This window comes from Procambarus clarkii, chromosome 6 (genome assembly GCF_040958095.1).
Source record: "Procambarus clarkii isolate CNS0578487 chromosome 6, FALCON_Pclarkii_2.0, whole genome shotgun sequence".
Taxonomy (NCBI): Eukaryota; Metazoa; Arthropoda; class Malacostraca; order Decapoda; family Cambaridae; genus Procambarus; species Procambarus clarkii.
The window spans coordinates 35,132,841-35,277,019 of record NC_091155.1 but is presented as its reverse complement, the minus strand read 5'-3'; positions in this window follow the sequence as shown (position 1 = coordinate 35,277,019).

Genomic DNA, 144,179 nt, shown 5'->3' with positions numbered 1-144,179 from the left:
CCCCTGTAAGCCCCTTGTAAGCTAACTTTTTTTTTTTTTACTCATTTTGTGTTTGTTTTGTACAGTATTGTGTACATATTTTTTCCCTTTTTTATAGCTTATTTCTACCTTGTAATTTGCCTTTCTTTCCTTGTTTTTCCTGCAATCAGCTTTTTTTATGCAGACAAGTATAGACCCAGAACTTAACCTCTTATCCACTATCTATGACAATAATCACTTTAATGATCTAAATTGCAGATATTTTGCAGCACATGATGTAAACAATGTATTAACTCATAATCACAATATCTCTGTAATCAATTTGAACGTTAGATCCCTAGGTAAACACTTCGATGATGTTAGTGCCTTGATTGAAACTATTGACAACAAATTCTCTTTTATTATACTTACTGAAACATGGTTGAAAGAGGATACTACTCAACTCTTTAACATGCCTAACTACTCAGCAATTCACAACTGTCGTCAACTTCAGAGAGGTGGTGGCACTGCTCTTTACTACCACCAAGAACTAACATGCTTAAAAGAAATTAGAACTAGAGACTGCTATGGGGAGTATATCTTCGCCAGCTTCAAAGTCAAAGGTGCCGAGTCTGTTCTGTCTGTGGGTGCAGTTTATAGAATTCCTAACACTGATGTGTCCGAATTCAACTCAAACCTTAGAAATCTAATACTTGATAACAGACTGAACAAAAACCACCTAATTATCGCAGGGGACTTTAATATTGACCTCTGCGAGCCAGAACACCCTACTGCTGTTAGCTTCCTCAACTGTATGAATTCCTGCTTCCTCATACCCTTAATCACTAGACCTACTAGAATCACTGATAGCACTGCCACGACTCTAGATCACATCTGGACAAACATAACCTCTCCGCTTACTTCAGGTATAATCACCGATAGCACTACAGACCACTACCCCACATTTCTTTTAACTAACATTAGCAAACCACCTCTTGAGTCAAGAGAGATACGTTTTAGACTGCACAATGAAACTGCTATAGACAGTTTTATAACTGCTGCTGATAATGTCAACTGGGAGTCTGAGTTAGGTAACATAGAGGACATCAACCTAGCAGTGCAATCTTTTCTTCAAAAAACTCTTAGCCTTTATAATACCCACTGTCCTATGCTTACAAAACAAGTCACAACCAAAAGGCTCAACAATCCCTGGCTTACAAAGGGAATACTTAAATCTATTAATAAAAAACATGACCTTGAGAAGAAGTATAGGTTAGGAATCGTCTCCAAAGAATTCTCAAAGAATTACTCATTATTGCTATCTAAGATAATTAGACGAGCCAAAACTAAATACTACGAAGATAAATTTACCCAAATAAAGAGCAACATTAAACAAACTTGGAGCACAATTTCACAAATATTGGGATCAAAGAAGTCTTCAAATAACAAACCTACTCTCCTGTCTAATAACGATGGTCAGCTTTCAGCCTCTGATTCTGCTATTGAGTTCAATAGGTTCTTCTCTTCCATTGGTTCATCCCTTGGAAATGATATTCCATCTTCCAGTACTGACATTAAGGACTATCTTACAGGTAACTATCCACAGTCTCTGTACCTAAAGCCTATTAATTCCGCTGACGTCAATGAGATAATTCTTTCCCTTAAAACCAAGTCTGGTGCCCTTGAAGAGATACCAACTTTAATTTACAAAAAAGCCTCCAGACCTTTAGCCCCTGCTATTGCTTTGCTCTTCAACAAGTCACTTGAACTCCAAACCTTTCCAGATATTCTAAAAAAAGCGAGAGTAACGCCTGTCCACAAATGTGGTGATCTCACAGATGTTAACAACTACAGACCTATATCAATCCTGCCAAACTTGTCAAAAAATTTTGAAAAACTAATCTATAAGCAGCTTTACTCATATCTAGCCAAACTCAATATACTTAGCCCTTGCCAATATGGCTTCAGACCCAAAAAAAGTACTAACGATGCACTTATTAGTATGCTTAACTCGATTCATACAGCTCTTGATAAAAATGAGTTCCCTGTTGGGTTATTTGTGGACCTGCGTAAAGCTTTTGATACTGTCAACCACCAAAACCTTCTTCATAAATTACATCATTATGGAGTCAGAGGACACTCCCTACAATACCTCAAATCCTACCATACTGACAGGCTCCAATATGTTTCTGTGAATAATACAATTTCTCCCACCCTACCCATCAACATTGGTGTTCCTCAGGGCAGCATACTTGGCCCTCTCCTCTTTCTCATCTACATTAATGACCTTCCAAATGCCTCCCAACACCTCAAACCAATTCTATTTGCTGACGACACAACCTTCATTTACTCCAGTCCTGACCCCCTTGCTCTAAATGCCACAGTAAATACTGAGCTAAATAAAGTCCATCTTTGGCTAACTGCCAACAAACTCACCCTTAACATTGACAAAACTTTCTATATTCTGTTTGGCAATAAATCCTCTAATCAAATAAATCTCAAAATAAACAATACCCAAATTTGTAACAAATTAGATGGCAAATTCCTTGGCATTCTCATTGACCACAAGCTGAATTTCCAGGGACACATTCTAAACATATCAAAAAAAGTTTCAAAAACTGTGGGCATTCTTTCTAAGATCAGATATTATGTACCACGCCCTGCCCTGGTGACTCTCTATTGCTCCCTTATCTATCCATATCTCAACTATGGTATTTGTGCTTGGGGCTCTACTACCCAAAATCACTTACGTTCTCTAATTACTCAACACAAAGCTGGTATTAGGACAATATCCAACTCTGGCCCCAGGCATCACTCGGTACCCCTACTCAAATCTCTGAATATGTTAGACATTAAGTCACTGCACATTCTCTCATGTGTATTATACATATATAAAACGCTAAACTATAATGCCAATCCTGATCTCAAAAGCTTCATAGAAGGATGTAACAGAACCCATGAGCACCACACCAGAAATAAATACAGTTTTGATATTCCTAGAGTACGACTTAATCAAACTAGAAATGCTCTACAAATCAAGGGGCCCAGAATGTGGAATGACCTTCCCAACCATGTTAAAGACTGTACCTCTCTCAACCAGTTTAAGTAAAAAACGAAGCTATACCTAATAAATTCCCTGTAACCTACCTTACCCTTCTATTGTCAACCAATGTCTGTTTTTTTTAAGAGCGCTGTTTGTTCACATAATTGTATTTGTGCTGCTTTTTCATCTATGTTTTCATTTCTTGTTTTCATTCTACTCATTATGCTCAATTAGTATTTAGCTTGTCATTTAAGTTTATCATGCCCGAAACGCTTTGCGTAATAGTGGCTTTAGGCATTGTATGTACTAGCTCTACCTATAAGTCAACCAATCTTTGTAAAAATTTATTGTATGTATGTACCTTACCTAAATAAAAATTATTATTATTATTATTATACTGTCGTTCAATTTTTATTCCCATCTCGTCCGTAATAATTTATTATGAGTCTGGGAGTTGGTTTACTATTTTCGTCCTTATTTCTGTTATTTTACTATATTAATTACATTAAATATTTTACATTTACGGATCCCTAGCCTTCCTGGTGTCCATTTCTCTTTGCCTCAGATCCCCAGATCTTGAAGTTCTTGGGGTACTGCTGCTCGCAGAATGCTCATCGACACTCGGACTAAACTCATTTACGCCTCTTAAGGCAGTTTCTTAGGCTAACTATTCAGCTCTTAACATGCTTTTCGGAGGCCAACATGCAAAACACTCTTTGCAAATAAAGGGACCCAGTTTATGGAACTCACTCCCTAATGAATTGAAAAGCTGTCCAACTTTTACATCATTCAAAATCAATACTAAAAAATACCTAATTTCATCTTCATAGTTTTTCACTTTTTGCCTTAAAATTGCACAGTATCAATTGCTACCCAATCTCCCAACCTTTATGTTCCCAATTTGAACATCTTTACCATTGTGATCATTGCTGTTTTCTTATATGTGCTGCCAATCTGTTGTATGGTGTTTATAAATCTTGTTTATCTGTATCTTTTGCTACCCAGTCTCCCAATCTTTATGTACCCAATCTGAACATCTTTACCATTGTGATCATTGCTGTCTTATATGTGCTGTCAATCTGCTGTATGGTGTCTATTAACCTTTTTTAAATTACTAATCAAGCTGTCAATGTAATCAATCAGAGCTTTAGTATATCAATGTGCTTTAATATACTTACTTATCTCTCTCATCTCATTTCTCTCTTGTAATGTATCTTTATCATTTATCAATTCTGATTGAAATTACCGACTTAAAATTATCTGCTAGATTAAGGACCTGCCCGAAACGCTGTGCGTACTAGTGGCTTTACAAGAATGTAAATACTGTACTATCCAATGTATTCTCACAAACCCAATGTACCTTCTTGTATATATATAAATAAATAAATAAAAAATAAATAAATGGAGATCACTGTAACGGACTCGGTTACCATCCCTATAATTCGTGTCATTCTGGACGCAAGCATGTTGCAGTTACGCCTTAAGACCTGTTTCTTATATTTGATTTATGGTCTTATTTATATATTGATTTGATATTGTATACATAGTGGTCATATAAATATTGATTATGTTGGGCTGTTCTATTGTTTTATATTATTCTATTGGATTATTTTGAAATGAATTATTACTTGCTAGATCCCTCCCCCTGGATTAACTTCTGCCCTTGACCCAGATACGGTAACTCGTTTCCCCAACCTTTTTTACTTGTCTGTTTTTTTTCCCGCTAAAGTTCTACTCGGTTTGGTAGTTACCTTACTTCGCTACAGACTAGTTTCCTGGATGATCTTTTTCTCTTCCTTTCCCCTCTAGTCATTCCTATTCCCTGTGCCAGTGTTCCTTTTGAGAGTTTCTGCAGGGTATCACCCTGGCTTTATCCATTATTGACACTTGCCCAATTCACTTCCGGAAATGTCCCCCTCCTCTTAGAAACTAATTCCAGCAGTACCCTTAAGGGGTAGGTTTCTTGCCCGTCACGTTCATACTGCATGCCCGTTTCTGCCCACCCTTACTGCCTTAATACTTCCAGAACCGACTACGGAAGGCGCACAAGGTACACCATTGATGAACAAGGAAAAGGAATGGAGCCCGAGGGCAGACTACTGCACCCATGAGGTCGACACACATTCCTAGTTACAGCGGCCAGCCGCCGCGTTTGCCCTTCGGGGTTGGGGGTTCCGCGCCGCTGGCCCTCGCGGGATTGGGGGTGCTCCGCCGGAACCCCCAAAGTGATAAGCCTGCAGATAGCTAAGAAATATTCCCATGAATTGTAATTAGTGTAATTAAATTAATGCAGATGTAGTTATTAATTGTAATTGATTTCTACTTTATCATTAAGGATTATTCATTATAATTATTCCTTAATACTTTATTGTTATGCACTAGTCAATAATTATTTATCATTCATCCTAATTAGCTATTTGATTCATTAAAAATAATTGCTTATCATTATACTATGTTATTATTATTATTTATTATATAATAATAATTAATATATTATTTATTAATTTATTTTATATTAATTTATTTTATACCATTATAAAATAAACAAGTCCCCAATCTGAGCACGTTTTCTTCCAACCTCAGAAAAAGGTTGTTAGGGTTAAATACATAAAAATTAGGAGATTGGGTAACACTAGGTACAGAGCAAATTTAAAGCTCAGTGTAGGAAACTAAGAAGATGAAATTAGGTACTTTTTGGTTTTGCTTTTAAATAAGGCAAAAGTTTTACAGTTTTTCAATTCACTAGGGAGTGAGTTCCATAGACTAGGTCCCTTAATTTGCATAGAGTGTTTACACAGATTAAATTTGACCCTGGGGATATCAAAGAGATATTTATTTCTGGTGTGGTGATAATGGGTCCTATTACATCCATCCTGGGAGAGTTTCAGAGCATGGTTTGCATTTAAGAACAGGGTTTTGTAAATGTAGTTGACACAAGAGAATGTGTTGAGGGAGTTAATATTTAGCAAGTTTAGGGATTTAAACAAGGGAGCTGAATGTTGTCTGAAAGCAGAGTTAGTTATTATTCTGATAGCAGATTTTTGCTGCGTGATGATGGGCTTAAGGTGGTTTGCAGTGGTAGACCCCCATGCACAGATACCATAATTAAGATAGGGGTAGATTAGTGCATAATATAGTGAGAGGAGAGCAGAGTTTGGAACATAATATCTGATTTTGGAGAGTATACCAACTGTCTTAGAGACTTTTTTAGTTATGTGTTGAATGTGGGTGCTGAAGTTGAGTCTCTTGTCTAGGAATAGGCCAAGAAACTTGCCATCATTTTTATTACTGATGTTAATGTTGTCTATCTGTAGCTGAATTGCATTTGATGATTTGCTTCCAAATAAGATGTAGTAAGTCTTTTCGATGTTTAATGTTAGTTTGTTCGTTGACATCCATAAGTGGACTTTTTTTAATTCATTATTCACAACATTATTTAGTGTATGTGGGTTGAGGTCTGAATAGATAAGGGTAGTATCGTCAGCAAACAATGTAGGTTTGAGAATATTAGAGACATTAGGCAGATCGTTTATATATATAAGAAATAGAAGAGGTCCTAAGATACTGCCCTGTGGCACTCCAACGGTAATTGGTAGAGTGGAAGAAGTTGTATCATTGATGGTTACATATTGGTGTCTGTCACTAAGATAGGATCGGATGTAGTCAAGGGTAAGGCCTCGGATTCCATAATGCTGAAGTTTAAGTAAGAGGTAGTTGTGATTAACAGTATCAAAGGCTTTTCTTAGGTCAATGAAGAGTCCAATCAGAAACTCATTTTTGTCAAGGGCTGAGTAGATAACGTCAAGGAGACTAATGATTGCATCGTTGGTGCTCTTTTGGGACCGGAAGCCAAACTGGCAGGGGCTGAGTATGTCGAATTTTACGAGGTAGGAATAGAGCTGTTTGTAAATAATTTTTTCAAATATTTTTGATAGAATGGGTAGATTTGATATTGGTCTATAATTGTTTATGTCCGCCGGATTGCCTCCTTTATGGACTGGCGTTACTCTTGCTTTTTTGAGGATATCAGGGAAGGTGTGACACTCTATAGATTTGTTGAACAGTAGGGCTATGGGTGGGGCAAGGGCATGGGAGGCTCTCTTGTATACAATGGATGGAATTTCACTGGTGTTCCCTGCCTTGGTTTTTAGAGAGTGTATGATGGACACAACATCTGCCGGGCTGATTGGTGAAAGGAGAAGAGAGTTTGGATAGCTGCCTGAGAGATATGTGTTGATATTTTGATATTACTGATACCAATTTAATGATAGTAATGATATTATCATTTAATGATAGTAATGATATTACTACCAATTTTTGTCAACTACCATTCATGCTGTCATTGCAATCAATCTTATATTGTTTCTGCTGTATTGCCTACCAATTTTTTGTCAACTACCATTCAAGATGTCATTGCAATCAATCTTACCTACCTATGTGCTTTAATATACTGTACCTACAATTTTCTCTCATCTTTTTTTTTCATTTCATGTAATCTGTTATCATTTTTTTGTCTATAAATTTTGCAAGTATTTACCTCCTTAAAATTTTCTTAGATTAAGGACCTGCCCGAAACGCTGCGCGTACTAGTGGCTTTACAAGACTGTAATTACAAGACTGTAATATGTGTCTGAGTCTGTGGGATTTTACTGGCAAGATTAGCACCAACCGATGAAAAGAAACTATTAAATTCATTTGCCATTTCTAAATCAGTTGACGGTATATCCCCATCCTTGTAGAGCTTTATTTGGTAATGTGAGTGTTGTTTAGTTCCTAGGATACTAGAGATTGTTTTCCAAGTGCTTTTCATGTTGCCTTTTGCTTCATTGAATCTATTCACATAATATGCAAGTTTTGCCTTTCTTATGATACTGGTAAGCATTGATGAGTACCTTTTAGCTACTTCCTTTGAAACTAGGCCAATCCTAAGTTTCTTTTCATATTCATGTTTCTTGTTGATTGAGTTGAGAATGCCACTTGTGAGCCATGGATTGTTTAATCTTTTGTCAGTTTCTTGCTTGGTAAGAAGGGGACAATGAAGGTTGTAGAGGCTTAGAGTTTTGGAGAGGAAGAGGTTAGCTAATGAATTTATATCATGGGTATTATTGAATTCAGAATCCCAGTTAATATTGTGAAGTGCATCTGTAAGATTGCCTAAAGCTGATTCACTGTGTAGCCTAAATGAAGTTTCTTGCTTTTTGGTGGTATTATGTCCATGTTTGCTATGAGAAAGGTAGGATAGTGGTCAGTTGTTCTGTCGTAGATGATACCAGATACAAGGGGAGCTGTTATGTTTGTCCATATGTGGTCCAAGGTAGTGGCTGATGTTTGAGTGACTTGGGTAGGTTTGGTGATTGTGGGGATTAGCATACAGGCGTTCATGCTGTTAAGAAAATAGTCAACTTGAGAGCAATTTTGTTTACCCAGGTCAATATTAAAGTCTCCTCCCAGAATGATGTGGTTTTTGTTGAGATTGTTGTTTATAATAAGATTCCTTAGGTTGTCTGAGAAAGAAGCTATGTTAGTATTGGGAAATCTATAGGTGGCTCCAATAGTCAAAGAGGATTTAAGGGATTTAATTGTGAACTGAGCAAAAGTATATTCACAGTAGTCGTCTCTGTCACTAATGACACTGTTGCAGATAAATGTATCTCGGTAATATATAGGTGTGCAACCACCTTTTTTATTAGGCCTACAGTTATGAATGGCTTTATAACCAGCTAAGTTGTAGAGTTGGGTATAGTCTTTATTTAGGCAAGTTTCTGTTAAAATAATGAACGATAAGTTAGTACCAAGTGCAGTGAGTAATGCATTTAAATCGTCAAAATGTTTACCAAGTGATTTAACATTTTGGTTGTAAACTGATAAACAGATGATATTTTGGAGTTTGTTTTAGCCTGGTGTGCTGTAAAATGCTTGCAATAATGATGATCAATGTGCTGGTTGGTGTAGATATGAGACAGAAGATTTTGATCAGGATCAATATCAGTGTGCATAGAGATGCAGAGGGATCACGATACAAGATACACGATAAAGCAAAACACAAGAATAAAAGCAAATACAATAAAATAGTAACAATTTAGAAGTAAAATAAAGATCCAATAGATAGCCAGGAAGGGCACAGAAGTTACATAAAATAAAAAACAAAAAATCAGTAGAGACTGACAATATAAATGTAAAATAAAAAATAATAAGAACAATAATAATCATAAAGTAAAATGATCTTGAAGATAATTAGCTTAGTAATGGTTAATTAAAATTCTATAATTGGTATGAACCTAATAAAACAAAGTGAGCTCAATAGATAATTCCGAGAAAAAAAAAGATGACATGTAAATCTAATTAAATCTTGAAATTTACTCTAATATAAATCTAAGTGTAAAAATAAACAGGATGAGAGTATATTCATGTGGAAGATTTTACTATGATACTGAGGTAAATGCTTATATAAACAATTATACTATTAATTAATTCCAATAAATGATTACAAGAAACAAATACCAAGTTGCTTTAAATATAACAGGGTACTTACTTTAAATATAAATGGGTATGTGTTCAATATTAAAACGACAATATAATGCTATTAACAATTAAAATTTTCTACTTAACAGGCATATAGTTATTAAATGAAGTTTAGTGATGTGATGGACATAGTCCGGGCTTGGTAAGGACGCCGCCCGCCAGCGTAAACACAACACACCCGAATGCCCACAAACACGATACAATACACAAAACACAACACTTTTGTCAGTTTTTGGACAGACTCCTTTTATATTTATTATGTGATAGTTATACTTGCATATAATGATAACTATTATAGGTAAGCGCCTAATATGTAATATTAATCAATAAAAACGAAGTCAGAAGCCACACGCCTGTCTGTACATGTCTTTTGTGTTAAAGTATTTTGGGCGCTCATGTACTTGTGCGCTAGCTGGCGTTCACAACGGTTCTCGCCTACAAGCATTAGAATTAAACAAATGAATTTATTTATTCATTTATATACAAGAAGATACATTTTCTCGAGAGAGTACATAACATTGGTGTTCTTACATTCTTTTTTAGCCACTAACTCGCAAAGGCTTTCAGGCATTTCTAGATCTAGACATTTCATCTAGACACAATTTCATTTCTAGACTCCAGCATTATAGAATCCGAGGCCTTGCCCTTGACTACATCCGATTCTATCTTTGTGACAGACACCAATATGTAACCATCAATGATACAACTTCTTCCACTCTACCAATTACCGTTGGAGTGCCACAGGGCAGTATCTTAGGACCTCTTCTATTTCTTATATATATAAACGATCTGCCTAATGTCTCTAATATTCTCAAATCTATATTGTTTGCTGACGATACTACCCTTATCTATTCAGACCTCAACCCACATACACTAAATAATGTTGTGAATAATGAATTAAAAAAAGTCCACTTATGGATGTCAACGAACAAACTAACATTAAACATCGAAAAGACTTACTACATCTTATTTGGAAGCAAATCATCAAATGCAATTCAGCTACAGATAGACAACATTAACATCAGTAATAAAAATGATGGAAAGTTTCTTGGCCTATTCCTAGACAAGAGACTCAACTTTAGCACCCACATTCAACACATAACTAAGAAAGTCTCTAAGACAGTTGGTATACTCTCCAAAATCAGATATTATGTTCCTAACTCTGCTCTCCTCTCACTATATTATGCACTAATCTACCCCTATCTGAATTATGGTATCTGTGCATGGGGGTCTACCACTGTAAACCACCTTAAGCCCATCATCACGGGGGATCTGCCCGAAACGCTGCGCGTGCTAGTGGCTTTACAAGACTGTAATTACCATAATTGTATCCTCACATTCCTTATGTACATTCTTGTATATGTATAAATAAATAAATAAATAAATAAATCACACAGCAAAAATCTGCTATCAGAATAATAACTAACTCTGCTTTCAGACAACACTCAGCTCCCTTGTTTAAAACCCTAAACTTGCTAAATATTAACTCCCTCCACACATTCTCTTGTGTCAACTACATTTACAAAACCCTGTTCTTAAATGCAAACCATGCTCTGAAACTCTCCCTGGACAGATGTAATAGGACCCATTATCACCACACCAGAAATAAATATCTCTTTGATATCCCCAGGGTCAAACTTAGTCTGTGTAAACACTCTATGCAAATTAAGGGACCTAGTCTATGGAACTCACTCCCTAATGAATTGAAAAACTGTAAAACTTTTGCCTTATTTAAAAGCAAAACCAAAAAGTACCTAATTTCATCTTCTTAGTTTCCTACACTGAGCTTTAAATTTGCTCTGTACCTAGTGTTACCCAATCTCCTAATTTTTATGTACAGTAGTATCAAACAACCATATCATTGTGTTCATTGCTGTCTTCTTTTATGTGCTAGCCATATGCTGTATTGTGACTACCAATTTTTTTCAACTACCATTCAAGCTGTCATTGCAATCAATCTTATATTGTTTCTGCTGTATTGTGCCTACCAATTTTTTGTCAACTACCATTCAAGCTGTCATTGCAATCAATCTTAGCTACTGTCATGTTCACAGAAAATGGTACCATCCGTTTTCTATGTGTGGCGGAGCAGACGCCAGAGAAGGTAAACAAGAGCGTACAGAACGCCCGCCAAGCTTGGTAGCTACTAGTCATGTATCAGTTTAACTATTAAAGTCAGTAACCAAGCGATGGCTTTATATCAACCCTACAACCAACACTTCCTCAGTAACACACAAACACCACATTGGCGACGAGGATGAACTGTGAACGCAGGTATTTGTTCAGTTTAAAACACAATTGCAAGGGAGAAGCATGCTGCCTGGAGGAGAAAGAGAAGCTCTGAGTGCCATACCCAATGCTGTATGCTAACCGATGCTGTGTGCTAACTGATGCTGTGTGCTAAACGATGCTATGTGCTAACCAATGCTATGTGCTAACCAATGCTATGTGCTAACCAATGCTATGTGCTAACCATAGCTATGTGCTACCCCAAGCTATGTGCTGACTCAAGCTGTGTGTACTGAGTAATCTGCGAGCCGATGCTGTGTACGAAACGACGCTTTGATGTGTACAAAACCTGATGTTGTGGTTACGAAACGACGCTTCGTGTTACAAAATTCTTCACGCTGTGAATTGACTGCTGTACCAACTGCTGACAACTGCTGTACCAACTGCTGTACCAACTGCTGCGCCAACTGCTGTACCAACTGCTGCACCAACTGCTAACTTCTGCTGTGCTGCTGTGAGTAGGAACAACACATGTACACAAGGGCTAGGTAAGAAGTCAGTTGCTGCTATATTGTGCACTGTTGTGAACTTTTGCATTAAAATGCTTGTGTGCTTTGCAAAATTAAAGTAAATACAGTGAATTCTTAACTAACATATACAGTGCAGTAAGTGTTTAATATTTTGAGGAACATTTAAGTGATAAGTTTACATTTATTCAGTAAAAAATGGCAAATATACCTCAGTTTCCTGCATTTGATCCTGACTGTGACCAGACAAACCTGTCACAGAGGTGGGTCAAATGGCTTAAAAGGTTTGAAAATTTTTTGATAGTTTCTGACATCAAAAGTGCTGAAAGAAAGCGTGCCTTTCTACTTCATTATGCAGGTGATTGAGTTTGCGACACCTTTGACACACTGAAAGACACTGGTGGTGCCAAAGATTATGACATTGCCAAAGCCAAATTAACTGAACATTTCAAACCAAGGCAAAATATTGCAATGGAAATTATGTATTTCAAGAGAGCCAGACAACTCTCTAATGAAACCGTTGATCAATACCACACACGTCTGCAGGGTTTAGCAGCCCATTGTGAGTTTGCTGATATTGACAAAGAAATCAAACAGCAAATAATTGAAACATGCACATCTACACGTCTTCGTCGAAGAGCTCTAGAACTTGTTGATGATGACAGTTCTCTTACCAAGATACTTGATATGGCTCGTCGAATTGAAGATGCTGCACGTGATGCTCGTGTCATGGAGTGCAGTGCCAACAACGGTTCTGCCACTGTTACTAACAGAGATCAGGTATGTAAGGTTCAGGGAGGACACCGTGATCAAAGAAGATATCATGGCAAACCTATCAGTAAATTGAGCCGAGAGCCACATCACAACTGGAGTCATGGAACAAGACTCAAGCAGTCACAACGACCCACATCAGAGGGTGTCAACAATAAATGTTACAATTGTGGAGGAGACTACCCACACCAAGGTAATGTTTGTCCTGCTCAAGGTAAGAAGTGCTATGAGTGTGGAAAACTAGGTCATTTTGGTGCTATGTGTCGTTCTGCACTAAAGAAACCACAGTCAATGAATAAAAGCACTGTACGAGGATCAGGTCATAGGGGTCGAGGTGGTAAACACAATATTGCACCTCATATCCAGAATGTTAATAATGTACAAGACAACATTTCATTACAACCAGTCTCAGATGACAGTGAATGTGATTACACTTATGGGGTACAATCAATCGCAGAATGGAATGATCTTCCAAACAACCCAGAGACTATAGTATACATTGCTGGTATTTGTCTCAAAGTTCTCATTGACACTGGATCAAACATTGACACCATTGCTGAGTGCCACTATAAAAAATTTAAAAAACAGTTCCCAAAGCTTGAAAACTATGATGGCAAAGCCACTGCCTATGCTTCAAAGGTAGCCTTGCCAGTGATTGGAACTTTCACTGCAGAGATTAAGTCAAAGAATGCAATGCTCACTACTACATTCCATGTTGTTAGGAATGCAAAGGAGTCTTTACTCAGTTACAAGACTTCAACCAAATTGGGGTTACTTCAGCTTTCTAATGCTGTAGCAGTGGAATCTGCAAACAATGTTGATGGTATTGTTGCTGAATTTTCTGATCGATTTAAATCCATAGGTTGTTATACTGATAGCAAAGTACATCTGCATATCAACCCAGATGTAATTCCAGTTGCCCAACCACATCGCCGACAACCATTCCATACTCGCAAGAAAGTCGATGCCGAACTGGATAGGCTGATCGAACTAGATGTCATTGAACCAGTAACAGGCCCAACACCATGGGTAAGCCCAATTGTCACTCCACCAAAGCCGAAGAATCCAGATGAGATACGCATTTGTGTGGACATGCGTTTTCCCAACAAGGCAATAATGCGTGAACGCCATCCTACACCCACTGTAGATGATATGATCTACCGCTTGAATGGTGCAACTGTATTTAGCAAGTTAGATTTAAACAAGGGCTATCATCAGCTTGAACTTGATGATGAGAGTCGATTCATCACAACGTTTACGACACATCGAGGTCTGTATAGGTACAAGCGCCTGAGTTTTGGTATTAACAGTGCTGCCGAGGTATTCCAGCACATCATCAGCCAGGTATTGCAAGATATACCTAATGCTGACAACATGTCTGATGACATCATTGTTTATGGCCGTACCCAAGCTGAACACGACAAAGCTCTTCGTGCAACATTGCAACGCTTACGAGAAAAGAATCTGACGTTAAGCCGAGCAAAGTGTGAGTTCAATCAACGTAAAATTTAATTCTTTGGACATGTACTTAGTGACAAAGGTCTGTCTCCAGATCCTAAGAAAGTTGCAGATATCAAGAATGCTGCACCTCCTTCAACGTCCACTGAAGTACATAGTTTTCTGGGAATGGCAAACTACTGTTCTCGCTTCATTCCAGATTTTGCTACCATTACGAAGCCTCTACGTGAGCTCCTGAAGAAAAATGCATCATGTTACTGGAGCGATATCGAACAAAATGCATTTGATGCCGTGAAATATGCACTAGTAGAGAATGCAACTGCTGCATATTTTGATCCATCAATGGACACTGAGTTAACGGTGGATGCTAGTCCTGTTGGTTTAGGTGCTGTTTTAGCCCAACACAAACCTGGTCAACCAGATTCCAGAGTAGTAATTGCCTACGCCAGCCGTTCTCTCACAGATGTTGAGCAACGATACAGTCAGACAGAGAAGGAAGCTCTTGCTCTTGTATGGGGCTGTGAACACTTCAATGTGTATCTGCTTGGTGCGCCCTTCACCACGATAGTCACTGACCACAAACCGTTGGAGACCATCTTCAATAATCCAAAGTCCAAACCACCAGCTCGCATTGAGAGATGGGCTCTTCGTCTGCAACCATACAACTTTACGGTGAAATACAAGCCGGGTGCAGGCAATCCCGCTGATTACATCAGTCGACATCCTGCCAACAGTTTCACCATCACCAAGCATCAGCAAGTTGCCGAGGAATATGTACACTCTGTAACCTGTGATGCAGTCCCTAAGGCTCTCACTCTTGATGAAATCCGTACTGCAACCCTAGAGGACCCAACTCTGCAAGCAACAGTGGATGCATTGACTAAGAAAAAGTTTCCACGCATCCCACCCTCAGGAGTTGACCAAGATGCATTCAAAGCACTTGAACGCATCCAGACAGAATTAAGTGTTACGCAACAACGCGACACAGTGCTGCGAGGTACTCGTATCGTCATTCCAGCTGTTCTCCAGCAACGTGCTCTGAAGCTTGCACATCAAGGACACCAAGGTCTTGTTAGGACCAAACAGCTGCTACGAGAAAAGGTGTGGTTTCCTGGCATTGATCGTCAAGCAAAGGATATGCATGATGCCTGTGTCCCTTGCCAAGCTGCAGTGGATACTTCAAGACCAGCACCTCTACAACCTTCACCACTACCTGCTGCACCATGGACGGAAGGATCAATGGACTTCTGCGGACCGCTACCAACTAGAGAGTACTTGATGGTAGTCATTGAGGATCACTCACGTTATCCAGAAGTAGAAATCATCACTTCCACATCTGCAAAGGCTGTCATCCCGAAACTCGACAAGATCTTTTCAAACTTTGGCATTCCTGAAGTTGTCAAGACGGACAATGGACCGCCATTCAATGGACAAGACTTCGTCAACTTTGCTGAGCATATTGGATTCAAACACCGCCGTGTGATGCCACTACATCCACAAGCTAATGGAGAAGTTGAGAGATTCATGCAACCTCTCATGAAAGCGGTACGCTGTGCTCATGCCGAAGGACGATCCTGGAAACAAGCTATGTATGCTTTTCTCAGGAACTACCGTGCAACACCGCATGGAACACTGGGCAAGTCACCTGGTGAACTTTTATTTGGACGTCCTATGAGAATCGTACTACCCGTCATGCCAGCCGAGGTAACGGATAAACGTCTCGCTCAGAAGGATGCACTAGCCAAGGGCAAAATGAAAATTGCTCATGATCAACATGCAAAGAAACAATTCATTAAGGTTGGAGATACTGTTCTCGTTAAAAAGAAAAAAGAGGGAAAGCTAGATATGCCGTATGATACAAAACCATATAAAGTGATTAGTGTAAAAGGAACTATGGTAACAGCTAGTAATAGAGATCATAGTATAACACGTAATATGGCCTATTTCAAAGTGATTCCAACTAGTGTAGAAAATTATGAAGTGCAAAGTCGTGCAAAAGAAAAAGAAAAAATGAATTATAACTCGATAAACAATTCATCAAGGGATGTTATTGTATTTGGAGAGACTCGTCCTAAACGTCATGTTAAACGCCCTACACGATTTGATGATTAATTGTGTTCCTATGTAATGCAAAGTATTTACTTGTCATGCTGAACTAAATTTAATATTGTTTGAATAATGCAGATCTCTCATTCAATATTTTGTAACTTTGTATTTCAGTTTCTTTCATGTTTGTTTAACATTGCATATGTATTTTTAACATAAAGCACGACAAAAGCATAAAGCAGTAAAAGTTAAAGCACGACAGAGGCGAGAGGAAGGATGTTGTAAGGACCGCGCAAGATAGCGAAGACAGTAGTGATCACGGCGGTCCTGGAGCGACAGGAAGCCAGTGTCAACATACAAGCTAAGGACGGGAGTCGAACGAAAGGCACCAGAACTGAGGCGCAACCCAGTATGGTGCAAAGCATCAAGACGGCGAAGAGTAGAAGAAGCAGACGAGTAAGCAGGGCAACCATAATCGAGCTTAGACAGGACGAGAGTGGAATGTAAAGCAAGGAGAATGCGCCAATCTGCCCCCCAAGAAGTATGGGACAAGACCCGAAGGAGGATAAGGGCCTTAGAGCACTCAACACGGAGGTACCTTGAGGTTACCTTGAGGTGCTTCCGGGGCTTAGCGTCCCCGCGGCCCGGTCGTCGACCAGGCCTCCTGGTTGCCGGACTGATCAACCAGGCCGTTGGACGCGGCTGCTCGCAGCCTGACGTACGAGTCACAGCCTGGTTGATCAGGTATCCTTTGGAGGTGCTTATCCAGTTCTCTCTTGAACACTGTGAGGGGTCGGCCAGTTATGCCCCTTATGTGTAGTGGAAGCGTGTTGAACAGTCTCGGACCTCTGATGTTGATAGAGTTCTCTCTCAGAGTACCAGTTGCACCTCTGTTTTTCAACGGGGGTATTCTGCACATCCTGCCATGTCTTCTGGTCTCATGTGATGTTATTTCTGTGTGCAGGTTTGGGATCAGCCCCTCTAATATTTTCCACGTGTAAATTATTATGTACCTCTCCCGCCTGCGCTCAAGGGAGTACAGTTTTAGGCTCTTTAGTCGGTCCCAATAGTTTAGATGTTTTACTGAGTTGATTCTAGCAGTAAAGGATCTCTGCACGCTCTCCAGGTCAGTAATTTCTCCAGCTTTGAAAGGTGCTGTCATTGTGCAGCAGTACTCCACTCTAGAGAGCACAAGCGTTTTGAAAAGTATCATCATCGGTATAGCATCTCTAGTGTGAAAAGTTCTTGTTATCCAACCTGTTATTTTTCTTGCAGTTGTGACGGCTACTTTATTGTGTTCTTTAAAGGTAAGGTCTTCCGACATGAGTACACCCAGATCCTTTACATTGCCTTTTCGTTCTATGTTATGATTTGCCTGAGTTTTGTACGTGGTTTCCGTTTTTATATTTTCATTTTTTCCATAGCGCATGAGCTGGAACTTATCTTCGTTAAACACCATATTATTTTCTGTAGCCCATAGAAAGACCTGATCTACATCTGACTGGAGGTTCGCCGTGTCCTCTATGTTGCCTACTCTCATGAAGATCCTAGTGTCATCTGCAAAGGATGATACAGTGCTATAGGTTGTGTTCTTGTCTATGTCCGAAATGAGGATGAGAAAAAGTACTGGAGCAAGCACAGTACCCTGGGGGACTGAGCTCTTCACGGTTGATGGGCTGGATTTTATTTCGTTGACTATTACACATTGGGTTCTGTTGGTCAGGAAATTGTAGATCCATCTGCCTATTTTTCCGGTAATTCCTTTTGAACGCATTTTATGTGCAATAACACCATGGTCACATTTATCAAAAGCTTTTGCGAAATCTGTGTAAATTACATCCGCGTTATGTTTGTCTTCCATAGCATCTAATGCCATATCATAGTGGTCCAGCAACTGCGACAGGCAAGAGCGCCCTGTTCTGAAACCATGTTGTCCGGGGTTATGGAGTTGCTGTGATTCCATGTATTTTGTGATTTTACTTCTTAGCACTCTCAAAATTTGTTATGATGTGCGATGTTAGCGCTATCGGTCTGTAATTTTTTGCCTCTGCCTTATTTCCTCCTTTATGAAGTGGTGCTATCTCTGCTGTTTTTAGTATATCAGGAATAACGCCAGTATCTAGGCTTTGTCTCCACAGAATGTGGAGGGCCTGCGATAGTGGTTTTTTACAGTTCTTTAGGAATATGGAGTTCCAAGAATCCGGGCCTGGTGCAGAGTGCATAGGCATACTGTTTATGGCATCTTCAAAATCCAGTGGGGATAGGGTGACGTCTGATATATGATTTGATGTTGGTATCGTATCCATGAAAAATTCATTTGGGTTATCAATCTTTAGTGTGTTTAATGGCTCGCTGAAAACAGAGTCGTACTGCTTCCTCAGTAGCTCGCTCATTTCTTTGTTGTCATCGGTGAAAGTTCCATCTCCCTTTCGCAGGGGCCCGTTACTAGATGTGGTTTTTGATCTTGATTTTGCATAGAAGAAAAAATATTTCGAATTTCTTTCTATTTCACTGATGGCCTTTTGCTCTCTTTGCCTCTCCTGGGTTTTGTATGATTCTTGTAGCTTTCGTTCAATTGTTTCTATTTCTCTACCTAACCTTCTTCGCCGTTCTTGAGATAGGGTGCGACTCTCAAGTTGTTCCGCGATTCGTTTTCTTCGCCTATATAGGGAACGACGTTCCCGTTCCAATCTGCATCTTTTCCTTTTTTTTCTTAGAGGTATGCGGTTTGAACATATTTCTAGTGCTACTGAGCTTATTTTTTCCAGGCACTGGTTCAGGTTTGCATTTTCTAGCTGTTCTTCCCAGTTTATTTCTGTGAAGTCCTGGTTTATTTGCTCCCAGTTTATCTGTTTATTATTGAAGTTGAATTTGCTGAAATCTCCTCCACCGGGAATCTGGACTGGTTTTGAAGGTCTACTCCCTATGGTTGTCATAACTTCAATTAAGTTGTGATCTGAGTAACAGGTATTTGTAATCATTATGTTTCTGATCAATTCATCATTATTAGTGAAAATGAGGTCCAGCGTGTTCTCCTTCCTAGTTGGTTCTACTATTTGCTGGTTTAAGGCAAACCTGTCGCACATCCGTAGCAGGTCATTTGCATGTGCCTGTTCATTTAGGCTACTTCCTGGTATTCTTTCTGATATTACTGTATTAGCCAGGTGCTTCCATTTCAGGTGCCGTAGGTTGAAGTCCCCAAGCAGGATGATGTTCGGAGCTGGATTTGTGAGGTTTTCCAAGCAGTGTTCTATTTTCATTAGTTGGTCTTTAAACTGCTGAGGGTTTACCTCCGGTGACTTATATACAAGGACAATAACTACATTTAAAATCTCTATTTTGATTATCAGCACTTCCACCATATCATTTGAGGTGTTTAGCAGCTCAGTACAGATGAATGTGTCTTTGATGTAGAGGCTGACCCCACCCTGAAGCCGGTGTTTCCTATCACATCTGAAAAGATTGTACTCTGAGATCCATATTTCACCATCATGGTAGTCCTTTGTGTGGGTTTCTGTTAGGGCTGCAAACACTGCATTTGCCTCATGAAGGAGACCATCTATAAATTGAACTTTGTTGGTTTTGCGTGTTTTTATTCCCTGGATGTTGGCAAATATAAATGATGTTATCGTGTTAGTGGAAGTGCTGGAAGCCTTACTTGGTGTTAATATCTGAGGCTCTGGTAAGGAGGCCACTGTGTTTGCGTCCAGGGTGTGTCGTTTTGGAAGTGATTCGTCCAGTTTTGGTAGTAGGACGGATGTTGTCTGGTGTAGTACCTGTGTGCTTGTTGGTAATTTGAATTCCAGTCTTGTGGGTATCTGCGTTCCCCTCTGTAATCCTGTAGTGGTTCCATCTGACTGTTCCTCTCTCTTATATTTACTACTCTGTTTCTGCCTTCCTCTAAAAAATTTCCAGTAGTGTCATATTGATCTTCCCGTCTATAACGCTCTGTACCTCTCACATGGAATTCCGGACACTGAAGATTGTAGCATTTTTTGTCCCTAATTAAAAATTGACATAATTTAGGGTGGAAGTATCTACACCCTGTTCCAAAACGGCATGTACCCCTCTCCAACAAGTTCCTGCATTTTCGAGGATGCAGAAAATGGTATTTTGCTCCTAATTTTCCATATTTGCATATTCCTTTAGCGTAGAATTTGCAAATGTGTTCCGGTTTTGCGTTTTTCAAGGTATTTATATCTGTGACTGTCTTGTCTACCTCTTTATTGGAGCCATCTCCGTTTCTCGTCCCAATTCCTTCATCTATGCACTCTGTTTCACTGTTGCTCTCATCGTTTATATTATCTGGCTCTGCAATATTGCTGTTATTTTGTACCACAATAGTCTCCTCCTCCACACTACTGCTGCGGTTCTCCAAACTATCTGTTCCTGAGTTTTGGTCGTTATCCAATGTTGACTTTTCCCAGTCCGCATATATCACTGGTAGCCTGTCTGTGAATGATAATCTCTGTGACTCGGGAATGTTTTTCATCAGTTTAGTTATGTTCTCTAACATTAATCTGTCATCTTTGCAAACCCAGTAAATTCCTTGCCTTTTTATGCATCCTGGAGCTAATTCTGTACAGCCCAGGTGGAATCTTATGTTACAGATGCAGCACGTTACGCCTGCATTTCGTTTTCCCAGTACTCCCGAACACTCGCCACACCTCTCCATTGTCTGGTGTATTGTGTTGTATTTGAGAGTCACTGTATGGATCACTTGTTGATGTCAGTCCTTTTAACTCTTTATAAAATTATATGTATATATATTTATATGTTTAATATTTATAATATTATATGTATACCGTATATTAATAATATTATGTATGTTATTTTGTTCAAACTTTACGGCAGGTACTTAGCGTAGGGTAGCGAAGCTCGTCCCCGGTGAATACAGGTGACCTCTTGTTGTCCCAGGTTGATGTCACCAGTTTCCAGTTACCCGATTTATAACCACTGATGCTGCCTCTTGCCACTATTCTATATTTATAATATTCTATGCACGATTTTCCTTCACTTCCAACTTATATGTTGTTTTGATACCCGTTCCACATCACTGTTCCACGAATCACCGTTCACTATTTTTTTCCTCATACACGCATGTACACAAAGCCTCGTGCACTGGCTCACACGTGGTCTCCTGTTTATTCTTTATTTAGCACAAAGTTCTATTGTTAATGACTGTTTTCAATTTTCCAGCGGGTCACTATGCACTTTATGTCTGTAATCAGTAATCCACGGCAGTAGTCCTAAGAATCCCGGTTAATGACACGATTTTAACGGAGCGTTCACGGTACGTCTTCCCCCTCCCTCGACCTCGACTCGACCTTACATATCTCTAGGTAAGAGATATGGGGAGACCAAGACAAACGAGTGTCAAGGAGTAACCCCAAAAGCTTCGCAGAATCATTGTACTCAAGGGGATGACCATAAAGTAACAAAGAGGGACGAAGAACGACCTGTTTCCGAGTAAAAGTCATGGCACAGTCTTAGAAGTAGAGAACTTGAAGCCATGATCGGTGGCCCAAGACGACATGGCATCAATTGCAAGTTGAAGCCGGCACTGAAGGAGAGGCGAATCATCACCCTGACAGCAAAGGGTAAGATCATCGACATAGAGCGCGGAGAAGACACCTGAAGGAAGAAAGGAAAGAAGACCATTGAGGGCAACCAGAAAAAGAGTAGTGCTCAGAACACTACCCTGGGGCACACCTTCGTATTGCTGAAAAGAGGCAGAGAGAGCGGTACCAAGTCGCACCCGAAAGGAACGACGAGAGAGGAAGCTGCGGAGAAAGAGAGGGAGATGACCATGAAGGCCAAAAGAATGAAGTTGAGATAGAATAAGATATCGCCAAGTGGTGTCGTAAGCCTTTTCCAGGTAAAAAAGGACGGCAACAACGGAGGTCTTCGCAGCAAAAGCAGTACGAATATAGACCTCCAAGTTCACCAGGACATCTGTCGTGCTGCAGCACTTGCAGAAACCAAATTGAGAAGGGGAGAGGAGGTGATGGTGTTCCAGAAACCACATCAGACGAACGTTAACCATACGTTCAAAGAGTTTGCAGACAAAACTTGTGAGGGCAATAGGTTGAAAGTCCTTAGGGGTACCCAGAGACCCCGGTTTGCGAACAGGGAGGACAACGGCATCGAGCCAGTCCTCAGGGACTGACGACGACTCCCAGATCCGATTATACAGACTCAGTAAATATTGAGACGTGCACGGAGGGAGATGGCGAAGCATCTCATAATGAATACCATCGGAGCCCGCCGCCGTAGAACCACAGAGGGCCAGGGCAGAACGAAGTTCAGAGAGAAAGAAGAGATCATTATAGGGAAGCCAAAGACGAGTGCAGAAATCTAAAGGACGAGACTCAAGGACAGGTTTACGAAGAAGGAAAGATTGGGGAAGATGAAGACCAGAGCTAACAGAAGAAAAGTGGGAACCCAGTTCGGAAGCGTCCTGCAACGGGTCCGCCACAAGAGTACCATGGAGGTGAAGGACCGGTGAAACATCGGGAACGAACTTACCCGCTATCTTGCGGATACGCTTCCAGATCTGTGGCAGAGGAGTTTTGGACGTAATTGCGGAGACATAAGATGCCCAACATTCACGCTTAGCCGTACGGATGGCCCTACGGGCCACTGCACTTGCTTTCCGAAAGAAAAGAAAAGAATCGGCCGTCTGCCAACGGCGGTGTCTCTTCCAGGCTGCACGCTTACAGCGGACAGCCGAGCACAATCCGCATTCCACCAGGGAACGCACTTCCGTGGACCCCGAGAGGAAGAGCGAGGAATAGAGCGGAGGACAGTGTTGAAGACAGTGTCATGAAAAAGGAGGAGAGCACGAGGGAGAGGTCAGAGAGAGCAGTACTGAGGGTAAATAGGTTCCACCCGCCAAACACACACCGAAACTACGACGTTGGTACAACGTTCGAACAAGTTTTAACACCTCCTAACCAGTTATAACAACCAATATAGCAAGTTGTAACAACGTTCTAATACGTCATAAATACGTTAAGCCAAGATGTAACAACTTTATTACAAGTTGTAACAAGCGGAAAATAGAGACAGTTTCGGGTTGTGTTTCCAGGGCAGTCCGCCTTAGCAAACTGCCACCTAGGGAAAGAGAGGGAAGGGCGAAAAGAGAAAAAAGGAAACAAGGATGGGGAAATGGTCACTGCCATGGAGGTCATCAAGAACCTGCCACGTGAAATCTAAGTAAAGAGAAGAAGAGCAGAGAGAAAGATCAAGACAGGAAAGGGTGCGAGTCCGAGAATCCAAGTGAGTGGGCTCACCAAAATTTAGAAGAGACAGGGAAGAAGAGAGGATAAACGGCTCAAGAAGGCGACCTCGGGTATTCGTCAGAACATCACGCCAAAGAGAATGACGACAATTGAAGTCACCCAGCAGAAGCACAGGCTCCGGCAAGGAGTCCAGGAGGTGTTTCAAATCAGGAAGAGAGAGCGGGACACTTGGGGGGAGATAAATGGAACAAACTGTGTACCATTTCCCCACAAAGATACGAGCAGCAGAACAATGGAGAGGCGAAGGAAAAAGTAAGGGGACAAAGGGAACATCAGCACAAATCAAGAAAGCAGAAGAATTAGAAGCCCCAGCTGGGGGGGGGGGGGAGAAAGGAATAACCACGAAAACGACCAGGACGAGCACCAAGCATCGGCTCCTGGAGACAGACACAAAGGGGCGAAAACCGCGAAATTAGAAGTTGGAGTTCGAGGAAATTGGCGTCAACCGAGAGGGAAGCAGGGGCCAAAGAAGCCTCCATAGCAGGAACAGGGGGTGCAACCACTGAAATGGGAGGGGAAGGAGCAATAGAGCCAGTAGTAGGGGCCGAGGAAGAAAACGAAACCTTCTTACCCGCCAGGGAGGAGGAAGGAGAGGAGCCAGGCTTACGCTTCTGACGTAAAGAGACAGGTGTCCCAGCAACTACGTACTGGGCAACGGATTCCAGCTTCTCAACAGGAGAAGCTGAACGAGAGCACACACGACGGCCGTTAGGAGAGCGATGGACATCCGCCTGCACCGCGCTGGCGGCGGGGAGAGTCAATAGATGGAGGAGAAGGATGGGAAAGAGGATCGGAGGGAGACGAGGAAGAAGACACTGGAGACATGACAGACCGGGTAGAAAGAAGGGAAACCCCAGACAGAGGACCAGGAGGGGGACCCTTTGGGACAGAACCCAAAGGAAAAGAGGAGGGGGCAGTGGGCGTATCAGGGTCCAAGGCCCGGAAACGGTTGTGAGTCTGAGGAAGGTGGGAAGGACGAGGAGAGGAAGAGCGCAACACGTGAGCATAAGAGATATTAGCATAAGGCGGGAGCCGGCGAACCTGGCGCCTCGCCTCAGGAAAAGATAAACGCTCCCGGTGCTTCAAGTTGAGGACGGCTGCCTCAAGCTTGTAATGGATACAGGCACGGGAGAAGGTAGGATGGGCCTCACCGCAGTTGAGGCAGCGAGCTTGGGGAGAAGTGCACTCCGACTTAGAATGACCTTCGCCCCCACACAAAGGACAGAGAGAGACAGTCCCGGAGCAGCAGAGGGCACCATGCCCAAACCTCCAGCACTTGTTACAGAGCCGAGGAGAAGGAATGTTCTCCTGGACAGAGCACCTGGCACCAGCAAGAATGACAGAGGATGGAAGGGTCCGACCATCAAAGGTGATTTTCACAACTCGAAGGGGTTGACGGCGACGACCACGAGGGGGACGAGTGAACGAGTCAACTTGGAGGACAGAATGGCCTTGGGCATCAAGGACATGCCGAATGTCACCGTGGTAGTCCTGCAGATTCCGAACACCGGTTGCAACATGGGAGGGAAGGAGAATAGTGCCAACACTGGCATTCAACCGAGTGTTCTTCGAGACCCGAACAGGGGTCTCGCCAAGGCAGGATAAGGCAGCCAAGCGGGAAGCTGCATCCTGAGAAGGAGCAGCAACAACACGTGTACCGAGACGAGTGGGGTTGAAGGTAACAGAGGCATCCACGGAATCAACAAGATGTCGATGGAGGGAGAAATCATCAGGAGGCGCAGAATCAAGAGGGAGGAGATCAAAGTATTTGGCCCACGAAGCAGGACCAAATAAGGCCTGATACGCATCAGTACAGGAAGGAAACGAGCGAGTGCGGCCGTGGCACTGACGACGTTGAGAACCCCCAGAGAGAGAGGGGTCAAAAGGCGCAGTAGTCACAACGAGAGACTTAGCCGCACCAGGGGACGAAGTGGTCACCACCGGGGGCTTGAGGCTCAACCCAACCACAGAGGAGGGAGGGGAGATGGGGAAAGAAGTCAGGACGGTCAAAGGAGGAGCAAGGTCGGGGCCCAACGCAGCGGGAGCTACAGAGCCCGGTCTTCCAATACAGGCCGACTTGGGGGCTTGGTCGCCCACCCCACGAGCCTGAGAGGGTACAACAGAAACAATCAACGAACATAAAGACGAAGAGAAAGAAATTCATCCACGAATGTGCCCCCATACCCACCATGGAGCCACAATTAGAGGCAGGACACCCAACAGGAAGCTATTGCCGATCATGCCGGGGCTCCCTAGGGGTGCGTCGTGAGTATACGCCCCACAAATGCCACCTTAAGAACCGTCAGTCCGTCGAGATCGGGTTCAGCGACGAAAAGGGGATTAACAATAAAAGGTTCCCCTCGCTCGAGACGTCGGGTACTACAGTTCTACGAGTGCAAGAGTATGCCTCCTCAAGCACCCGGGCGTCAAAATAGAAGAAGTCCAAAGGAAGAACCGAAACAAGCAAAAGGTCGGCAGGAAAAGACAAGCAGATAGGAGAAGAGGGGCGAGAAAAACGAAATAAAAGGAAAAGCGATCCAACACAATTAGAGAAGACAGCAGCAGGAGTGCAAGGCCACCAAAGGACAGAGGACAGTCCCACGGAGCATCACACTCCAGCAGCTGTCCACTAAGGCCCCCTCACGGCGCCAACGGGCCGGATGGGGAGGGGGGAGGTAAATGGAAAGGATAAGCTTATGTAAGGTCACGTTTGTTAGAAAGATTAGAACATTTGTGTATATACTGTGAAAGGGAAGAGTCCACAGCAACAAAGCCAGGACTCAAGTTCATGTTGGGTACATTGTGTATTAGAGCCGATTCAACTAGACGGCGTCTGTGTAGAGTAGAGGCAGGAAAGATTATTTTGGTGGAAGACCAATCAATGGGATGATTATAATCCCTCACATAGCGGAAGAGAGCATTGTTAGTGTCTGCAGACTTAACACTTTTCTTGTGTTCTTTAAGTCTGTCATTCAGTGTACGGCCAGTTTCGCCATAGTATTGGAGAGGACAAGACGAACAGGAAATAGAGTAAACACCAGCAGCGTTAGAAGCAGGAGGAGCAGTGTGAACTAGATTGCTTCGAAGTGTGTTAGTTTGACGAAAGGCGAGCTTAATGTCAAGAGGACGAAAGGTATTGGTAAAAGTTTTGAGTTCAGATATGAAGGGAAGGCATAGTACAGTGCTACTAGTGTTGGAAGCAGGTTTAGGATGAAAGAAATTTCGTTTAGCTTGAGAGTAGGCACAGTTGATGAAATGCAAAGGGTAACCAAGGCGAGAGAATGATTTGTAGATAAGGGCAATTTCAGAATCAAGAAACTGAGGGTCGCTGATGCGTAGAGCGCGGAGGAAAAGAGAGACGAGGACACTTTACTTAACAGATGGAGGATGGTAGGAAAAGAAGTGAATGTACATGCCACTATACATGGGTTTGCAGTAGATAGAGAAAGAGAACCCGGACACAGAGCTGTGAACGTGAACGTCAAGAAAAGGAAGGAGATAATTAGATTCCCACTCAACTTTGAAATGGATAAAAGGAGCCAGATTGTTAAGAGAGTTTTAGTTTAGTTCATTTATTATGCACCCCATACCCATCTTGTGGGCGGTAGTGGAAAGGATTACAGAGGCACATAATGGGCTCAGGGACTGAACCCCACAATTAATTTAGCTAAGCAAGTTACAATCTTGATGAGTTAGTTACAAAATTCAATATAAGCCGTCACATCAACAATGGGTTCGAGATCGACCTCAAGTACAGGTTCTAAATTAAGCAACTGACATATGTGGAGAGCTAGTGTCAAAATTTATATGTTTGTCCTGCACACCGCCCCCTTCCAGTGGGCAGCGGTGGATAGGTTACAATCACTTAGTTACTACCTACAGTTAGCAAACTGGAGATATTTGGCTAAAATTTCTGGTAGCAGATCATTTTGAATGAAATATTTACACATCGCTGGAACATTGGTTATAGAATTGTCTCTAAATTCACGTATCTTTTCGCACTCCATCACATAGTGACGGATGGTGTGCGAATAATTTTGTTGACACAGTTTACATTTGGTCAGGTCTACATCGGCAGATAATAAAAATTCCCAGAGATACATGTAACCGAGTCTAAGCCGAGCAGTAGTAACATCTAGAAGTCTGCTGATTTTATTGGATGATCCATAGATGTGTGGCTCCTCTTGCATGATAGTATGATGATAGATGGAATTACTGGTGTCACTTTCACTTTGCCTCAGATCTACAAGATCTTGTTGAAGTTCTCGGTGTACTGCTGCTCTCAGATTGCTCATTGACAATCCAAGGTTACACTCAACGGCTCCTTTAAAGGCAGATTCTTTGGCTAACTTATCAGCTCTATCATGAAAGAGAGGAGAGGAAAGGCTGGAAAAGACTTAACCCCTTAACAACCCCCCATATACATTCACACCAATAACAATAATAATTATTTTACCACACTATCTTACGTTAAAAGCCTTGGTCCACTTAGGCAGGATACAAGGTTTACACTGTGAACAAGCTAGGGTAAAGTACTACTGGTTAAGAACTGGAGCTTGATGCAGTTTAGGGTAGTGAGACCACGTGGTACCTTAACACAACACAACACTTAGGGGTACCCAAAACACTGGCAAATACTACCCCCAGGTCTCACCAATCTTTACTACCAGAGTAGGCACACTTACAACACAGTATATACTTAACTTAATATTACAGGTATTCAAGGTAAGGGAAGGAAGGAGGAGGAGAAAAGGTAGAGGGTTGCAGAGCAGCTCAGAGGAGATCTCGACACCACAAACGCCAGCCAGAGAGAGAGCGCATCTCCACTCTTCTCCCTCAGTAGACTCGCTGCCAGCAGACTACTCAACTAATCGTACAGCATTCCTATCCCAAGTTTACTCAGGTTTACTTTACAAATGATTAGAAAGTATTAGTAAACATAGTTGGTGCCTATTTTATTATTTAATAATCAACCCCAAGCTCAGTCTTAAATGCTCTTTGAGAAACAAGAATAGTCTTACGTCTGGCAGGGAAGATACAAACAAATGTACCTTGTGATGCGTTTCCAATACTATAAGGCAGTTTATTTAGCTCAATATTGACCTCTAATTTCCACTGAGGAACCTAGGGTCGTAACACTCCTCCCCCCTTCAGAGAGAAAAAAATGTGACTACTAGAATAGTAGTCATATTTTTTTTTTGTAAGAGTATACAGAGAATAAAAAGGAAAATTTATGTCATAAAAAAAAAATCGATCAAAAACAACAATTTCTCTGCAAGAAAAGTACAAAGGAATTCTCTGAAAGAAAAAAAAACACATACACAAAAAAACAGGGAGGTAAATAAATTGGACACACAATATTTAATGTCACAGGAGAACCTACAAAAAAAATAACTAAAGCATGACAGTTGGTAAATGCTTCCTGTGTCTCATATGAATGTTACTCAGGCAACCGGGACAGAGCGTCGGCTATCACGTTGAGCTGGCCCGGTAGGTGGATAATAGACAGATTGAAGTCCTGTAGGTACAATGCCCACCTGAGGATGCGTTTATTCTTCCCCTTCATCTGAGTCAGTGGGTTATGGTCCGTGTACACTTCCACTATATTACCTGTGAGGTAAACTTCGAACTTTTTACATGTTAACACTAGCGCCAACGCCTCTTTTTCTACCACTGAATAATTGCGTTGCGCCTTATTATAATATTAATATAATAATATAATATAATATAATAATTAATATAATATTAATATAATATAATATTATAAAAAATCCGCGACACACACACTTGTTTAATTAATCTTGTGTACACACACAAGCTGAATACATAAGTAATTGAAATACTTTCCGTATGTGTGTGAGTGGATGAGTCAGACCACCACCACATCACTACCACCACACCACCACCACACCACATCACCACCACACCACACCACCACCACACCACATCACCACCACACCACCACATCACCACCACACCACCACCACCACACCACCACCACCACACCACCACCACCACACCACCAAAACCACACCACACCACCATACCACCACCACACATCTCCAGCACCACACCACCACATCACCGCCACCACCACCACCAACATACCACCACACTACCTCACCACCACCACACCACCACCAATGAGATCACCCTGATCACGTGAACATTAGGTGACAGAAACGACGAGGCAGCTGTAACAATTCTTAGAATTGTAACAAACTCAAGCCAGGGAACGAAATAAGGAAAATTATTGTCCTCGGCTGTCTCTTGCGTTTGGCCTTATTTAAAAAAAAAACTGTGGGATACTCAACAAGTCAGTCTCACATTGGAAGGGCAAGGAAATATATGTGTCATACCTAGTAGCCAGAAGGCATTTCTCGGTCTACTATGCAAGGCCCGATTTACCTAATAGGCCGAGTGATTTTCTTTATTTTCATATTTTTCATTATATTGTTTCCAATTAGTTTATTTGAAATATTAATATTATATTATATTAAGAACATAAATTGTTGACTTAGTTACGGTAGTTTAGGTTAGGTTAGGTAGGGTTGGTTAGGTTCAGTCATATCGGCATTAGTTTTAACACAAATTAAAAAAAAATACTCATACATAGTGAAATGGATAGCTTTATCATTTCATAAGATTTTTTTGAAAAAACTGAGCTTATTAGGCAAATCGGACCTTGCATATAGTATGCCAAGTACTACATTCTTACTAGGTACAACGTGAGGGAGAGCAAGACTAGTTAATAATGTACTGTATGGACTTGTGAGCCATTATTATATATTTTATAAAAATAAATACTATTAAATTAGCCAGATATCTACTACTATTCAGTTTTTCAGTTGGTAAGGGTGGACCAATCAAATAGGTGAAGATTTTCTTTTTCTTTTAGGCAGAGCGGCCACTTGACCAACCATTTGAGAATCCACACACGCTAAAAAAAATTTATGATTGGTGTGGGAAAAAATTTAGGCTCAGAGGCCACCTGACCAAACATTTGAAATTACATACTGGTGAAAAACCATTTACTTATAATATGAGGTGGGGACATTTCGGGCACAGAAGTCGCCTGATGGAACATTTGAAATCCACACAAGAGAAAATCCCTTTACGTGCGATGTATGCAGGACAAAAATCCGCTATAGAGGCAACTTGATCTGCCATTTGAAAACACATACCGATGAAAACTCCTTTTAAGACGTGTGTGGAAAAAAACTGTCAGAACAGTAACTGGTAATATTTGTAGGTAATTTTTTTACACTCGGTAAACGTAAAAGGTTTTTTCACCTGTATGTATTTGATAATGTTTAGTCAAGGTGCCTTTTTGACGGAATTTTCCCTCGCACACATCGCACTGCGAAGGGTTTTTCGCCTGTATGCGTTCTTAATGATCACTCACTCATTTAAATTCCACACTAGCAAACAAACAAAACTTTTATGTACAATGTGTGTAAGGCCAAATTCAGTCACAGAATCACCCTGACTCGACACTTGATGAGGACATACCCAGGCGAGAATTATTTTAAGTGCAATGTTTGTGGCGTGAAATTCAGTTGGAAAAGTACCCTGACTCAATATCTGAAAACACATACCAGCAAAATATCGCTTCCTTGTAATGAAAACCTTCAGGTTTGAAGAAATCGTTTATGTTAATTATGTTAAATTACGGAATATCTTTAATAAATGAAACTGACTTTAAAACCACTGTGAACTGAAAAGCAACACTGACTGACTGGCTCCTGACGCCATCCTTTCCCATCACACATGTTCTATAGAACGTACATGTGTATACGATGTTCCATAGAACATACATGTGTACACAATGTTCCATAGAACGTACATGTGTACATATTCTTCAGAATATACATGGGGAACATATGTGCCTTAGAGCATATATGTATGTACACATGTGATTCAAAATGTAAATGTTGTGCCCCCCCTCCCCCAATCCCTCCCTAGACCTCTTGCACCATCCACTACATTGATATCAGGACCGAATATTCAACATAAATGGCAGATAAACCAAGGTATTGTGGTATAAGAGGAGCTCACACCCTACCTTCAATTTCATAGCCTCTTACACCTTTGTCAAGTGAGTTCTCTATTCATGGTAAGTTCTTATACTTCAACTGTTACGGAGTCATCCACTTAGAATCATGAAGTCTTTCATGTGCTCAACAAGGCGTTATAATCTTCGGTGAGTGGTTTTAATCGAGCAATTCAATGTTCAAGACAAAAAATTAACCCCTAGTCCAGTCCAATAGTCGCAGACTTCATCGTGGCAGTGTGTCGATCACTATAAAACCTTTTTGTAGTAGCTGAACCGATTTGCCTAATAAGCCAAGTTTTCCTTATATATTTTTCTAATTTTGTTCTTATGAAATGATAAATCTGGCTTTTTTCATTATTATAAGTTAATTTATTTAAATTTGAGTTAAAACTAACGTAGATATATTACCAAACCTAACCAAACCCTACCTAACCTAACCTATCAGCCTTGCATAGTTGGCCGAGTAAGACGTTCTGGCTACTAGGTACAACGTATATATGAATTAATAACTAGAAAAAAGAGACCTAAACAGGTGAGAAACTGTCTGGCCCAATAGTCGCAGACCTCATTGTGGTGGGTCGGTGAACATAGGAAATTGATTCCTATGGCCAACTTGCGACACAGTAAACAACCTATACCTCGATTAGCGAGGATGTAGTAGCTGAAAAGCAATTATAACTTCCCCTGACAGTTTTCCGTGATCGAGCATCATATATTGTGGATGTGTGGGACCGTCTTTGGGAACGGATTAAATTCATTAAGTGGAGGTACAACTGCACCTTATTGAAGAAGTCAAAATCTCTGGCTATATAAACTCTGGCTATAAAATTTTCGAGAAAATTAAGTGAAACACAGACGAATAACCTTCTGGCCCAATAGTCGCAGACCTCATCGTTGTGGGTCGGTGAACAGTGGAAACCGATTCCTATGGCCAACTTGCTAAAAAATAGTAATAAAGTATTGTCTCATTTCATCTTGTGAAGAGGGAACCTTGTGTAGTACTTGAAAATAATATTTTTCCCTTTCTTTTAACTTCTTATATTACTTAATTACCCCTTTGGAAAACAACATTTTTCTCCTTTTTTTAACTTCTTAAATTAATTAACTCTTTACTGTAGGAACTTTTTTAGTTGAAAACAAGGTGTAAAACCCTTCTTAGTACCGTAATGATACTAATGATACTCCCCCAGAACTGTGCAGAAATATTCAATATCCAGCTTTTCATTTAAAAGATAACATGACAGACAAACCATCTCGATGAAAGCAGCCACAACTACCATGGATGATTTGCCCACAAACATAATATTCAATAATTAAAATTTTGACACTGTTTATTAAAACTATACACCTCCCGGGACCTTTCTTAACATCCATCGTCTTGTAGGTTCCCACACCCACCAAGGAAGGAATTGTGGCCCTTCTAAAGACCAGCTCGATTGGGTGTTACAGGTCCTGGAGCAACAAGTAATTTGAGTAAGCATTTATAGCACGATGGAATTAGGTAAGTTTAGTTCTGTATTTCTGTAATGTGTGCAGGAAAGAATTTTCCAGTTAAAATTTCACCTGGTAGAGTGCTCTTTCCAAATAATGTAATCTAGTTGGAATACTTTTTTATAGTTTGGATATACATATTAATTTAGAATTTAATTTCTTTATTAATAAATAATAATTTTTACAGATGCCCTTGATAGAAAGATTCATGGTTTATACAGGAGACAACTGCACATCGATTTAGAAAGTATTAATCCACAAATAACTAATGCATGATACATAAAATACTTGCTAAAAAATAAAAAGGATTTTCCAAAGTTTATAATTGTGCCTCCATGTTAGGTGGTTGATTGGGATAAAGGTGAACTAGAAAAATTCACCATTCATTCGGAAAAAGTAAATAGGATATATTATATAAAGTTATTAAATAAATATCCTATTATGAACAAAACTTGTGTTGGACGAATGTCATATGAAAAAGATGCCTATATTTTCAACTGACCATTAAGGACTTTAAATATTTCTTTCACGGATTTATTTTTGTTTCCTCCACTCCAGAAAGATTTTTTTTTTTTGAGATATATACAAGAGTTGTTACATTCTTGTACAGCCACTAGTACGCGTAGCGTTTCGGGCAAGTCCTTAATCCTATGGTCCCTGGAATACGATCCCCTGTCGCGAAGAATCGTTTTTTCATCCAAGTACGCATTTTACTGTTGCGTTAAATAGAGGCTACAGTTAAGGAATTGCGCCCAGTAAATCCTCCCCGGCCAGGATACGAACCCATGACATAGCGCTCGCGGAACGCCAGGCGAGTGTCTTACCACTACACCACGGAGACTGTTTAAATGCATGTTGTTTCATTAATAAGTAGGTATAATAGAATCAAAACCTTTTTTTAAAATAAATGTGTCTCTGGAAGTTAAATAAACTCCACGGGACAATAATTTTGTTTATATAGATAGATACTACTAAGTTAGATCTAATAGTTTTGTGAATCCATCATAGAGATTAACAGAGGGAAAGATATGAATATTTTAAACAAGGTTTCTTGGTCGTTGCACTGATCAGACAGGCCCACCCCTATGCCCAAGACTTTCCAATCTATTTTGCTCCCCAAAATTTTTTAGGCTATTGAAATCAGCTTTTCGAAAATCTGGCACTTTAACAAAATTTTCTCCATGCAAAATCTGATTTCTATGTGATCACTGTTCCCTAGCTCACTCTCTATTTCGATGCCAGTAATATGTTTTTCCCTGTTAGTTAACACTAAAAAAGTATTATTTTCCCGCGTTGGTTCCTTGCAATCGTCAATTAATTCTAGAAAATCTTCTGCTTCAGTCGTCACAGCCCTCTACTGCTACAATACGGCCTCTTGCCCACACTACTTGTTACAACACCCCATCTCTTGTGACCACACTACGTGACCCAACTTTAATGGACCTTACAACAGAGAACCCACAGCTCAAGATTGGTGTCGACGATCAAGCCAGAGAACAAAAGATGAAGAAAATTATTGTCCCCCACTATCCCTTGTATATGGCCTTAACTCATTTCGAGAACTTGAATTATGTGGTGTCAGCAGAAAGATGTCGATATATCAATACAATAGTCTTTCTCAAGGTAAAAGGACCAGTCCCAAAGAAGATTGATTTGGGCATTGGGGGAGTGTTCCAATACATCTCATGGCCCCTCAGATGCTACAGATGCCAGAAGATTGGGCATTCCAGGAAAAGCTGCCAAAATCCAGCGAGATGTGGACTTTGTAGCCAGCCGCATCTCACGAAAAAATGCTGCGCTAAATAAAAGCTAGCCAGCCAGTTGAAGTTAAAGTGTCCAAATTGCTCCCAGGCACATCCCACCTGGAACTTATTAAGATGCCCCGATTTTCTAAAAGGATCCAAACGAAAACTCCCCAAACCTTCCTAGAAATCCCAACCAGTGTGCAGTCGAAATATTGCATAGAGCAAACAAAAACAATATTGCCACCTTTTCCTCTTCCACCTCCACCTCCACAAGAATTCTGGAATTTCGTTCTTAAATCACAAAGAATTCCACTGGAATAAATAAATAGAATGAAATTTGTGTCACTGCTGATGTAGCAGGTGCCAGATGCGGCTAATATGAGCTGGGGTGAAGTGCAAGAGATAAGGTCACCTTGAGTACTGTATTAATAATGTTTGTTTGTTCTTTGTTATGATATTATTGTTGTTAATGATCATCATATTGTGCGTTAGTGAACCAATATTACATACAACCCTGAAATGTTATCCTACCTCGTAATCCTTGTTCATTATTGTGTATTATTCTAATCAGCTCTTGTGTCAACATTTCTTGCAATGTGCATAAACATTTGTCAATTTTACTGTAATTACATAAAATATATCTTAAATCAAAGTATCTCATATAAGTGATCTCTATTTTATTTTTCCATTTCATTTGAATTTCATCTTAGTTGGCCTCCGATACTGGAATAGTCCCGATAATAGCTAAAATAAGTGTTGACGATAGTATCTTCATCTGTTCAGACCCCAACTCATTCAGCATCCATATACAACTTATGTGGACATTCAAACCAAATTCAACTTCAGGTAATGAGAGAGAGAAAGAGAGAGAATTTTAAACATTCATGCATTGATTGATCCTTGGGTTTTAAATTCTTACTAACTAGCCTCAAAACTTTACATTTATCGCATTAAATTGCATTTACCAATCTTTTGACCATTTCATCTCTTTTTTTACCATTTCTAATCAGTTGTCATTCTTTTGTACCACGCTCTCTTTTTATATAAATAAGGTCAAATTCTTTGTTATCCACTTGGGGTCAATTAGTGCTTTGCTTAGAATATTCTCTAAATAAGTTATATTTTGAATCCATATCAAATCCAATTTTACGTCACCTATCGCTGAGTTCACGTCATGTTCCAAGACCGGCCCACCCCCATGCCCAAGACTTTCCAATCTATTTTGCCCCAATTTTTTTTAGACTATTGAAATCAGCTTTTAGAAAATCTGGTACTCTAACAAAAATTTGTCTATGCAAAATCTGATTTTCTTTGTGATCACTGTTCCCTAGCTCACTCTCTATTTCGATGCTATTAATTTGTGTTTCCCTGTTAGTTAACACTAAATCTTAATTAATGCTAGAAAATCTGCTTCAGTCACCCATGACACAAAATACTGGTAGACCTAGATGATCTAGATATTTTATCCCATAGGTGCGTTGCTTCCATCCTGTATTAGTTTGGTGGATATTATTCCTTCTTTGAGACTACATTTCAAATTTCCCCTAACATATATATGGCTACTCCCCCCTCTTCGTCTAATATATCTATCTGTTTTAAATAGTTTAAATCCATTTATTTGATATTCAGCTAATAGTTCTCTACTTTCTACTCCCACAAACACATGCTTTTATTACCCCCCTTCTCCCTATCAATTCCCATACAACTATCTAACTAACAACAGTTTAAACCAAAATAAATGGATCTAACCAATTATGTGCCTTAGAGTATACATCTGTTCACATATATATACTTCAGAACTGAATCCACTACATTAATAATGAGTATAGGATATTCCACAAACATGGAGTACCGGATTTTCCCTAAACATGCCAGATAACCCTTTACATTGTGGGGTATAAGAGGGGGGTTTACATCCTGCCTCCACAGAGATCACGACCTCTCCGTAGGGTGCTACAATACGATCACAATCAAGTAAACCTCTGACGCAATTCTCGACAGAGAGCTGGTACCAGCCATTCCGGTCACCATCACAAGTCAGTATTCTCAGCCCCAGTTAGGTTCGGTCATATACGTATTTAACTCAAATTTGAAAAAAAATAACTCATACATGTTGAAATGGATAGCTTTATCATTTCATAAGACGCAGGCACAGCAATTTGTGTTGCTGTGCACACGCCAAGGCCCCCGAGTCTGACAGGAAGGGAGGCCTGTATCCACTGAGTCGCGGAGGGAAAGATTGAGGGCTTTTTCTAGTGTTGATTTCAGCAAGCTGTTGTACTCTTCTAATTTAATATTGTTGAAAGATGGCGAACATCTTAGAAAGTATGTCAGCCTGGGGAGGGACAAGCAAGCATCTAGTGATGAGGTAAAGTGCATCATGAGCATCGATGTCTTCAATCCTCTCGTTCATCCTCTTCAGGTCAGTGATCTTCTTACCAAGGAGCACCTAGGAGTGTGCTGTCCTCAGGGTTGGTTGTATGAATGTCAGGCAAAACAATCTTTATTTTCTCTATTATGTGCTGGTTGGTGGAGATTATTTCGCACTTGGAAGAGAGTTCAGGGTGAGGCCTAGACTTGCTCCTTGCTCTTGAATTATTCTTATGTTGTCCAAGAGTGAGGCTGGGGAGCCAGCTAGAGTACCATCGTCCAAGAACCAAATATTAAGGGTGACTTCCTTGATGACTAGGCAGAAAAGAAAAGTAGCAAACGGGTCCCCCTGTTGGACACCTTCTTGTGATTCAATTTCATGTTCTACGAATAGCATAGTTAGATTCTTGCTGTAGCATGAGTTTACAAACGGGTAGAGGAAAGGAAAAAGGCGATGAACCAGACTGAGTACTACATTACTTCTAACCAGATTGAAAGCATTTTTGAAGTCCAGCTTTATCAGGGCTTTTTCATCCGTAATGTTGGCAATGTAGGCTCTAGCTGCATGAGCCACTGCCTAACACCCTTGGAAAATACCAAACCCAAGCTGTTTTGGCTTCAGCGTGCAGCCACGCCGGAGTGAATTGTCCACTGCTATCGGTCTGATTCCTCCATCTTTTTTCCTCAGGGCACAGAGGGTACCGCCAAAAAAGAGAGGCCGTATGGTCTCTGGTATGTTGCCAGCTAGACATGTGTTGGCGAATCTCTCTCTCTCTCTCTCTCTCTCTCTCTCTATATATATATATATATATATATATATATATATATATATATATATATATATATATATATATATATATGTCGTACCTAGTAGCCAGAACTCACTTTTCAGCCTACAATGCAAGGCCCGATTTGCCTAATAAGCCAAGTTTTCATGAATTAATATATTTTCTCAAATTTTTTTCTTATGAAATGATAAAGCAACCCATATCATTATGTAAGAGGTCAATTTTTTTTTATTGGAGTTAAAATTAACGTAGATATATGACCGAACCTAACCAACCCTACCTAACCTAACCTAACCTATCTTTATATGTTAGGTGTGGTTAGGTAGCCGAAAAAGTTTGGTTAGGTTAGGTTAGGTAGGTTAGGTGGTCGAAAAGCAATTAATTCAAGAAAACTTGGCTTATTAGGCAAATCGGGCCTTGCATAGTAGGCTCAGAAGTGAGTTCTGGCTACTAGGTACGACATATATATATATATATATATATATATATATATATATATATATATATATATATGTCGTACCTAATAGCCAGAACGCACTTCTCAGCCTACTATTCAAGGCCCGATTTGCCTAATAAGCCAAGTTTTCATGAATTAATGTTTTTTCGTCTACCTAACCTACCTAACCTAACCTAACCTAGCTTTTTTTGGCTACCTAACCTAACCTTACCTATAAATATAGGTTAGGTTAGGTTAGGTAGGGTTGGTTAGGTTCGGTCATATATCTACGTTAATTTTAACTCCAATAAAAAAAAATTGACCTCATACATAGAGAAAAGGGTTGCTTTATCATTTCATAAGAAAAAAATTATAGTAAATATATTAATTCAGGAAAACTTGGCTTATTAGGCAAATCGGGCCTTGAATAGTAGGCTGAGAAGTGAGTTCTGGCTACTAGGTACGACATATATATATATATATATATATATATATATATATATATATATATATATATGTCGTACCTAGCAGCCAGAATGCACTTCTCGGCCTACTATGCAAGGCCCGATTTGCCTAATAAGCCAAGTTTTCCTGAATTAATATATTTTCTCTAATTTTTTTCTTATGAAATGATAAAGCTACCCATTCATTACGTATGAGGTCAATTTTTTTTATTGGAGTTAAAATTAACGTAGATATATGACCGAACCTAACCAACCCTAACCATCAAAAATAGAGATTTTAAATGTAGTTATTGTCCTTGTATATAAGTCACCGGAGGCAAACCCTCAGCAATTTAAAGACCAACTAATGAAAATAGAACACTGCTTGGAAAACCTCACAAATCCAGCTCCGAACATCATCCTGCTTGGGGACTTCAACCTACGGCACCTGAAATGGAAGCACCTGGCTAATACAGTAATATCAGAAAGAATACCAGGAAGTAGCCTAAATGAACAGGCACATGCAAATGACCTGCTACGGATGTGCGACAGGTTTGCCTTAAACCAGCAAATAGTAGAACCAACTAGGAAGGAGAACACGCTGGACCTCATTTTCATTAATAATGATGAATTGATCAGGAACATAATGATTACAAATACTTGTTACTCAGATCACAACTTAATTGAAGTTATGACAACCATGGGGAGTAGACCTTCAAAACCAGTCCAGATTCCCGGTGGAGGAGATTCCAGCAAATTCAACTTCAATAATAAACAGATAAACTGGGAGCAAATAAACCAAGACTTTACAGAAATAAACTGGGAAGAACAGCCAGAAAATGCAAACCTGAACCAGTGCCTGGAAAAAATAAGCTCAGTAGCACTAGAAATATGTTCAAACCGCATACCTCTAAGAAAAAAGAGGAAGAGATGCAGATTAGAACGGGAACGTCGTTCCCTATATAGGCGAAGAAAACGAATCGCGGAACAATTTGAGAGTCGCACCCTATCTCAAGAACGGCGAAGAAGGTTAGGTAGAGAAATAGAAACAATTGAACGCAAGCTACAAGAATCATACAAAACCCAGGAGAGGCAAAGAGAGCAAAAGGCCATCAGTGAAATAGAAAGAAATCCGAAATATTTTTTCTCCTATGCAAAATCAAGATCAAAAACCACATCTAGTATCGGGCCCCCGCGAAAGGGAGATGGAACTTTCACCGATGACAACAAAGAAATGAGCGAGCTACTGAGGACGCAGTACGACTCTGTTTTCAGCGAGCCATTAAACACACTAAAGATTGATAACCCAAATGAATTTTTCATGGATACGATACCAACATCAAATCATATATCAGACGTCACCCTATCCCCACTGGATTTTGAAGAAGCCATAAACAGTATGCCTATGCACTCTGCACCAGGCCCGGATTCTTGGAACTCCTTATTCATAAAGAACTGTAAAAAAACACTATCGCAGGCCCTCCACATTCTGTGGAGACAAAGCCTAGATACTGGCGTTATTCCTGATATACTAAAAACAGCAGAGATAGCACCACTTCATAAAGGAGGAAATAAGGCAGAGGCAAAAAATTACAGACCGATAGCGCTAACATCGCACATCATAAAAATTTTTGAGAGAGTGCTCAGAAGTAAAATCACAAAATACATGGAATCACAGCAACTCCATAACCTCGGACAACATGGTTTCAGAACAGGGCGCTCTTGCCTGTCGCAGTTGCTGGACCACTATGATATGGCATTAGATGCTATGGAAGACAAACATAACGCGGATGTAATTTACACAGATTTCGCAAAAGCTTTTGATAAATGTGACCATGGTGTTATTGCACATAAAATGCGTTCAAAAGGAATTACCGGAAAAATAGGCAGATGGGTCTACAATTGCCTGACCAACAGAGCCCAATGTGTAATAGTCAACAAAATAAAATCCAGCCCATCAACCGTGAAGAGCTCAGTCCCCCAGGGTACTGTGCTTGCTCCAGTACTTTTTCTCATCCTCATTTCGGACATAGACAAGAACACAACCTATAGCACTGTATCATCCTTTGCAGATGACACTAGGATCTTCATGAGAGTAGGCAACATAGAGGACACGGCGAACCTCCAGTCAGATGTAGATCAGGTCTTTCTATGGGCTACAGAAAATAATATGGTGTTTAACGAAGATAAGTTCCAGCTCATGCGCTATGGAAAAAATGAAAATATAAAAACGGAAACCACGTACAAAACTCAGGCAAATCATAACATAGAACGAAAAGGCAATGTAAAGGATCTGGGTGTACTCATGTCGGAAGACCTTACCTTTAAAGAACACAATAAAGTAGCCGTCACAACTGCAAGAAAAATAACAGGTTGGATAACTTATTATTATTAACATCTTTATTGACAAAATTAATTACAATTTTGCCTAATCTGAGGATTTTGATAGTCTTATTAAATTGAGGTTAATGCTAGTATTCACTGTCACGCAGGACAGAGGGTCATACATAAGACAATAGGCCTAAACTGTAGGCTGAAGCACATATATATCACGGTTACAATCAATGTTTTAATGTGTGGATATGTGAAAACAACTTTCTATTGTGCACTGCCACACAAGTGCAGGGATGGGTTCATAAGTGATACAGCTTAGAATATAAGTAGAAATTGTTCTTCATTCTTTAAAATGGACAAGCAAATTTTGGGTAAATTGTTAGGATGTCGTCCAGAACACCTGAGTCAATAAAATAGTTACACAGTTGGTGGTACAATAGGCCAGGAGGTCTAAAGTCCTTTACGGTTTCACATTCATCAATATAGTGTTCTAGTGAATGCATTAAAGGTTTATCACAGAGTTTACAATCTGAATATTCTGGTAGTGGCTCAGCCTCACTAACCTGCCAGATGTGTCTATAGCCAAGGCGAATTCGCGCAATTACTACATCACATTGCCTGGTCCGGTTACTGTGCTGACCATACAAATACCTATTATTACAGAACTTGTCATAACTTTTAATACTGCAGCTTTCAGGTCTCTGTGCATTTCTTAGTTCTTCTAAATCTGAATTAATTTCTTTAATTTGTATGTTTCTAATAACTGCATTAGATAGTCCAAAATCATAATCAATGTTTTCTTTCCTGCAAGCCTCATTGGCCAATTGATCTACAAAGTCATGTTTTTCAACTCCAACATGGGATGGGATCCACACAAATTTTATACAAGAATTATTATCATTGGCAAAAATTACATTCCATTTAATATTACAAGCTACTTCCGACATACATTGTGATGGGTTATTTAAGGACTGCAGAGCACTTTTAGAGTCACAGAAAATAACTCCACCACCATTGAGCTTAAGGTATTCAGTGGCTAGATAAATACCCAATAGCTCGGTCTGTGTCGTGCTTGCCCAGTTGTTCAATCTCTGTGTACTAGTCATGATCATTTCATTCCCTTTATACACTGCACATGCACAACCTGTTCTACCAGTGCCTAACTGCACAGAGCCATCAGTAAAGGCATAGGATTCAGTCGGTTTGAGAATTTGAAGATGACTGTCAATAGCTTCTAATGTTATACATCTCAAAATGTCAGTGTTATACATTTGTTTTACACTGATGGGAGTATAATGCAGAGAGACCTCCACATCTTTCCAAGGGGGAATATAGTGAACAGTTTTATCAGGGTTAAGAGATACATTCAGTTTCTGAAGATTATAGACACAACAACTGAGCCACACACTGTAGGGAGCTTTTTGCGGCGGATTGAGGGAACAGTCAGAATTGTTTAGAATGGATCTCAATTTAATTTGAATAGAGCTGGGGGGACCATTATTTTTTAAAGTTTTGGCGCAAAACATAGTACTAAGTAGAACTATTCTTTCGTAAATGGAAGGTAAGTTTAGTTCCTTTCTCATGTTAACAATTCTGACAGTTCTAGGACAACCCAGGATGATGCGCATGGCATCATTCTGTACTACATCTAGGCCTTGTAATTGTTTAGGAGAAAAATTAAGAAGATGCAAGGCATAATAATCAACAACAGATCGTATAAAGGCAATATAAAAACTACGAGCATATTTTATGTTAATGCCAAATCCTTTGCCAACAAGAGTTCTGAGAGGTTTAAGACGCTCAACAAGTTTTTTACGCAGGTTGCTGATGAGATTTGTATCATTAACCTCGACTCCAAGATATTTATAAGACTCACAAGTCTCCACGGGCACTCCATTAATAGTATAGTTAGCATGAAGAGAATGGGGAATAAGAACCCTTGTTTTATCAACAGAGATTATGAGGCCACATTCTACTACTTTCTTGGAGAATGCATCAAGTAACATTTGTAGCCTTGGTTTACTGTGTGCCATAATACAAATATCATCAGCATAACATATAACTGTTTCCGTAGGTTGTACAGGTATGTCATGGATAAGTTTGTGCATAAGTATATTGAAGAGCATAGGGCTTAGGACACCGCCTTGAGGTGTGCCTAGTTCGAATGCATCTGTTCTTGTACTTTTAACTCCTTTAAATAGGACACTAGCACGCCTGTTGGATAGGTAGCTCTTTATCCAACTCAGAAGATTACCTTTGATTCCAAATTCAGCAAGTTGCTCTAATATTATTTCGCCATTCGCTACATCGAAAGCTGACTTTAGGTCAATAAAGGCTGCCTGTGTCCCATCCTGGGAGTTTACAAAATATTCAGCAAAGCATGTTTGTGTGCTACACTTGGGCATGAACCCATATAGGTTTGGGGCCAGTTTTTCTTTGACCTGAAACATGACACGATTGAGAACAATTCTCTCCAAGACTTTACACATGCAAGATGTAAGGGAAATGGGTCTGAATTTTTGAGAGTTAGGTTTAGGAATTGGTATTATGAGACTTTGTGTCCATTTCTTTGGCAAGATACCTTGTGAGAGACTCATTTGATAGAGGTCAAGCAGAGGGTGGCTAGGGACATCATTCAGTAAGCTCAAGATGTTATAAGTTATACCATCCTCACCAGGGGCAGTTTGCCTAGGTTTTCCTAATGCTGATGTTAATTCAAAGGGGGTTATAGGAAACTGATCCGTTAAATCTGGTGAGGAGCGTGCTATTTCAATATTAAAGTTTCTGTTAATGTTGGTATGTCTTAAATGCTGCTGTATATCTGGGGGTAAGGAAGAAATTTGTGAGACACTAGACCATTGAGCTAGGAGCATGTCAGCATATTCTGCAGGAGTATGATGAAGCTGAACTGGGGCTGAAGGTTTGGTAATGTTTTTAATTTTGTTCCACATTTCTGATAATGTTGTAGTTCTATTGATACCTTGTAGGAATTGTTCCCAATATGTGTTCTTAACTTGACCCTTAAGCTCGCGAAAATCTCTGTTGGCATTAAGGAATGCAAGTAAATTGTCAGCTGTTTTGTCTCGTTTATAAGAGTCAGCAAGCTGAAGCACTTTAGCTCGCTCTGCAATAATAATAGGATCCTATGTCCATGAGGAAGAACGAGTGTTCTTTTTTTTCCTTGATTTAACCCAGGTATCATAATAACTGGTAATGATACTGACAAGATCATTGTAAAAGTGGTCCACTGATACAGGTGTATACCCAGTGTACCACTTATGTACATAAGCCTTAAAGTGCTGTTTAAGATTGTCTGGAATGTTAATTTTAACTCTAGGATGAGGATTGGACCTAATATCCGCCACATTGTATTCACAATATATTGCAAAATGATCACTTACAAGTTCTGGGATGAGCTTAACGTTGACGTTGCTATCTACTAGGCTGTATCCAATCACATAATCCAGTCTACCCCCCAATAAATGGGTCTGTTTATCAGTATCATACACAGTAATATTATGATCATTAAGGTATTTCAAGAAGACCCTTCCATTATTGTTACACTGAACGTCACCAAGAGCAGTGTGACGAGCATTAAAGTCACCCATACATAACATAGCTGTGTTACCTGTAGGTTTCGGTAGCAGGTCTGCTTTAAGTACATTACATCGTCCATATATGTTATACAGTAGGAAATGGCTATTTGCAGTTTGCAATTTGAATTTTTGATAATGTATACTATCACTCCTATGATTTTTAATTAGTTTACAGATTAATCCACTCTTAATATACGTTAGTAAACCAGTTCCAATACTGTTGTTGTATGCTATATACCCAGGTATCCTAGGTGGGACCTTCTTGATAGTTGTGGTCGTATATGGTTCCTGTAAACAGATCACATCTACGTCTCTCATTTTAGCATACAAGATTACGTCATTTATCCGAAGATAAACACTTCGAATATTCCAAGAAAGAAACTTAATTGTTTTTGTTTGATGAGCCATGGTTAAGTGTCAAGGGAATTAAGGTAACATTTAAGTTCGTAAAACAATTGGAGAACATAAGTAATTTTGTTCCGTGTGTCCTGAGTACTTTTGTCTAGGAGGCGTCTAACCTGAGTAGGAGTTGGTATTCTTTTAAACTCTTTACCTTTAACCAAATCAAGGGTGTCTTGACGATCTAGTTGGGGTGCCAGTGAGGGATCAATGACTACTCTAACACCATTCCCCATGGGGATTTGACACTCACGTTCCGTAGAGACAGGTGAAGTAGCCTCAGCAGCTGCAGCATTACCACTCGCATCACTACTGGTGCTGGGAGAATTTACTTGATCACTATCGCTAGCATGATTCACTTCACTATCACCGGGCAGATTCATCACTAATGTTTGTATTTTAGCTTCCAATTCCATAATTTTACTTTTTAACCAGTTAATTTCTTCTGTATCTTTGCTTGTTTGCCTTAGCCCATCGAGGGTTGGAAACTGCTTACTAGAGGTGACATTAGGAGCTTCCAGCTGGGTGCCTCCTGCAGCTGGACCAGACGCCTCTGGCTTCCTGCTCATGGTAAAGAGGGCGGGGCGTCGAGGGCAGTCACGATGCCAAACATCTACACCTTGACTCAAACACCTGGGACACTTCCGGACCAGAGGAGAGGCTTCCTCCCCATCCTCAAGGGTAGGGGGGTCCCTGTGAGGACACTCCCTTGTTTGGTGCTGTTCAGCACAGAGACCACACACAGGGTCATGTTGACAGTACCTAGAGATATGATGAGTACCGTGGCACTTATAACAAACAACAGGGGGGGATACCCAAGATTTTATAGGACTTGATGGGATGAAATGTCCAAAAAAGGTGTAATGTTCAGGGGGAGGGTCACTGCCATTCCAAACAATGATGATCCTGTTGAGAGGATGACCATCCTTATATATCCGTCTTGCCTTGTAGACCCCGTTAAGGGTATAAGCTCTATCAAGAGGATACTCTTTGGGAAAACTGGTAACAATATATTCCTTAAATTTTTTAGGTCGATTGATGATGTCTTCTCTGGTGAAAACAATATTAGCAATCTCACCTTTAACCAGTTGAGTGATGATATCTTCCTGCTTACGTGACACAAAGATGTAAGGGGATGTTGGTCTAGGTCGGACTATATCGAGGAGTGTTTTGGAGAACTTAGTAGAAAGTTGTTCGAACCATTTAAGTTTATCGTTGGTGGATGTTCCAGCTGGGAATGCCAGGCGCACATAGTCAGCGCGGGGAGCAATAGGAGGCTTGGGTGGGCGGGCCCCTGGCTGGGTGGGCCCACCACCGCCCACCTCCACCGTCTTCACACGGGTTCCGGTGTTTCTGTCATCATTGCCAATGTCCTCATCGCCATCAGCAGAGTCTGCAAGTTTAGACTTTCTTCTCGCATTCCTTGATTGTTGCAAATGCCACTCATTTCCGTTATCCAGATCAGCATCGGGTTCCATGTCATCGGGTGACTGCAACCCACTTCGAGCATCAACATATTCCTCGGCGGCGGGCTCAGGATCCATTGCTTGGAGATCACTTGGATTAGCAAGCACAACAGAAGATAGGGTGGTACTGAGCCCGGTTGCCATAACAACGGGCCAGGAGGCGCAGCACAGGGTAGCTGCCCGGGGCTCCACCACTCGCCCAGGCTAGGACACTGTCACCCACCTCATGTAAACACACCACCAGTCGCGCACACAAACCACGACCCTGGGAAGGAGGGCCCAAGGACTATTTTACACACGAGGGGAGCGTGGGGCCAGGTACACCACAAGGCGGCCCAGTGCCGTCCCACTGTACCTCTGGGTAGACTCCAGATACCGCCTCACAAATAATGTCTGCATCAAGTTCTATACAATCCAGCTATCCACAACCTACAACAGTTGGTAGTCAAGGTGTCGCACACTTAGTACCGCTGCACCTGAACGATTGGGCACGCTAAAGGCTCAATGTTAGGACTAGGCCTGTGTTAAACCGGACGAGGGGCACATCCTGACCAGCCAGTCCCGAGGCTACGGGAGAACTCCCAGGTTGGATAACAAGAACTTTTCACACTAGAGATGCTATACCGATGATGATACTTTTCAAAACGCTTGTGCTCTCTAGAGTGGAGTACTGCTGCACAATGACAGCACCTTTCAAAGCTGGAGAAATTACTGACCTGGAGAGCGTGCAGAGATCCTTTACTGCTAGAATCAACTCAGTAAAACATCTAAACTATTGGGACCGACTAAAGAGCCTAAAACTGTACTCCCTTGAGCGCAGGCGGGAGAGGTACATAATAATTTACACGTGGAAAATATTAGAGGGGCTGGTCCCAAACCTGCACACAGAAATAACATCACATGAGACCACAAGACATGGCAGGATGTGCAGAATACCCCCGTTGAAAAACAGAGGTGCAACTGGTACTCTGAGAGAGAACTCTATCAACATCAGAGGTCCGAGACTGTTCAACACGCTTCCACTACACATAAGGGGCATAACTGGCCGACCCCTCACAGTGTTCAAGAGAGAACTGGATAAGCACCTCCAAAGGATACCTGATCAACCAGGCTGTGACTCGTACGTCAGGCTGCGAGCAGCCGCGTCCAACAGCCTGGTTGATCAGTCCGGCAACCAGGAGGCCTGGTCGACGACCGGGCCGCGGGGACGCTAAGCCCCGGAAGCACCTCAAGGTAACCTCAAGGTAAGGTAACCCTACGTAACCTAACCTAACCTATCTTTATAGGTTAGGTAGCCGAAAAAGTTAAGTTAGGTTAGGTTAGGTAGTCGAAAAAACATTAATTCATGAAAACTTGGCTTATTAGGCAAATCGAGCCTTGCATAGTAGGCGGAGAAGTGCGTTCTGGCTACTAGGTACGACATATATATATATATATATATATATATATATATATATATATATATATATATATATATATATATATATATATATATATATATATATATATATATATATATATATATATATATATATATATATATATATATATTATTAAAGATGACCGAAAAAGTAAGAATAATAATTCTAACACGAATTTTCTCAATATTTCCTATGTTTCTTTTCACTGTTGATGGTAAATGAAAAATCAATTCTCCAAAATTCATTTTTATTTCTAGTCCGACGCGACACTTGAATGCGTTTCGTAATAACTTATTACATTTTCAAAGACTTTTAGTTTACACACACACAACTATAACCTGCAAACACTAAACAGAGTTCTTACTATGCTATGATTTAAACAGCTTTCATTTCATTTTATACCCGCATTTTGGGTGAGGTTATATGTTACAACAGTTTTGGATGAGGTGAACAACACTTTCAACACAGGACAGAACACGAAACAATGGGTATTAATTGTGTAAATTGAAGGTAAGAATGGAAGTAACTGCAGAGGGCCTATTGGCCCATATTTCTTGATGCTTCTATATTGGAGCGGAGTCTTGAAGTGGGTAGAATATAGTTGTGCATTAATTGGCTGTTGATTGCTGGTGTTGACTTCTTGATGTGTAGTGCCTCGCAAATGTCAAGCCGCCTGCTATCGTTATATCTATCGATGATTTCTGTGTTGTTTGCTAAGATTTCTCTGGTGATGGTCTGGTTGTGGAAAGAGATTATATGTTCCATAATGGAGCCCTGTTGCTTATATATCGTTAATCGCCTGAAAAGAGATGTTGTTGTCTTGCCTATATACTGAGTTCTTTGAGGCTTACAGTCCCCAAGTGGGCATTTGAAGGCATAGACGACGTTGGTCTCTTTTAAAGCGTTCTGCTTTGTGTCTGGAGAGTTTCTCATGAGTAGGCTGGCCGTTTTTTTGGTTTTATAGTAAATCGTCAGTTTTATCTTCTGATTTTTGTCTGTAGGGATAACGTTTCTATTAACAATATCTTTCAGGACCCTTTCCTCCGTTTTATGAGCTGTGGAAAAGAAGTTCCTGTAAAATAGTCTAATAGGGGGTATAGGTGTTGTGTTAGTTGTCTCTTCAGAGGTTGAATGGCGTTTCACCTTCCTTCTTATGATGTCTTCAACGAAACCATTGCAGAAGCCGTTGTTGACTAGGACCTGCCTTACCCTATAGAGTTCTTCATCGACTTGCTTCCATCCTGAGCTGTGGCTGAGAGTGCGGTCGACATAAGCGTTAACAACACTCCTCTTGTACCTGTCTAGGCAGTCACTGTTGGCATTTAAGCACATTTCTATGTTTGTTTCCTTAGTGTAGACTGCAGTGTTGAAACCTCCGCCCATTTCCATGACTGTTACATCTAGAAAGGGCAGCTTCCCATCCTTCTCCATCTCGTAAGTGAAACGCAACACAGAATTCTGCTCAAATGTCTCCTTCAGCTCCTGCAGATGTCTAACATCAGGTACCTGTGTAAAAATGTCGTCAACATACCTGCAGTATATGGCTGGTTTCAAGTTCATGTCGACTTTCGTGTCACGACCGGACATGTTCAAGTCTGGTAATGATGGTCAAATGGATTAAGGCGTCCCTGTACATACCAGTTGCATTGCTACTGGCAGTATGAGTTCGAGTCACTTCTGGGGTGTGAGTTTTCAGTTGCATGTAGTCCTGGGGACCATTCAGACTTGTTCGCATATGTGTTCCTCACGTGTTGCCCCAAAAAATGAGGTGATTTGATTAAATGCTATGCCCAAGATTACCATCCGAGTGACGGTGGGGAAGTGGTTCAAATAGCTTCGGCTATCACTCCCATATGTCCGGTCATGGTGGTCAAGCGGATTAAGGCGTCCCTGTACATACCAGTTGCATTGCTCCTGGCAGTATGGGTTCGAGTCACTTCTGGGGTGTGTGTTTTTAGTTGCATATAGTTCTGGGACCATTCAGGCTTGTTCGCAAATGGGTTCCTCACGTGTTGCCCCCAAAAATGAGGTGATTTGATAAAATGTTATGCCCAAGATTACCATCCGAGTGCCGGTGGGGAAGTTGTTCAAATAGCTTCAGCTATCACTTCCTTATGTCCGATTGTGATGGTCAAGCGGATTAAGGCATCCCTGTACATACCAGTTGCGTTGCTCCTGGCAATATGGGTTCGAGTCACTTCTGGGGTGTGAGTTTTCAGTTGCATATAGTCCTGGGGACCATTCAGGCTTGTTCGCATATGTGTTCCTCAGGTGTTGCCCCAAAAAATGAGGTGATTTGATAAAATGCTATGCCCAAGATTACCATCCGAGTGCCGGCGGGGAAGTGGTTCAAATAGCTTCGGCTATCACTTCCTTATGTCCGGTCGTGATGGTCAAGCAGATTAAGGCGTCCCTATACCAACCCGTCCTCGACTCAAGTCCATTACATTTAGCGGTCAACCCCACAGACGCATTCATAAATTTTAACATGCTGTTCATTCAAAATGGGAATTTTCTCAAGTATAAATTAATATTATATTATATTGGCATATTGTGTATATATAGGCATAGGATAGGTTAGGTCAGCTGAGTGTTTAGGTTCTGTTGGCGATTATTTGTAATTGTAGTACGTGGGTGAAGCATTTATAGCGTTGTGATTCGAACAAAAATCGTCAGTGAAGCACTTGTTCCGGATATGTTCGAACGTCAACAGTTGTGAGTCGTGTGTAAACCGCTTTTCATTCATAAACAGGGGGTTTGGCGGGTGCATGGAATCACTTTCGTATCTTTGTTTGGAGGACGGGCTGCCTGTACATACAAGTGGCGTTGCTCCTGGCAGTATGGGTTCGAGTCACTTCTGGGGTGTGAGTTTTCAGTTGCATATAGTCCTGGGGACCATTCAGGCTTGTTCGCATATGTGTTCCTCACGTGTTGCCCGAAAAAATGAGGTGATTTGATAAATTGCTATGCCCAAGATTACCATCCGAATGCCGGCAAGCAAGTGGTTCAAATAGCTTCGGCTATCACTTCCTTATGTCCTGTCGTGATGGTCAAGTGGATTAAGGCGTCCCTGTACATACCAGTTGCGTTGCTCCTAGCAGTATGGGTTCGAGTCACTTCTGGGGTGTGAGTTTTCAGTTGCATATAGTCCTGGGGACCATTCAGGCTTGTTCGCATATGTGTTCCTCACGTGTTGCCCCAAAAAATGAGGTGATTTGATAAAATGCTATGCCCAAGATTACCATCAGAGTGCCGGCGGGGAAGTGGTTCAAATAGCTTCGGCTTAGACTTCCTTATGTCCGGTCGTGATGGTGAAGTGGATTAAGGCTTCCCTGTACATTCCAGTTGCGTTGCTCCTGGCAATATGGGTTCGAGTCACTTCTGGGGTGTGAGTTTTTAGTTGCATATAGTCCTGGGGACCATTCAGGCTTGTTCGCATATGTGTTCCTCACGTGTTGCCCCAAAAAATGAGGTGATTTGATAAAATGCTATGCCCAAGATTACCATCCGAGTGCCGGCGGGGAAGTGGTCCAAATAGCTTCGACTATCACTTCCATATGTCCAGTCGTGATGGTCAACCGGATTAAGGCATCCCTGTACCAACCCGTCCTCGACTCAAGTCCATTACATTTAGCGGTCAACCCCACAGACGCATTCATAAATTTTAACATGCTGTTCATTCAGAACGGGAATTTTCTCAAGTATAAATTAATATTATAATATATTGGCATATTGTGTATATATAGGCATAGGATAGGTTTGGTCAGCTGGGTGTTTAGGTTTTGTTGGCGATTATTTGTATTTGCAGTACGTGGGTGAAGCATTTATAGCGTTGTGATTCGAACAAAATTCGTCAGTGAAGCACTTGTTTCGGATATGCTCGAACGTCAACAGTTGTGAGTCGTGTATAAACCGCTTTTCATTCATAAACATGGGGTTTGGCGGGTGCATGGAATCACTTTTGGATCTTTGTTTGGAGGACGGGCTGCCTGTACATACCAATTGCGTTGCTCCTGGCAGTATGGGTTCCAGTCACTTCTGGGGTGTGAGTTTTCAGTTGCGTATAGTCCTGGGGACCATTCAGGCTTGTTCGCATATGTGTTCCTCACATGTTGGCCCAAAAAATGAGGTGATTTGATAAAATGCTATGCAAAAGATTACCATCCGAGTGCCGGCGGTGAAGTGGTTCAAATAGCTTCGGCTATCACTTCCTTATATCTGGTCGTGATGGTCAAGGGGATTAAGGCGTCCCTGTACATACCAGTTGCGTTACTCCTGGCAATATGGGTTCGAGTCACTTCTGGGGTGTGAGTTTTCAGTTGCGTATAGGCCTGGGGACCATTCAGGCTTGTTCGCATATGTGTTCCTCACGTGTTTCCCCAAAAAATGAGGTGATTTGATAAAATGCTATGCCCAAGATTGCCATCCAAGTGGCGGCGGGGAAGTGGTTCAAATAGCTTCTGCTATCACTTCCTTATGTCCGGTCGTGATGGTCAAGTGGATTAAGGTGTCCCTGTACATACCAGTTGCGTTGCTCCTGAAAGTATGGGTTCGAGTCACTTCTGGGGTGTGAGTTTTAAGTTGCATATAGTCCTGGGGACTATTCAGGCTTGTTCGCATATGTGTTCCTCAGGTGTTGCCCCAAAAAATGAGGTGATTTGATAAAATGCTATGCCCAAGATTACCATCTGAGTGCCGGTGGGGAAGTTGTTCAAATAGCTTCGGCTATCACTTCCTTATGTCCTGTCGTGATGGTCAAGTGGATTAAGGCGTCCCTGTACATACCAGTTGCATTGCTACTGGCAGTATGGGTTCGAGTCACTTCTGGGGTGTGAGTTTTCAGTTGCATATAGTCCAGGGGACCATTCAGGATTGTTCGCATATGTGTTCCTCACGTGTTGCCCCAAAAAATGAGGTGATTTGATAAAATGCTATGCCAAAGATTACCATCCGAGTGCCGGCAGGGAAGTGGTTGAAATAGCTTCGGCTATCACTTCCTTATGTCTGGTCGTGATAGTCAAGTGGATTAAGGCGTCCCTGTACATACCAGTTGCGTTACTCCTGGCAATGAGGGTTCGAGACACTTCTGGGGTGTGAGTTTTCAGTTGCGTATAGTCATGGGGACCATTCAGGCTTGTTCACATATCTGTTACTCACGTGTTGCCCCAAAAAATGAGGTGATTTGATAAAATGCTATGCCCAAGATTACCATCCAAGTGCCGGTGGGGAAGTGGTTCAAATACCTCCGGCTATCACTTCCTTATGTCCGGTCGTGATGGTCAAGTGGATTAAGGTGTCCCTGTACATACCAGTTGCGATGCTCCTGGCAGTATGGGTTCGAGTCACTTCTGGGGTGTGAGTTTTCAGTTGCATATAGTCCTGGGGACTATTCAGGCTTGTTCGCATATGTGTTCCTCAGGTGTTGCCCCAAAAAATGAGGTGATTTGATAAAATGCTATGCCCAAGATTACCATCCGAGTGCCGGCGGGGAAGTGGTTCAAATAGCTTCGGCTATCACTTCCTTATGTCCGGTCATGATGGTCAAGGTGATTAAGGCATCCCTGTACCAACCCGTCCTCGACTCAAGTCCATTACATTTAGCGGTCAACCCCATAGACGCATTCAAAAATTTTAACATGTTGTTCATTCAAAACGGGAATTTTCTGAAGTATAAATTAATATTATAATATACTGGCATATTGTGTATATATTGGCATAGGATAGGTTAGGTCAGCTGGGTGTTTAGGTTCTGTTGGCGATTATTTGTATTTGTAGTACGTAGGTGAAGCATTTATAGCGTTGTGATTCGAACAAAATTCGTCGGTGAAGCACTTGTTCCGGATATGTTCGAACGTCAACAGTTGTGAGTCGTGTGTAAACCGCTTTTCATTCATAAACAGGGGGTTTGGCGGGGGCTTGGAATCACTTTTGGATCTTTGTTTGGAGGACGGGCTGCCTGTACATACAAGTGGCGTTGCTCCTGGCAGTATGGGTTCGAGTCACTTCTGGGGTGTGAGTTTTCCGTTGCGTATAATCATGGGGACCATTCAGGCTTGTTCGCATATGTGTTACTCACGTGTTGCCCCAAAAAATGAGGTGATTTGAAAAAAATGCTATGCCCAAGAATACCATCCAAGTGCCGGCGGGGAAGTGGTTCAAATAGCTCCGGCTATCACTTCCTTATGTCCGGTCGTGATGGTCAAGTGGATTAAGGTGTCCCTGTACATACCAGTTGCGTTGCTCCTGGCAGTATGGGTTCGAGTCACATCTGGGGTGTGAGTTTTCAGTTGTATATAGTCCTGGGGACTATTCAGGCTTGTTCGCATATGTGTTCCTCAGGTGTTGCCCCAAAAAATGAGGTGATTTGATAAAATGCTATGCCCAAGATTACCATCCTAGTGCCGGTGGAGAAGTTGTTCAAATAGCTTCGGCTATCACTTCCTTATGTCCTGTCGTGATGGTCAAGTGGATTAAGGCGTCCCTGTACATACCAGTTGCGTTGCTACTGGCAGTATGGGTTCGAGTCACTTCTGGGGTGTGAGTTTTCAGTTGCATATAGTCCTGGGGACCATTCAGGCTTGTTCGCATATGTGTTCCTCACGTGTTGCCTCAAAAAATGAGGTGATTTGATAAAATGTTATGCCCAAGATTACCATCCGAGTGCCGGCGGGGAAGTGGTTCAAATAGCTTTAGCTATCACTTCCTTATGTCCGGTCGTGATGGTCAAGTGGATTAAGGCGTCCCTGTAGATACCAGTTCCGTTGCTCCTGGCTGTATGGGTTCGAGTCACTTCTGGGGTGTGAGTTTTTAGTTGCATATAGTCCTGGAGACCATTCAGGCTTGTTCGCATATGTGTTCCTCACGTGTTGCCCCCAAAAATGAGATGATTTGATAAAATGTTATGCCCAAGATTACCATCCGAGTGCCGGTGGGGAAGTTGTTCAAATAGCTTCGGCTATCACTTCCTTATGTCCGGTTGGATGGTCAAGCGGATTAAGGCATCCCTGTACATACCAGTTGCGTTGCTCCTGGCAGTATGGGTTCGAGTCACTTCTGGGGTGTGAGTTTTTAGTTGCATATAGTCCTGGAGACCATTCAGGCTTGTTCGCATATGTGTTCCTCACGTGTTGCCCCAAAAAATGAGATGATTTGATAAAATGTTATGCCCAAGATTACCATTCGAGTGCCGGCGGGGAAGTGGTTCAAATAGCTTTGGCTATCACTTCCTTACTGTGGTCGTGATGGTCAAGTGGATTAAGGCGTCCCTGTACAAACCAGTTGCGTTGCTCCTGGCTGTATGGGTTCGAGTCACTTCTGGGGTGTGAGTTTTCAGTTGCATATAGTCCTGGGGACCATTCAGGCTTGTTCGCATATGTGTTCCTCAGGTGTTGCCCCAAAAAATGAGGTGATTTAATAAAATGCTATGCCGAAGATTACCATCCGAGTGCCGGCGGGGAAGTGGTTCAAATAGCTTCGGCTATCACTTCCTTATGTCCAGTCGTGATGGTCAAGCGGATTAAGGCGTCCCTGTACCAACCCGTCCTCGACTCAAGTCCATTACATTTAGCGGTCAACCCCACAGACGCATTCATAAATTTTAACATGCTGTTCGTTCAAAACGGGAATTTTCTCAAGTATAAATTAATATTATAATATATTGGCATATTGTGTATATATAGGCATAGGATAGGTTAGGTCAGCTGGGTGTTTAGGTTCTGTTGGCGATTATTTGTATTTGTAGTACGTGGGTGAAGCATTTATAGCGTTGTGATTCGAACAAAATTCGTCAGTGAAGCACTTGTTCCGGATATGTTCGAACGTCAACAGTTGTGAGTCGTGTGTAAACCGCTTTTCATTCATAAACAGGGGGTTTGGCGGGTGCATGGAATCACTTTTGGATCTTTGTTAGGAGGACGGGCTGCCTGTACATACCAGTTGCGTTGCTCCTGGCAGTATGGGTTTCAGTCACTTCTGGGGTGTGAGTTTTCAGTTCCATATAGTCCTGGGGACCATTCAGGCATGTTCGCATATGTGTTCCTCACGTGTTGCCCCAAAAAATGAGGTGATTTGATAAAATGCTATGCCAAAGATTACCATCCAAGTGCCGGCGGGGAAGTGGTTCAAATAGCTTCGGCTATCACTTCCTTATGTCTGGTCGTGATGGTCAAGTGGATTAAGGCGTCCCTTTACATACCAGTTGCGTTACTCCTGGCAATATGGGTTCGAGTCACTTCTGGGGTGTGGATTTTCAGTTGCGTATAGTCCTGGGGACCATTCAGGCTTGTTCGCATATGTGTTCCTCACGTGTTGTCCCAAAAAATGACGTGATTTGATAAAATGCTATGCCCAAGATTACCATCCGAGTGCCGGCGGGGAAGTGGTTCAAATAGCTTTGGCTATCACTTCCTTATTGTGGTCGTGATGGTCAAGTGGATTAAGGCGTCCCTGTAGATACCAGTTGCGTTGCTCCAGGCTGTATGGGTTCGAGTCACTTCTGGGGTGTGAGTTTTTAGTTGCATATAGTCCTGGGGACCATTCAGGCTTGTTCGCATATGTGTTCCTCACGTGTTGCCCCAAAAAATGAGGTGATTTGATAAAATGTTATGCCCAAGATTACCATCCGAGTGCCGGTGGGGAAGTTGTTCAAATAGCTTCGGCTATCACTTCTTTAAGTCCGGTTGTGATGGTCAAGTGGATTAAGGCATCCCTGTACATACCAGATGCGTTGCTCCTGGCAGTATGGGTTCGAGTCACTTCTGGGGTGTGAGTTTTCAGTTGCATATTATCCTGGGGACCATTCAGCCTTGTTCGCATATGTGTTCCTCAGGTGCTGCCCCAAAAAATGAGGTGATTTGATAAAATGCTATGCCCAAGATTACCATCCAAGTGCCGGAGGGGAAGTGGTTCAAATAGCTTCGGCTATCACTTTCTTATGTCCTGTCGTGATGGTCAAGTGGATTAAGGCGTCCCTGTACATACCAGTTGCGTTGCTCCTGGCAGTATGGGTTCGAGTCACTTCTGGGGTGAGTATTCAGTTGCATATAGTCCTGGGGACCAATCAGGCTTGTTCGCATATGTGTTCCTCACGTGTTGCCCCAAAAAATGAGGTGATTTGATAAAATATTATGCCCAAGATTACCATCCGAGTGCCGGCGGGGAAGTGGTTCAAATAGCTTTGGCTATCACTTCCTTACTGTGGTCGTGATGGTCAACTGGATTAAGGCGTCCCTGTAGATACCAGTTGCGTTGCTCCTGGCTGTATGGGTTCGAGTCACTTCTGGGGTGTAAGTTTTCAGTTGCACATAGTCCTGGGGACCATTCAGGCTTGTTCGCATATGTGTTCCTCAGGTGTTGCCCCAAAAAATGAGGTGATTTGATAAAATGCTATGCCCAAGATTACCATCCGAGTGCCGGCGGGGAAGTGGTCCAAATAGCTTCGGCTATCACTTACTTATGTCCAGTCGTGATGGTCAAGCGGATTAAGGCGTCCCTGTACCAACCCGTCCTCGACTCAAGTCCATTACATTTAGCGGTCAACCCCACAGACGCATTCATAAATTTTAACATGCTGTTCATTCAAAACGGGAATTTTCTCAAGTATAAATTAATATTATAATATATTGGCATATTGTGTATATATAGGCATAGGATAGGTTAGGTCAGCTGGGTGTTTACGTTCTGTTGGCGATTATTTGTATTTGTAGTACGTGGGTGAAGCATTTATAGCGTTGTGATTCGAACAAACTTCGTCAGTGAAGCACTTGTTCCGGATATGTTCGAACGTCAACAGTTGTGAGTCGTGAGTAAACCGCTTTTCATTCATAAACAGGGGGTTTGGCGGGTGCATGGAATCACTTTTGGATCTTTGTTAGGAGGACGGGCTGCCTGTACATACCAGTTGCGTTGCTCCTGGCAGTATGGGTTCCAGTCACTTCTGGGGTGTGAGTTTTCAGTTCCATATAGTCCTGGGGACCATTCAGGCATGTTCGCATATGTGTTCCTCACGTGTTGCCCCAAAAAATGAGGTGATTTGATAAAATGCTATGCCAAAGATTACCATCCAAGTGCCGGCGGGGAAGTGGTTCAAATAGCTTCGGCTATCACTTCCTTATGTCTGGTCGTGATGGTCAAGTGGATTAAGGCGTCCCTGTACATACCAGTTGCGTTACTCCTGGCAATATGGGTTCGAGTCACTTCTGGGGTGTGGATTTTCAGTTGCGTATAGTCCTGGGGACCATTCAGGCTTGTTCGCATATGTGTTCCTTACGTGTTGCCCCAAAAAATGAGGTGATTTGATAAAATGCTATGCCCAAGATTACCATCCAAGTGCCGGAGGGGAAGTGGTTCAAATAGCTTCGGCTATCACTTCCCTATGTCCGGTCGTGATGGTCAAGTGGATTAAAGTGTCCCTGTACATACCAGTTGCATTGCTCCTGGCATTATGGGTTCGAGTCACTTCAGGGGTGTGAGTTTTCAGTTGCATATAGTCCTGGGGACTATTCAGGCTTGTTCGCATATGTGTTCCTCAGGTGTTGGCCCAAAAAATGAGGTGATTTGAAAAAAATGTTATGCCCAAGAGTACCATCCAAGTGCCGGCGGGGAAGTTGTTCAAATAGCTTCGGCTATCACTTCCTTATGTCCGGTCATGATGGTCAAGCGGATTAAGGCGTCCCTGTACATACTAGTTGCGTTGCTCCTGGCAGTATGGGTTCGAGTCACTTCTGGGGTGAGTTTTCAGTTGCATATAGTCCTGGGGACCATTCAGGCTTGTTCGCATATGTGTTCCTCACGTGTTGTCCCAAAAAATGAGGTGATTTGATAAAATGCTATGCCCAAGATTACCATCCGAGTGCCGGCGGGGAAGTGGTTCAAATAGCTTAGGCTATCACTTCCTTATTGTGGTCGTGATGGTCAAGTGGATTAAGGCGTCCCTGTAGATACCAGTTGCGTTGCTCCTGGCTGTATGAGTTCGAGTCACATCTGGGGTGTGAGTTTTTTGTTGCATATAGTCCTGGGGACCATTCAGGCTTGTTCGCATATGTGTTCCTCACGTGTTGCCCCAAAAAATGAGGTGATTTGATAAAATGTTATGCCCAAGATTACCATCCGAGTGCCGGTGGGGAAGTTGTTCAAATAGCTTCGGCTATCACTTCTTTATGTCCGGTTGTGATGGTCAAGCGGATTAAGGCATCCCTGTACATACCAGTTGCATTGCTCCTGGCAGTATGGGTTCGAGTCACTTCTGGGGTGTGAGTTTTCAGTTGCATATAGTCCTGGGGACCATTCAGGCTTGTTCACATATGTGTTCCTCAGGTGCTGCCCCAAAAAATGAGGTGATTTGATAAAATGCTATGCCCAAGATTACCATCTGAGTGCCTGTGGGGAAGTGGTTCAAATAGCTTCGGCTATCACTTCCTTATGTCCGGTCGTGATGGTCAAGTGGATTAAGGCGTCCCTGTACATACCAATTGCGTTGCTCCTGGCAGTATGGGTTCGAGTCACTTCTCGGGTGAGTTTTCAGTTGCATATAGTCCTGGGGACCATTCAGGCTTGTTCGCATATGTGTTCCTCACGTGTTGCCCCAAAAAATGAGGTGATTTGATAAAATGCTATGCCCAAGATTACCATCCGAGTGCCGGCGGGGAAGTGGTTCAAATAGTTTTGGCTATCACTTCCTTACTGTGGTAGTGATGGTCAAGTGGATTAAGGCGTCCCTGTAGATACCAGTTGCGTTGCTCCTGGCTGTATGGGTTCGAGTCACTTCTGGGGTGTGAGTTTTTAGTTGCATATAGTCCTGGGGACCATTCAGGGTTGTTCGCATATGTGTTCCTCACGTGTTGCCCCCAAAAATGAGATGATTTGATAAAATGTTATGCCCAAGATTACCATCCGAGTGCCGGTGGGGAAGTTGTTCAAATAGCTTCGGCTATCACTTCCTTATGTCCGGTTGGATGGTCAAGCGGATTAAGGCATCCCTGTACATACCAGTTGCGTTGCTCCTGGCAGTATGGGTTCGAGTCACTTCTGGGGTGTGAGTTTTTAGTTGCATATAGTCCTGGAGACCATTCAGGCTTGTTCGCATATGTGTTCCTCACGTGTTGCCCCAAAAAATGAGATGATTTGATAAAATGTTATGCCCAAGATTACCATTCGAGTGCCGGCGGGGAAGTGGTTCAAATAGCTTTGGCTATCACTTCCTTACTGTGTTCGTGATGGTCAAGTGGATTAAGGCGTCCCTGTACAAACCAGTTGCGTTGCTCCTGGCTGTATGGGTTCGAGTCACTTCTGGGGTGTGAGTTTTCAGTTGCATATAGTCCTGGGGACCATTCAGGCTTGTTCGCATATGTGTTCCTCAGGTGTTGCCCCAAAAAATGAGGTGATTTAATAAAATGCTATGCCGAAGATTACCATCCGAGTGCCGGCGGGGAAGTGGTTCAAATAGCTTCGGCTATCACTTCCTTATGTCCAGTCGTGATGGTCAAGCGGATTAAGGCGTCCCTGTACCAACCCGTCCTCGACTCAAGTCCATTACATTTAGCGGTCAACCCCACAGACGCATTCATAAATTTTAACATGCTGTTCGTTCAAAACGGGAATTTTCTCAAGTATAAATTAATATTATAATATATTGGCATATTGTGTATATATAGGCATAGGATAGGTTAGGTCAGCTGGGTGTTTAGGTTCTGTTGGCGATTATTTGTATTTGTAGTACGTGGGTGAAGCATTTATAGCGTTGTGATTCGAACAAAATTCGTCAGTGAAGCACTTGTTCCGGATATGTTCGAACGTCAACAGTTGTGAGTCGTGTGTAAACCGCTTTTCATTCATAAACAGGGGGTTTGGCGGGTGCATGGAATCACTTTTGGATCTTTGTTAGGAGGACGGGCTGCCTGTACATACCAGTTGCGTTGCTCCTGGCAGTATGGGTTTCAGTCACTTCTGGGGTGTGAGTTTTCAGTTCCATATAGTCCTGGGGACCATTCAGGCATGTTCGCATATGTGTTCCTCACGTGTTGCCCCAAAAAATGAGGTGATTTGATAAAATGCTATGCCAAAGATTACCATCCAAGTGCCGGCGGGGAAGTGGTTCAAATAGCTTCGGCTATCACTTCCTTATGTCTGGTCGTGATGGTCAAGTGGATTAAGGCGTCCCTTTACATACCAGTTGCGTTACTCCTGGCAATATGGGTTCGAGTCACTTCTGGGGTGTGGATTTTCAGTTGCGTATAGTCCTGGGGACCATTCAGGCTTGTTCGCATATGTGTTCCTCACGTGTTGTCCCAAAAAATGACGTGATTTGATAAAATGCTATGCCCAAGATTACCATCCGAGTGCCGGCGGGGAAGTGGTTCAAATAGCTTTGGCTATCACTTCCTTATTGTGGTCGTGATGGTCAAGTGGATTAAGGCGTCCCTGTAGATACCAGTTGCGTTGCTCCAGGCTGTATGGGTTCGAGTCACTTCTGGGGTGTGAGTTTTCAGTTGCATATAGTCCTGGGGACCATTCAGGCTTGTTCGCATATGTGTTCCTCACGTGTTGCCCCAAAAAATGAGGTGATTTGATAAAATGTTATGCCCAAGATTACCATCCGAGTGCCGGTGGGGAAGTTGTTCAAATAGCTTCGGCTATCACTTCTTTATGTCCGGTTGTGATGGTCAAGTGGATTAAGGCATCCCTGTACATACCAGATGCGTTGCTCCTGGCAGTATGGGTTCGAGTCACTTCTGGGGTGTGAGTTTTCAGTTGCATATTATCCTGGGGACCATTCAGCCTTGTTCGCATATGTGTTCCTCAGGTGCTGCCCCAAAAAATGAGGTGATTTGATAAAATGCTATGCCCAAGATTACCATCCAAGTGCCGGAGGGGAAGTGGTTCAAATAGCTTCGGCTATCACTTTCTTATGTCCTGTCGTGATGGTCAAGTGGATTAAGGCGTCCCTGTACATACCAGTTGCGTTGCTCCTGGCAGTATGGGTTCGAGTCACTTCTGGGGTGAGTATTCAGTTGCATATAGTCCTGGGGACCAATCAGGCTTGTTCGCATATGTGTTCCTCACGTGTTGCCCCAAAAAATGAGGTGATTTGATAAAATACTATGCCCAAGATTACCATCCGAGTGCCGGCGGGGAAGTGGTTCAAATAGCTTTGGCTATCACTTCCTTACTGTGGTCGTGATGGTCAACTGGATTAAGGCGTCCCTGTAGATACCAGTTGCGTTGCTCCTGGCTGTATGGGTTCGAGTCACTTCTGGGGTGTAAGTTTTCAGTTGCACATAGTCCTGGGGACCATTCAGGCTTGTTCGCATATGTGTTCCTCAGGTGTTGCCCCAAAAAATGAGGTGATTTGATAAAATGCTATGCCCAAGATTACCATCCGAGTGCCGGCGGGGAAGTGGTCCAAATAGCTTCGGCTATCACTTACTTATGTCCAGTCGTGATGGTCAAGCGGATTAAGGCGTCCCTGTACCAACCCGTCCTCGACTCAAGTCCATTACATTTAGCGGTCAACCCCACAGACGCATTCATAAATTTTAACATGCTGTTCATTCAAAACGGGAATTTTCTCAAGTATAAATTAATATTATAATATATTGGCATATTGTGTATATATAGGCATAGGATAGGTTAGGTCAGCTGGGTGTTTAGGTTCTGTTGGCGATTATTTGTATTTGTAGTACGTGGGTGAAGCATTTATAGCGTTGTGATTCGAACAAACTTCGTCAGTGAAGCACTTGTTCCGGATATGTTCGAACGTCAACAGTTGTGAGTCGTGAGTAAACCGCTTTTCATTCATAAACAGGGGGTTTGGCGGGTGCATGGAATCACTTTTGGATCTTTGTTAGGAGGACGGGCTGCCTGTACATACCAGTTGCGTTGCTCCTGGCAGTATGGGTTCCAGTCACTTCTGGGGTGTGAGTTTTCAGTTCCATATAGTCCTGGGGACCATTCAGGCATGTTCGCATATGTGTTCCTCACGTGTTGCCCCAAAAAATGAGGTGATTTGATAAAATGCTATGCCAAAGATTACCATCCAAGTGCCGGCGGGGAAGTGGTTCAAATAGCTTCGGCTATCACTTCCTTATGTCTGGTCGTGATGGTCAAGTGGATTAAGGCGTCCCTGTACATACCAGTTGCGTTACTCCTGGCAATATGGGTTCGAGTCACTTCTGGGGTGTGGATTTTCAGTTGCGTATAGTCCTGGGGACCATTCAGGCTTGTTCGCATATGTGTTCCTTACGTGTTGCCCCAAAAAATGAGGTGATTTGATAAAATGCTATGCCCAAGATTACCATCCAAGTGCCGGAGGGGAAGTGGTTCAAATAGCTTCGGCTATCACTTCCCTATGTCCGGTCGTGATGGTCAAGTGGATTAAAGTGTCCCTGTACATACCAGTTGCATTGCTCCTGGCATTATGGGTTCGAGTCACTTCAGGGGTGTGAGTTTTCAGTTGCATATAGTCCTGGGGACCATTCAGGCTTGTTCGCATATGTGTTCCTCACGTGTTGTCCCAAAAAATGAGGTGATTTGATAAAATGCTATGCCCAAGATTACCATCCGAGTGCCGGCGGGGAAGTGGTTCAAATAGCTTAGGCTATCACTTCCTTATTGTGGTCGTGATGGTCAAGTGGATTAAGGCGTCCCTGTAGATACCAGTTGCGTTGCTCCTGGCTGTATGGGTTCGAGTCACTTCTGGGGTGTGAGTTTTTAGTTGCATATAGTCCTGGGGACCATTCAGGGTTGTTCGCATATGTGTTCCTCACGTGTTGCCCCAAAAAATGAGGTGATTTGATAAAATGTTATGCCCAAGATTACCATCCGAGTGCTGGTGGGGAAGTTGTTCAAATAGCTTTGGCTATCACTTCCTTATGTCCGGTTGTGATGGTCAAGCGGATTAAGGCATCCCTGTACATACCAGTTGCGTTGCTCTTGGCAGTATGGGTTCGAGTCACTTCTGGGGTGTGAGTTTTCAGTTGCATATAGTCCTGGGGACCATTCAGGCTTGTTCGCATATGTGTTCCTCAGGTGTTGCCCCAAAAAATAAGGTGATTTGATAAAACGCTATGCCCAAGATTACCATCCGAGTGCCGGCGGGGAAGTGGTTCAAATAGCTTCGGCTATCACTTCCTTATGTCCGGTCGTGATGGTCAAGCGGATTAAGGCGTCCCTGTACCAACCCGTCCTCGACTCAAGTCCATTACATTTAGCGGTCAACCCCACAGACGCATTCATTAATTTTAACATGCTGTTCATTCGAAACGGGAATTTTCTCAAGTATAAATTAATATTATAATATATGGGCATATTGTGTATATAGAGGCATAGGATAGGTTAGGTCAGCTGGGTGTTTAGGTTCTGTTGGCGATTATTTGTATTTGTAGTACGTGGGTGAAGCATTTATAGCGTTGTGATTCTAACAAAATTCGTCAGTGAAGCACTTGTTCCGGATATGTTCGAACGTCAACAGTTGTGAGTCGGGTGTAAACCGCTTTTCATTCATAAACAGGGGGTTTGGCGGGTGCATGGAATCACTTTAGGATCTTTGTTAGGAGTATGGGCTGCCTGTACATACCAGTTGCGTTGCTCCTGGCAATATGGGTTCCAGTCACTTCTGGGGTGTGAGTTTTCAGTTCCATATAGTCCTGGGGACCATTCAGCCATGTTCGCATATGTGTTCCTCACGTGTTGCCCCAAAAAATGAGGTGATTTGATGAAATGCTATGCCAAAGATTACCATCCAAGTGCCGGCGGGGAAGTGGTTCAAATAGCTTCGGCTATCACTTCCTTATGTCTGGTCGAGATGGTAAAGTGGATTAAGGCGTCCCTGTACATACCAGTTGCGTTACTCCTGGCAATATGGGTTCGAGTCACTTCTGGGGTATGAGTTTTCAGTTGCGTATAGTCCTGGGGACCATTCAGGCTTGTTCGCATTTGTGTTCCTCACGTGTTGCCCCAAAAAATGAGGTGATTTGATAAAATGCTATGCCCAAGATTACCATCCAAGTGCCGGCGGGGAAGTGGTTCAAATAGCTTTGGCTATCACTTCCTTATGTCCAGTCGTGATGGTCAAGTGGATTAAGGTGTCCCTGTACATACCAGTTGCATTGCTCCTGGCAGTATGGGTTCGAGTCACTTCTGGGGTGTGAGTTTTCAGTTGCATATAGTCCTGGGGACTATTCAGGCTTGTTCGCATATGTGTTCCTCAGGTGTTGCCCCAAAAAATGAGGTGATTTGATAAAATGCTATGCCCAAGATTACCATCCGAGTGCCGGTGGGGAAGTTGTTCAAATAGCTTCGGCTATCACTTCCTTATGTCCTGTCGTGATGGTCAAGTGGATTAAGGCGTCACTGTACATACCAGTTGCGTTGCTCCTGGCAGTATGGGTTCGAGTCACTTCTGGGGTGTGAGTTTTTATTTGCATATAGTCCTGGGCACCATTCAGGCTTGTTCGCATATGTGTTCTTCATGTGTTGCCCCAAAAAATGAGGTGATTTCTTAAAATGCTATGCCCAAGATTACCATCCGAGTGCCGGTGGGGAAGTTGTTCAAATAGCTTCGGCTATCACTTCCTTATGTCCGGTCGTGATGGTCAAGTGGATTAAGGCGTCCCTGTAGATACCAATTGCGTTGCTCCTGGCTGTATGGGTTCGAGTCACTTCTGGGGTGTGAGTTTTTGTTGCATATAGTCCTGGGGACCATTCAGGCTTGTTCGCATATGTGTTCCTCAGGTGCTGCCCCAAAAAATGAGATGATTTGATAAAATGTTATGCCCAAGATTACCATCCGAGTGCCGGTGGGGAAGTTGTTCAAATAGCTTCGGCTATCACTTCCTTATGTCCGGTTGGATGGTCAAGCGGATTAAGGCATCCCTGTACATACCAGTTGCGTTGCTCCTGGCAGTATGGGTTCGAGTCACTTCTGGGGTGTGAGTTTTCAGTTGCATATATTCCTGGGGACCATTCAAGCTTGTTCGCATATGTGTTCCTCAGGTGTTGCCCCAAAAAATGAGGTGATTTGATAAAATACTATGCCCAAGATTACCATCCGAGTGCCGGCGGGGAAGTGGTTCAAATAGCTTTGGCTATCACTTCCTTACTGTGGTCGTGATGGTCAAGTGGATTATGGCGTCCCTGTACATACCAGTTGCGTTGCTCCTGGCTGTATGGGTTCGAGTCACTTCTGGGGTGTGAGTTTTCAGTTGCATATAGTCCTGGGGACCATTCAGGCTTGTTCGCATATGTGTTCCTCATGTGTTGCCCCAAAAAATGAGGTGATTTGATAAAATGCTATGCCCAAGATTACCATCTGAGTGCCGGCAAGGAAGTGGTTCAAATAGCTTCGGCTATCACTTCCTTATGTCCGGTCGTGATGGTCAAGCGGATTAAGGCGTCCCTGTACCAACCCGTCCTCGACTCAAGTCCATTACATTTAGCGGTCAACCCCACAGACGCATTCATAAATTTTAACATGCTGTTCATTCAAAACGGGAATTTTCTCAAGTATAAATTAATATTATAATATATTGTCATATTGTGTATATATTGGCATAGGATAGGTTAGGTCAGCTGGGTGTTTAGGTTCTGTTGGCGATTATTTGTATTTGTAGTACGTGGGTGAAGCATTTATAGCGTTGTGATTCGAACAAAATTCGTCAGTGAAGCACTTGTTCCGGATATGTTCGAACGTCAACAGTTGTGAGTCGGGAGTAAACCGCTTTTCATTCATAAACAGGGGGTTTGGCAGGTGCATGGAATCACTTTTGGATCTTTGTTAGGAGTATGGGCTGCCTGTACATACCAGTTGCGTTGCTCCTGGCAATATGGGTTCCAGTCACTTCTGGGATGTGAGTTTTCCGTTCCATATAGTCCTGGGGACCATTCAGCCATGTTCGCATATGTGTTCCTCACGTGTTGCCCCAAAAAATGAGGTGATTTGATGAAATGCTATGCCAAAGATTACCATCCAAGTGCCGGCGGGGAAGTGGTTCAAATAGCTTCGGCTATCACTTCCTTAAGTCTGGTCGTGATGGTCAAGTGGATTAAGGCGTCCCTGTACATACCAGTTGCGTTACTCCTGGCAATATGGGTTCGAGTCACTTCTGGGGTGTGAGTTTTCAGTTGCGTATAGTCCTGGGGACCATTCAGGCTTGTTCGCATATATGTGTTCCTCACGTGTTGCCCCAAAAATTGAGGTGATTTGATAAAATGCTATGCCCAAGATTACCATCCAAGTGCCGGCGGAGAAGTGGTTCAAATAGCTTCGGCTATCACTTCCTTATGTCCGGTCGTGATGGTCAAGTGGATTAAGGTGTCCCTGTACATACCAGTTGCATTGCTCCTGGCAGTATGGGTTCGAGTCACTTCTGGGGTGTGAGTTTTCAGTTGCATATAGTCCTGGGGACTATTCAGGCTTGTTCGCATATGTGTTCCTCAGGTGTTGCCCCAAAAAATGAGGTGATTTGATAAAATGCTATGCCCAAGATTACCATCCGAGTGCCGGTGGGGAAGTTGTTAAAATAGCTTCGGCTATCACTTCCTTATGTCCTGTCGTGATGGTCAAGTGGATTAAGGCGTCCCTGTACATACCAGTTGCGTTGCTCCCGGCAGTTTGGGTTCGGGTCACTTCTGGGGTGTGAGTTTTCAGTTGCATATAGTCCTGGGGACCATTCAGGCTTGTTCGCATATGTGTTCCTCACGTGTTGCCCCAAAAAATGAGGTGATTTGATAAAATGCAATGCCCAAGATTACCAGCCGAGTGCCGGGCGGGGAAGTGGTTCAAATAGCTTTGGCTATCACTTCCTTAGGTCCGGTCGTGGTGGTCAAGTGGATTAAGGCTTCCCTGTAGATATCAGTTGCGTTGCTCCTGGCTGTATGGGTTCGAGTCACTTCTGGGGTGTGAGTTTTTAGTTGCATATAGTCCTGGGGACCATTCAGGCTTGTTCGCATATGTGTTCCTCACGTGTTGCTCCAAAAAATGAGGTGATTTGATAAAATGTTATGCCCAAGATTACCATCCGAGTGCCGGTGGGGAAGTTGTTCAAATAACTTCGGCTATCACTTCCTTATGTCCGCTTGTGAAGGTCAAGCGGATTAAGGCATCCCCGTACATACCAGTTGCGTTGCTCCTGGCAGTATGGGTTCGAGTCACTTCTGAGGGTGTGAGTTTTCAGTTGCATATAGTCCTGGGGACCATTCAGGCTTCTTCGCATATGTGTTCCTCACGTGTTGCCCCAAAGAATGAGGTGATTTGATAAAACGCTATGCCCAAGATTACCATCTGAGTGCCGGCAGGGAAGTGGTTCAAATCGCTTCGGCTATCACTTCCTTATGTCCGGTCGTGATGGTCGACCGGATTAAGGCATCCCTGTACCAACCCGTCCTCGACTCAAGTCCATTACATTTAGCGGTCAACCCCACAGACGCATTCATAAATTTTAACATGCTGTTCATTCAAAACGGGAATTTTCTCAAGTATAAATTAATATTATAATATATTGGCATATTGTGTATATATAGGCATAGGATAGGTTAAGTCAGCTGGGTGTTTAGGTTTTGTTGGCGATTATTTGTATTTGTAGTACGTGAGTGAAGCATTTATAGCGTTGTGATTCGAACAAAATTCGTCAGTGAAGCACTTGTTCCGGATATGTTCGAACGTCAACAGTTGTGAGTCGTGTGTAAATCGCTTTTCATTCATAAACAGGGGGTTTGGCGGGTGCATGGAATCACTTTTGGATCTTTGTTAGGAGGACGGGCTGCCTGTACATACCAGTTGCGTTGCTCCTGGCAGTATGGGTTCAAGTCACTTCTGGGGTGTGAGTTTTCAGTTCCATATAGTCCTGGGGACCATTCAGGCATGTTCGCATATGTGTTCCTCACGTGTTGCCCCAAAAAATGAGGTGATTTGATAAAATGCTATGCCAAAAATTACCATCCGAGTGCCGGCGGGGAAGTGGTTCAAATAGCTTCGGCTATCACTTCCTTATGTCTGGTCGTGATGGTCAAGTGGATTAAGGCGTCCTTGTACATACTAGTAGCGTTGCTCCTGGCAGTATGGGTTCGAGTCACTTCTGTGGTGTGAGTTTTCAGTTGCATGTAGTCCTGGGGACCATTCAGGCTTGTTCGCATGTGTTCCTCACGTGTTGCCCCATAAAATGAGGTGATTTGAGAAATTGCTATGCACAAGATTACCATCCGAGTGCCGGCGGGGAAGTGGTTCAAATAGCTTCGGCTATCACTTCCTTATGTCCGGTCGTGATGGTCAAGTGGATTAAGGTGTCTCTGTACATACCAGTTGCGTTGGTCCTGGCAGTATGGGTTCGAGTCACTTCTGGGGTGTGAGTTTTTAGTTGCATATAGTCTTGGGGCCCATTCAGGCTTGTTCGCATATGTGTTCCTTAGGTGTTGCCCCAAAAAATGAGGTGATTTGATAAAATGCTGTGCCCAATATTACCATCCGAGTGCCGGCGGGGAAGTGGTTCAAATAGCTTCGGCTATCACTTCCTTATGTCCGGTCGTGATGGTCAAGTGGATTTAGGCGTCCCTGTACATACCAGTTGCGTTGCTCCTGGCAGTATGGGTTCGAGTCACATCTGGGATGTGAGTTTTTAGTTGCATATAGTCCTGGGGACCATTCAGGCTTGTTCGCATATGTGTTCTTCACGTGTGGCCCCAAAAAATGAGGTGATTTGATAAAATGCTATGCTCAAGATTTCCATTCGAGTGCCGGTGGGGAAGTTATTCAAATAGCTTCGGCTATCACTTCCTTATGTCCTGTCGTGATGGTCAAGCGGATTAAGGCGTCCCTATACATACCAGTTGAGTTGCTCCTGGCAGTATGGGTTCGAGTCACTTCTGGGGTGTAAGTTTTTAGTTGCATATAGTCCTGGGGACCATTCAGGCTTGTTCGCATATGTGTTCCTCAGGTGTTGCCGCAAAAAATGAAGTGATTTGATAAAATGCTATGCCCAAGATTACTATCCGAGTGCCGGCAGGGAAGTGGTTCAAATCGCTTCGCCTATCACTTCCTTATGTCCCGTCGTGATGGTCAAGCGGATTAAGGCATCCCTGTACCAACCCGTCCTCGACTCAAGTCCATTACATTTAGCGGTCAACCCCACAGACTCATTCATAAATTTTAACATGCTGTTCATTCAAAACGGGAATTTTCTCAGGTATAAATTAATATTATAATATATTGGCGTATTGTGTATATATAGGCATAGGATAGGTTAGGTCAGCTGGGTGTTTAGGTTTTGTTGGCGATTATTTGTATTTGTAGTACGAGGGTGAAGCATTTATAGCGTTGTGATTCAAACAAAATTCGTCAGTGAAGCACTTGTTCCGGATATGTTCGAACGTCAACAGTTGTGAGTCGTGTGTAAACCGCTTTTCATTCATAAACAGGGGGTTTGGCGGGTGCATGGAATCACTTTTGGATCTTTGTTAGGAGGACGGGCTGCCTGTACATACCAGTTGCGTTGCTCCTGGCAGTATGGGTTCCAGTCACTTCTGGGGTGTGAGTTTTCAGTTCCATATAGTTCTGGGGACCATTCAGGCATGTTCGCATATGTGTTCCTCACATGTTGCCCCAAAAAATGAGGTGATTTGATAAAATGTTATGCCCAAGAGTACCATCCAAGTGCCGGCGGGGAAGTTGTTCAAATAGCTTCGGCTATCACTTCCTTATGTCCGGTCGTGATGGTCAAGTGGATTAAGGCGTCCCTGTACATACCAATTGCGTTGCTCCTGGCAGTATGGGTTCGAGTCACTTCTGGGGTGAGTTTTCAGTTGCATATAGTCCTGGGGACCATTCAGGCTTGTACGCATATGTGTTCCTCACGTGTTGCCCCAAAAAATGAGGTGATTTGATAAAATGCTATGCCCAAGATTACCATCCGAGTGCCGGCGGGGAAGTGGTTCAAATAGTTTGGGCTATCACTTCCTTACTGTGGTAGTGATGGTCAAGTGGATTTAGGCGTCCCTGTAGATACCAGTTGCGTTGCTCCTGGCTGTATGGGTTCGAATCACTACTGGGGTGTGAGTTTTTAGTTGCATATAGTCCTGGGGACCATTCAGGTTTGTTCGCATATGTGTTCCTCACGTGTTGCCCCAAAAAATGAGGTGATTTGATAAAATGTTATGCCCAAGATTACCATCCGAGTGCCGGTGGGGAAGTTGTTCAAATAGCTTTGGCTATCACTTCCTTATGTCCGGTTGTGATGGTCAAGCGGATTAAGGCATCCCTATACATACCAGTTGCGTTGCTCTTGGCAGTATGGGTTCGAGTCACTTCTGGGGTGTGAGTTTTCAGTTGCATATAGTCCTGGGGACCTTTCAGGCTTGTTCGCATATGTGTTCCTCAGGTGTTGCCCCAAAAAATAAGGTGATTTGATAAAATGCTATGCCCAAGATTACCATCCGAGTGCCGGCAAGGAAGTGGTTCAAATAGCTTCGGCTATCACTTCCTTATGTCCGGTCGTGATGGTCAAGCGGATTAAGGCGTCCCTGTACCAACCCGTCCTCGACTCAAGTCCATTACATTTAGCGGTCAACCCCACAGACGCATTCATAAATTTTAACATGCTGTTCATTCGAAACGGGAATTTTCTCAAGTATAAATTAATATTATAATATATTGGCATATTGTGTATATATAGGCATAGGATAGGTTAGGTCAGCTGGGTGTTTAGGTTCTGTTGGCGATTATTTGTATTTGTAGTACGTGGGTGAAGCATTTATAGCGTTGTGATTCGAACAAAATTCGTCAGTGAAGCACTTGTTCCGGATATGTTCGAACGTCAACAGTTGTGAGTCGGGTGTAAACCGCTTTTCATTCATAAACAGGGGGTTTGGCGGGTGCATGGAATCACTTTTGGATCTTTGTTAGGAGTATGGGCTGCCTGTACATACCAGTTGCGTTGCTCCTGGCAATATGGGTTCCAATCACTTCTGGGATGTGAGTTTTCCGTTCCATATAGTCCTGGGGACCATTCAGCCATGTTCGCATATGTGTTCCTCACGTGTTGCCCCAAAAAATGAGGTGATTTGATGAAATGCTATGCCAAAGATAACCATCCAAGTGCCGGCGGGGAAGTGGTTCAAATAGCTTCGGCTATCACTTCCTTAAGTCTGGTCGTGATGGTCAAGTGGATTAAGGCGTCCCTGTACATACCAGTTGCGTTACTCCTGGCAATATGGGTTCGAGTCACTTCTGGGGTGTGAGTTTTCAGTTGCGTATAGTCCTGGGGACCATTCAGGCTTGTTCGCATATGTGTTCCTCACGTGTTGCCCCAAAAAATGAGGTGATTTGATAAAATGCTATGCCCAAGATTACCATCCAACTGCCGGCGGGGAAGTGGTTCAAATAGCTTCAGCTATCACTTCCTTATGTCCGGTCGTGATGGTTAAGTGGATTAAGGTGTCCCTGTACATACCAGTTGCATTGCTCCTGGCAGTATGGGTTCGAGTCACTTCTGGGGTGTGAGTTTTCAGTTGCATATAGTCCTGGGGACTATTCAGGCTTGTTCGCATATGTGTTCCTCAGGTGTTGCCCCAAAAAATGAGGTGATTTGATAAAATGCTATGCCCAAGATTACCATCCGAGTGCCGGTGGGGAAGTTGTTCTAATAGCTTCGGCTATCACTTCCTTATGTCCTGTCGTGATGGTCAAGTGGATTAAGGCGTCACTGTACATACCAGTTGCGTTGCTCCTGGCAGTATGGGTTCGAGTCACTTCTGGGGTGTGAGTTTTTATTTGCATATAGTCCTGGGGACCATTCAGGCTTGTTCGCATATGTGTTCTTCATGTGTTGCCCCAAAAAATGAGGTGATTTGTTAAAATGCTATGCCCAAGATTACCATCCGAGTGCCGGTGGGGAAGTTGTTCAAATAGCTTCGGCTATCACTTCCTTATGTCCGGTCATGATGGTTAAGCGGATTAAGGCGTCCCTGTACATACTAGTTGCGTTGCTCCTGGCAGTATGGGTTCGAGTCACTTCTGGGGTGAGTTTTCAGTTGCATATAGTCCTGGGGACCATTCAGGCTTGTTCGCATATGTGTTCCTCACGTGTTGCCCCAAAAAATGAGGTGATTTGGTAAAATGTTATGCCCAAGAGTACCATCCGAGTGCTGGTGGGGAAGTTGTTCAAATAGCTTCGGCTATCACTTCCTTATGTCCGGTTGTGATGGTCAAGTGGATTAAGGCATCCCTGTACATACCAGTTGCGTTGCTCCTGGCAGTATGGGTCCGAGTCACTTCTGGGGTGTGAGTTTTCAGTTGCATATAGTCCTGGGGACCATTCAGGCTTGTTCGCATATGTGTTCCTCAGGTGCTGCCCCAAAAAATGAGGTGATTTAATAAAATGCTATGCCCAAGATTACCATCCGAGTGCCGGTGGGGAAGTTGTTCAAATAGCTTCAGCTATCACTTCCTTATGTCCTGCCGTGATGGTCAAGTGGATTAAGGCGTCCCTGTACATACCAGTTGCGTTGCTCCTGGCAGTATGGGTTCGAGTCACTTCTGGGGTGAGTTTTCAGTTGCATATAGTCCTAGGGACCATTCACGCTTGTTCGCATATTTGTTCCTCACGTGTTGCCCCAAAAAATGAGGTGATTTGATAAAATGCTATGCCCAAGATTACCATCCGAGTGCCGGCGGGGAAGTGGTTCAAATAGCTTTGGCTATCACTTCCTTACTGTGGTCGTGATGGTCAAGTGGATTAAGGCGTCCCTGTAGATACCAGTTGCGTTGCTCCTGGCTGTATGGGTTCGAGTCACTTCTGGGGTGTGAGTTTTTAGTTGCATATAGTCCTGGGGACCATTCAGGCTTGTTCGCATATGTGTTCCTCACGTGTTGCCCCAAAAAATGAGGTGATTTGATAAAATGCTATGCCCAAGATTACCATCCGAGTGCCGGTGGGGAAGTTGTTCATATATATTCGGCTATCACTTCCTTATGTCCGGTTGTGATGGTCAAGCGGATTAAGGCATCCCTGTACATACCAGTTGCGTTGCTCCTGGCAGTATGGGTTCGAGTCACTTCTGGGATGTGAGTTTTCAGTTGCATATAGTCCTGGGGACCATTCAGGCTTGTTCGCATATGTGTTCCTCAGGTGTTGCCCGAAAAAATGAGGTGATTTGATAAAATGCTAAGCCCAAGATTACCATCCGAGTGCCGGCGAGGAAGTGGTTCAAATAGCTTCGGCTATCACTTCCTTATGTCCGGTCGTGATGGTCAAGCGGATAAAGGCGTCCCTGTACCAACCCGTCCTCGACTCAAGTCCATTACATTTAGCGGTCAACCCCACACACGCATTCATAAATTTTAACATGCTGTTCATTCAAAACGGGAATTTTCTCATGTATAAATTAATATTATAATATATTGGCATATTGTGTATATATAGGCATAGGATAGGTTAGGTCAGCTGGGTGTTTAGGTTCTGTTGGCGATTATTTGTATTTGTAGTACGTGGGTGAAGCATTTATAGCGTTGTGATTCGAACAAAATTCGTCAGTGAAGCACTTGTTCCGTATATGTTCGAACGTCAACAGTTGTGAGTCGTGTGTAAACCGCTTTTCATTCATAAACAGGGGGTTTGGTGGGTGCATGGAATCACTTTTGGATCTTTGTTAGGAGGACGGGCTGCCTGTACATACCAGTTGCGTTGCTCCTGGCAGTATGGGTTCGAGTCACTTCTAGGGTGTGAGTTTTTATTTGCATATAGTCCTGGGGACCATTCAGAATTGTTCGCATATGTGTTCTTCACGTGTTGCCCCAAAAAATGAGGTGATTTGATAAAATGCTATGCCCAAGATTACCATCCGAGTGCCGGTGGGGAAGTTGTTCAAATAGCTTCATCTATCACTTCCTTACGTCCGGTCGTGATGGTCAAGTGGATTAAGGCGTCCCTGTACATACCAGTTGCGTTGCTCTTGGCAGTATGGGTTCGAGTCACTTCTGGGGTGTGAGTTTTTAGTTGTATATAGTCCTGGGGACCATTCAGGCTTGTTCGCATATGTGTTCTTCACGTGTGGCCCCAAAAAATGAGGTGATTTGATAAAATGCTATGCCAAAGATTACCATCCGAGTGCCGGTGGGGAAGTTGTTCAAATAGTTTCGGCTATCACTTCCTTAAGTCTGGTCGTGATGGTCAAGTGGATTAAGGCATCCCTGTACATACCAGTTGCGTTACTCCTGGCAATATGGGTTCGAGTCACTTCTGGGGTGTGAGTTTTCAGTTGCGTATAGTCCTGGGGACCATTCACGCTTGTTCGCATATGTGTTCCTCACGTGTTGCCCAAAAAAATGAGGTGATTTGATAAAATGCTATGCCCAAGATTACCATCCAAGTGCCGGCGGGGAAGTGGTTCAAATAGCTTCGGCTATCACTTCCTTATGTCCGGTCGTGATGGTCAAGTGGATTAAGGTGTCCCTGTACATACCAGTTGCATTGCTCCTGGCAGTATGGGTTCGAGTCACTTCTGGGGTGTGAGTTTTCAGTTGCATATAGTCCTGGGGACTATTCAGGCTTGTTCGCATATGTGTTCCTCAGGTGTTGCCCCAAAAAATGAGGTGATTTGATAAAATGCTATGCCCAAGATTACCATCCGAGTGCCGGTGGGGAAGTTGTTCAAATCGCTTCGGCTATCACTTCCTTATGTCCTGTCGTGATGGTCAAGTGGATTAAGGCGTCCCTGTACATACCAGTTGCGTTGCTCCCGGCAGTTTGGGTTCGGGTCACTTCTGGGGTGTGAGTTTTCAGTTGCATATAGTCCTGGGGACCATTCAGGCTTGTTCGCATATGTGTTCCTCACGTGTTGCCCCAAAAAATGAGGTGATTTGATAAAATGCTATGCCAAAAATTACCATCCGAGTGCCGGCGGGGAAGTGGTTCAAATAGCTTCGGCTATCACTTCCTTATGTCTGGTCGTGATGGTCAAGTGGATTAAGGCGTCCTTGTACATACTAGTAGCGTTGCTCCTGGCAGTATGGGTTCGAGTCACTTCTGTGGTGTGAGTTTTCAGTTGCATGTAGTCCTGGGGACCATTCAGGCTTGTTCGCATGTGTTCCTCACGTGTTGCCCCATAAAATGAGGTGATTTGAGAAATTGCTATGCACAAGATTACCATCCGAGTGCCGGCGGGGAAGTGGTTCAAATAGCTTCGGCTATCACTTCCTTATGTCCGGTCGTGATGGTCAAGTGGATTAAGGTGTCTCTGTACATACCAGTTGCGTTGGTCCTGGCAGTATGGGTTCGAGTCACTTCTGGGGTGTGAGTTTTTAGTTGCATATAGTCTTGGGGCCCATTCAGGCTTGTTCGCATATGTGTTCCTTAGGTGTTGCCCCAAAAAATGAGGTGATTTGATAAAATGCTGTGCCCAATATTACCATCCGAGTGCCGGCGGGGAAGTGGTTCAAATAGCTTCGGCTATCACTTCCTTATGTCCGGTCGTGATGGTCAAGTGGATTTAGGCGTCCCTGTACATACCAGTTGCGTTGCTCCTGGCAGTATGGGTTCGAGTCACATCTGGGATGTGAGTTTTTAGTTGCATATAGTCCTGGGGACCATTCAGGCTTGTTCGCATATGTGTTCTTCACGTGTGGCCCCAAAAAATGAGGTGATTTGATAAAATGCTATGCTCAAGATTTCCATTCGAGTGCCGGTGGGGAAGTTATTCAAATAGCTTCGGCTATCACTTCCTTATGTCCTGTCGTGATGGTCAAGCGGATTAAGGCGTCCCTATACATACCAGTTGAGTTGCTCCTGGCAGTATGGGTTCGAGTCACTTCTGGGGTGTAAGTTTTTAGTTGCATATAGTCCTGGGGACCATTCAGGCTTGTTCGCATATGTGTTCCTCAGGTGTTGCCGCAAAAAATGAAGTGATTTGATAAAATGCTATGCCCAAGATTACTATCCGAGTGCCGGCAGGGAAGTGGTTCAAATCGCTTCGCCTATCACTTCCTTATGTCCCGTCGTGATGGTCAAGCGGATTAAGGCATCCCTGTACCAACCCGTCCTCGACTCAAGTCCATTACATTTAGCGGTCAACCCCACAGACTCATTCATAAATTTTAACATGCTGTTCATTCAAAACGGGAATTTTCTCAGGTATAAATTAATATTATAATATATTGGCGTATTGTGTATATATAGGCATAGGATAGGTTAGGTCAGCTGGGTGTTTAGGTTTTGTTGGCGATTATTTGTATTTGTAGTACGAGGGTGAAGCATTTATAGCGTTGTGATTCAAACAAAATTCGTCAGTGAAGCACTTGTTCCGGATATGTTCGAACGTCAACAGTTGTGAGTCGTGTGTAAACCGCTTTTCATTCATAAACAGGGGGTTTGGCGGGTGCATGGAATCACTTTTGGATCTTTGTTAGGAGGACGGGCTGCCTGTACATACCAGTTGCGTTGCTCCTGGCAGTATGGGTTCCAGTCACTTCTGGGGTGTGAGTTTTCAGTTCCATATAGTTCTGGGGACCATTCAGGCATGTTCGCATATGTGTTCCTCACATGTTGCCCCAAAAAATGAGGTGATTTGATAAAATGTTATGCCCAAGAGTACCATCCAAGTGCCGGCGGGGAAGTTGTTCAAATAGCTTCGGCTATCACTTCCTTATGTCCGGTCGTGATGGTCAAGTGGATTAAGGCGTCCCTGTACATACCAATTGCGTTGCTCCTGGCAGTATGGGTTCGAGTCACTTCTGGGGTGAGTTTTCAGTTGCATATAGTCCTGGGGACCATTCAGGCTTGTACGCATATGTGTTCCTCACGTGTTGCCCCAAAAAATGAGGTGATTTGATAAAATGCTATGCCCAAGATTACCATCCGAGTGCCGGCGGGGAAGTGGTTCAAATAGTTTGGGCTATCACTTCCTTACTGTGGTAGTGATGGTCAAGTGGATTTAGGCGTCCCTGTAGATACCAGTTGCGTTGCTCCTGGCTGTATGGGTTCGAATCACTACTGGGGTGTGAGTTTTTAGTTGCATATAGTCCTGGGGACCATTCAGGTTTGTTCGCATATGTGTTCCTCACGTGTTGCCCCAAAAAATGAGGTGATTTGATAAAATGTTATGCCCAAGATTACCATCCGAGTGCCGGTGGGGAAGTTGTTCAAATAGCTTTGGCTATCACTTCCTTATGTCCGGTTGTGATGGTCAAGCGGATTAAGGCATCCCTATACATACCAGTTGCGTTGCTCTTGGCAGTATGGGTTCGAGTCACTTCTGGGGTGTGAGTTTTCAGTTGCATATAGTCCTGGGGACCTTTCAGGCTTGTTCGCATATGTGTTCCTCAGGTGTTGCCCCAAAAAATAAGGTGATTTGATAAAATGCTATGCCCAAGATTACCATCCGAGTGCCGGCAAGGAAGTGGTTCAAATAGCTTCGGCTATCACTTCCTTATGTCCGGTCGTGATGGTCAAGCGGATTAAGGCGTCCCTGTACCAACCCGTCCTCGACTCAAGTCCATTACATTTAGCGGTCAACCCCACAGACGCATTCATAAATTTTAACATGCTGTTCATTCGAAACGGGAATTTTCTCAAGTATAAATTAATATTATAATATATTGGCATATTGTGTATATATAGGCATAGGATAGGTTAGGTCAGCTGGGTGTTTAGGTTCTGTTGGCGATTATTTGTATTTGTAGTACGTGGGTGAAGCATTTATAGCGTTGTGATTCGAACAAAATTCGTCAGTGAAGCACTTGTTCCGGATATGTTCGAACGTCAACAGTTGTGAGTCGGGTGTAAACCGCTTTTCATTCATAAACAGGGGGTTTGGCGGGTGCATGGAATCACTTTTGGATCTTTGTTAGGAGTATGGGCTGCCTGTACATACCAGTTGCGTTGCTCCTGGCAATATGGGTTCCAATCACTTCTGGGATGTGAGTTTTCCGTTCCATATAGTCCTGGGGACCATTCAGCCATGTTCGCATATGTGTTCCTCACGTGTTGCCCCAAAAAATGAGGTGATTTGATGAAATGCTATGCCAAAGATAACCATCCAAGTGCCGGCGGGGAAGTGGTTCAAATAGCTTCGGCTATCACTTCCTTAAGTCTGGTCGTGATGGTCAAGTGGATTAAGGCGTCCCTGTACATACCAGTTGCGTTACTCCTGGCAATATGGGTTCGAGTCACTTCTGGGGTGTGAGTTTTCAGTTGCGTATAGTCCTGGGGACCATTCAGGCTTGTTCGCATATGTGTTCCTCACGTGTTGCCCCAAAAAATGAGGTGATTTGATAAAATGCTATGCCCAAGATTACCATCCAACTGCCGGCGGGGAAGTGGTTCAAATAGCTTCAGCTATCACTTCCTTATGTCCGGTCGTGATGGTTAAGTGGATTAAGGTGTCCCTGTACATACCAGTTGCATTGCTCCTGGCAGTATGGGTTCGAGTCACTTCTGGGGTGTGAGTTTTCAGTTGCATATAGTCCTGGGGACTATTCAGGCTTGTTCGCATATGTGTTCCTCAGGTGTTGCCCCAAAAAATGAGGTGATTTGATAAAATGCTATGCCCAAGATTACCATCCGAGTGCCGGTGGGGAAGTTGTTCTAATAGCTTCGGCTATCACTTCCTTATGTCCTGTCGTGATGGTCAAGTGGATTAAGGCGTCACTGTACATACCAGTTGCGTTGCTCCTGGCAGTATGGGTTCGAGTCACTTCTGGGGTGTGAGTTTTTATTTGCATATAGTCCTGGGGACCATTCAGGCTTGTTCGCATATGTGTTCTTCATGTGTTGCCCCAAAAAATGAGGTGATTTGTTAAAATGCTATGCCCAAGATTACCATCCGAGTGCCGGTGGGGAAGTTGTTCAAATAGCTTCGGCTATCACTTCCTTATGTCCGGTCATGATGGTTAAGCGGATTAAGGCGTCCCTGTACATACTAGTTGCGTTGCTCCTGGCAGTATGGGTTCGAGTCACTTCTGGGGTGAGTTTTCAGTTGCATATAGTCCTGGGGACCATTCAGGCTTGTTCGCATATGTGTTCCTCACGTGTTGCCCCAAAAAATGAGGTGATTTGGTAAAATGTTATGCCCAAGAGTACCATCCGAGTGCTGGTGGGGAAGTTGTTCAAATAGCTTCGGCTATCACTTCCTTATGTCCGGTTGTGATGGTCAAGTGGATTAAGGCATCCCTGTACATACCAGTTGCGTTGCTCCTGGCAGTATGGGTCCGAGTCACTTCTGGGGTGTGAGTTTTCAGTTGCATATAGTCCTGGGGACCATTCAGGCTTGTTCGCATATGTGTTCCTCAGGTGCTGCCCCAAAAAATGAGGTGATTTAATAAAATGCTATGCCCAAGATTACCATCCGAGTGCCGGTGGGGAAGTTGTTCAAATAGCTTCAGCTATCACTTCCTTATGTCCTGCCGTGATGGTCAAGTGGATTAAGGCGTCCCTGTACATACCAGTTGCGTTGCTCCTGGCAGTATGGGTTCGAGTCACTTCTGGGGTGAGTTTTCAGTTGCATATAGTCCTAGGGACCATTCACGCTTGTTCGCATATTTGTTCCTCACGTGTTGCCCCAAAAAATGAGGTGATTTGATAAAATGCTATGCCCAAGATTACCATCCGAGTGCCGGCGGGGAAGTGGTTCAAATAGCTTTGGCTATCACTTCCTTACTGTGGTCGTGATGGTCAAGTGGATTAAGGCGTCCCTGTAGATACCAGTTGCGTTGCTCCTGGCTGTATGGGTTCGAGTCACTTCTGGGGTGTGAGTTTTTAGTTGCATATAGTCCTGGGGACCATTCAGGCTTGTTCGCATATGTGTTCCTCACGTGTTGCCCCAAAAAATGAGGTGATTTGATAAAATGCTATGCCCAAGATTACCATCCGAGTGCCGGTGGGGAAGTTGTTCATATATATTCGGCTATCACTTCCTTATGTCCGGTTGTGATGGTCAAGCGGATTAAGGCATCCCTGTACATACCAGTTGCGTTGCTCCTGGCAGTATGGGTTCGAGTCACTTCTGGGATGTGAGTTTTCAGTTGCATATAGTCCTGGGGACCATTCAGGCTTGTTCGCATATGTGTTCCTCAGGTGTTGCCCGAAAAAATGAGGTGATTTGATAAAATGCTAAGCCCAAGATTACCATCCGAGTGCCGGCGAGGAAGTGGTTCAAATAGCTTCGGCTATCACTTCCTTATGTCCGGTCGTGATGGTCAAGCGGATAAAGGCGTCCCTGTACCAACCCGTCCTCGACTCAAGTCCATTACATTTAGCGGTCAACCCCACACACGCATTCATAAATTTTAACATGCTGTTCATTCAAAACGGGAATTTTCTCATGTATAAATTAATATTATAATATATTGGCATATTGTGTATATATAGGCATAGGATAGGTTAGGTCAGCTGGGTGTTTAGGTTCTGTTGGCGATTATTTGTATTTGTAGTACGTGGGTGAAGCATTTATAGCGTTGTGATTCGAACAAAATTCGTCAGTGAAGCACTTGTTCCGTATATGTTCGAACGTCAACAGTTGTGAGTCGTGTGTAAACCGCTTTTCATTCATAAACAGGGGGTTTGGTGGGTGCATGGAATCACTTTTGGATCTTTGTTAGGAGGACGGGCTGCCTGTACATACCAGTTGCGTTGCTCCTGGCAGTATGGGTTCGAGTCACTTCTAGGGTGTGAGTTTTTATTTGCATATAGTCCTGGGGACCATTCAGAATTGTTCGCATATGTGTTCTTCACGTGTTGCCCCAAAAAATGAGGTGATTTGATAAAATGCTATGCCCAAGATTACCATCCGAGTGCCGGTGGGGAAGTTGTTCAAATAGCTTCATCTATCACTTCCTTACGTCCGGTCGTGATGGTCAAGTGGATTAAGGCGTCCCTGTACATACCAGTTGCGTTGCTCTTGGCAGTATGGGTTCGAGTCACTTCTGGGGTGTGAGTTTTTAGTTGTATATAGTCCTGGGGACCATTCAGGCTTGTTCGCATATGTGTTCTTCACGTGTGGCCCCAAAAAATGAGGTGATTTGATAAAATGCTATGCCAAAGATTACCATCCGAGTGCCGGTGGGGAAGTTGTTCAAATAGTTTCGGCTATCACTTCCTTAAGTCTGGTCGTGATGGTCAAGTGGATTAAGGCATCCCTGTACATACCAGTTGCGTTACTCCTGGCAATATGGGTTCGAGTCACTTCTGGGGTGTGAGTTTTCAGTTGCGTATAGTCCTGGGGACCATTCACGCTTGTTCGCATATGTGTTCCTCACGTGTTGCCCAAAAAAATGAGGTGATTTGATAAAATGCTATGCCCAAGATTACCATCCAAGTGCCGGCGGGGAAGTGGTTCAAATAGCTTCGGCTATCACTTCCTTATGTCCGGTCGTGATGGTCAAGTGGATTAAGGTGTCCCTGTACATACCAGTTGCATTGCTCCTGGCAGTATGGGTTCGAGTCACTTCTGGGGTGTGAGTTTTCAGTTGCATATAGTCCTGGGGACTATTCAGGCTTGTTCGCATATGTGTTCCTCAGGTGTTGCCCCAAAAAATGAGGTGATTTGATAAAATGCTATGCCCAAGATTACCATCCGAGTGCCGGTGGGGAAGTTGTTCAAATCGCTTCGGCTATCACTTCCTTATGTCCTGTCGTGATGGTCAAGTGGATTAAGGCGTCCCTGTACATACCAGTTGCGTTGCTCCCGGCAGTTTGGGTTCGGGTCACTTCTGGGGTGTGAGTTTTCAGTTGCATATAGTCCTGGGGACCATTCAGGCTTGTTCGCATATGTGTTCCTCACGTGTTGCCCCAAAAAATGAGGTGATTTGATAAAATGCTATGCCCAAGATTACCAGCCGAGCGCAGGGCGGGGAAGTGGTTCAAATAGCTTTGGCTATTACTTCCTTAGGTCCGGTCGTGATGGTCAAGTGGATTAAGGCTTCCCTGTAGATACCAGTTGCGTTGCTCCTGGCTGTATGGGTTCGAGTCACTTCTGGGGTGTGAGATTTTAGTTGCATATAGTCCTGGGGACCATTCAGGCTTGTTCGCATATGTGTTCCTCACGTGTTGCTCCAAAAAATGAGGTGATTTGATAAAATGTTATGCCCAAGATTACCATCCGAGTGCCGGTGGGGAAGTTGTTCAAATAGCTTCGGCTATCACTTCCTTATGTCCGCTTGTGAAGGTCAAGCAGATTAAGGAATCCCCGTACATACCAGTTGCGTTGCTCCTGGCAGTATGGGTTCGAGTCACTTCTGAGGGTGTGAGTTTTCAGTTGCATATTGTCCTGGGGACCATTCAGGCTTCTTCGCATATGTGTTCCTCACGTGTTGCCCCAAAGAATGATGTGATTTGATAAAACGCTATGCCCAAGATTACCATCTGAGTGCCGGCAGGGGAGTGGTTCAAATCGCTTCGGCTATCACTTCCTTATGTCCGGTCGTGATGGTCGACCGGATTAAGGCATCCCTGTACCAACCCGTCCTCGACTCAAGTCCATTACATTTAGCGGTCAACCCCACAGACGCATTCATAAATTTTAACATGCTGTTCATTCAAAACGGGAATTTTCTCAAGTATAAATTAATATTATAATATATTGGCATATTGTGTATATATAGGCATAGGATAGGTTAAGTCAGCTGGGTGTTTAGGTTTTGTTGGCGATTATTTGTATTTGTAGTACGTGAGTGAAGCATTTATAGCGTTGTGATTCGAACAAAATTCGTCAGTGAAGTACTTGTTCCGGATATGTTCGAACGTCAACAGTTGTGAGTCGTGTGTAAATCGCTTTTCATTCATAAACAGGGGGTTTGGCGGGTGCATGGAATCACTTTTGGATCTTTGTTAGGAGGACGGGCTGCCTGTACATACCAGTTGCGTTGCTCCTGGCAGTATGGGTTCAAGTCACTTCTGGGGTGTGAGTTTTCAGTTCCATATAGTCCTGGGGACCATTCAGGCATGTTCGCATATGTGTTCCTCACGTGTTGCCCCAAAAAATGAGGTGATTTGATAAAATGCTATGCCAAAAATTACCATCCGAGTGCCGGCGGGGAAGTGGTTCAAATAGCTTCGGCTATCACTTCCTTATGTCTGGTCGTGATGGTCAAGTGGATTAAGGCGTCCCTGTACATACCAGTAGCGTTGCTCCTGGCAGTATAAGTTCGAGTCACTTCTGTGGTGTGAGTTTTCAGTTGCATGTAGTCCTGGGGACCATTCAGGCTTGTTCGCATGTGTTCCTCACGTGTTGCCCCATAAAATGAGGTGATTTGAGAAATTGCTATGCACAAGATTACCATCCGAGTGCCGGCGGGGAAGTGGTTCAAATAGCTTCGGCTATCACTTCCTTATGTCCGGTCGTGATGGTCAAGTGGATTAAGGTGTCTCTGTACATACCAGTTGCGTTGGTCCTGGCAGTATGGGTTCGAGTCACTTCTGGGGTGTGAGTTTTTAGTTGCATATAGTCCTGGGGACCATTCAGGCTTGTTCGCATATGTGTTCTTCACGTGTGGCCCCAAAAAATGAGGTGATTTGATAAAATGCTATGCCCAAGATTTCCATCCGAGTGCCGGTGTGGAAGTTTTTCAAATAGCTTCGGCTATCACTTCCTTATGTCCTGTCGTGATGGTCAAGCGGATTAAGGCGTCCCTATACATACCAGTTGAGTTGCTCCTGGCAGTATGGGTTCGAGTCACTTCTGGGGTGTAAGTTTTTAGTTGCATATAGTCCTGGGGACCATTCAGGCTTGTTCGCATATGTGTTCCTCAGGTGTTGCCGCAAAAAATGAAGTGATTTGATAAAATGCTATGCCCAAGATTACCATCCGAGTGCCGGCAGGGAAGTGGTTCAAATCGCTTCGCCTATTGTCCTTATGTCCCGTCGTGATGGTCAAGCGGATTAAGGCATCCCTGTACCAACCCGTCCTCGACTCAAGTCCATTACATTTAGCGGTCAACCCCACAGACTCATTCATAAATTTTAACATGCTGTTCATTCAAAACGGGAATTTTCTCAGGTATAAATTAATATTATAATATATTGGCGTATTGTGTATATATAGGCATAGGATAGGTTAGGTCAGCTGGGTGTTTAGGTTTTGTTGGCGATTATTTGTATTTGTAGTACGAGGGTGAAGCATTTATAGCGTTGTGATTCAAACAAAATTCGTAAGTGAAGCACTTGTTCCGGATATGTTCGAACGTCAACAGTTGTGAGTCGTGTGTAAACCACTTTTCATTCATAAACAGGGGGTTTGGCAGGTGCATGGAATCACTTTTGGATCTTTGTTAGGAGGACGGGCTGCCTGTACATACCAGTTGCGTTGCTCCTGGCAGTATGGGTTCCAGTCACTTCTGGGGTGTGAGTTTTCAGTTCCATATAGTCCTGGGGACCATTCAGGCATGTTCGCATATGTGTTCCTCACATGTTGCCCCAAAAAATGAGGTGATTTGATAAAATGTTATGCCCAAGAGTACCATCCAAGTGCCGGCGGGGAAGTTGTTCAAATAGCTTCGGCTATCACTTCCTTATGTCCGGTCGTGATGGTCAAGTGGATTAAGGCGTCCCTGTACATACCAATTGCGTTGCTCCTGGCAGTATGGGTTCGAGTCACTACTGGGGTGAGTTTTCAGTTGCATATAGTCCTGGGGACCATTCAGGCTTGTTCGCATATGTGTTCCTCACGTGTTGCCCCAAAAAATGAGGTGATTTGATAAAATGCTATACCCAAGATTACCATCCGAGTGCCGGCGGGGAAGTGGTTCAAATAGTTTTGGCTATCACTTCCTTACTGTGGTAGTGATAGTCAAGTGGATTTAGGCGTCCCTGTAGATACCAGTTGCGTTGCTCCTGGCTGTATGGGTTCGAGTCACTTCTGGGGTGTGAGTTTTTAGTTGCATATAGTCCTGGGGACCATTCAGGTTTGTTCGCATATGTGTTCCTCACGTGTTGCCCCAAAAAATGAGGTGATTTGATAAAATGTTATGCCCAAGATTACCATCCGAGTGCCGGTGGGGAAGTTGTTCAAATAGCTTTGGCTATCACTTCCTTATGTCCGGTTGTGATGGTCAAGCGGATTAAGGCATCCCTGTACATACCAGTTGCGTTGCTCTTGGCAGTATGGGTTCGAGTCACTTCTGGGGTGTGAGTTTTCAGTTGCATATAGTCCTGGGGACCATTCAGGCTTGTTCGCATATGTGTTCCTCAGGTGTTGCCCCAAAAAATAAGGTGATTTGATAAAATGCTATGCCCAAGATTACCATCCGAGTGCCGGCAATGAAGTGGTTCAAATAGCTTCGGCTATCACTTCCTTATGTCCGGTCGTGATGGTCAAGCGGATTAAGGCGTCCCTGTACCAACCCGTCCTCGACTCAAGTCCATTACATTTAGCGGTCAACCCCACAGACGCATTCATAAATTTTAACATGCTGTTCATTCGAAACGGGAATTTTCTCAAGTATAAATTAATATTATAATATATTGGCATATTGTGTATATATAGGCATAGGATAGGTTAGGTCAGCTGGGTGTTTAGGTTCTGTTGGCGATTATTTGTATTTGTAGTACGTGGGTGAAGCATTTATAGCGTTGTGATTCGAACAAAATTCGTCAGTGAAGCACTTGTTCCGGATATGTTCGAACGTCAACAGTTGTGAGTCGGGTGTAAACCGCTTTTCATTCATAAACAGGGGGTTTGGCGGGTGCATGGAATCACTTTTGGATCTTTGTTAGGAGTATAAGCTGCCTGTACATACCAGTTGCGTTGCTCCTGGCAATATGGGTTCCAGTCACTTCTGGGATGTGAGTTTTCCGTTCCATATAGTCCTGGGGACCATTCAGCCATGTTCGCATATGTGTTCCTCACCTGTTGCCCCAAAAAATGAGGTGATTTGATGAAATGCTATGCCAAAGATTACCATCCAAGTGCCGGCGGGGAAGTGGTTCAAATAGCTTCGGCTATCACTTCCTTAAGTCTGGTCGTGATGGTCAAGTGGATTAAGGCGTCCCTGTACATACCAGTTGCGTTACTCCTGGCAATATGGGTTCGAGTCACTTCTGGGGTGTGAGTTTTCAGTTGCGTATAGTCCTGGGGACCATTCAGGCTTGTTCGCATATGTGTTCCTCACGTGTTGCCCCAAAAAATGAGGTGATTTGATAAAATGCTATGCCCAAGATTACCATCCAAGTGCCGGCGGGGAAGTGGTTCAAATAGCTTCGGCTATCACTTCCTTATGTCCGGTCGTGATGGTCAAGTGGATTAAGGTGTCCCTGTACATACCAGTTGCATTGCTCCTGGCAGTATGGGTTCGAGTCACTTCTGGGGTGTGAGTTTTCAGTTGCATATAGTCCTGGGGACTATTCAGGCTTGTTCGCGTATGTGTTCCTCAGGTGTTGCCCCAAAAAATGAGGTGATTTGATAAAATGCTATGCCCAAGATTACCATCCGAGTGCCGGTGGGGAAGTTGTTCTAATAGCTTCGGCTATCACTTCCTTATGTCCTGTCGTGATGGTCAAGTGGATTAAGGCGTCACTGTACGTACCAGTTGCGTTGCTCCTGGCAGTATGGGTTCGAGTCACTTCTGGGGTGTGAGTTTTTATTTGCATATAGTCCTGGGGACCATTCAGGCTTGTTCGCATATGTGTTCTTCATGTGTTGCCCCCAAAAATGAGGTGATTTGTTAAAATGCTATGCCCAAGATTACCATCCGAGTGCCGGTGGGGAAGTTGTTCAAATAGCTTCGGCTATCACTTCCTTATGTCCGGTCATGATGGTTAAGCGGATTAAGGCGTCCCTGTACATACTAGTTGCGTTGCTCCTGGCAGTATGGGTTCGAGTCACTTCTGGGGTGAGTTTTCAGTTGCATATAGTCCTGGGGACCATTCAGGCTTGTTCGCATATGTGTTCCTCACGTGTTGCCCCAAAAAATGAGGTGATTTGGTAAAATGTTATGCCCAAGAGTACCATCCGAGTGCTGGTGGGGAAGTTGTTCAAATAGCTTCGGCTATCACTTCCTTATGTCCGGTTGTGATGGTCAAGTGGATTAAGGCATCCCTGTACATACCAGTTGCGTTGCTCCTGGCAGTATGGGTCCGAGTCACTTCTGGGGTGTGAGTTTTCAGTTGCATATAGTCCTGGGGACCATTCAGGCTTGTTCGCATATGTGTTCCTCAGGTGCTGCCCCAAAAAATGAGGTGATTTAATAAAATGCTATGCCCAAGATTACCATCCGAGTGCCGGTGGGGAAGTTGTTCAAATAGCTTCAGCTATCACTTCCTTATGTCCTGCCGTGATGGTCAAGTGGATTAAGGCGTCCCTGTACATACCAGTTGCGTTGCTCCTGGCAGTATGGGTTCGAGTCACTTCTGGGGTGAGTTTTCAGTTGCATATAGTCCTAGGGACCATTCACGCTTGTTCGCATATTTGTTCCTCACGTGTTGCCCCAAAAAATGAGGTGATTTGATAAAATGCTATGCCCAAGATTACCATCCGAGTGCCGGCGGGGAAGTGGTTCAAATAGCTTTGGCTATCACTTCCTTACTGTGGTCGTGATGGTCAAGTGGATTAAGGCGTCCCTGTAGATACCAGTTGCGTTGCTCCTGGCTGTATGGGTTCGAGTCACTTCTGGGGTGTGAGTTTTTAGTTGCATATAGTCCTGGGGACCATTCAGGCTTGTTCGCATATGTGTTCCTCACGTGTTGCCCCAAAAAATGAGGTGATTTGATAAAATGCTATGCCCAAGATTACCATCCGAGTGCCGGTGGGGAAGTTGTTCATATATCTTCGGCTATCACTTCCTTATGTCCGGTTGTGATGGTCAAGCGGATTAAGGCATCCCTGTACATACCAGTTGCGTTGCTCCTGGCAGTATGGGTTCGAGTCACTTCTGGGATGTGAGTTTTCAGTTGCATATAGTCCTGGGGACCATTCAGGCTTGTTTGCATATGTGTTCCTCAGGTGTTGCCCCCAAAAATGAGGTGATTTGATAAAATGCTATGCCAAAGATTACCATCCGAGTGCCGGTGGGGAAGTTGTTCAAATAGTTTCGGCTATCACTTCCTTATGTCCTGTCGTGATGGTCAAGCGGATTAAGGCGTCCCTGTACATACCAGTTGCGTTGCTCCTGGCAGTATGGGTTCGAGTCACTTCTGGGGTGTGAGTTTTAAGTTGCATATAGTCCTGGGGACCATTCAGGCTTGTTCGCATATGTGTTCCTCAGGTGTTGCCCCCAAAAATGAGGTGATTTGATAAAATGCTATGCCCAAGATTACCATCCGAGTGCCGGCAGGGAAGTGGTTCAAATCGCTTCGGCTATCACTTCCTTATGTCCCGTCGTGATGGTCAAGCGGATTAAGGCATCCCTGTACTAACCCGTCCTCGACTCAAGTCCATTACATTTAGTTGTCAACCCCACAGACGCATTCATAAATTTTAACATGCTGTTCATTCAAAACAGGAATTTTCTCAAGTATAAATTAATATTATAATATATTAGCATATTGTGTATATATAGGCATAGGATAGGTTAGGTCAGCTGGGTGTTTAGGTTTTGTTGGCGATTATTTGTATTTGTAGTACGTGGGTGAAGCATTTATAGCGTTGTGATTCGAACAAAATTCGTCAGTGAAGCACTTGTTCCGGATATGTTCGAACGTCAACAGTTGTGAGTCGTGTGTAAACCGCTTTTCATTCATAAACAGGGGGTTTGGCGGTTTCATGGAATCACTTTTGGATCTTTGTTAGGAGGACGGGCTGCCTGTACATACCAGTTGCGTTGCTCCTGGCAGTATGGGTTCCAGTCACTTCTGAGGTGTGAGTTTCCAGTTCCATATAGTCCTGGGGACCATTCAGGCATGTTCGCATATGTGTTCCTCACGTGTTGCCCCCAAAAATGAGGTGATTTGATAAAATTCTATGCCCAAAATTACCATCTGAGTGCCGGCGGGGAAGTGGTTCAAATAGCTTCAGCTATCACTTCCTTATGTCCGGTCGTGATGGTCAAGTGGATTAAGGTGTCCCTGTACATACCAGTTGCGTTGCTCCTGGCAGTATGGGTTCGAGTCACTTCTGGGGTGTGAGTTTTTAGTTGCATATAGTCCTGGGGACCATTCAGGCTTGTTCGCATATGTGTTCTTCACGTGTTGCCCCAAAAAATGAGGTGATTTGACAAAATACTATGCCCAAGATTACCATCCGAGTGCCGGTGGGGAAGTTGTTCAAATAGCTTCGGCTATCACTTCCTTATGTCCTGTCGTGATGGTCAAGCGGATTAAGGCGTCCCTGTACATACTAGTTGCGTTGCTCCTGGCAGTATGGGTTCGAGTCACTTCTGGGGTGTGAGTTTTCAGTTGCATATAGTCCTGGGGACCATTCAGGCTTGTTCGCATATGTGTTCCACATGTGTTTCCCCAAAAAATGAGGTGATTTGATAAAATGCTATGCCCAAGATTACCATCCGAGTGCCGGCAGGGAAGTGGTTCAATTAGCTTCGGCTATCACTTCCTTATGTCCGGTCGTGATGGTCAAGTGGATTAAGGCATCCCTGTACCAACCCGTCCTCGACTCAAGTCCATTACATTTAGCGGTGAACCCCACAGACGCATTCATAAATTTTAACATGCTGTTCATTCAAAACGGGAATTTTCTCAAGTATAAATTAATATTATAATATATTGGCATATTGTGTATATATAGGCATAGGATAGGTTAGGTAAGCTGGGTGTTTAGGTTTTGTTGGCGATTATTTGTATATGTAATACGTGGGTGAAGGTTTTATAGCGTTGTGATTCGAACTAAATTCGTCAGTGAAGCACTTGTTCCGGATATGTTCGAACGTCAACAGTTGTGAGTCGTGTGTAAATCGCTTTTCATTCATAAACAGGGGGTTTGGCGGGTGCATGGAATCACTTTTGGATCTTTGTTAGGAGTATGGGCTGCCTGTACATACCAGTTGCGTTGCTCCTGGCAATATGGGTTCCAGTCACTTCTGGGATGTGAGTTTTCCGTTCCATATAGTCCTGGGGACCAACACCGAACCCTACACGCTCTCTGATATATTGCGTAATTAACAAATATTCACAAATAAAGATTATATTTATATATGTTATCAGAAAGGCAGATATAAAATAGTTTGTGTTAATGCATCACAGAGATTATACCTTATTAGAGAGGAAAAATATTCATATTTTAAACAAGGCTTCTTGGCCGACGCTCTCCCTTTCGATGGGAACTATGATCTTTTGAAAATCAATGTTAATTGAATCTATATATTATAAAAAACGAAGTTTTTTATGTCATCAGAAAGACATATAAGCTGCATGTTAATACTTTGGTATAAATATAACTGGAGTGAAAGTGAAGATATATGCCTTTTTATAGTTACTTGATGGCTCGCTCAGGGAGTGTGAAGGCCTGCACACAAGCCAATCAATTTTATAATTAATGTACATATATGCAAAGTAACGTCAAAGGTTTTTATTTCAGAATAAAGACAGATGTAGACGATAATGTAAATACATTTCAAGGAAAACATATCTTAATGAAAGCAAAGATATGGTCAAATAAATAGGCAATACCACACCATCGCCGGTGTCCGGACACATGAATATTCGCATTAGGTAGGTGAAAGGAAATGTACCCAACCATTTCCATTTACGCGACCAGTTTCCGTTCTAATGTTCTTACATTTATTGAAATTTATCATCATCATCATTTACAGAAATAAATTAACATAAAAATGTAGTAATTTTAATACACAAAACAGAAGTAGATATGTATGTAAATTATGACGCAGGATAGGATCACTATTGCAGAACTATTCGCATACTTTGCGTCATTATATACAGTACTGGAATTTAAAAAAAATCGCGGAATTCAGAGATAACACCATCATTGGTGTCCAAGAAAAGTGTAAGTACTTCATTTATAATGATGTGCTACCCGAAATCTTAGCGAAGTATCTAAAATTTGCTTACTGTAAGTAATTCATGCAAATGATTGTAAAGCCGTCGCCCAGTTGGGTGGGTGTGGAACACATGACTGTTAAGCTGCCGCCCAGTTGGTTGGGTGTGGAGCACATGACTGTAAAGCTGCCGCCCAGTTGGGTGGGTGTGGAGCACATGACTGTTAAGCTGCCGCCCAGTTGGGTGGGTGTGGAGCACATGACTGTAAAGCTGCCGCCCATTTGGGTGGGTGTGGAGCACATGACTGTTAAGCTGCCGCCCAGTTGGGTGGGTGTGGAGCACATGACTGTTAATGTAATGACCCTGATTGTAATACCTCGCCTTGTATCTATCTCGACCGCGCACTCCGCTACTACCACTGAGCTAACCGTGCAATCTCCGCTCTTTCTATGGTAATAACAGATGCTATACCGATCATATAAGATGTTAACACTCGGGCCGTCATACGAAGACGTAAACAAGTACACAGAGGAAGGAGAGAGAGAGAGAGGAAGAGGGAGGCAGAGTGAGAGGAGAGAGAGAGGAGAGAGCGAGAACGAGAGCAAGGGAGGGAGAACGAGAGCGAGCGAGGGCGAGGGAGAGTGAGACACTAGTGAGGGAGAGTGAGACAGAAAGATAGAGGTAATCGTAGTCACAGCCTATCGTATGAGTTACCGAGTGACGCTGCCACCACCCTGAGTTACCGGACAGGGGACCGGAGTGAGAGTCGTAGGTCTTGCAGATGGAATAACCTACCAGGACAGGTGTAGGGAACAATTGAACGGTACAAGGATCCTGGCCTGACACTCGAATAATCCTGACCACTTGGGAACTATAGTGTACACAAGAATAAGGCGGGACACACCAACACTAATACCTCAACACGGAAGACGAACGGGGGGAGGAGTACTGAATAATTAAGAGCACTAGGTCACTAGGGCAAAGGGGACGGTAGGCCCAATATCACTAAAGCAAGGAACCATTAATACACATTTAATAACACTTAATATCTGACTTTATTTGAAATAATTAAATAAGACACTCCCTAACTATATTCCCTACTAGAGGCCAAGGGTACTGAATGAGGTGCTTTAGTACAAGAGAGCCGTACTTACTCGTATGTTGTTCCACAGTTTCCCTGGAGATGATGTTCTTTCCCAGAGTCCACACACACCTCCCTACTGGGCTGTGCCCACTCAACTGACTCTCCTGATCTCCTGCTCCTCAGCTGAACATGAGGGTTTTGCATTTGTTGTTTAGGGGTTAATCCCTGAAGATTACCATGACGGCATCAATTCTGACCTCTTTGTGATTCGATGACCGTTGACCTGACTCTATGGCTAACTTATACAGAGGTGTAACTTTTACATTGTCTGCCGTCGCCTGACTGGCGCCTGTGGGTTGTTCATCCTCCACGTGGCCTGTTCATGCTGTTATGATGTTCATGTACTATGTACTGCTCTCTTGTTACAGCGTCATTATATACAGTACTGGAATTTAAAAAAAATCGCGGAATTCAGAGATAACACCATCATTGGTGTCCAAGAAAAGTGTAAGTACTTCATTTATAATGATGTGCTACCCGAAATCTTAGCGAAGTATCTAAAATTTGCTTACTGTAAGTAATTCATGCAAATGATTGTAAAGCCGTCGCCCAGTTGGGTGGGTGTGGAACACATGACTGTTAAGCTGCCGCCCAGTTGGTTGGGTGTGGAGCACATGACTGTAAAGCTGCCGCCCAGTTGGGTGGGTGTGGAGCACATGACTGTTAAGCTGCCGCCCAGTTGGGTGGGTGTGGAGCACATGACTGTAAAGCTGCCGCCCATTTGGGTGGGTGTGGAGCACATGACTGTTAAGCTGCCGCCCAGTTGGGTGGGTGTGGAGCACATGACTGTTAAGCTGCCGCCCAGTTGGGTGGGTGTGGAGCACATGACTGTAAAGCTGCCGCCCATTTGGGTGGGTGTGGAGCACATGACTGTTAAGCTGCCGCCCAGTTGGATGGGTGTGGAGCACATGACTGTTAAGCTGCCGCCCAGTTGGGTGGGTGCGGAGCACATGACTGTTAAGCTGCCGCCCAGTTGGGCGGGTGTGAAGCACATGACTGTAAAGCTGCCGCCCAGTTGGGTGGGTGTAGAGCAAGACTAGTAATTGGACGACTCACCATAGATGTAAAGTGCCTAGTATAGTGACTTGTGAGCCTCTTGTTGAATCACTTGTGATACAAAGATTATTGATGTGTGTATTTGTGTGGGTGATTGAATATGTATGTGAATGTATATGTATGTATATGTATATATGCAATTGACGATCACGAAACAATAATCATTTGTATGCGGAAAATTCCATATTTCATTTCTCTGGATTTACCGCATATGTATATATATGTACATGTATGCATGATTATGTGTACATGTATATATAACATTAATAAGAGGAAATGAAGATGAAGAAATGATAAAAAGAATGGCAATAGTGGATAGTAGTAACACACTTAAGAATTATTCAGTAATAAATACAAACTCGTCCTTCACCTATGATAAAGGAAAGTCAACTTGGAAGGATTCAATTTACATGAGATTAAGATTAGGATACAAATATATCTGGCAATACGGAGTTGATGTCAGTGAAAAAGATAAGGAGTGTAAATTATGTAGTATGCCGCACGCCCACACCTTAGAACATTATGTATTAGAGTGTCAACTTATTGATAACTATAGAAATAAGGAAATAAGTAATGTACCACATCAAATTGTTTGTATGTGTGAAAATGGTATGATAGACTGTATACTTAGGAGCTACAAAAATTTTGCCCCAAGAGTGTAACAATTGTATGCTGTACTTACTATATTAACCTGCAATGTTAAATGGGATTCTTGTAATGTTAATTGTCTATTTGTACTTACTGAATTTGTGCGCCCCTTGATGGACTTGAAGTAGAGGGGGTAGAAATAGCCTAAGCTACTCTATCCCTTTGAGATGTATTTTTTTCTTGTCTCAATAAACATACTTGAACTTGAACTGTAAATATTTGTGGCTTCCTGACCATAAAGTTACCGCCGCAGTCGAGGGTAAGAGACCGGATGTACCCAGTATACAAGCCGCACTAGCTATTAGTTCATAAAAGCTGACAACTTACCCAGATAAACATTACTTCCTAATTATATATATATATATATATATATATATATATATATATATATATATATATATATATATATATATATATATATATATATATATATATATATATATATATATATATATATATATATATATATATATATATATATATATATATATATATATATATATATATATATATATATATATATATATATATGCAAATAATACAATTAAAATGTTTAAAACGTGATTATATATATGTATCATGTGGACAGTTTTTAATGTAATTTTTTCTCCTGATATTCGGGTTCTTTATTATGCTTCATCTTGAGGCAAAGCCCAATACCTTACGCCATATTGATGCTCTATCTACAGATCATTCTCTCTCTCTCTCAAATCATATACATTGATGGTTTCCTACACCGCCACACGGGTGCAGCTGCAAGTGCAGTTGCCTCTACCCATCAGACAGAACTATTTGCCTTGCTTGTTACACTAAAATGTGTACAAGTGTGTGTGTCTATGTATGTATTAACACGATGTACTGAACGGGGTGAGAATAGCTTGAGCTACCTCATCCATTTGTGTGTATTTTACCTCAATAAACTTATTTCAATTTCAATTTCAATTCAAGTCTCCAAACTTGATGCATTAATTGTAAGTGATTTTCTACCATCCTGCATTAATTGTAAGTGATTTCTATCATGCTTAATTGCGCGCAACTCTCTAAGACACAATTGTAACATGACCGTGTCTGAAGCTAGACAGAAAACACAACATTATTAGTGATGGTAACATAAGCCATTTCATGTGAATTCCATCTTCGTTGACCTCCGAAACTTGAGGAATGGTCCAGAAAATAGCTACTAAAGTTTAAGTCAAGTGTGAAGATACTTTAGTTGATACTTAGATACTTCCAATAAGTGTAAACATAAGTGCTGACGATGCTACCTTCCTCTATTCAGACCCCAACCCAAACGCACTATATAATAATGAAAATAATAGATTTAAAAAGTCCACTCATGGATGTAAACTAACAAAATCACATCAAACATAAAAAAGACCGACTACTATTTTTGTTCGAAAGTAAATCCTGAAACCAAATTCAACTTCAGATACACAATGTTAACATTAGCAATAATGATTATGGAAAGTTCCTTGACCTATACATAGACAAGAGACTGAACTTCAGCATCCACATACAACACATATGTGAGTGGTGAGAGAGAGAGAAAGAGAGAGAGAGAGAGAGAGAGAGAGAGAGAGAGAGAGAGAGAGAGAGAGAGAGAGAGAGAGAGAGAGAGAGAGAGAGAGAGAGAGAGAGAGACAGAGAGAGAGACAGACAGAGAGAGAGAGAGAGACAGAGAGAGAGAGTGAGAGAGTATTCACCTAGTTGTGCAGGCGCGGGTTGAGCTCTGCTCATTCGGCCCGCCTCTCAACTGTCAATCAACTATTACTGACTAACTAATTTTTTTTCTCTCGCGCACACACACACACACACACACACACACACACACACACACACACACACACACACACAAGGGGCCTCGTAGCCTGGTGGATAGCGCGCAGGACTCGTAATTCTGTGGCGCGGGTTCGATTCCCGCACGAGGCAGAAACAAATGGGCAAGTTTCTTTCACCCTAAGTGCCCCTGTTACCTAGCAGTAAATAGGTACCTGGGAGCTAGTCAGCTGTCACGGGCTGCTTCCTGGGGCGTGTGTGTGTGTGGGGTGGGGAAAAAAAAATTAGTTAGTAAACAGTTGATTGACAGTTGAGAGGCGGGCCGAAAGAGCAAAGCTCAACCCCCGCAAAAACACAACTAGTAAACACACAAACAATAGACCGGGTAAACAAGGATAAACTATTCAACACGGGTGGGACGCGAACAAGGGGACAGGTGGAAACTGAGTACCCACATGAGCCACAGAGACGTTAAAAGGAACTTTTTCAGTGTCAGAGTAGTTAACGGATGGAATGCATTAGGCAGTGATGTGGTGGAGGCTGACTCCATACACAGTTTTAAATGTAGATGTGATAGAGCCCAGTAGGCTCAGGAATCTGTACACCAGTTGATTGACAGTTGAGAGGCGGGACCAAAGAGCCAAAGCTCAACCCCCGCAAGCACAAATAGGTGAGTACAAATAGGTGAGTACACACACACCAGGAAGCAACCCGTAGCAACTGTCTAATTTCCAGTGTCACATTAACATTTACAGAGAGTAGGGAATTAATTAGGTATCTGGGAGCTAGTTAACTATTGTGGGATGTATATCTTGAGGTACTGTATACAATGTTCACAACAGAGCAATGTATAATCATTTCATTGTATACAACACATTGAGAAAGAATGAAGGTTAGATCCGAAAATTATTGTGTGGCTCTCTCATGACTTGTTTCCGGCGCGAAGAGTTGTGAATTTACATGAAAATGTACCAACAAAATCTTGTTACATAGCAGTAGGAGTAACATTTACTCCCTAGGTCCACGAGTCTAGAGCGCTGTCCACTCGGCCACCACCTCCCTTATGAGAGGGAGAGAGTGAGTGTGTGTGTGTGTACTCACCTAATTGTGCTTGGGGGGTTGAGCTCTGGCTCTTTGGTCCCGCCTCTCAACTGTCAATCAACTGATGTACAGATTCCTGAGCCTATTGGACTCTATCATATCTACATTTGAAACTGTGTATGGAGTCAGCCTCCACCACATTACTGCGTAATGCATTACATCTGTTAACTATTTTGACACTGAAAAAGTTCTTGTACTTGAGGTACAAGGGACAGAGACACCAAGGTATTTGAAAGAAGAGACATAGTCTATTGGTATGTTGTCTATCTTAAGTTTTCGTGGTCCACTTTTGCGGTTGCCAATTTGTCTGTTAAATACCTTAGTTTTAGCAGCGTTGATTACAAGACCAAGGCTCTCACAAGCTGTATGTATACAATTTAAGACTGTTTGCATTTTGCGGTGGGTTTTAGTATGCACAAGGATGTCATCTGCATAGCTGATAGTGATGTTTGCCGGACTAGTTGGGATTGATTTTAGTAAAGCATTAATTAGAACATTAAACAAGGTAGGACTAAGTACTCTTCCATGTGGGGTGCCTAGTTGCATTACTTTAGTTTCACTCTTGTAGCCTTGGAACAGCGCAGAGGACTTCCGGTTGGTAAGATAGCCTCGTATCCACTGTAATAAATGTCCCCCTATATCCATTCTCGCTAATTCATACATAATCACTTCCCTATTAGCAATATCAAAGGCATTTTTTAAATCAAGAAATGTTGTGTACTTGTGCCTTTTATCTCCATGAACAGTAAGAAAGGTTGTGATACAGTTGTGTACACTTTTACCATGTGTGAAACCATTGATATCAGGTGACATGTGCTCTTTAACTCTATACAATAATCTATTAAGCACCATTCTCTCAAAGGTTTTGCACATGCAACTGGTTAGTGAGATGGGACGGAAAGCATCAGGTTGGCCAGGCTTTGGTACAGGTACCGTAAGACTGGTGGTCCATGATACAGGCAACTGCCCAGAGACATAGCTGGCATTAAACAATTCTAATAATGGGTTACCGGGTACACGATGTAGGAGTCTTAGAATATCATAGGTGATACCGTCCTCACCAGGAGCAGTGCTACTGCCCCTGGAGAGGGCTGCATCCAATTCATAATCTGTATATGGAACATCACATTCATCATGTTGCTTGCTCAACATGAAATTTATGAGAGAATTTCTGTCTGTGGACCTCGCCTGCAATTTCTCCCCAGTGCTAGCTGGTAGCATTCCAAGGCTGGAAACCTGAGCCCATTTTGCAATTAACTGATTGGCTTTCTGTAGCGGGTTTGGGTGTGAAACTTGTCTACTATTTTTACCAATAATTTTGTTTATGCCTTTCCAGGCTTTGCCCAGGGGAGTATGCAGGTTAAGTCCACTAACAAAACCCTCCCATTCATTTTGTCTCAGTTCAGTCATTCTCTCCCTTGCCGCTGCAAACGCGGCCTGAAACAGTTTTAACATTTGAGGAGTTCTAATTTAAGGCTCTTATATGCTTTACCTGTCTGTCTAGCAATTGATTTAAGCTCTTTCAGTTTAGCATCATCATAGTACTGGTTGTGTCTGACCTGTTTACCAGTACTTCTTTGTGTTTGGCGTGACTCACTATTTTTGATGGCCTCATAGGTATATGGGTACATCCGGTCTCTTACCCTCGACCGCGTCGGTACCTTTATGGTCAGGAAGCCACGGATATTTACAATGGGGCTCGGTCAGTCAATATGATTCCTTTGACATCACTCAACTTATGTATTCTGTTCTCGTATTGACAATTTGAATGATATCAAGAATATTTTAAATATCTTCTGACATAGATGGTGCTGTAGTTGATTGCTGTTCATGACCTGTCCAGTGGGTCGAGACTGGTCTCATTAGCATCTCTCAGATTAGTGGGAAGAAATTCTTGCTGCAAGAATGTGTGTTCTCAGAGCTAACTAGGGTAACTAAAATACTTATTTCCTAAATAAATACTTTAATTGTAAATATTTGAAAATATATGGTATGTTTCCGAATTTCTGACGATATAAAACATATTGTTGTTTATAATTAAGTTCTTAATAGTGATCCTATCCTGCATCATAATTTACATAATATCTACTTCTGTTTTGTGTATTAAAATGACTACTTTTTATGTTAATTTATTTCTGTAAATGATGATGATGATAAAGTTCAATAAATGTAAGTAAGAACATAAGAATGAAGGTAACTGCAAAAGACTTATTGGCCTATACGAGGCAGCTCCTCGTATGGAGCTGCCTTTGATAAGTAATTACCAAAGAAGGCACCAAGCCGGGAAGGCTGTGTAGCACAATAAAATAAGTCTACTGCTCCTGAAGAGGACGGTATTACTTACAGTTTACTGAGATTAGTCTCACAAGTACCAGGTAACCCACTTTTAGTGTTGTACAGAATGAGTTTAAGTGAAGGAGTATTACCTGATGATTGGACAGTGTCATTGTTCCCATCCCCAAAGCACACTCAGATAATTATAGACCCATATCTCTAACATAATTTTGTCTATTAGCACAGTTTTCGGCGTGAATGCATTTTGGTTCTACAAGGTAGCCAACTCCATCAAAATATTAAATATGTACCCAACTCAATTAACGATTAATCAACCAATTACTCCATGGGATAACTTGGATCTAGCAGTTGATTATGTAAATGCACCCAAGAAAGATAATGTACACTCTACATTATTAAAACAGTTAACACTGTGAAGCATCACTGAAAGTACTCAGAGTATGGGTAACGATGTGTATCAGTGCTATACCGACGGTTCTGTAGAAGAAGGTGGACGATGTACCGGATGTGCATGTAATATATTTGAACAATCTTCTCTCGTACATACATGAATGAAGCGCTATGCTGAACTGTGTAATTACTATTTGAGTACTGGAACACTTGATGATATATTGAACTTGTACCCTAGATTGACCATGTAACGTATCAATTATACAATGAATGTATGTGATGTAACTCTATAACCTGAGCTTGTGAAAGCACCTTAATCACCTTCAGTGATTAAGTGCTTAATTGCACACTAGTTTCTCTATCAGTTATCTCACCTTGTCAGAGTAAAAGAGACAAATATATGTGTATGTATGTGTGTATATATGTATGTATATATATGTATATGTACGCATACGTCTGTGTGTGTATATGTATGTGTATAAAGTATATGTGGAAGCTGGTCAGAATTCAATTTCACCTTTGTAAATGCACGTTAATGACACTATGTAAAAGACACATCGAACACTTTATGTAGGGCATACGTAAATCTGTGTATTTATGTATTTACGTATGTAGCTTAGCCTAGCATTTTAAAAACACTACAATCACCTTATGTGGTTGATTGTTCAATAAATCCCTGAACTATATGTTTAACAAATCTCTAACCCTATCAATGGAGTTAGTTAGTTTAGTTCTTATATTATGCACCCTATACCCATCTTGTGAGCGGTAGTGGAAAGGGTTAGAGTCCATGGCGGACTGAAGAAAATGTATATATGCTGGTTAGCATTGTTAATGTGTGGCCACGTCTGTGGTAGAAAATAATACAAAAAATCAAATAAAGGTATTATTGAAACTTTATAGGAAAACATTAAATCCTAAATATATCTTTAATATTATACTTGAAATATTGTATACTTTGCTCTCTCCATCGTACTTCTGCACCTGCTGGCAAGTGGTTCGGTGCAGTGTGCAGGTGATGTTCATTACTGGGTGAGCTGGCAGGTGGTGCTCACCTGCCAGCTCACCCAACGAAAATTTGGTTTTTAATACACTTACACATTTATTGGGTCTTTCCTTCACCTTCATTCAAGCACTAGGGTATTACAGTAAGTGTTTTAATTATAATATTTATTAACGTTATTATTTTAAATTTTTATTATTATTAGTATTATTATTAACAGGAGAGGATCGAGTGTGTGTGTGTGGGGGGGGGGGGTATAATGGTACACATGTCCACATCCCAATGCCCGCCCTTCCAGGACTGGGGGTGCGGGGGTGTACAATAAACTATACCCACATCCGGCGGCAGCTTGTCGAAGGCGGAAGTGTAGCCTAGAGAATTTGTCATGATAATTAGTGATGACTCTTATTTTGATTATGGGTCCGTAATCCAGTTAAGCTTTTATTCTTAATTTATATTACAATGCTGGTAAAATACACTTCTTGATGATGAGTATGGAGTACAAATGAACTCATTGTGTACCCAAGTTCAAGTTCAAGTATGTTTATTGAGATAAGCAATAAATACATCTCAAAGGGATAGAGTAGCTTAGGCTATTTCAACCCCCCTCTAATTCAAGTCCCTCAAGGGGCGCACAAATACTGTGACTACAAATAGACAAATAACATTACAAGAATCCAAACAAGAATTGTGTACCCTATACTCACAGGATGAATATAGGGTACACAATAAACTACCACTCACATCATGGGTATGGGTTGCACAAGAAACTATCGCGCAGAGGATGAATATGGAGAGCAAAGTAAACAAAGATTCACACGATGAGAAAGGGTTGCGCAATGTCCTATGACTCACAGAATGAGTATTAGCTGCACAATAAACTACAGGTCACAGGATAAGTATGGGTTGCACAATAAATTACAGGTCACAGGATGGGTATGGGCTGCACAAACTACCGGTAACAGGATGAGTATGGGATGCACAATAAATTACGGGTCACAGGATGAGTATGGGTTGCACAAACTACTGGTAACAAGATGAGTATGGGATGCACAATAAATTACCGCACAGAGGATGAGTATAGGGTGCACAAACTGGTTGGGTAAATGGAAATGATTGGGTACATTTCCTTTCACCTAATGCGACTATTCATGTGTCCGGACACCGGCGATTGTGTGGTATTGGCTATTTATTTAACCATAACTTTGCATTCATTTAATAATTATATTAAGATATGTTTTCCTTCAAATGTAGTTACATTATCGTCTACATGGCTTTATTCTGACATAAAGACCTATGGCGTTACTTTGCATATATGCAAAGTAATTATAAAATTGATTGGCTTGTGTGGAGGCCTTCACACTCCCTGAGCGAGCCATCAAGTAACTATAAAAAGGCATATATCTTAACTTTCAATTCAGTTATATTTATGCCAAAGTATTAACATGCAGCTTATATTTATGTCTTTATGATGACATAGAAAACTTCGTTTATTACAATATCTAGATTAAATTAACATTGATCTTCGGAAGGTCATAGTTCCCATATCGGTAAGGAGAGCGTCGGCCATGAAGCCTTGTTTAAAGTATGAATATTTTTCCTCTCTAATAAGGTATAATCTCTGTGATGGATTCACAAAAACTATTTTATATCTGCCTTTCTGATAACATATACAAATATAATCTTTATTTGTGAATATTTGTTAATTAAGCAATATATCAGAGGGCGTGTAGGGTTCGGTGTTCAATGAACGAAAAGGACTGGATCACTGTGTACAGGAGGCTGATATGGCAGCAAACACTCTCCTGGCGACCATATTTTTTGGATAAGTCGCTCCACACAATTGTCGCTTGGACCGTCGACTTCCTATGGCGTCACCTCTCACATATTTACGTCTAATTTCGTTATGAAATTAGATTATTTCAGAGTAAAAATAGGTTTGATCATGTTCTATGTGTAGCACTAACATTATAGTAAGTAAATATGCCATATTTCTTCATTACTTACGTAATGCTAGGACGATTTGGGTAGTTTTGGCCTGATTTGGGGTGATTGGGGTAATTCTATGGACCGTGTCTGGACACTCACCGTCCCGTGTTGTGATAATGGCGGCGACGCTCACCTAGGCGTTCCAGTGTTCTTTCTGGTGCCACACTTTATTTTTCCTACTTCTTACTTTTGTTTGTAACTGGTTTTCTACATTTAACTCTTAGGTTTTCCTAATTTTTTTTCAAATTAAAGAATATGCTTGCAATTTATTTATAAAAATATAATGGTACACGTTTATATACTTTCTGAAGGAAACATTGCTCCCATGGTGAATGCACTACTTTGCATTTAAATTTTTAAATTTTGTCCTGAGGGGCGAGTTTATTGGGCAGCGTCACTCATCCTGTGAGTGGACACACCTCTATAGTGACAGTATTGGGCAGCGCCACTCATCCTGTGAGTGGACACACCACCATAGTGACAGTATTGGGCAGCGCCACTCATCCTGTGAGTGGACACACCGCCATAGTGACAGTATTGAGCAGCATCACTCATCCTGTGAGTGCACATATTCGAACCCCAGTTGGAAACAGACCCAACTTATACATTGGATACATATACATATACATATACATATACGTTGGATACAAGACACTCCGTGTTACGGACCCGCGCCCAGCGTCCGAGCACGGAGCAGTGACGACCGCGCCATCTGTGGGTCAGCTCCCGAAACCCCCTCCAAATGGACAACGCCATCTAGTGAGGACGAGATATACTGGCCACAAGGGCTAGTTCCCCGTCCTGATCAGCCCATAACACAGCCGCTGCTGACCTCTGGTGAGGTAGAGCTTAGACAGCAACGCCATCTATGGAGTGGATAGGTGGGCGTTTGTGTCTAAGCCTGTAAGTGAGGTGCCCTAGAGTGTCCCTATTACTGATGACGTGTCCGATTACAGAGTCGACCTGGGACTGCTGTAATGGAAGTTGGATCAGTCTACCCAAGGCAGCCGTCTTGTCTCCAAGTATTTGCTGCAGCAGCTGTGAGTCACCCCCCGGATGAACACTGTGGTGTTAGCCTGCCTGTAACGTGGCAGCTGAGGGATTGTCGTACCCGGGGCTAACTGGTGGAGACGCTTAACCACTAGGGTGTTGTGGTGAGGAGAGTGATCTGTGGGATCACACGAGGCTCCTGACTAGGGCTCGCAACCCTAGTATCGGTTGTGGAGTGGCCTAACCAGCGTTGCTGATTGGAACCTGCCAGCTACTGGCTTGTAAATATCCGTGGCTTCCTGACCATAAAGGTACCGACGCGGTCGAGGGTAAGAGACCGGATGTACCCATATACCTGTGAGGCCATCAAAAATAGTGAGTCACGCCAAACAAAAAGAAGTACTGGTAAACAGGTCAGACACAACCAGTACTATGATGATGCTAAACTGAAAGAGCTTAAATCAATTGCTAGACAGACAGGTAAAGCATATAAGAGCCTTAGAACTCCTCAAATGTTAAAACTGTTTCAGGCCGCGCTTGCAGCGGCAAGGGAGAGAATGACTGAACTGAGACAAAATGAATGGGAGGGTTTTGTTAGTGGACTTAACCTGCATACTCCCCTGGGCAAAGCCTGGAAAGGCATAAACAAAATTATTGGTAAAAATAGTAGACAAGTTTCACACCCAAACCCGCTACAGAAAGCCAATCAGTTAATTGCAAAATGGGCTCAGGTTTCCAGCCTTGGAATGCTACCAGCTAGCACTGGGGAGAAATTGCAGGCGAGGTCCACAGACAGAAATTCTCTCATAAATTTCATGTTGAGCAAGCAACATGATGAATGTGATGTTCCATATACAGATTATGAATTGGATGCAGCCCTCTCCAGGGGCAGTAGCACTGCTCCTGGTGAGGACGGTATCACCTATGATATTCTAAGACTCCTACATCGTGTACCCGGTAACCCATTATTAGAATTGTTTAATGCCAGCTATGTCTCTGGGCAGTTGCCTGTATCATGGACCACCAGTCTTACGGTACCTGTACCAAAGCCTGGCCAACCTGATGCTTTCCGTCCCATCTCACTGACCAGTTGCATATGCAAAACCTTTGAGAGAATGGTGCTTAATAGATTATTGTATAGAGTTAAAGAGCACATGTCACCTGATATCAATGGTTTCACACATGGTAAAAGTGTACACAACTGTATCACAACCTTTCTTACTGTTCATGGAGATAAAAGGCACAAGTACACAACATTTCTTGATTTAAAAAATGCCTTTGATATTGCTAATAGGGAAGTGATTATGTATGAATTAGCGAGAATGGATATAGGGGGACATTTATTACAGTAGATACGAGGCTATCTTACCAACCGGAAGTCCTCTGCGCTGTTCGAAGGCTACAAGAGTGAAACTAAAGTAATGCAACTAGGCACCCCACATGGAAGAGTACTTAGTCCTACCTTGTTTAATGTTCTAATTAATGCTTTACTAAAATCAATCCCAACTAGTCCGGCAAACATCACTATCAGCTATGCAGATGACATCCTTGTGCATACTAAAACCCACCGCAAAATGCAAACAGTCTTAAATTGTATACATACAGCTTGTGAGAGCCTTGGTCTTGTAATCAACGCTGCTAAAACTAAGGTATTTAACAGACAAATTGGCAACCGCAAAAGTGGACCACGAAAACTTAAGATAGACAACATACCAATAGACTATGTCTCTTCTTTCAAATACCTTGGTGTCTCTGTCCCTTGTACCTCAACTGCAGTCGATAAGTTACATCAACAATGTAGAGACAGACTCAAGGCTCTCAGAACTGTAGTGGGGTACAGCCCGAAATATGGTGGTAATATTAGAATAGCAAGAATGATGTATTTAGCGTATATAAGGTCTCTGATAGACTATCATGCACCAGCTTTGGTCCTGCAGAATGGCAAAAGTATTGATAGACTGGAAAAAATGCAAAATGAAGCACTCAGAATTATACTTGGCTGTCCTATAACTACCAAAGTTCTCAACATGCGGAAAGAATTAAATATACTTAGCATTAGAGATAGAATATTTGAAATTAATCTTATGATGGGACTAAAGCTGCTGCGTGATAACAAAAACAACATTGTGTCAGTTGCACTGTTAGAACACATACGAAATGGAACTAGCGAGTCTAAATGGATTCAAAGAACTGCCACTCATATTAAAATGATGGGACTGCACGATGTATATACAGATGAAAGAGTACAGCCCTTCCTTCCACCCTGGCAGATAGTACCTTTTGACATCCTGACCCCTGCATACCCCACCAAGAAACTAATCACAAGCAACCCTCATGCTCAGCTTGCTGCTAAATTAAGCACCATAGAACACATTCACAATATACAAGCTGAAAACAACATTGCACAGACCATATACACTGACGGATCACTCAATACAGCTACAGGGAGGGCAGGAAGTGCTGTTATTGCTCATCGGCCCGATGGCAGCACAATTCAAAGAAATATCCGAATTAGTAACTGGGCGTCCACAATGCAAGCCGAGTTGGTAGCGATACTGGTAGCACTCGAAATTATTGACAACACTGAAGTAGACAGCTTAATTATTTCTGACTCCCTATCCTCACTACGAGCAATAAACAGTTTGCAATCAAGTAATAACGTGCTTGTCTTGGAAGCAAGACGTAGATATATAAGAATACTTAGCAAGAGGGTAAATATAAAAATGTTGTGGATTCCTTCTCACATTGGCATGCAGGAACATGACAAAGTTGACGCCCTTGCTAAGGCTGCAGTAAATAAAGACAGTATTGAATGGAATCTTGAGTTATCAAATAGGTCCCTTAAAAGTGTCATTAGACGAGAACTCCTGGATGGATTTGAAGAAAGTAGAACAGTGCAAACTGGAACTAGCAGGTCCATCGTTCATCACAATGAAATGTGTGAAATAAAACATGTGTATGGGGCAAATAACAAAGTCAGTAGACTAACAGATGTTGTCACAGCTCGTATAAGACTTGGCTACAAGTATCTCTGGCAGTTGGGCTTGTATAGGGATCTAGATGAAGTAAAGTGTAAAGTGTGTGGACATAGGCAGGGACACACACTCGAACACTATATCTTGGATTGTTGTAAAATTGAGCCTTTTAGAGATAAATCTAAGCTCACTCTGTATGATATGGCAACCTATCTTATTACCATGGATAAATTACCTGAAATCCTTGCACTGTACCCACATTTTGCTTCCAGTAGATGAACGACATATGAGATTCAGAAACAAGTAGTGTATTGTGAGGATTAATAATAAACAGAAGCTCCCCTGTGACTCTGTAATATCCCCATTGGCCAAACTATTATGTATTAACGACAAGACCTACCATTAATGTATGATGACTTACTGTAAATATGTAGCTCGTGTAATAGCACTTTCTCTGTAACTAGCTGACATTGTATCTATAAGGTGTGAAGGATTGAAGAAATTGTTTATGTAATAATCTAAGATGAGGTCTGATAAAGACCTTTTGTGCCCTCTGTAATGCTTTTGCGCTACCGCTCACAGGATGAGTATGGGGTGCACAATAAACTAGCCTCCTTCGGCGGCAACAATCAAATCAAACAAGCCGCACTAGCTATTAGTTCTTATAAGCTGACAACTTACCCAAATAAACATTACTTCCTAATTATATATATATATATATATATATATATATATATATATATATATATATATATATATATATATATATATATATATATATATGTCGTACCTAGTAGCCAGAACTCACTTTTTGGCCTACTATTCAAGGCCCGATTTGCCTAATAAGCCAAGTTTTCCTGAATTAATATATTTTTCTAATTTTTTTCTTATGAAATGATAAAGCTACCCATTTCATTATGTATGAGGTCAATTTTTTTTTATTGGAGTTAAAATTAACGTAGATATATGACTGAACCTAACCAACCCTACCTAACCTAACCTAACCTATCTTTATAGGTTAGGTAGCCGAAAAAGTTAGGTTAGGTTAGGTTAGGTAGTCGAAAAATAATTAATTCATGAAAACTTTGCATATTAGGCAAATCTGGCCTTGCATAGTAGGCCGAGAAGTGCGTTCTGGCTACTAGGTACGACATATATATATATATATATATATATATATATATATATATATATATATATATATATATATATATATATATATATATATATATATATATATATATATATATATACACACACACACACATATTTATAATATACACACACACACTCATCCTAGCGCAGTAATTTATTGTGCAACCCATACCCATCCTGTTACCAATAGTTTGTGCAACCCATGCTCATCCTGTTACCTTTAGTTTATTGTGAAACCCATAGTTGACAGAACCATTATTATTATTCACTATGATGAAGTTGCACACTTAATGCCTGAATATATATTTTGCTTGTATGTACTCGATATTTTTGTTCACTACCTTTTGTTCAAAATGGGCTCGGTAAGAGATGCCGCAGTTTCGCATGATTACTAAATTGTCCTGGTTTCTAGGAACTGTGAGCATGGGTCTGAGGAAAAACTGTCCTTACTCTGAATACCGCAACGTCTGTGCTTATATGAATATATGTCACATACACATATTTTATAGCACACATTTAATTTGTATCTAGTTCTTTATTGTTAACTTACATAATCAAAGAACCTTGCAACATCTACATTCGAGGAAGGATTCCAGAAGCAGTTAACAACTGCCATTTCTTGTTTCTGGAATTCTTCTTTATGCTGTAGGTAAAGTAGTTAATAGAACTACTGTCTCCTGCTCCTGGGGTTAGTGGTTCGAGACTACTTGTGCCCAGGGTGAATGTGGAGGTCAGTAGTTCGACCTTGGAGGTGGACCTCGATATACACCTAACGAATAGACATGCACAAGCTGCCTGTCCTCAGTGTATATTTTACACACACACACACACACACACACACACACACACGTGAGTGTGTGATTATGCGAGACTGGCTAACATCAGAACAGCCTTCAGGAACCTGTGTAAGGAATCATTCAGAACCTTCTATACCACATATGTAAGACCAATCCTGGAGTATGTGGCCCCAGCATGGAGTCCGTACCTTGTCAAGCACAAGGCGAAGCTTGAAAAAGTTCAGAGATATGCCACTAGGCTAGTCCCAGAACTGAGAGGCATGAGCTACGGAGAAAGGCTGCGAAAAAAGCACCTCACGACACTAGAAGGCAGAAGAGTATGGGAGACATGATCACTACCTACAAAATTCTCAGAGGAATTGACAAGGTAGATAAAGATAAACTGTTTAACACGGGTGGTACGCAAACAAGGGGACACAGGTGGAAACTGAGTACCCAAATGAGCCAGAGGGACGTTAGAAAGAACTTTTTCAGTGTCAAAATAGTTAACAGATGTAATGCATTAGGCAGTAATGTGGTGGAGGCTGACTCCATACACAGTTTCAAATGTAGATATGATAGAGCACAGTAGGCTCAGGAATCTGTACATCAGTTGATTGACAGTTGAGAGGCGGGACCAAAGAGCCAGAGCTCAACCCCCCAAGCACAATTAGGTGAGTACACACACACACACTCACTCTCTCCCTCTCATAAGGGAGGTGGTGGCCGAGTGGACAGCGCTCTAGACTCGTGGACCTAGGGAGTAAATGTTACTCCTACTGCTATGTAACAAGATTTTGTTGGTACATTTTCATGTAAATTCACAACTCTTCGCGCCGGAAACAAGTCATGAGAGAGCCACACAATAATTTTCGGATCTAACCTTCATTCTTTCTCAATGTGTTGTATACAATGAAATGATTATACATTGCTCTGTTGTGAACATTGTATACAGTACCTCAAGATATACATCCCACAACAGTTAACTAGCTCCCAGATACCTAATTAATTCCCTACTCTCTGTAAATGTTAATGTGATGTCACCGAGCAGTAAATAGGTACCTGGAAATTAGACAGTTGCTACGGGTTGCTTCCTGGTGTGTGTGTACTCACCTATTTGTACTCACCTATTTGTGCTTGCGGGGGTTGAGCTTTGGCTCTTTGGTCCCGCCTCTCAACTGTCAATCAACTGGTGTACAGATTCCTGAGTCTACTGCCTAATGCCTAATCACTGCCTAATGCATTCCATCCGTTAACTACTCTGACACTGAAAAAGTTCCTTTTAACGTCTCTGTGGCTCATTTGGGTACTCAGTTTCCACCTGTGTCCCCTTGTTCGCGTCCCACCAGTGTTGAATAGTTTATCCTTGTTTACCCGGTCGATTGTTTGTGTGTGTGTGTGTGTGTGTGTGTGTGTGTGTGTGTGTGTGTGTGTGTGTGTGTGTGTGTGTGTGTGTGTGTGTGTGTGTGTGTGTGTGTGTGTGTGTGTGTGTGTGTGTGTGTGTGTGTGTGTGTGTGTGTGTGCGAGAGAAAAAAATTAGTTAGTCAGTAATAGTTGATTGACAGTTGAGAGGCGGGCCGAATGAGCAGAGCTCAACCCGCGCCTGCACAACTAGGTGAATACTCTCTCACTCTCTCTGTCTCTCTCTCTCTCTCTGTCTGTCTCTCTCTCTGTCTCTCTCTCTCTCTCTCTCTCTCTCTCTCTCTCTCTCTCTCTCTCTCTCTCTCTCTCTCTCTCTCTCTCTCTCTCTCTCTCTCTCACCACTCACATATGTGTTGTATGTGGATGCTGAAGTTCAGTCTCTTGTCTATGTATAGGTCAAGGAACTTTCCATAATCATTATTGCTAATGTTAACATTGTGTATCTGAAGTTGAATTTGGTTTCAGGATTTACTTTCGAACAAAAATAGTAGTCGGTCTTTTTTATGTTTGATGTGAGTTTGTTAGTTTACATCCATGAGTGGACTTTTTAAATCTATTATTTTCATTATTATATAGTGCGTTTGGGTTGGGGTCTGAATAGAGGAAGGTAGCATCGTCAGCACTTATGTTTACACTTATTAGAAGTATCTAAGTATCAACTAAAGTATCTTCACACTTGACTTAAACTTTAGTAGCTATTTTCTGGACCATTCCTCAAGTTTCGGAGGTCAACGAAGATGGAATTCACATGAAATGGCTTATGTTACCATCACTAATAATGTTGTGTTTTCTGTCTAGCTTCAGACACGGTCATGTTACAATTGTGTCTTAGAGAGTTGCGCGCAATTAAGCATAATAGAAATCACTTACAATTAATGCAGGATGGTAGAAAATCACTTACAATTAATGCATCAAGTTTGGAGACTTGAATTGAAATTGAAATTGAAATAAGTTTATTGAGGTAAAATACACACAAATGGATGAGGTAGCTCAAGCTATTCTCACCCCGTTCAGTACATCGTGTTAATACATACATAGACACACACACTTGTACACATTTTAGTGTAACAAGCAAGGCAAATAGTTCTGTCTGATGGGTAGAGGCAACTGCACTTGCAGCTGCACCCGTGTGGCGGTGTAGGAAACCATCAATGTATATGATTTGAGAGAGAGAGAGAGAGAATGATCTGTAGACAGAGCATCAATATAGCGTAAGGTATTGGGCTTTGCCTCAAGATGAAGCATAATAAAGAACCCGAATATCAGGAGAAAAAATTACATTAAAAACTGTCCACATGATACATATATATAATCACGTTTTAAACATTTTAATTGTATTATTTGCATATATATATAATTAGGAAGTAATGTTTATCTGGGTAAGTTGTCAGCTTTTATGAACTAATAGCTAGTGCGGCTTGTATACTGGGTACATCCGGTCTCTTACCCTCGACTGCGGCGGTAACTTTATGGTCAGGAACCCACAAATATTTACAGTTCAAGTTCAAGTATGTTTATTGAGACAAGAAAAAAATACATTTCAAAGGGATAGAGTAACTTAGGCTATTTCTACCCCCTCTACTTCAAGTCCCTCAAGGGGCGCACAAATTCAGTAAGTACAAATAGACAATTAACATTACAAGAATCCCATTTAACATTGCAGGTTAATATAGTAAGTACAGCATACAATTGTTACACTCTTGGGGCAAAATTTTTGTAGCTCCTAAGTATACAGTCTATCATACCATTATCACACATACAAACAATTTGATGTGGTACATTACTTATTTCCTTATTTCTATAGTTATCAATAAGTTGACACTCTAATACATAATGTTCTAAGGTGTGGGCGTGCGGCATACTACATAATTTACACTCCTTATCTTTTTCACTGACATCAACTCCGTATTGCCAGATATATTTGTATCCTAATCTTAATCTCATGTAAATTGAATCCTTCCAAGTTGACTTTCCTTTATCATAGGTGAAGGACGAGTTTGTATTTATTACTGAATAATTCTTAAGTGTGTTACTACTATCCACTATTGCCATTCTTTTTTATCATTTCTTCATCTTCATTTCCTCTTATTAATGTTATATATACATGTACACATAATCATACATACATGTACATATATATACATATGCGGTAAATCCAGAGAAATGAAATATGGAATTTTCCGCATACAAATGATTATTGTTTCGTGATCGTCAATTGCATATATACATATACATACATATACATTCACATACATATTCAATCACCCACACAAATACACACATCAATAATCTTTGTATCACAAGTGATTCAACAAGAGGCTCACAAGTCACTATACTAGGCACTTTACATCTATGGTGAGTCGTCCAATTACTAGTCTTGCTCTACACCCACCCAACTGGGCGGCAGCTTTACAGTCATGTGCTCCACACCCACCCAACTGGGCGGCAGCTTAACAGTCATGTGCTCCACACCCACCCAACTGGGCGGCAGCTTAACAGTCATGTGCTCCACACCCATCCAACAGGGCGGCAGCTTAACAGTCATGTGCTCCACACCCATCCAACTGGGTGGCAGCTTTACAGTCATGTGCTCCACACCCACCCAACTGGGCGGCAGCTTAACAGTCATGTGTTCCACACCCACTCAACTGGGCGGCAGCTTAACAGTCATGTGCTCCACACCCACCCAACTGGGCGGCAGCTTTACAGTCATGTGCTCCACACCCACCCAACTGGGCGGCAGCTTAACAGTCATGTGCTCCACACCCACCCAACTGGGCGGCAGCTTAACAGTCATGTGCTCAACACCCACCCAACTGGGCGGCAGCTTAACAGTCATGTGCTCCACACCCACCCAAATGGGCGGCAGCTTTACAGTCATGTGCTCCACACCCACCCAACTGGGCGGCAGCTTAACAGTCATGTGCTCCACACCCATCCAACTGGGCGGCAGTTTAACAGTCATGTGCTCCACACCCACCCCACTGGGCGACGGCTTTACAATCATTTGCATGAATTACTTACAGTAAGCAAATTTTAGATACTTCGCTAAGATTTCGGGCAGCACATCATTATAAATGAAGTACTTACACTTTTCTTGGACACCAATGATGGTGTTATCTCTGAATTCCGCGATTTTTTTTAAATTCCAGTACTGTATATAATGACGCAAAGTATGCGAATAGTTCTGCAATAGTGATCCTATCCTGCGTCATAATTTACATACATATCTACTTCTGTTTTGTGTATTAAAATTACTACATTTTTATGTTAATTTATTTCTGTAAATGATGATGATGATAAATTTCAATAAATGTAAGTAAGAACATAAGAATGGAAACTGGTCGCGTAAATGGAAATGGTTGGGTACATTTCCTTTCACCTACCTAATGCGAATATTCATGTGTCCGGACACTGGCGATGGTGTGGTATTGCCTATTTATTTGACCATATCTTTGCTTTCATTTAAGATATGTTTTCCTTGAAATGTATTTACATTATCGTCTACATCTGTCTTTATTCTGAAATAAAAACCTTTGACGTTACTTTGCATATATGTACATTAATTATAAAATTGATTGGCTTGTGTGCAGGCCTTCACACTCCCTGAGCGAGCCATCAAGTAACTATAAAAAGGCATATATCTTCACTTTCACTTCAGTTATATTTATACCAAAGTATTAACATGCAGCTTATATGTCTTTCTGATGACATAAAAAACTTCGTTTTTTACAATATATAGATTCAATTAACATTGATTTTCAAAAGGTCATAGTTCCCATCGAAAGGGAGAGCGTCGGCCAAGAAGCCTTGTTTAAAATATGAATATTTTTCCTCTCTAATAATTTATAATCTCTGTGATGCATTAACACAAACTATTTTATATCTGCCTTTCTGATAACATATATAAATATAATCTTTATTTGTGAATATTTGTTAATTAAGCAATATATCAGAGAGCGTGTAGGGTTCGGTGTTCTATGAACGAAAAGGACTGGAGTAGTTTAAATAGCGAACGCATACCAACGAATAACGCTAGTATCTATATAACAAATTTATTGTCATGTGGAATTGATTTAACTTCCAGACACTTTTTTTAATAAATATTAAATATTTTGTGGCTGTTTATGAAAAATATTATTATAAATACACATTCTACTTGTTAATATTACCAATTAAATTTGCGACAATTTGAGCCATGAAATACGACGACTGGATCACTGTGTACAGGAGGCTGTTATGGCAGCAAACACTCTCCAGGCGACCATATATCTTGGATAAGTCGCTCCACACAATTGTCGCTTGGACCGTCGACTTCCTATGGCGTCACCTCTCACATATTTACGTCTCATTTCGTTATGAAATTAGATTATTTCAGAGTAAAAATAGGTTTGATCATGTTCTACGTGTAGCACCAACATTATAGTAAGTAAATATAAAATATTTCTTCATTACTTACGTAATGCTAATACGATTTGGGTAGTTTTGGCCTGATTTGGGCGATTTGGGTAATTCTATGGACCCATAATTAGCTCTACTGATCTACCTGTTGAACAACAAGGTGAGGATTGCTGTAACATAGCCAACACCCTAATTAATTCAAAGATCAGTGTCAATGTTCAAATCAAATCGGCTATTAGGATAGATAAAAACAATCCCCGTAACAGGAGAATGCTCATCAAACTTGCAAATCCCTCTGCGAAGTTTGACCTCATGCAAACAGCTGCTCAGCAAAAAACCAACCTCTATATAAATGAGTGTCTTACAAAGCAGCGTGGATCCCTCCTCTACAGGCTGCGCCAAATTCGCAAACAAAACCCTGGTCTTATCAAGCAGTGCTACACAAGGAATGGTACGATTTTTGCGAAGAAAGAAGCTACAGGAAAAAGATATGAAATAAAATGTGACCAACAACTCCTGGCCTTCTTAAGTGATTGTGGTATATCTGAAAACCTGAACCCGACCAATGCCAGTACTTAAAATAACTCTTTCAGTGCCTGAGCCTAACCTAACTTAATCTAACTTTGTCTAAGGTGCTGTCTCTGCCTTACCATTTACCTGATGTTCTCCTATTCATATAATTTCCTAAATAATCCATCAAGTCTCCATGCACTTATGCAAGCATCTACCTCAGTTTCATTGTAAAATTTTACTCTTAAATCTAATCTTACCCTATTCCATTTATATTTTAAATTTATTTGTATTGATCTATGTCATTTATTGAAATCAATTATTGATCTCATTTTTGTTCTTTTAATTAAGTTCATACTAATTATAAGTTAAAACTAAGCTTAATAAAATTTATTATCTTTAAGATTATTTTACTTTACAATTATCATTTGTCAAATTTTTTTATATATTCATCTTGACAGTCTCTACTGATTTTTTGTTCTCTCCGCCAAACTTGTGTATCCTCCATGGCTATCTAGTGACCTTAATTCTACCTCTAATTGTTTCAATTCCTTGTTTGCTTGCATTTATTGTTGTGTCTTGCCATAATTATTCTCTAATTTAGCAGACTCAATACTTTGTAAGCTCTTATTGTATTGTTATATTATTATATTGTGTTTTGCTATTATTACTTCCTATTTTACAGCAGATTTGTTTTTCATCTGTTCATGTAATTGCTTATCTTATTGTATTGTGACATTCTTTTCTATATTGATATATATTTTCTGTCTATTGTTACTTACAGTGTACCTGAGAGTACCTGTAAGCAATCTACCTCATTTTTCATTTTTGCTCAATTTTTTTTTGTATTGCTTAGTCTTGTTTATATTTTTGTTTTGTATATCTATATCTTGTGTTTTGTATAGTCCATGTTTATATGTTTTTTTCTTTTATCTCATTCATTACCTAGGTTTCCTAGCCTAGCCATACTCCCTTACTCCATTGTACCCCTGTAAGCCCCTTTTGTGTTTGTTTGGTACAGTATTGTGTACATTTATTTCTTTTTGTTTTTCTTGTTTTTCTTGCAATCAGCTTTTTTTATGCAGTCAAGTATAGACCCAGAACTTAACCTCTTATCCACTATCTATGACAATAATCACTTTAATGATCTAAATTGCAGATATTTTGCAGCACATGATGTAAACAATGTATTAACTCATAGTCACAATATCTCTGTAATCAATTTGAACGTTAGATCCCTAGGTAAACACTTCGATGATGTTAGTGCCTTGATTGAAGCTATTGACAACAAATTCTCTTTTATTATACTTACTGAAACATGGTTGAAAGATGATACTACTCAACTCTTTAACATGCCTAACTACTCAGCAATCCACAACTGTCGTCAACTTCAGAGAGGTGGTGGCACTGCTCTTTACTACCACCAAGAACTAACATGCTTAAAAGAAATTAGAACTAGAGACTGCTATGGGGAGTATATCTTCGCCAGCTTCAGAGTCAAGGGTGCCGAGTCTATCCTGTCTGTGGGTGCAGTTTATAGAATTCCTAACACTGATGTGTCCGAATTCAACTCAAACCTTAGAAATCTAATACTTGATAACAGACTGAACAAAAACCACCTAATTATCGCAGGGGACTTTAATATTGACCTCTGCGAGCCAGAACACCCTACTGCTGTTAGCTTCCTCAACTGTATGAATTCCTGCTTCCTCGATGTTGACTTACGCAAGGGTTTTGACACTGTTAACCACAATAACCTTCCTCTGAAACTCCAACACTATGGATTTAGAGGTCACTCCCTTCAGTACTTGCAATCTTATCTCTGTCAGCAGTATATTTCAGTGAGCGCTGTTACTTCTCCCTCTTTTTCAATTAACATTGGCATTCTGCAAGGGTAGCATACTTAGTCCAGTTGTTTTTCTCATATATATCTTCCAAGTACCTTCATATTTTCTCTATATCACATGAAGAAGAAACATCATGTTTTCTCACATGCTAACCCACTTATTCTAAATGACACAGTGAATTCTGAACTAAATGAAGTCCATTAAATTGACTGTTAACAAACTTACCCTTAACATCGACAAGGCATTTTGCATTTTTATTTGGAAAGAAGTTCAACAATCAAATTAATCTTAAGACTATGATGACCAAACCACACACCTGAAGATGAGACGACAACGTCCTGGACCATTATCATAATCGATTTGATAATGGTCCAGGATGGACCGAAATGTCGTCGTCTCCTCATCTTCTGGTGTGTGGTTTGGTCATCATATCTGGACCATGACCTAGATTCAGGAAGCTCTGTGTATTTCTTCGTAAGTGGGTTTGCTCTGAGTATATGTAGTATCAGAGGCTAGGTCCAGGTTTAGATGGAATGGATGAAAATGTGGGTAAAATGGGTTTTGGCTGTGCTATGATACACAACATTTAGGCATATTTGGTGGAAATTGTCTCCAATTTGATGGCGATATCTTAAATTTCCCCAACTTTAATCAAATCTGCTAGGTCAGGGATAGGTAAGGCTATGTAGGGTAGGTTGGAATATGTGAAAACTCGGGTAAAATGGTCTTTGGCTGAGCTATGTAACAAATCATTTTGGGTATATTGGGTAGAAATTGTCTTAAATTAGGTTGAATTTAGGTGAGTAAGCATAAATTTCCCGAACTCTAATCAAATCTAGCTTGGGATATGCTAGGTCAGGTTAGGTAAGGCTGTGTAAGGTAAGATGGAATAGGTGAAAAACTTGGATGAAATGAACTTTGACCATGCTAAGATACAAAACATTTGGGTATATTCGGTGGAAATTGGCATAAATTAGGTAAAATTTAGGTGGGAAAGGCATAAATTTTGCCAACTATAATCAAATCTGACTTTGGATATGCCAGGAGAGGATGGGGTAGGGTTGTCTAGGGCAGGTTGGAATAGGTGAAAACTCAGCTAAATGAGCTTTGGCCGTGCTATGTTCCAAATTTGGCTTTGGTGATGCTATGATACACAACATTTGGGTATATTTGGTGGAAATTGCCTTAAATTAGGTCATATTTAGGTGGCATAGCATAAATTTCGCCAACTTTAACCAAATCCAGGTTTGGATATGCTAGGTCAGGTTAGGTGAGGTTGTGTAGGGTAGTATGGAATAGGAGAAAATGGGCTTTGGCAGTGCTATGCTACGCAACATTTGGGTATATTTGGTGGAAATTGCCATAAATTATGTCGAATTAAAGTGGCATAGCTTAAATTTCACCAACTTGAACTAAATCTAGGTTTGATTATGCCAGGTCAGGTTAGGTGAGGTCGTGTAGGGAAGGACATATATAATATCTTAGGGTAATGAACTAGCATGTTTATGAAATAGTGTAAATTTTCCTCTTTGGGGTTCGAGCTATATGGCAGACTCATATAATGTATGGACAGAGGCGACATAGGCTTGCATGTGAGGATATTGGATGCTCATATTTAGTTAGTTTAGCTAGGTTGAATTTAGTCAAATTTGCGTAGTATAAGTATATTTTTTATAAATTTAGATGAATTTAAGTTTTAACAAGATGCATTTTGATAAGATATAGCAAATTTGTCTAAAATTATCATAGAAAATACTGACTTCACCTAACCCCACCTGCCCTAACATAACTAAGGCTAGAACAAATAAGTCTGTTAGATAGTTTGAATAAATACATATATATGGTGGTCTGATTGGAGAGAATGTAACAAGGAAGGTATTAATAAGACATAACAACAGTGGACATATGTTAGATGAATAGTTTAGCACTAATAATGTTGATATCTTAATGGAAAAAGAATGTGTTATATATTGAGCTCATCGGAAGTCATATGCACCATTTTTATATGTGAAATTCTGACTTTTAGGGAGTTGGTTAAACTCAGCATATTATAATTAATGTCCTAAATATACCCAGAAAAATATCATGCAAATTGTGTATTGTTTAACCTAGTTGGTTGTGTTTGTATATATATAGCACAATTAATATACTTGTGTATTAATTGTGCAGATTATGTATTTTGCATAAGTTGTATGATTATTGCAATTATGTATTGATTATATTTCTATAAATTGTGTATTGTTTTGTGCAAGTTTGTATTAATTGTATATGTTTTTGTAAGTGTATTTGCGGAAATTGCTTAGTTGTGTATTTAATGAATATGTGCTAGTTATGTATTGTTCATATTTTGGTAAGTTGTGTATTGATTATATTTTTGAGCAAGTTGTGTAAATGTCGCAATTGTATTTGTGTAAATCGTGTATTTATGCTAGTTGTGTATTTTCATATTTGGGGTAGTTATGTAGTGTGCATATTTGTGCTAGATATGCATTTGTACAAGTTGTGTAATAATTATGAAAGATGTGTAATATTTGTATAAGTTGTGTATTAATTGCGCATGTTGTGTAATTGCATATGGACGAATTGTTTATTTATGCCTTTGTGTATTGATTGTCATTGTTCAAGTTGAGTAATTATATAGCAAGTTTTCTTGTATTAATTGTGCAAAGATGTAAAATAATTACACAAACTGTGTAATAATTGTCCATGTTTTATAATAATTTTTGTGATAATAGTGCATTTATGCAAGTTGTGTTTTTAATATTTTCTAAGTGGAACTGGTGCAACTGTATTTGTGTGTGAAAATTGTGTATTTTGTGTAAGCTCTGTAATCTGATAAAATAGATCTTCATGGTGTAAGTGTATTTTGGTTTATGAGACAATGTGTGGGTATTTTGTGAAAATTATGTTTGTGAAATTGTGTAATTTTAGTGAAAGCGCATTTTTTATTGTCTAAATGCATATGCATTTTGATATATTTGTGGAAAATACTGTACTTTGTGTAAATGTCATACTCTGAGTGTCCATGCAATATTGTGTAAATGCTACATTTTCATGTCCAACTGACATATTTTTGCATGTAAATGTTATATTTTTGTCTATAAATGATATATATTTGTGTGATGGCATATTTTGAGTGTAAATAATATATTTTGTGAATAAATGTCATATTTGGTGTGTAGATGCCGTATTTTCTGTGTGCATGGCATAAATTGCATCTGATTAATGGGGAAATGGTGGCAAAAAACTAGGCTATTCTCTATGAATGTATAGGTTGTGGAGTATGAGTAGGTATGTATGCTTGTATTTGCGAGTGTTGGTTTAGAAACAAGTTACCTGATTTGCGTAGCAAATCTAGGATTTTTTTGAGGTGTAGAAATGATTAGCCTATGAATATAGTGGCTAGCATCTAGCTGAGTTGCTAGATGGATGAATTGAGGTGCGACATTTGGATAGCTATTTGATGGATGTGAGGACAGTTGACTAGCCTATGAACACAGCCACTAATCCGCTGTACTGCCAGATGTGTGGTAACTACTTGTGGATTATAGTAGAATATCTAGCTATAGGGTTTCATAATTGCTGTTGTGTATAAAACTAGAATAAGAGCTATTTATTATAATTATTATTGTAAACTAATGCTTTAAGTGGGATCCCTTGGTTGTTTTCAGCATAGGGTGGACATGAATGAGATTGGGTGGAATTATATAGGAGCTGCCTCGTATGGGCCAATAGGACCTCTGCAGTTACCTTTATTTTTATGTTCAGCTCACCTGCTATGCTGCCAGATGTACGATTCTGCTTAAATTGCAGTACGACATTTGGGCTCCTGTTATACTTTTGAACTTATCACTGAATAATGATTACAGTTGTGGATGACTAAAATGTATATTCTTAGTCCTCTGATTAGGTTAGGTGGGGATGTCTAGTCTACTCATTTTTGAATAATAACATTAAATACATATGCCAGTAGAACGCTAAAGGCCGCATTGGTCATCTGGTGACGTCACACATAGTTGGCCAGTCAGGTGCTGTGATACCTTGTCACTTATATGCTAATGGCCAGCAATACCTTATCCCTATACCTGAGGCGGCTTTTCACGATGTCACTAAACAACAACAATAACTGGTCTGTAGAATGTATTTGTTTGTTATATATAATAAGTTTGGATAGGATGGTTTGATCGAGTTTATATATAACAGAAAATATAAGCAATGAGCGAAAATACGAGCCAATGAAGCCGAATATCGACTCTGGTGAAACACAGAGTACAGTTGAGGTATTAAGCCAGATTAAGAGTTCACACTTATGTGTGAACCTCCTGGGATCCGAATTTAGCCCGTTGACGCCTCGCGCCACATTAGGGATGATGACGTCAGAAACGAAGGCCTTATTTCAAAACATAAGAGGCTTGCTTTTACTGAATGAGTATTTTTGATTTGTTATATGCTACAGTAAGGTGTGCGAGGTATGTTTTGAGCGAATGTGAGACGTGTATGTGGTTAGGATCAATATTGGATTACTACTGAACTTGCATTGAAATTGCCATTGCCCAGGGCTCTGTTTTTTCATATATATGACTGATAGCAGTTTTCATTTTTATTTTGCCCTATGAGAAATAAACGATCCTTCAAGGAAGATTGTCAAAGCTCAAATTACATTTCTAGAAAGACGAAGAACAAGAAATAGGGGTGACATGATAGAGGTGTGACTGAATGGTCATAGTAAAGTGAGATATTAATAACTTATTAAACGTATAAACATGAAACAGAACAGGAATAAATTGGATAGGTTTTAGATATAGGAAAAGACCTGGGTAAATACAGGTAGCAGGGGACGAACTTGAAAATACACACATAGCTTCTTGCTCTGTGTTGCTCCCCCTTTTGCTACATGCAATGGCCGATGGTTGGAAGTAAATAGGAAATTAAAAATAGACTAGGGATGATGGTATTTTACATTAGGTTCAGGGTTACTGTTGTATCGCAAAACACACGACTCATAGACCGGCTTTTTAATCCCCTTGATCGTGCCTGTGCAGGAACGCTCAGCGGCTAGCTGGTGACGTCATTGACCATTGGTTATGCCTGTGCAAGGTTCACTGGGGTAACGAAATTTGGGTATGCCAGGGACCGGCCTTTTAATCCTACCCCCAGGCAAATTGAAGACTGGCTACCCGATGACGTAACAAAAAACACACGAGACATGTACCGGCCATCACCATTTGTAACGAAAAACACACGAGACAAGTACCGGCCGTCGAAAAAAGTTCGTGAAAAAGGGGGGGTGCGTAGACCAGCATCGAAAAAAAGTTTGTGAAACCGGGGGTGCGTAGACCGGCCGTCGAAAAAAGTTTGTGAAACCGGGGGGGGGGGGGGGTGCGTAGACCGGCCTCGAAAAAAGTTCGTGAAACCCAGGGTGCGTAGACCGGCCTCGGAAAAAAGTTTGTGAAACAAGGGGTGCGTAGACCGGCCTCGGAAAAAAAGTTCATAAAACCAAGGGTGCGTAGACCGGCCTCGGAAAAAAAGTTTGTGAAACCCAGGGTGAGTAGAGCGGCCACGGAAAAAAAGTTTGTGAAACCCAGGGTGCGTAGACCGGCCTCGGAAAAAAAGTTTGTGAAACCCAGGGTGCGTAGACCGGCCTCGGAAAAAAGTTTGTGTAACCCAGGGTGCGTAGACCGGCCCCGGAAAAAAGTTCGTGAAACCGGGGGTGCGTAGACCGGCCCCGGAAAAAAACAAAACGGCCGGGCATAGGGGCTGCGACTATGCCCGTCCCTCCAAAAAATCAAAACGGCCGGGCATAGGGGCCTTCCGTCCATGCAGAAATATGGATACCCCCCCCCCCCTGCGCCTATGCCCGGCCTTCCAAAAAATCAAAACGGCCGGGCATAGGGGCTGCGACTATGCCCGTCCCTCCAAAAAATCAAAACGGCTGGGCATAGGGGCCTTCCGTCCATGCAGAAATATGGATACCCCCCCTGCGCCTATGCCCGGCCTTCCAAAAAATCAAAACGGCCGGGCATAGGGGCTGCGACTATGCCCGTCCCTCCAAAAAATCAAAACGGCCGGGCATAGGGGCCATTTCCACTACTCACCACCACCCACCACCGCCGCCACCACCAGCCGCCACCACTAGCCGCCGCCATCACCGCCACCGCCTGCCACCAGCCGCCATCACCGCCACCGCCCGCCACCAGCCGCCATCACCGCCACCACCAGCCGCCATCACCACCACCACCAGCCGCCACCAGCTGCCACCGCTACCAGCCGCCACCACCAGCTGCCATCACCACCACCACCAGCCGCCACCGCCATCACCGCCACCACCAGCCGCCGTCAGCTGCCACCGCCATCAGCTGCCAGCTGCCACCGCCTGCCACCGCTCGCCACCGCCCGCCACCACCAGCCGCCACAGCCGCCACCACCGCCACCGCTCGCCACCGCCCGCCACCACCAGCCGCCACAGCCGCCACCACCGCCACCAGCTGCCACCGCCCACCACCAGCCGCCACCACCCGCCACTAGCTGCCACCACCAGCCGCCATCGCCCGTTGCAACAGTCGCCACTGCCAGCGCCACCACCAGCCGCCACCCACCACCACCACCAGCCACCACCAGCTGCCACCGCCCGCCACCACCAGCCGCCAACAGCTTCCACCGCCTGCCACCAGCTGCCACCACCGCCAGCCGCCACCACCAGCCGCCACCACCCGCCACAAGCCGCCACCACTTACCACCGCCGCCACCACCCACCACCGCCGCCCGCCATCACCCACCACAGCCGCCACCACCCATCACAGCCGCCACCACCCACCACCGCCGCCCACCACTACCGCCCGCCACCGCCGCCACTGTCCGCCACCGCCGCCACTGTCCGCCACCGCCGCCACTGTCCGCCACCGCCAGACACAGCCGCCACTGTCCGCCACCGCCGCCACTGCCACCACTGTCCGCCCCACTCCACTGTCAGCCACCGCCGCCACAGCCGCCACTGTCCGCCACCGCCGCCACTGTCCACCACCACCGCCACTGTCCGCCACAGCCGCCACTGTCCGCCCGCCGCCACTATCTGCCACCGCCGCCACTGTCCGCCCGCCGCCACTATCTGCCACCGCCGCCACTGTCCGCCCGCCGCCACTGTCCGCCCGCCGCCACTATCTGCCACCGCCGCCACTGTCCACCATTGCCGCCACTGTCCGCCACAGCCGCCACTGTCCGCCCGCCGCCACTGTCCACCACCGCTGCCACTGTCCGCCACAGCCGCCACTGTCCACCACAGCCGCCACTGTCCGCCCGCCGCCACTATCCGCCACCGCCGCCATTGTCCGCCACAGCCGCCACTCTCCGCCGTACAGCCTCCCCTCTCTCCGTTCCCTTCCTCTCTTCTTCTCTGTCTCACTCTCTTCTTGTTCTGTCCCTATTTTTCTTGTTCTCTCTCTCTTCTTTTCACACTCTTCTCTCTCTCTTACATTACCTATCTGCATGTCTCTTCTTCTCTCTCTCTCTTACATTACCTATCTGCATGTCTCTTCTTCTTCTCTCTCTCACTCTCTCCTCTTCTCTCTCTCTCTCTCTCTCTCTCTCTCTCTCTCTCTCTCTCTCTCTCTCTCTCTCTCTCTCTCTCTCTCTCTCTCTCTCTCTCTCTCTCTTTCTCTCTTTCTTCTCTCTCTTCTCTTCTCTTCTCTTCTCTTCTCTCTCTCTCTCTATCTTCTCTCTCTTCTCTCTATCTTCTCTCTCTTCTCTCTTTCTCTCTCTCTCTCTCTCTCTCTCTCTCTCTCTCTCTCTCTCTCTCTCTCTCTCTCTCTCTCTCTCTCTCTCTCTCTCTCTCTCTCTCTCTCTCTCTCTCTCCTTTATCCTCTCTCTAATCTCTTTCTTCTCTCTCTTCTCTCTCTCTCTCTCTCTCTCTCTCTCTCTCTCTCTCTCTCTCTCTCTCTCTCTCTCTCTCTCTCTCTCTCTCTTCTCCCTCCTCCCCCTTCCTCTCCCTCTCCCCCTCTCTCCTTTGTCTCTCATCTTCTCTCTCTTCTTCTTCTCACTCTGCTCTGTCTTTTCTTCTTTCTTTCTCTCTCTCTCTATTATCTACCTTTCTCTTCTTCGCTTTGCTCTCTTTTTCTTATTATCTCTGTTCTCTTTTTTCTCTCTCTTGTTCTCTTTTTCTTTCCTCTTTATGTCTCTTCTCTCTTTTTCTCTCCTTTTTCTCTCCTATCTTTCCTTCTTTCTCTCTCTATTTCCCTTTTTCTTCTCTTTGCTCTCTTTCTTATTCTCCTTCTCTCTCTTTTCTCTCTCCTCTCTTTCTTCTCACCTCTCTCTCTCTCTCCTTATATCTCTCTCTTCTCACCTCTCTCTCTCTCTCTCCTTATATCTCTCTCTTCTTCTCTTTCCCTCTCTTCTCACTTTTTCTGCTTCTGTCTTTCTCTCATCTTCTCGACACTCTCTCTCTCTCTTTCTCCCTCTCTTCCCCTTCTGTCTTCCTCTCTCCTTTTTGTCTCTGATCTCTCTCTCCATCTTTCTAAATGCAATAAAGATAATTATACCTAATAAATTCAACCTTTGCTCCAAAACGTTATATCATGACATTTAAAATACGGTTTATTAAAACGTTTTGACCTCACGTTTTAAAGTCGTCTATACAAATTCTCAAAATACGTATTTTAAACGTAATTTAAAACGTGCCCAAAACAATGAAATGTCGTTTTTAGGACGTTTTTAAAACGTGAAAATGTTTGGTGGGATTCTAATGCTTGTAGGCGAGAACCGTTGTGAACGCCACCTAGCGCACAAGTACATGAGCGCCCAAAATACTTTTACACAAAAGACATGTACAGACAGGCGTGTAACTTCTGCCTTCTTTTTTATTAATTAATATTACATATTAGGTGCTTACCTACAATAGTTATCATTATATGCAAGTATAACTATCACATAATAAATATGAAAGGAGTCTGTCCAAAAACTGACAAAAGTGTTGTGTTTTGTGCGTTGTATCGTGTTTGTGGTCATTCGTGGTGTGTGTGTTTTTTTTTTTAGATATATATAAGAGTTGTTACATTCTTGTACAGCCACTAGTACGCGTAGCGTTTCGGGCAGGTCCCTGGAATACGATCCCCGCCGCGAAGAATCGTTTTGTTTGCGTTGTGTTGTGTTTACGCTGGCGGGCGGCGTCCTTACCAACTCCGGATTATGTCCATCACATCACTAAACCTCATTTAATAACTATATGCCTGCTAAATAGAAGATTTTAATTGTAAATAGCATTATATTGTCGTTTTAATATGGAACACGTACACAAATGCGAAACGTCCTAAGTGGTAGAGATATTAGTGAGCGATGTTGTCAGTGTACAAAGCGTCTTGAATCCTTCAAGCTAACGGTGGTGCTCCTTCCCTATTACAAATTTGTTTATGAATGTATTTGCTTATTGTCTTGCCTATTTTTGTGGATCTGCTTGTATTCTGTTTATTACAACTTGTTTATTACCTTTCATATTTACTTATTGATTATATATTTGATTGAAAAAAATAAATAAAAAGAATGCAAAGTAGTGCATTCACCAGGGAGCCCCAGACCCCCCGCGCCGGCTACCCACACCTCAGTTCTTGAGGCTGATGCTATGGGCGATGGTCGTGTACTCTGGCTCCGGTGTCGCTACTGCACTGTGCTTTGCATGTGGTGTTGGTTTTGTGGGTGCGAGAGCCAGGAGTTATCTTCAGTACTCGGGCTGCATGCGCCTAGTGCTGCCTTCCCTAGGTGCCCTGTAAGTACTGCCCTTGGGGCTTGGGGTCACCTTCCACAGGCTCCTCGGGGTCTGCCTCTGCTGGTCCGTTTTACCTTTCGGTTTTTCGGCCGCCTGTTGGGCTCTTGGGTGTTCTGTTCTCCCTTGTTACCGGCAGGTAAGAGGCAGTTTGCACTGGTAGGGGCGCAGGGTGCTGCATGCTCAGCTTGTCATCGAATCACGAACGCTCATCCGCTCCTGACGACCCTGCTGCCCCTCCAACTTTATCAGCTGCTCCTTGAGCCCACAACATCCCAAACAGGATGTAACAATCCCAGAAGGCAGCTAAGTACCCAGTGACCTAAATGTGACCGAAATATTCGACAAAACCTAACCTACTAGCTCATCTCGACCTCATTTGTGTTGCTCCCTGGAGGAAGCTAACCTGACGCTTGCTGCTGCCATAGCAACGAGTATATCCCATCTGCTGCGTACATCTCTGCTGCTACCATGCAAAGCAATTCTAAGCTCGGCAAGGCCGCAAAGAATGATAGCACACCTATCAGGATGAACCCAACCAGCCAAGCTAGCAACAGGAATAACGCGGCTGTCTCCCCCTTAGGGGCTACCGGGGGGAGTACCGACCCTCCGTGCGTCAACAATAACAAACCTTCCCAGCTGATTGAAGCGTCGTCACTTACTCGAGCCTTGCAACAGTTATGTAACCATATGGAGCAACTTAAACGAGCTGCCTCCCCATGTTCTGACTTTAAGCGTCCCGCTGATAATCCATGGCTCAGATTATTGACTCAAATACATGATGACCAAAAGTCTATAATCCGAGAGCAGTCGGACCTGATAATGAAGCTTCAGAGTGATGCTTTGGCCATGCACAAGATTAACCAAGATCTGTCTGCCAGAGTCAGCCACCTCGAACAGGAATTAAGCTCTCTTCAGATCTCGGTTACTAACTTTAAACCAGCAGAAACCTCTAAGAAGCAAGAAGATATGTTACAAAAGTTAGAGAACCACTTTAACTCCCTACAACAGCAACACACTGCAACCCAAGACGAATCAGACCAACTTAAGCTCCTTTGATTCTGTCATCATCTCATCACAGGATTTTCCCCATGAAACTGACAGAGAAGACTGTACTGCCATCGTGATCCAGGAATTGCGTACTAAGTTGAATTATTCAATCGAAGCAAGAGACATTAAGTCAGCTTATAGAGTGGGTACCAAATCACCTGGTACAAACAACATGATAAAGATACGGGTGAAGTTAGATAGCTGCTCCCGCAAGTCAGACCTTATCACTGCTGCAGTCGCTATGAAATCCAAGGTTTATGTGAACGAATGTCTAACCAAATTCAGACAAAATATCTTATTTAAACTACGTGGAATTTGCAAAAGATCCACTGCTATTAAACATTGTTTTGTGCGCGATGGTAAAATAATAGCTAGGAAGACTGACTCTGGAAAAATTTATGTCATAACCACTGAGGCACACCTCACTTCTTTCCTGGATGACTGTGGGATATCAGCTGAATAACCAGAACATAATTTGTAGTCTCATATACAACCAAAGTGTACTTAAGCTCTGCCTTTCCTTTCCAAAGGTGTTTATTTTTATTTTTATTTTATTTTTTTGTTTGTCATCTTTGCCTGTTTTATACTCTTAATTATTTGTTCTTAGTTAATCCCCTTGTCACTAAACCTAGGGCTTTTTATTACCCCTGTTAATTAACCATTACTAAGCTAATTATCTTCAAGATCATTTTTTTTATGATTATTATTTTTCTTATTTTTTTATTTTACATTTATATTGTCAGTCTCTGCTGATTTTTTGTTTTTTATTTTATGTAACTTCTGTGTCCTCCCTGGTTATCTATTGGATCTTTATTTTACTACTAAATTGTTACTATTTTATTGTATTTGCTTTTATTCTTGTGTTTTGCTTTATCGTGTATCTTGTATCGTGATCCCTCTGCATCTCTATGCACACTGATATTGATCCCGATCAAAATCTTCTGTCTCATATCTATACCAACCAGCACATTGATCATCATTATTGCAAGTATTTCACAGCACACCAGGCTAAAAACAAACTCCAAAATAGCACCTATCTATCAGTTTATAACCAAAATGTTAGATCACTTGGTAAACATTTTGACGATTTAAATGCACTACTCACAGCACTAGGTACTAACCTATCGTTCATTATTTTAACAGAAACTTGGCTAAATAAAGACTATACCCAACTCTACAACTTAGCTGGTTATAAAGCCATTCATAACTGTAGGCCTAATAAAAAAGGTGGTGGCACAGCTATATATTACCGAGATACATTTATCTGCAACAGTGTTATTAGTGACAGAGATGACTACTGTGAATATACTTTTGCTCAGTTTACAATTAAATCCCTTAAATCCTCTTTGACTATTGGAGCCATCTATAGATTTCCCAATACTAACATAGCTTCTTTCTCAGACAACCTAAGGAATCTTATTATAAACAACAATCTCAACAAAAACCACATCATTCTGGGAGGAGACTTTAATATTGACCTGGATCAACAAAATTGCTCTCAAGTTGACTATTTCCTTAACGGCATGAACTCCTGTATGCTAATCCCCACAATCACCAAACCTACCCGAGTCACTCAAACATCAGCCACTACCTTGGATCACATATGGACAAACATAATAGCTCCCCTTGTATCTGGTATAATCTACGACAGAACAACTGACCACTATCCTACCTTTCTCATAGCGAACATGGACATAACACCACCAAAAAGCACGAAAATTTCATTTAGGCTACACAGTGAATCAGCTTTAGACAATCTTGCAGAGGCACTTCACAATATTAACTGGGATTCTGAATTCAATAATACCCATGATATAAATTCATTAGCTAACCTCTTCCTCTCCAAAACTCTAAGCCTCTACAACCTTCATTGTCCCCTTCTTACCAAGCAAGTAACTGACAAAAGATTAAACAATCCATGGCTCACAAGTGGCATTCTCAACTCAATCAACAAGAAACATGAATATGAAAAGAAAGTTAGGATTGGCCTAGTTTCAAAGGAAGTAGCTAAAAGGTACTCATCAATGCTTACCAGTATCATAAGAAAGGCAAAACTTGCATATTATGTGAATAGATTCAATGAAGCAAAAGGCAACATGAAAAACACTTGGAAAACTATCTCTAGTATCCTAGGAACTAAACAACACACACATAACCAAATAAAACTCTACAAGGATGGGGATATACCGTCAACTGATTTAGAAATGGCAAATGAATTTAATAGTTTCTTTTCATCGGTTGGTGCTTGTTACGAACCCGGATCCAGCGTCCGAGCCTGGAGCAGTGACAAACACGCCATCTGTGGGTCAGCTCCCGAAACCCCCGCCAAACGAACGACGACACCTAGTGAGGACAGCGTGTACTGGCCTCGAGGACCAGTTTCCAGTCTGGTTCAGCGCTCAACACCGCCGCTCCTGACCTCTGGTGAGGTGGTGCTCCGACGACAGCGCCATCTATGGACTGGATACGTCAGGTGTTTGCGCCCGCCACCGTAAGTGAGGAGTATTAGTGTCCCGGTTATTAATGACGTGTCTGCTTACAGAGCCGACCTGGGACCACTGTGTTGAAGGTGGAGTGAGTCTACCCGAGGCAGCCAGTCTCCATACTGTGAAGTTTGCTGCAGCTGTTGTGACGTCGTCCCCCCGGAAGAACACTGTGGTGTGTTAAGCCTGCCAATGGAGTGGCAGTGAAAGGATTTACCCGGGACCGACGGTTGGAGACGATAATCCACTGGGGTATTGAGGACAGGAGGGTGATTGGTGATATCACACGAGACTCCTGTCTTGGGCGTACCCTTTTTATCGTTCGTGGAGTGGCCGTACCAGCCTTGGTGGCTCAGTACCTGCCAGCAGACCTGCTGGACGTGTGGTTGACGGCCTCCACGACGGTGCCCCCAGTGGACCTGTGTTGTGGCTGACCTGTGGCCAGGGTAGGCTCGGCGTTCTCAGAGGACACGTCTTGAGGCCACGAAGAAAGCACCGCGGACTCAGCACCTAGCTTTTTGATCAAGAGTCTTCAGCAGAAGACTAGATTGTGCACGATCCCCTTGTAAAGTGTTAATACCCCTCCCCCTTGTGTACTCTTTTATTTTATATATTTAAACGGTGATGGTGAACATTATATTATATTAAGTTCTTAGCTTTCTTTCCCTACTCCCTTTAAGTTACTTGCGTCACGGATCTCATCCCTTGATAGCCACTACTGGCTTGGGATCGGATACATATATCTTCCTCTAACAACATCAGAGTAAGAACCCCGTTGCGTCCCGAGAGGGCCGTAACAGTGCTAATCTTGCCAGTAAAATCCCACAGACTCAGACACATATTAACACATATCTCTCAGGCAGCTATCCAAACTCTCTTCTCCTTTCACCAATCAGCCCGGCAGATGTTGTGTCCATCATACACTCTCTAAAAACCAAGGCAGGGAACACCAGTGAAATTCCGTCCATTGTGTACAAGAGAGCCTCCCATGCCCTTGCCCCACCCATAGCACTACTGTTCAACAAATCTAGAGTGTCACACCTTCCCTGATATCCTCAAAAAAGCAAGAGTAACGCCAGTCCATAAAGGAGGCAATCCGGCGGACATAAACAATTATAGACCAATATCAAATCTACCCATTCAATCAAAAATATTTGAAAAAATTATTTACAAACAGCTCTATTCCTACCCCGTAAAATTCGACATACTCAGCCCCTGCCAGTTTGGCTTCCGGTCCCAAAAGAGCACCAACGATGCAATCATTAGTCTCCTTGACATTATCTACTCAGCCCTTGACAAAAATGAGTTTCCGATTGGACTCTTCATTGACCTAAGAAAAGCCTTTGATACTGTTAATCACAACTACCTCTTACTTAAACTCCAGCATTATGGAATCCGAGGCCTTGCCCTTGACTACATCCGATCCTATCTTAGTGACAGACACCAATATGTAACCATCAATGATACAACTTCTTCCACTCTACCAATTACCTTTGGAGTGCCACAGGGCAGCATCTTAGGACCTCTTCTATTTCTTATATATATAAACGATCTGCCTAATGTCTCTAATATTCTCAAACCTATACTGTTTGCTGACGATACTACTCTTTATCTATTCAAACCTCAACCCACATACACTAAATAATGTTGTGAATAATGAATTAAAAAAAGTCCACTTATGGATGTCAACGAACAAACTAACATTAAACATCGAAAAGACTTACTACATCTTATTTGGAAGCAAATCATCAAATGCAATTCAGCTACAGATAGACAACATCAACATCAGTAATAAAAATGATGGCAAGTTTCTTGGCCTATTCCTAGACAAGAGACTCAACTTCAGCACCCACATTCAACACATAACTAAGAAAGTCTCTAAGACAGTTGGTATACTCTCCAAAATCAGATATTATGTTCCTAACTCTGCTCTTCTCTCACTATATTATGCACTAATCTACCCCTATCTTAATTATGGTATCTATGCATGGGGGTCTACCACGGCAAACCACCTTAAGCCCATCATCACACAGCAAAAATCTGCTATCAGAATAATAATATCTACTCATCATAATAATAATATCTACTCAGCTTTACTCATATCTAGCCAAACTCAATATACTTAGCCCTTGCCAATATGGCTTCAGACCCAAAAAAAGCACTAACGATGCACTTATTAGTATGCTTAACTCGATTCATACAGCTCTTGATAAAAATGAGTTCTCTGTTGGGTTGTTTGTGGACCTGCGTAAAGCTTTTGACACTGTCAACCACCAAAACCTTCTTCTTAAATTACATCATTATGGAGTCAGAGGACACTCCCTAAAATACCTCAAATCCTACCTTACTGACAGGCTCCAATATGTTTCTGTGAATAATACAATTTCTCCCACCCTACCCATCAACATTGGTGTTCCCCAGGGCAGCATACTTGGCCCTCTCCTCTTTCTCATCTACATTAATGACCTTCCAAATGCCTCCCAACACCTCAAACCAATTCTATTTGCTGACGACACAACCTTCATTTACTCCAGTCCTGATCCCCTTGCTCTAAATGCCACAGTAAATACTGAGCTAAATAAAGTCCATCTGTGGCTAACTGCCAACAAACTCACCCTTAACATTGACAAAACCTTTTATATTCTGTTTGGCAATAAATCCTCTAATCAAATAAATCTCAAAATAAACAATACCCAAATTTGTAACAAATTAGATGGCAAATTCCTTGGCATTCTCATTGACCACAAGCTTAATTTCCAGGGACACATTCTAAACATATCAAAAAAAGTTTCAAAAACTGTGGGCATTCTTTCTAAGATCAGATATTATGTACCACGCCCTGCCCTGGTGACTCTCTATTACTCCCTTATCTATCCATATCTCAACTATGGTATTTGTGCTTGGGGCTCTACTACCCAAAATCACTTACGTCCTCTAATTACTCAACACAAAGCTGCTATTAGGACAATATCCAATTCTGGCCCCAGACATCACTCGGTACCCCTACTTAAATCTCTGAATATGTTAGACATTAAGTCACTGCACATTCTCTCATGTGTATTATACATATATAAAACGCTAAACTATAATGCCAATCCTGATCTCAAAAGCTTCATAGAAGGTTGTATCAGAACCCATGAGCATCACACCAGAAATAAATACAGTTTTGATATTCCTAGAGTACGACTTAATCAAACTAGAAATGCTCTACAAATCAAGGGGCCCAGAATGTGGAATGACCTTCCCAACCATGTTAAAGACTGTACCTCTCTCAACCAGTTTAAGTTAAAAGCGAAGCTATACCTAATAAATTCCCTGTAACCTACCTTACCCTTCTATTGTCAACCAATGTCTGTTTTTTTCTTTAAAGAGCGCTGTTTGTCGACATAATTGTATTTGTGCTGCTTTTTCATCTATGTTTTCATTTCTTGTTTTCATTCTACTCATTATGCTCAATTAGTATTAAGCTTGTCATTTAAGTTTATCATGCCCGAAACGCTTTGCGTAATAGTGGCTTTAGGCATTGTATGTACTAGCTATACCTATAAGTCAAACAATCCTTGTAAATATTTATTGTATGTATGTACCTTACCTAAATAAAATTGTATTGTATTGTATTGTATTGTATAACTAACTCTGCTTTCAGACAACACTCAGCTCCATTGTTTAAATCCCTAAACTTGCTAAATATTAACTCCCTCCACACATTCTCTTGTGTCAACTACATTTACAAAACCCTGTTCTTAAATGCAAACCATGCTCTGAAACTCTCCCTGGACAGATGTAATAGGACCCATTATCACCACACCAGAAATAAATATCTCTTTGATATCCCCAGGGTCAAACTTAATCTGTGTAAACACTCTATGCAAATTAAGGGACCTAGTCTATGGAACTCACTCCCTAGTGAATTGAAAAACTGTAAAACTTTTGCCTTATTTAAAAGCAAAACCAAAAAGTACCTAACTTCATCTTCTTAGTTTCCTACGCTGAGCTTTAAATTTGCTCTGTACCTAGTGTTACCCAATCTCCTAATTTTTATGTAATATCAAACAACTTATCATTGTGTTCATTGCTGTCTTCTTCTTTGTGCTAGCCATATGCTGTATTGTGACTACCAATTTTTGTCAACTACCATTCTAGCTGTCATTGCAACCAATCTTATATTGTTTCTGCTGTATTGTGCCTACCATTTTTTTTGTCAACTACCATTCAAGCTGTCATTGCAATCAATCTCAGCTACCTATGTGCTTTAATATACTGTACCTACAATTTTCTCTCATCTTTTTTTCATTTCATGTAATCTGTTATCATTTTTTTGTCTATAATTTTTGCAAGTATTTACCTCCTTAAAATTTTCTTAGATTAAGGACCTGCCCGAAACGCTGCGCGTGCTAGTGGCTTTACAAGACTGTAATTACCATATTTGTATCCTCACATTCCTTATGTACATTCTTGTATATGCATAAATAAATAAATAAATAAATAAATAAATTGTATTTCCCGACATCGCGGCCGGCTCTGTTCCTTGGGGTTCGCTGTCCTCTTGCGGGGTTTTGTTTTTCTTTTTGCCTGGTGGGGGGTTCTGTCATTTTATTCAGTTTGTTTTTGCCCTTCCACTGTTCTCCTCGGTGGCGCCCCCTGCTAGGTATACAGCTTGTGGGAAGGTTGTTGTGTTGATTTAGGGGCGACGACGATCGTACGTGGGAAGGTTTTATGCTCATTTCTGGACACACCGTCCCGTGCGGTCCATAGAAGTACCCAAATCGGCCCAAAACTACCCAAATCGTCCTAGCATTACGTAAGTAATGAAGAAATATGGTATATTTACTTACTATAATGTTGGTGCTACACATAGAACATGATCAAACCTATTTTTACTCTGAAATAATCTAATTTCATAACGAAATTAGACGTAAATATGTGAGAGGTGACGCCATAGGAAGTCGACGGTCCAAGCGACAATTGTGTGGAGCGACTTATCCAAGATATATGGTCGCCAGGAGAGTGTTTGCTGCCATATCAGCCTCCTGTACACAGTGATCCAGTCCTTTTCGTTCATTGAACACCGAACCCTACACGCCCTCTGATATATTGCTTAATTAACAAATATTCACAAATAAAGATTATATTTGTATATGTTATCAGAAAGGCAGATATAAAATAGTTTTTGTGAATCCATCACAGAGATTATACCTTATTAGAGAGGAAAAATATTCATACTTTAAACAAGGCTTCATGGCCGACTCTCTCCTTACCAATATGGGAACTATGACCTTCCGAAGATCAATGTTAATTTAATCTAGATATTGTAATAAACGAAGTTTTCTATGTCATCATAAAGACATAAATATAAGCTGCATGTTAATACTTTGGCATAAATATAACTGAATTGAAAGTTAAGATATATGCCTTTTTATGGTTACTTGATGGCTCGCTCAGGGAGTGTGAAGGCCTCCACACAAGCCAATCAATTTTATAATTACTTTGCATATATGCAAAGTAACGCCATAGGTCTTTATGTAAGAATAAAGCCATGTAGACGATAATGTAACTACATTTCAAGGAAAACATATCTTAATATAATTATTAAATGAATGCAAAGTTATGGTTAAATAAATAGCCAATACCACACAATCGCCGGTGTCCGGACACATGAATAGTCGCATTAGGTGAAAGGAAATGTACCCAACCATTTCCATTTACCCAACCAGTTTGTGCACCCTATACTCATTCTCTGTGCGGTAATTTATTGTGCACCCCATACTCATCTTGTTACCAGTAGTTTGTGCAACCCATACTCATCCTGTGACCCGTAATTTATTGTGCATCCCATACTCATCCTGTTACCGGTAGTTTGTGCACAGCATACCCATCCTGTGACCTGTAATTTATTGTGCAACCCATACTTATCCTGTGACCTGTAGTTTATTGTGCAGCTAATACTCATTCTGTGAGTCATAGGACATTGCGCAACCCTTTCTCATCGTGTGAATCTTTGTTTACTTTGCTCTCCATATTCATCCTCTGCGCGATAGTTTCTTGTGCAACCCATACCCATGATGTGAGTGGTAGTTTATTGTGTACCCTATATTCTTCCTGTGAGTATAGGGTACACAATTCTTGTTTGGATTCTTGTAATGTTATTTGTCTATTTGTAGTCACAGTATTTGTGCGCCCCTTGAGGGGGGTTGAAATAGCCTAAGCTACTCTATCTCTTTGAGATGTATTTATTGCTTATCTCAATAAACATACTTGAACTTGAACTTGGGTACACAATGAGTTCATTTGTACTCCATATCATCAAGAAGTGTATTTTACCAGCATTGTAATATAAATTAAGAATAAAAGCTTAACTGGATTACGGACCCATAATCAAAATAAGAGCCATCACTAATTATCATGACAAATTGTCTCGGCTACACTTCCGCCTTCGACAAGCTGCCGCCGGATGTGGGTATAGTTTATTGTACACCCCCGCACCCCCAGTCCTGGAAGGGCGGGCATTGGGATGTGGACATGTGTACCATTACACCCCCCCACACACACACACACTCCTCTCCTGTTAATAATAATAATAATAATAATAATAATAATAAAAATTAAAAATAATAACGTTAATAAATATTATAATTAAAACACTGTAATACCCTAGTGCTTGAATGAAGGTGAAGGAACGACCCAATAAATGTGTAAGTGTATTAAAAACCAAATTTTCGTTGGGTGAGCTGGCAGGTGAGCACCACCTGCCAGCTCACCCAGTAATGAACATCACCTGCACACTGCACCGAACCACTTGCCAGCAGGTGCAGAAATTGAAATTGAAATTGAAATTGAAATTGAAATAAGTTTATTGAGGTAAAATACACACAAAGGGATGAGGTAGCTCAAGCTATTCTCACCCCATTCAGTACAACGTGTTAATATATACATAGACACACGTCACAAACAATAAACATATTACCAAACATTCTGAGAGGTAAACATATACATTTCCTCCTTCACAAGTAGTATGGTATCAGACGTACACACAAATACAAGTACGATGGAGAGAGCAAAGTATACAATATTTCAAGTATAATATTAAAGATATATTTAGGATTTAATTTTTTCCTATAAAGTTTCAATAATAACTTTATTTGATTTTTTGTATTATTTTCTACCACAGACGTGGCCACACATTAACAATGCTAACCAGCATATATACATTTTCTTCAGTCCGCCATGGACTCTAACCCTTTCCACTACCGCCCACCAGATGGGTATAGGGTGCATAATATAAGAACTAAACTAACTCCATTGATAGGGTTAGAGATTTGTTAAACATAGACACTCATTTATATAGAGGTTGGTTTTATGCTTAGCAGCTGATTGTATGAGGTCAAACTTCACAGAGGTATTTGCAAGTTTGATGAGCATTCACCTACTGCTACGGGGACTGTTTTTATCTATCCTGATAGCTGATTTGATATCAACATTGACTCTGATCTTTGAATTAATTAGGGTGTGGGCTTTGTTACAACAATTCTCACCTTGTTGTTCATCAGGTAGATCAGTAGAGCTAATTATCAGGGAGTCATGAAGTTGTTGTTGCTCTTGGTCATCTTCGGAAACCGCCTGGTGAATCTGAAGGAGATTGATTTGTTTTTCCAGCTTTTGAAGGAGGTCACTTTGAGCTGAGAGGGTTTCCTCGGCCTGAATCTTATGTATTTGATCCATTGCATCATTTGCAACAGTTTGTAAGTTGAGAATTTCTTGGTTGTTGTTCGTCGACGATTCAAGGAGGCGGTCTATGGTTTGTTGTTGTCGGGTGACTGTGGCTTGGAGGGCCGAAATAGCTTTAGATTGCATTAGCACAAGGTTGTGCAGTTTCTGCAGCCATGGTTTACTTCTGAGAGGTTTGAAGTTTAGACAGGGAGCCATAGATTGAATGAATTCTAGAGCTTGAGATTCGAGTTGAGTTGAAGGGGGAGAGTGAGGAGGGGGAGCAGATGCTGTGTTTACCAACATCGGCGAGGATTGCAGCGTTGCCAGTGTTCCATTCAGATCTCTAGGAGTAATGGATGCAGAGCGAGAGGCACCCCTATACTTGCTTGTTGCTATGTTTGGGCATGTTTTCGGCGATAGATTCTTGGTAGTGTTTCTAAAGGTAGATACTTGGAGAATTATAGTAGGGATAGGCGTATGGGGAACGCTTGGCAGAAAGGTCCTAGATAGGCAGGCGAAAATTGGTTAATTTTGGTTGATTACTGTTAAGGTTCACTGTGAGTTATGGCATATTAAGTCTCCATGCACTTAACTCGTGCTGGGCAGCAGTTAGGCCATGCAACGTTGAGTGGAGACGAAATTAACATGAATTTTCTGCAGCAGTGTCGGAGCCGGTGCCACCCGCCAGCGTTTCCCGCCAACATATCTTTCATGCATTATCTGTACATGGGGTTCAACCACTGCAAAATTACCTCAAGCCCATCATCACTCGGCAAAAATCTGCTACCAGAACTGTAATGAACCCTAGTCTTCAGACAACACACAACCCTCTATTTAAGTCCCTTAACAAGCTAAACATACTGTCATACTATAAACATACTACAAACATACTATTATCTGTCTATTGTTACTTACAGTGTACCTGAGAGTACCTGTAAGCAATCTACCTCATTTTTCATTTTTGCTCAATTTGTTTTTGTATTGCTTAGTCTTGTTTATATTTTTGCTTTGTATATCTATATCTTGTGTTTTGTATAGTCCATGTTTATATATTTTTTATTTAATCTCATTTATTACCTAGGTTTCCTAGCCTAGCCATACTTCCTTACTCCATTGTACCCCTGTAAGCCCCTTTTGTGTCTGTTTTGCACAGTATTGTGTACATTTTTTTTTTCTTGTTTTTCCTGCATTCAGCTTTTTTTATGCAGTCAAGTATAGACCCAGAACTTAACCTCTTATCCACTATCTATGACACTAATCACTTTAATGATCTAAATTGCAGATATTTTGCAGCACATGATGTAAACAATGTATTAACTCATAATCACAATATCTCTGTAATCAATTTGAACATTAGATCCCTAGGTAAACACTTCGATGATGTTAGTGCCTTGATTGAAGCTATTGACAACAAATTCTCTTTTATTATACTTACTGAAACATGGTTGAAAGAGGATACTACTCAACTCTTTAACATGCCTAACTACTCAGCAATTCACAACTGTCGTCAACTTCAGAGAGGTGGTGGCACTGCTCTTTACTACCACCAAGAACTAACATGCTTAAAAGAAATTAGAACTAGAGACTGCTATGGGGAGTATATCTTCGCCAGCTTCAGAGTCAAGGGTGCCGAGTCTGTCCTGTCTGTGGGTGCAGTTTATATAATTCCTAACACTGATGTGTCCGAATTCAACTCAAACCTTAGAAATCTAATACTTGATAACAGACTGAACAAAAACCACCTAATTATCGCAGGGGACTTTAATATTGACCTCTGCGAGCCAGAACACCCTACTGCTGTTAGCTTCCTCAACTGTATGAATTCCTGCTTCCTCATACCCTTAATCACTAGACCTACTAGAATCACTGATAGCACTGCCACGACTCTAGATCACATCTGGACAAACATACCCTCTCCGCTTACTTCAGGTATAATCACCGATAGCACTACAGACCATTACCCCACATTTCTCTTAACTAACATTAGCAAACCACCTCTTGAGTCAAGAGAGATACGTTTTAGACTACACAATGAAACTGCTATAGACAATTTTATAACTGCTACTGATAATGTCAACTGGGAGTCCGAGCTAGGTAACATAGAGGACATCAACCTAGCAGTTCAATCTTTTCTTCAAAAAACTCTTAGCCTTTATAATACCCACTGTCCTATGCTTACAAAACAAGTCACAACCAAAAGGCTTAACAATCCCTGGCTCACAAAGGGAATACTTAAATCTATTAATAAAAACATGATCTTGAGAAGAAGTATAGGTTAGGAATTGTCTCCAAAGAATTCTCAAAGAATTACTCATTATTGCTATCTAAGATAATTAGACGAGCCAAAACTAAATACTACGAAGATAAATTTACCCAAATAAAGAGCAACATTAAACAAACTTGGAGAACAATTTCACAAATATTGGGATCAAAGAAGTCTTTAAATAACAAACCGACTCTCCTGTCTAATAACGATGGTCAGCTTTCAGCCTCTGATTCTGCTATTGAGTTCAATAGGTTCTTCTCTTCCATTGGTTCATCCCTTGCTAATGATATTCCATCTTCCAGTACTGACATTAAGGACTATCTTACAGGGAACTATCCACAGTCTCTGTACCTAAAGCCTATTAATTCCACTGACGTCAATGAGACAATCCTTTCCCTTAAAACCAAGTCTGGTGCCCTTGAGGAGATACCAACTTTAATCTACAAAAAAGCCTCCAGATCTTTAGCCCCTGCTATTGCTTTGCTCTTCAACAAGTCACTTGAACTCCAAACCTTTCCAGATATTCTAAAAAAAGCGAGAGTAACGCCTGTCCACAAATGTGGTGATCTCACAGATGTTAACAACTACAGACCTATATCAATCCTGCCAAACTTGTCAAAAATTTTTGAAAAACTAATCTATAAGCAGCTTTACTCATATCTAGCCAAACTCAATATACTTAGCCCTTGCCAATATGGCTTCAGGCCCAAAAAAAGCACTAACGATGCACTTATTAGTATGCTTAACTCGATTCATACAGCTCTTGATAAAAATGAGTTCCCTGTTGGGTTATTTGTGGACCTGCGTAAAGCTTTCGATACTGTCAACCACCAAAACCTTCTTCTTAAATTACATCATTATGGTGTCAGAGGACACTCCCTACAATACCTCAAATCCTACCTTACTGACAGGCTCCAATGTGTTTCTGTGAATAATACAATTTCTCCCACCCTACCCATCAACATTGGTGTTTCCCAGGGCAGCATACTTGGCCCTCTCCTCTTTCTGATCTACATTAATGACCTTTCAAATGCCTCCCAACACCTCAAACCAATTCTATTTGCTGACGACACAACCTTCATTTACTCCAGTCCTGATCCCCTTGCTCTAAATGCCACAGTAAATACTGAGCTAAATAAAGTCCATCTGTGGCTAACTGCCAACAAACTCACCCTTAACATTGACAAAACTTTCTATATTCTGTTTGGCAATAAATCCTCTAATCAAATAAATCTCAAAATAAACAATACCCAAATTTGTAACAAACTAGATGGCAAATTCCTTGGCATTCTCATTGACCACAAGCTGAATTTCCAGGGACACATTCTAAACATATCAAAAAAAGTTTCAAAAACTGTGGGCATTCTTTCTAAGATCAGATATTATGTACCACGCCCTGCCCTGATGACTCTCTATTACTCCCTTATCTATCCATATCTCAACTATGGTATTTGTGCTTGGGGCTCTACTACCCAAAATCACTTACGTCCTCTAATTACTCAACACAAAGCTGCTATAAGGACAATATCCAATTCTGGCCCCAGACATCTCGGTACCCCTACTCAAATCTCTGAATATGTTAGACATTAAGTCACTGCACATTCTCTCATGTGTATTATACATATATAAAACGCTAAACTATAATGCCAATCCTGATCTCAAAAGCTTCATAGAAGGTTGTAACAGAACCCATGAGCACCACACCAGAAATAAATACAGTTTTGATATTCCTAGAGTACGACTTAATCAAACCAGAAATGCTCTACAAATCAAGGGGCCCAGAATGTGGAATGACCTTCCCAACCATGTTAAAGACTGTACCTCTCTCAACCAGTTTAAGTTAAAAACGAAGCTATACCTAATAAATTCCCTGTAACCTACCTTACCCCTCTGTTGTCAACCCATGTATGTTTTTTGTTTTTTTGTTTTGTTTTTCAATTCAACGCTGTTTGAATGTAATTTTCTGTAATAATTTGTAATTGTATTTGTGCTGCTTTTTCAACAATGTTCCCCCCTCTTTTACCTCTATTTTTATTTGTACTCAACACATTTTATTCTTTTTACCCATTAGTTTTAAGCTTTAGTCATTAGTGTTTTTTCCTGCCCGAAACGCTTTGCGTAATAGTGGCTTTAGGCATTGTATGTACTAGCTCTATCTATAAAGCCAACAAACTTTGTAAAATCTCTTTATGTATGTACCTTTACCTAAATAAAAATTATTATAATTATTATTATTATTATTATTATACACTCTGTCCACACATTCTCATGTGCTATCTACATGTATAAAACCTGGTTTATAAAAACCCTGGTTTCCTGGAAACCACGTATAAAACCTGGTTTCCTAAACACTAATCTAGATCTGAAACTTTTCCTTGATAGATGTAATAGAACCCAACGCCACACCAGAAATAAATATTTCTTTGATATCCCCAGAGTCAGCCTAAACTTGTGCAAACATTCCATGCAAATAAAATGGCCCAGTCTTTGGAACTCACTCCCTGATGAATTAAAAAATTGCCCAATCCATGCCCTGTTCAAAAGTAAAGAAAAAAAAAGTACCTAATTTCATCCTCAGTTTCCTACTTTGTGCTTCAAAGTTACACTGTATATCTGAAAGGGTACACTGCTATAATGTAATCTTTCATCTTTAAGGACATGCCTGAAATGGTATGCAAGCTAGTGGCTTTGCATTTATGTAAAAATACCAATCTTATGTAATGACACCAACCCATTGTACCTTCTTGCAAATAAATTATTATTATTTTTATTATTACCCAGGACAAAAACATCGCAGAACACCAGGCAAAGCATCTTAACCACTACAACACGGAAGCTAACTGAACTTTTTAGTTATATTTTATATATGGCAATGGAAATTTTGTTTGTTGTCAAAGTGAACACCGAGGAACTTCCCATCAACTCCGCTCATAATTTGGTATTGTTAAGTCTTAGACAATGAATCACAATAGATATGGGGCCGGATTCAGGAAGGTACTTACGAAGGTTTTTTCCTCTTAGCTAAGAACGTTTTCCTTCTTAGCGCCTTCGTGGCGGCTACGTCCGTATTCAAGTAGGTACCCTAAGTGGAAAAACCTTCGTAAGTTCATTCCGGGATTTAAGTGTGGTTTCGACCACTCGTAGCTTTACGTAAATTGAATATAAGTCATTTTTTCTCTACTACATAACAC